Consider the following 141,574-nt stretch of genomic DNA (forward strand, 5'->3'; position numbering starts at 1 on the left):
ATGTGATCACATTTTTATGAGATCTCTGGATGAAATCATTCTAATTCAGTCTCCCTAGACAGAGCTATTTGGAGTGACATTCTGGTTAGAAACAAGCAATTTCTAGGCTCGACTTCACATATCCTGTCATTGAAGATATGCCACTACTGTTTTAGGAAGGTAGCCATGATTTCTGAGAGCATTTCTTTCATTTTCAAGGGGATGCATAGCTTTTGAGATTGGAGAGAAAATCTCCCAAGCATGAACCCTTACAATCAGAAGGCTAATACAGAACATACTAGTTCTAAAATCTGTAAAATCCCGTGCCTTTGAAGGCAACCTGATAGTCTGGGAAGCTGTGTTCCTGCTTCACAAATGCTTGGCTTTAGCACTGTAGAAAAAGTTAACCAGTGAACAAGGCTGCCAGGTTCTCACCATAGAAAAGTACCTTCTTCAGCTGCCACAGTAATCTTACCAGGACATGTTGACTCAATCTCACATTGGCACAGAAAGCAAAACCCTGGGACATATTTAATGTTTGTCTTTGTATATTGTGTTAAACTTCCACATGTGTTAAAATGTTAAAATAAGAAAGAGATTCTGATCCTATTTTCTGCTTTCTGTATCTTTAAATGAACAACTTGCTGTCTGCTGACAGAAGCTGTAGTTTGTTCTACACATAAATTACAGGTATGTGTTAGAGAAGGGGTCACATAAGAGACCTGTGTTTGTTCTCTGTTTCCTTCTTCAATCCGGAGTAAAATACTTTGTAGACTGACATACCAGTGTGAGTTTGGAGCATATGGAAAACACACCCAAACCACCAAGGGCTGAAAAAGATAATCTTATAGGGTGGGCAGTGACATATAAAGATAAGCCATAATCAAAGTCATCTAAGCCATGTTATCAACAAATGTTGAGGTTCCAGACAAAATATGAGCCAGATCTAAACCAGCCCTGGCCAACAAATTCTTTGGCATAAATCATTCTCCCATTCTGCCTCACTCTGAGCTCACTCCATGGTTGAACAGCACTACAGCGTGTGCAGTGTTCCAGCAGAGCCTAGAAATGGTTGTACTGGGCTGAGGCAAACCCACTTTACATGGCAGTGGGTCCTTATTAACTCAAGACCAGCTGTACTGTTCCTTGTAATTCTCTTTGGCTAGCTGGATTGCTAGCAAAACATAACATCTTGCAACTGGTATAGGAGACAAAGCAGATTTGTGGGAATGCTGTGAGATCCCCCAACTTCCTCGCCTTCTGAATGCATGCAACAAAATTACAGGGGATTTCACTGCTTACGAAACCAGTGTGCGCATTATTTTCTTGTCACTGTGGATCCCTTTCTGCTCAGAGCTCACAGCTCTCTGAGTGATTAACACTGTGACCTGGCTTGTGGCCTCTTCACAAGGCAATGGCAACGTACCCATGCTTTCTGAGCAAGTGAAAATCAGGTTACTTGAGGTCTTTCCCATGTGATTGACCATACTAAAAAGCATAATGCAACGAATTTGATTACCTCCAAATGTCTTCGTTGTGTTTTGGCTTTGTTTGAATTAGCTGGTGCAGAAAGGAAGTGATGCTTCTTTTTTTTTAATCGTTTACTCCTGTTTTTTATTACTTAGAGTAAAATATTACTTAACCATATACCTGTGCTAAATGGATTTCTAAATTCCCAGTGCAGCATCTAATAACAAGCATATGAAGCCATTGTAAGCATTTAACATTTTCTGTAAGGTAACACATAGAACATCATAAATACATAGAGGTCTGAAAGAGGTGGGGTCAAGATACCACCAAAAGTTAAGTGTCTGTCTGATATTGTGAGAACAAGTATCTCTTTATCTGGGAACTGTTAAAACTTTTAGAAACAGAAAGACGTATCATACTGTATACTAAGAACAGGGCAGTGTTTTATCATGCAGGAGTTTATATAATTTACTGTAAGAAAGCAGCCATATTACACTCATACGGGATCACAGTTTTTATTACACACCTCTGTACCTGGAGGCGGAGTCTGTTTTTTGTTGTATAGTGCCTGGCATGGAGCACAGTGTAATTTGGGTACAGAGTTGCAACACTTTTATTTTTTCCAAGTCGTTCCTCGCTCTCCCAGGCAAGATATCTAATAGGTGTTTGGCACTCCCATGCTATTTGGTTAGCAAACGTGCCACAAGTAGCCAGTGATGGTAAATTTTTATGATTTACATGTGCTGCCTCCATAACCATGTATGTAAGTCAGATATACGCTCTTCTGAAAATCTTCTCTTTTTTCATACATGTAAACACAAGTGTCAATGAAAACAGCCCAGTTGCTTTAAAATTACTGGGTGGATACAAGTCAGTGATCAATAGTGGAGTTAAAATGAATGTTGATTAGACGGACCCACTGTAGACAGTGTCACGTATATTACGGGTTTAAGGGAATGTAGCTGTGTTTTTGGCCTCATTTATTGTGGTGTGGTTTCCATGTCATATAATAGGGACAAGGTTGTGGTTCTGCTTATGTTCCCCACTGGGATCAGTGTCATAGACACAGCTACTGTTGACAGTGCTGTCCTAATTTCCCTGTGAGCAGTTCAGGAGGAGGTATTCACTGAGTATCTAACTTTTCCCAGGACAGCCAAGGCAGTTCAGAATCTTCAGGTGATTTAGCTCATTCCCTTTCTTGACACTTTCCCTTACAGTTTTTTTCTTCACCATCCATAATCACAAACATTCTGGAAATGCCTTGCTCAGTCACGAGCGGGGTTCCCCAGGGCTCAGTGTTGGGGCCAGTTCTGTTTAATACCTTTATCAATGATCTGGGCAAGAGGATCGAGGGCACCCTCAGTAAGTTTGCAGATGACACCAAGTTGTGTGCAGGGGGACCTGGACAGGCTGGATCGATGGGCCGAGGCCAGTTGTGTGAGGTTTAACAAGGCCCAGTGCCGGGTCCTGCCCTTGGGTCACCCCAACCCCAGGCAGCGCCCCAGGCCTGGGGCAGAGGGGCTGGGAAGTGCCCGGCGGAGAAGGCCCTGGGGGTGCTGGCTGACAGCCGGCTGGGCATGAGCCAGCAGTGCCCGGGTGGCCAAGGAGGCCACCAGCCCCCGGGCTTGTGTCAGCACTGGTGTGGCCAGCAGGGGCCGGGCAGGGATGGGGCCCCTGTGCTCGGCCCTGGGGAGGCCCCACCTCGAATGCTGGGCTCAGGGTTGGGCCCCTCGGGACAAGAAGGGCCTTGAGGGGCTGGAGCGTGTCCAGAGAAGGGCAGCGGGGCTGGGGCAGGGTCTGGAGCACAAGTGTGCTGGGGGGCGGCTGGGGGGGCTGGGGGGGTTTAGCCTGGAGAAGAGGGGGCTGAGGGGAGCCCTTCTCGCTCTCTGCAGCTGCCTGAGAGGGGCTGGAGTGAGGGGGGGGCTGGTCTCTGCTCCCAAGTCACCAGTGACAGGACGAGAGGGAACGGCCTCAGGCTGCGTCAGGGCAGGTTTAGGTTGGAGATGAGGGGAAATGCCTTCCCTGCCAGAGCGGTCAGACCCTGGCACAGGCTGCCCAGAGAGGTGGGGGAGTCACCATCCCTGGGGGGGTTCAAAAGACGTGTAGACGTGGCACTTCAGGGCATGGTTTAGGAAGCATGGTAGCGGTGAGTTAATGGTTGGATTTGATGACCCTAGAGGTCTTTTCCTACCTCAATGATTTTATGATTCTATGATTAGTAAAAAATGCAGAAAGCCCTCCCACCTGTCAAAGGGCATATAAGCACATTTAGAAGGGGCCTTCATGCTTCTCAGTTTGGACAGTTTTTGTGCTCATGTTCTCCTGCCAGCTTTCTGTGTTCACTTCAGTAAAACCTGGGAATTCAGGTGACCACACAGAGCTCATTGTTTCGTAGCTAGTGGGTGGGAAGCTAGCGTCTCTAAGACGCTGTCTTTTCCATAGACAGACAGTAGGACGGGCAGCTGGGTGAGCCCCACAGCAAGGGAGGGAGGCTTACTCTTCCACATGCTCACCTCAGTGTTTGTGCTTGACTGCATGGGCACTTGAGCCATCTAATTTTTAACAGCATAAATTAGTAGAGGGGGGGTTATCTGGGACCCCGGGAAGGGGGCCTAAAGTGCTATGATCAGAAGCAGAAAAATGTTAGTAATTAAATCAACATTGAAAGGACTCACAGTTTACAGCAGCCCTTCACTCAGGCTCTGATTTCACATGTGTAGTAATTAACACATCCTGTCTCGTTGCATTCTCATTTACGTGGTACTGCAAGCAAAATCAAGCTACAGCTGAAGGAGGACAGAGTGGTTTAAAATATCTGAACCCATGGTGGGAAGTAGTCTTCTCGCTCAGACAGACTCTAAATGTTTCAAAATAACTGCTAGACTATTCTTAAGCAGTAGTCATATAAATAGTTACAGAACATCACTAGGAACATTTAAACCACAACCCGGCACATCAGCATGACCAATATATTAGTCATATGTGATTTAGGTATGCAAGTGGCTTTGGTTATGACATCAATGGAATATCGCTTTTGTTACCTCTTGAGTTTAGCTAGTACTTTACAGCTTGAATTCAATTGTGAAGGAGTGACAGAAAGCGGATGTTCTGCTTATAGATCTTAAAAAAAAAAAGACTGCTGTGTAGATTAATGCCATAAAAAGCTCTTTGAAAAGGAGAAGCCAGGGGGAAGAGGAGGATAATCTGAATGAACTGAACTCTGAATGAAGTCTGTGAGAGGACCAGATCTGCTGCTGAATTAGCTCCTGGAAATAAAACGAGCAGAATGGTACCTGTGAATTTGGACATATATGGACTGGGGGGACTAGGATCACATCTGATGGAGGCAAATACAAACAAAATCTTCAGGTCCCTGTTTAGCTTAATGGGCTAACTCTGGCATGCATCTGTCTGCTTACCTGTGTGGAAAAGGTATTGATCACAGAGAAGCAGATATGACACTTTTCTCGTGGATGAGCTTCCAGTCATCTTCTGATCCAAGGCAGACAGCAGCATGTGGCCATCTGTTATGATCTGTATGACAATAGTTTCTTCCCACCTCTAGTACGCAAGATTTAATCATGATAATATGTGTAAATAAAAATCATTATTTACACTGTAGTGATATCACACACACACCCCTGGTTTTTTTTGTGTTGTGATACTTCTGAGCAGCACTGCTCGTGAACTCAAGCCGTGATTCCCTTTCCGGAGCTAGGCTTTTAGCGCCCTCAAGTGAAGAAAACTGGTTTAAACAAGCGCTGAGATTGGAAAAAGCGTCAACCAACCTAAGAACACAATTCCGAGGGAGAACAACCGTATAATCAGAAACAGCGCACCTTACTCAGCATGGGTGTCTAGCTCTCTCGGCTTTCTCAGATTAGTAAATCCAGTGCAGATGTGCTCCCAGCTACTAACAGTACTTCAAATGCAACAATACTTCAAATGCTGACATCTAACTATTAGGATAAATTCAAATAGCATTTATGACCACCTAAATAACAGGCTTGATATTTCAAAGAGCCAGATAGTTGTAACCTTACACTGACATCAGTAGGAGCTATGAGCAAAGGTTAGCAAGTAAGTCAGAGGGAATGCTTTGCTCATCGGTGCTGCCTGTTTTTTCTTTCCATAAAATGCTCCCTAGTAGATGTGATTTTAGGCAATTTTTCAAATTCTTTTATTTGTTTTCTGCAGGTTTGTGGGGTTGGCTTTCATTCCATGTATTGATTCTATAATGTGTTTTTTTTTTTCTCTATGGTGCCTGAAGAATTGGGATTTATAAGTGAAGCATGGTTTTCATGATGATACACTTGTGAGAGGAAATAATATATATATTCTGTCTATGGATCATTTTCTATCTATCACTTTCAATCATTGACTCCATCTGTCAAATGACATTTGAAATTCAAGCTGATCACGCTAGTTGGTTATGTAAATCACACGGAAATGTTTCTATTCCCTAGCTGGATTAATAGATTACACTCAGCAGAAGTGGTTTGAAAACCCATAAGGACAGTTCAGGCACAAGTAGCAAATAAAAAGGACAAAGTGTTTTAGAAAACGTGAAAGCTTTTCCTTTCTGCACTGTGCAATCCCTGTGGACCCTAGAGAATCAGACCATGCTGTGAATTGTTGGCTTGTCACAACATTGAATGGAATTTTTTCTCATTTCATACCCTTTTGTAGTGTTACTTGCAAAGGTGCAAGCAGATCTCTCCCTGTACCACTGAATTTCCCCTGTTGAAGCATTCTAGTCAAGAAGCTGTAGAGAAACTTTGTTAGCTGTGTGAAACAATGGTTTCTCCAATAAAATGCATACTACTCCCAGTATGAATATTGAAAGAGTTCTGAGTGATTTGTGCAAATAAAACTACACGGTTTAATCTGTGTGGCCTCTGAATAGGAGCCACAAGACTGGCAGTGGCCTTTCAATTACACACCTGCCTCACAACACCTTATCACAGGTTGTTTAAGGACATGTTAAATGACCCAGTCTGCCTGGGTAACTGTGTAATCTGCAGCATACCCCCAGCTGACTTTTGGATCAGTCCTGCTGACTTGCTGCAGCACGAACTCTTTTGAAAGAAGACATGAAGTGGCCGATAAAATACAAACTAGAGACACCCACGGATTCCAGTTGGGCAAAGTAAAAGTATCTAAATACGTGAGCAAGAACTACTTTTTTTAGCAATAGATGATGCTTCAGGCAGGGGAGAGAAGAGAGATCTGAGCCTTTTCAAAGGCCAATGTTGCATGCACACACCATTTTATATTAGTAGCAGTTTGGCTGTGTGAGCTCATAGTCTTAAATTTCTGATGCTCTGACAAGGTCTCACCCAGAACTGACCCATCTTTCTGCAGCTGTTCTCCTTTTATTAAGTGAACATGGAAAATGCTCAGTGGGAATTAATTGTCTCCAGTTATGTTTGCCTGGAATATTACCCAGGGAGAGCAGACTGCCTCAGGGAACACCTCTGAATAATACTCAGCCTAACCTTTTTTTGCATGTAACTAATGGAAAATGGTCATAATCTCTCACAAATTAGTGCTCCTGCACTAATTGCAGTTTCCTGGACATTTAAGAGATCCCCTTACTGATATTTAAACTAAGGTCCATCCTCCTTTTTGATAACTCTGAGCAAGCAGTCCTCTTGCTCACTGTAATTTCACTGATAACAGTAGAATTACCCTTGATTTACACTAATGTAAGCGAAAGAAGAATCAGATGTATAGATGGCAATAGCAAATGCAGGCAGTTCTTGGGGGATTGTTTTTGCAGTCACATTTCTGACTGTGAGCATATTTGAAAAATATGCATCTAGAAATACCAGCACGTGGAGGTGTAATGTACTAGTACAACAAAACAAACAGTGGATCCCTATACAGCATTAAGCAGAATCCTGTATAAACTACACAACTGGCTTCAGAACTTGTCTAACAGTCAGCAACGGACCTCCAGAGGAATACACTTGCTCTTTACTGCAGATACTGGAGGTGAACAAACAGATTTGTACAAGGGACACCAAACCCTCTCTTTATATGTTTACTTCAGTTGATGGTCTGTCCCAGTTCCTTTAAAATAAAACAAAGCAAAATAAAATAAATACATACAAATTAATGAATTCTAGAAAACATTTAGAGAACTGGAGGGGAATCAACTATTTGAATCTTTTAGCAGATACATCAGTTATAAGAAAGCTCAAAATGGATCTCCTTGGGCTATATTTGACTCTGACTCATATTGCTGTAAATCCAAAGTCCACTGAATTAAATGTAATTTACAATGGGTCGGTCAGTGAAGATGTCATACAGCAGTCTTATTGTTAAATAGTTCGGTTCTATGCTTAACAAAACTTGTGATGTGGTATGATCTCTGATTGATATAGCTATGCTGGCAAAATTTCTTATTGTGGTTAACATTATAAAGACAAAACTATACTTTACAGGTAGCTAGAAAGAATTGCCAGGAAAGCAGTTCTAGTGGTTCATCCTAGGAGTGCTGTGCTGGTACCACACGGGTGTGAATGTATCAGGGAGGGGGATGATAGACACCTCATGTCATGGAGCCGTACCTCTAAGCTGTTTGGGCAAATTCAGCAGATTCATTGCTTCAGACCTTCACCATTAACATCACTGCTAGATTTATCCCCACAGTATCCTGATATGTTTGTACTGCCAAAGCACTTCTTGTATAGACTTGGCCCTGCGCTTGGCCAAGTACCATGTGAATTCTAACAGCATGGGGGTAGGTTTGCTAAATTCCACTCACTTTAAAAGTCTGTTTATTAATTTGTCTTATATCTGATATTCCAGCTAAATAATTCCAGAAGAGGCTAAAAATTTGTGGGCAAAACTAAGAAAATATTTTAAGGAATTATAACAAATTATGTTACGTTATGTACTTATAATGCCTTAAACGGTCTTTCCAACCTATTAATTTTCTTTCCTTTGCAATGTTGCTTATTATGATTTACATCAACTTCGGTCCATTTCATTGTTTTGCAATGTAATGCTATGCTGTTTGAGTTTCAAGTACTGAAGGAGAAAATGTAGACTACTCCTTTCCTTATCATTAGCTCTTTAAAGTTTTATTAATTCATTAAAGTAAGTTTTGAAATGTTATAGGATCATTTCCGTTGCCCATTAGATATGATAAAACCTAGAAAACAAAATAAGAACCCCAATGTGTACTTCACCCAAGTATACCTCACTTCATCCCACCTATCATTAAGCACTTAACTGATATGCCTAAATGAGGAACCTATACCATTTTGAACCAGGCTTTGGATTTAGGGACTTCAGTCACTAAGCTCCTGCGTTTAGGTAAGAATTCTGAACTCTGATAACAAAGGCTCCAAACATGAGCACTTCAAAGGAGGTAGAATCCAAAATTAATGTCTTACCCCTGTCTATTTTGCTACTGTCTGCACACAGAAAGGCTTCCTTAGCAGAACTGGATTAGTTTTGTTGAGACAGAAGTAGCATCTGAGTAAAACTCTGTAGGGGTGGGAGGACCTAATCAGTTTACATCCCAGAGCACTAGCCCTGGGGGTAAATGAAAAGAGAAACAGCAAAGTTTCTTTGAGGAGCTGTCCTGAGAATGGTCTAGCTACTGGCACTGGTACATTTCAGAAAGGTCTCTTGTATGTAATTCTCATAAAATCTAGTCTTAGCTACACAGCATCCATTCAGCTGTTGATGGGTTAACTATTTTGCTGGAAAAATATGTTAGAAGTACTGCTATCACATATGCAACACCAGAGAACAGGCAGATCCAACATGATTGGAACTTTACATTTTGATAATAACAGCTGATCACTTCAGCCAAGAGAAACGGATCAGCGTGGTATGTTAAGCCCCACTGCAGAAATTTGAACTCCAGGATATCTGTTTAATGCTGCTGGTCTGCAAATAAACTGTCCTGGCATTCACTGCTTCTCATATTAACCTTTCCATTCTTACATGAAGTCATGCCTATCGGTTCATTTACTGCCAACTGATAGACAAGAATTGGTATCATTGCACTTGGAGTGAGCTGAACATGCTGCAGCACCTCAAGTTATTGTGATCAAAGTATATTTTGACACTTTGGTAGAAGTCCTTGACTACAGGCATTAAACACAGATGCAGAGTTGCTGGCAATTCCTCAAGCCACTGGACCAGCCTGTAAAACTGAAAACTAAAAAAAATCATTAAAAGCCCTTATTTTGGTTTCTATAGACTATACCATGGACATAATTTTCTTCGTCATTCCCAAGGCCCATCTGTATCTTAGCATGATTCACAGAAAACATCTTAATAGATTTTGGTTTTTTTCTAGTTTTCACTTCTCTGAGAAAGATGGGGGGTTTTTTCTTTTGTTTTGTTTTCTCATGGATATTACATCCCGCGTCGCCTTCCAAGACTCCGTTGGTTTGGGGATATCAGGATATTTCTGGGTGGGCTGCACCTACAAGAAAGAAGGATCATGATACGTTTCCAACTCCTGTTGCAAATAACAAGACAGATGCCGCAGGTGAGGTATTCCACCCTCTTTTTCTTCACAGATTTTGTACATTTACTGGTGTCCTTTCTGCCTGCTCACCCAAATGGAGCAGAGTATCGCTGTGTCCTGCCCCTCAACCTGTCCAAAAACTGCAGTGCATTGTTACATTTCAAGAATGGAAAAAGGCCTCTCACCAGCATTCAGAGAAGGAAAATAAAGATTCTGTCTGTACTCCGGGCCTCCTGGGCAGTGTGAGATCATCAGCGTTGGCAAGGAGGCAGTTTAGCATAGATGACAAGCTATCTGTTTACTGCATGTGGATTACACATGATCATACAAAAATCAAAGGCAGACATTAAGCCTAATCAAGGGAAAAAGTATATTTCTGCAATTAGAACCATCTGCCACTGTGCCTGGGAGCCAGTGTTGATGAGGGAAGGATGGAGGCTGTTCCTTGGGCAGCCTCTTCAGAAGCTAGTAGTAGTGGATCAAGAAGCAGTCTATAGCCAGCTAACTGACGATATATCTTGCATATATGCATTTCTCAAGCTGTGTTGGACAAACTTGTATGTGTGAAACAACAGTGTGGTCAACTGTAGCAACTGTGCACACTTTGGTCTGTGCATGATCAGTCTGTGTCTGTCCCATGGTTTAACGTGGCAGGCAACTAAACATCGCACCCAGTGGGATGGGGGAGAGAATCAGAAGAGTAAAAGTAGGAAAACTCCTGGGTTGAGATAAAGACAGGTGAAGAGGTAAAGCAAAAGCTGCATGTGCCAGCAAAGCAAAACAAGGAATTCATTCACTCCTTCCCACAGGCAGGCAGGTGCTCAGCCATCTCCAGGAAAGCAGGGCCCCATCACGCATAAAGATCCCTTGGGAAGACAAACGCCATCACTCCAAATGTCACCCCCTTCCCCCTCCTCCCCCAGCTCTATGTGCTGAGCATGACGCCATGGGGTGTGTGACAGCCCCGGGGTCAGCTGGGGTCACTGTCCTGGCCGTGTCCCCTCCCAGCCCCTTGTGCCCCCCCAGCCACTCGCTGGTGGGGTGGGGTGGGGGCAGGAAAGGCCTTGGCTCTGTGTAAGCCCTGCTTAGCAGGAACAAAAACATCCCTGGGTTATCAGCACTGTTTCCAGCACAGATCCAAAATGTAGCCCCGTACTAGCTTCTATGAAGAAAATTAGCTCTATCCCAGCCAAAACCAGCACAGTCAGGAATCCGCTTCCTTTTGCCTCAAATCCTGCAATAATAACAGGCAGGCAAGGCAAGGCAGCCATAGATGCTAACAAAAGTCTGCAAAGGCTTACCTGAATATTTTCTGTAACAATAAAGGATGAGGTTCTTTGGGAGCTTCAGAGTATAAAAAGGATCCATCCATAAGAATGTAAATAATCATAATAACCCTTAGCGTAAATGAGCATGAAAGCCCCCCTTTTTGAATAATTATCCCTTAATTCTTGGGCTTTCTGCTCCTTTTCTTATTCTAATAACCACACGTTTTATCTTATCATGGCTGAACTCAGAGCTTTTCAAGAGATAGGTCTTATTTCCTTCACATGACTACTTAGAATGAAAACTTGGTATAAGCAATAACATTCTGTCACGTTCCCAACACTACTATTTTTCACTGAGGTCTGACTACCTGTTAACCTGTTTCAGCCAAATCTTCCCTTCTAATTTGGCCATCGTGTTCTCTGAGGCATATTCTTACCTATACAGAGACTGTAGATTTCAGCACTGGAATGAAATGACTCTTGAGTCCAAGCACAATCAGTAAGTTTTTGACTGCTGAGCTCTCAATGTCAGTGCTTGATTCTGTGACAGATGATCCTGTTCTCTCTTTTTTGTGTACTATTTCTCCATCTCTCCATTCTAATAGACAGGCATTATTAGGAAGACATATTAAACCTTTTCATATTTTGGATGTGCTAAATTAAAGTAGCCAGAAGTTGCTTGACATTTTTCCTTTTTGTTATTTTTTTGGTCAGTAGTGAGGCTCTTAAAGTTTATACTGAAATTCTTGTTCTTCAGAACAGAGCAAAATAAATTAGATGTTGCCTGGCCAGTAAAATAGTCAGTGAGATACCCTGTGGAGAGGATTTGAGAGCCTGCCGTATAGCAGAGCTACAGTGGAGCTGGGAGTAGGGATTAAAGGAGGCAGCTGAATCATGAGATGCGCAGGAAGCCACCTTCCTAATTCCCTCCCAGCGACACACTGAATCAGCATTTACCTGAAAAGCCTGTTTTTCAGACTTCCCCTTTTGGGACCAAGGTTTTGAAAAGTACAATTAAACCCCATAATACTATCTGTATTTTAGTCTTTAATGCAAATGAATTCCACCACCTGGTGTGTAAACCGTCTCTCAGCCCCCTGATACCCAAAGTAGTTTACTCAGAAATGCCACACTTAAGTGACCACAGGCATACAAACATATACAAATAGGGTTTAAAATCTTAATATCTTCACTAGCCTAAGGGATATGACGAAAGATCTCATGGAACTGTGTACTAAATACTAGACCATGTAATGTCTTAATATCCAATACTTTTAGATGTGTAACATACTTCAAAAATAACTAGCGAATACATGAAATTATTACACAGCTGATACTATTTAAAAATAGTAGCATACTGAATCCTGCTAGGAAAACACCAGGAAAAAACATGGGCTACTTCAGCATTCTGAAATCAGTTGCATTTTTCTAAACATTTAATGGAGTTAGTTGCTGTTAAAGATGCATACATTACATGGCTTCACTATATAGTGCAATGACATTAATACACAAAGTATCAGCACAAAGCTTGAGGATGAAATCTGCTTAGTGTAAAAACAATTATGTTACCAAGGCTACAAGAAGAGTGAAATCAGCGCATCTATGTGATAACAGGAATGAATATCTTTTGTATAGCAGACCAGAAATTCAAACAAAATACAGGAAGAACCAGACTGTAAGACACTTTCAGTGGAAACCAAAAATGAAACTACAGTCACAATCTGGAAATGTCTTTGTTTAAAAAACCCAAACATTTAATGTCCTGGTTTCTACATTACTTGTCTCTGTTTTTCTGATACTTGCATCGCCATGATAATAAGAGTCCTTCCGTCTGCTAATGGATAGCAGTTAACATCTGGACCAGATATTAGGAAGAATTTCCTAATTACATAGTTAATGAAACACTGGAGGCAACTAACTGAAAAGCTGTTGAATCTCCTCTGTTAGAGCTCTTCCCTAAGAGGCAACATTCTGCCTTTGTGGTTCGAGATGGACTAAATGATCTATTGCAGTGCTGCTCAGCCTCACATTTCTGTGATTGTGACTTGGAACAGCGATTCATTCTGAACATACATTATTCCCTTAATGCAGAGGAAAGTTCAAGTCAGTTGCCTTCTGACAGCTTCAGCTGACAAACTCTCCGAACGGCTTTAACCTTCCAAGAGTGTCTCACTTCTATTTTGTGGTACATCTTCTGGTAGCCAAAGAGGCAGAACATAACTATTACTGTCAAGAGAACAGACATAACAGATTTTTGAGGCAGCTACACCCTGATAAATTATGATTTAATGACAAGCCATGAAACCACACTCACTCATATCACACCCCTACTTGAACTGCTGATCTCCAAGGAAAACCCGTCTTCAGGTACTAACAAATCTTAAATTTTTTTCCAGATAGAGGCCCTTCCCTGCTTCTTATCCAGCCTGGTTGTAATTTCTGATTTCCTATTCTCTAACTCATCTGTTAATCCTCTTAATTCCTATCCTCACCTCTCTTTGAACCAATCCACATAAACCTCTGGACAGCAGAGGTGATCACAAAGTGCCTATCTATTTTCCCTGTGAAATAATACTAAACTAATGCTTTGCACCATTTTGGGTTTGGAGCCTTTGTTAGTGGTTTCTAGGACAAAGATTGCAGCTTTTGACAACTTGATACTAAGGATTCATTCGCTGCATTTTAAAGAAGTAGAGTTCTGCTGCTTGGGAAATAAGGAAATAAACTGACAACCTGGACAATCTAATGTGCCCCTGTATTCTCAGTTAGATTTAGACATCTTAATTTGATGGGGTCCATTGTGGAATGACATAGAAGAGATGACTGCGTTCCAGTGAAGGTAGCCAGATTATGGTGGAGAGTGTCAATGGAGTAAATTACCTCTACAGATTATTTCCAAAGATCATACTGGCTTTCAAAGAGTTCAGAATCTGATTTTGGATATAAGGTACCCTACCACATAGGCCAAAGGGTAATGGAGAAGATGCAGTTGGGCAGAAGGTTATTAAAGTAGACTCAATTTCTGGGACTTGAAATTTAATTTTTAGTGATTCTTCTTTAACGTCGACTTTGCCTGGGTCTTTCACACACATACTTTCTCAGTGCCTGTTTACAGGACTCATTTTGTGAACGTTAACAGCAATACCGCAGATGCTGAAATGCTTACATTAGAAGCATTATAAAAATGACTATTATATTAACGAGACTTTCAGTAATTATAACTTAACCAATACAAATATTTGCAGCAGTAACTGTACTTGCAGTTCTTACTGATGTTGAAATTCGTACCCGAGACCCCGCAGACCAACTTCCCCTTAGGCATGTTGCATTACGGCACGGCGGCGGGTCGGCTGTTGTCCCCAGGAAGCGCAGGGACGAGGAAAGGGGCCCGTTTTTCCACAGACGCGGGGGGCGCGCAGCAGGCGGCGCGCGGGGCGCCGTTCCCCGGGGAAGCCGTGAGGCGGGGCAGGCCCCGCCCGGGCGGGCGGACGCGCCGGTCGCCGCAGAGCGGGGCAGAGGCCCGGGGGGGGCGGCGGGGCGGCGCTCACCTCACCGACCGCACTCGCTGCCGCCATCTCCGGCGCCGACCCGCGCTCCCGCCGCCGTCGCGCCTCGGGCCCCGCCCCCCTCCGCCCGTCACTCGCGGCACCGCGGGAGGGGTCGGAGGTCATCGCGGGAAGGCGGGGCGGTAGGCCGAGTCACGTGACGGTGCCAATATGGCGGCGCCGTGGCGGTGGCGCGGCGGCCGCTGCTGAGGGAGGCGCGTCTCTTCCGGGTGGTGGGAGTGCGGCGCGGCCGCAGGCTCTGCGCGCCGGCCCCGCGACCCGCTGTCCCCCGCCCCGCGGTGGGGCCGTGCCGCCATGCAGCCCCCGGCCCGCGAGCAGGACGCCCGCACCAAGAGCATGTTCGTGTCACGGGCCCTGGAGAAGATCCTGGCGGAGAAGGAGGCGAAGCGGCCCCCGCACGGGCAGCTGCGGAGAGCCTGCCAGGTGGCGCTGGGTGAGTGCGCCCGGCCCGGCGCGGCTCGGCCCGGCCCGCGGGGCTTCCCCGCCTCCGCCGGGAGCCGGGCCCCCTCCCCGGGCTGGGGGGACGGCAGGGGGCAGCGCTGGCGGCGGGGCCCGGTCCGGCGGAGGCGGTGTCACCACCCCCCCCCCGCTCCGCCTGGGGCCCTCTGCCACGTCGGGTCCCCGCGGGGGCGAGAGGGGCCCGCGCCCCCGGCTGCGGGGCTTCGGAGCGGGGGAAAGCTCGGTCTCTGATACGAGACATGCAAATGCGAGGGGAAACCGCGGATACCTGTTATTATGTTCTGGTCTCGGTATGAAACGAGGGATTTGGACTTGCCACTTTAGAACCAGTTTTAAGAAAGTTAATAATTAACTTTTGAACTAGGAAACAGGGTGTCTAAGGCCCTCGACTTGCGGGGTCTCAAGTCTTCCAGGACTAGTAATCTTCTGACGTTTTGCCTCCAAGTCGTGGTTGGACTGGCAGCGTAGCCAAACACATAGAACGTGGTGTCTTGCAGAGCTGAAAATACTTGTTGTAAAGTTGGTGGACTCGTCCTGAGCTCTCCTGCAAGTACAAACTGACGATCTAGATTTCTGTGTTAAGGTTCTGAAAACATAAAGGGGGAAAAATAAGCTGGGTAAAGTAGTATAGCTCTTATAGTAGGAGTTCCCTATGGCCTGTCTTAATTTGCAAAAGTGATGTATTTCTTAAAGTTTTGCTTGCTTTGCACCAATATTTTAACTTTAGTTTGAGACCATTTACTGTATCCAGAACAGAAGAAAAGAGAGGTTGAAGGTTGAGAACATAAGGAAACTGGACAGGTAAAAATTCTGTCCGATGCACTGTGAAAGCAAGTTGAGAAATACCTGTTGTTTTAGTCTTCCTTCCCACAATCCTTACTTTCATGAAATTTGTAGGAGCTAATTGTAGTGATAGCATATCCTGAGAAAAGTAACCAACCAGATAGAAGGGTATTTTTTATTATTATTCAAAGTTGACATTGTGACCAATAGCGTAACACGTGTGCCCCAGCAATTAGAGACTACTTTTCCTACTTACTTCCTTTTTTTGATTTCTTCCCCAACTCGCCCAACATGCACCCAACCTGCTTACAGGACTGAGAACCTGTTTTGCTGCTATGTAAATATATTTAGAGGGTGAGAAAGGAATTTTCTTGGAAGATTACTAGTGGAGTTCTTTATGTTTACAAACATGTCAAAGATTACGATTTTGGGGGAGGGGTACTGTGCAGTAGCATTTGCGTGTTGGATTATAACTCTTCTATGTCTGGATATTTTAAGGTACAGTGTGTTTGACGTTAGTTAATGCTTGTGATAATTCGTGAACCTTTTTTTTTTGCTAATCTTGCTTGGGGGAAAAAAGTCAATCATCTTTCCAGGGTTAAACCAGGGGTCAGCATGAAAAGATAACCTTCTGTTGCCCAACTGTCCTGCCCTAGTAGGGCCTTGATTATTGTACTAAAGGATCTCCGTTATATTTCATGAATATTGCTGCATCATTTTAAGCTGCCTATGTGAATGCAGTTTTTTATTTACATGTGATATTTTCCCCCCGAACTTTATTCTGTTTAGGTTAAGCTCTTTTTTACAGAAATGAAAAAATCAGTTTTGTTTACGTGTACTTAAGTTTAATTAAGCTTATACTTTATATTAAATAAAACCATGAGTTTAATTAAGCTAACACTTTTGAAATTATCGAGCCCTGTGCAATAGTAAATATGCTAGAAAACATGGGAAGAACATTACTTGCAGTCTGAGGAATTCAGGCCAAACTTCATAATCTGTACAAACTGTTATGGCTGAAAGAAGCTTCAGTGTTTTTAATAATTAAAAAGCCTGGTTAACTCTGAATAAAATTAATTCAGTCTGAGAGAAATGTAAAGTCATGGAACTGGTAATTGTGTCAGCTATTGTCATCTTTTTTTCTTTTGTCCATATCATACTTCGAATAATCCCTTTCTACCTCTTTCAGATTCCACTTGCTGTCCCATCTTACTTACACAATGGTTTTTCTAATGGAGCTTTGATGTATTGTACCATTTATAAACCAGTTAACACAGGCACAGGTCGTGTGTAAATGACATCTGCTCTTGATACTAGAAAAGTCTATCATGCATCCTTTTTCTGAATAGAGAGGAACAGGTGTATTCTAGAACTACCTAATATAAACTATCCTGCAATTATTTCTACAGTTATCTGCTGTAGTGTTACTGCAGTAGTGCTTCTGTTAATTACACAGGTTTTAAGCTTTTTGTTTGGTGAGCTGGAGGAATATATTTTTAACGGTGGGAATGATGCTCTTGATTCCTTTTACGTGAGTTCTTTATTATTCTGAATGGGTTCAACTCCTGAGAACCTAAGTAAATTACTACTGAAAATTGCTGTAATTCTCATGTAGGAACTATAGGTATTCTGGGAACTATACGTATTCTTTCGTTCTAATTTTAAACTTACCATTTTTCTCTTCCTTTCCCAGTAATATACTTTTCACTGGACTAACACTGTGCAGTTTTGGACTGCAAAATATCTTCACGTCTTTGTAGAAATGAGAAGTGTCCTAGGCTCAAGTAGGACATAGGCAGAAGGAGGGTGGAAGAAAAGGAACAAAAACAGTTCCCTGTGGTGTGTTTTTGGTTGAGTTTCCTGCCCCTCCGTCCACCAGTCCACCCCCCACCCTCCCCCTTGAAATATAGAGTGGCAATGTTGAGTAAACAGAGTTTGAATAGATTCCTTCATTCAGTCTCTTGCTTCATCAGTAGGTGTAACGGTTGTATCCTGTACTCTTAGTGCCAGTAAGCCCCAGGAGAGGTTGGGAGAAATGGAGTTTTTAAACAGAGAAGCTGTTCTGCTCTGCTTTAGAAAACTGGTTTTCAGCTGACAGCCAGTGTATTGTACATAAATAGTTGCTTAATAAGCATTTACGTGGACCTCTAGGTACATGTGGTTCTTAGTAAATCTACTGAAATAATCTCTATCCTGAGGAGTTTACAGTGGAACACAGACAGTGTGTATCACTGCAGTTCATGTTGGTCTAATGCTAACTGCACACCTGGGGGCCTCATACCAACTATTACTCTTGTCCTATTAGGACTGTTTTAATGACATGCTGTGCAGCCAGCCTAGTTATGTGACCTTCGTTGATTGCGTAGGCACCTCCACATACATATCTTCGAGCTTTGTAAACAACAGAATTTGTTAGCTTGTTTAAAAAAAAACAAAGCTCTTAAACCGTGCCTTCACTTAGGAACTGAGTTGTGTTTAAGAGTCTCTGGGTATAAATGCCACATGTCTGAAATGAGTCTGCATTTCTTAATTTAGTGGCCGTTTGGGTAGCATGTTTTGAGAAGACTGGGGCAAAGCGGAGATAGTCTTGCTTCATTGTGTCAGCCTTTTCTTAAGGGTTCTCTATAGATAGATGGAATCAATAGATGCGGGGTGTTGGGTTTTTTTCAATATAAGTTTAAGGCTGCCTGGAACTAGGCAATGCAGTAGACTTTACCGTGCTGGGGGAGGGAAGCTTTTGCTCCTGCTCCACGTTGTTTGTATTGTCGCTGCTGCCTGGTGTTCTGACAAGCTGTGGAAGGACATTGCTTGTGTCCTTGTGCTAACGCAAGATATGCCATTTTCTGCACAGGAAATAGTTTGCTTCCACTGAGACAAACTTGACTGTACATTAACATAGGATACATCTAATTGCAGGTAGGTGATTATTTCCTGCATTTCAATATATAGTTTTCAATATGGGCAAACTTAAACCACTCATCTAATTCAGAATGGTAGTTAGTCTCAGCATGAGCTTCAGCCTGGTTTTGTTATGGCCAGAAGCTCTGGAGGAAATTGCTGCGAGGCCTTGCTTGTTATTCCGGTTGTGTTGCCTGGTAGGAATGCTGAAAGGCTGCGTTGAGCGGGCAGCACAGGTAGTGCCCAGAGTTGAAGATGTTTCTGACCAAAGATGATGTGATGTATACATTCTGGCCCTCAGGCGGCCGGCAGGCAGCTCTCGGACCGAAAGCACCCAGTGAGGGGTGAGTGGTGTGCTGTGCTGAGCGGGCGTTGACCAAAACGCAGGCGCTGTGTGTAGCTGTGGAAGGAAATGGAGCTGTGCCCCTTAATCCTGTCACTGGAAGAGGAGAGAGGCAGCGGCGGTGGGTTTCTGGAAGCTGGCTGTGATGGTCGTGGCAACGGACTTCCATTAGGCAGCAGTTTCTGTTTCACTCGCTTTTGGTGATCAGACCACCAGACGTGTGCTTCAAATGTGGATATTTCCAAACTATTTGATGCGATCAGTAGCAGAGGCATGCCTGTAACTTGCTTTTGTCCTTTAATTTATTCTTTTCTGCCAGCGTTATTTATTAAAATACTGTGGTGGTGCAGATGTTCTTATATGGCTTTAGAAAAACCTTTATAAAATAAAACTGTGGGAAACTTGGTCAGGGCTTGGTTGGATTTTTTTAAAAATGTATGGAGTGTTTCTGAGGGTGAAATTGTCGTGGCTCTAGTATGGGATACTATTCTTAGATCTTGCATTGGAAAAATATGTAACATAACTATAAGTAAAGATGGGCATGATTGGCTCCTTAAGACTAAAATTTTCAAGTTTTTATTCATAACGCTTTTTGCTATGCAGCTTTGCTAATAAATAGTATGGGGGAAGTGATATTTTTAAAAATTTGAAAGAGAAATTATTTCAGTAGGACATAAATATTTGGAAAAAATGGCATTACTTGGTTACACCCTAAATGTGGAAGTGAGCACTTCTGTAGCTGAGAATAATATATCCTAACAATGAAACCTTTTCTCCTTGTGTGGTATTAAATTTTACAAAATATTTTTATTTTCTTGGGTAGACTCATTGCAATACGTTTACTGTAGATTGAATTTTTTTTAACAAACAACTTATTTTTGAGGAGAGGAATTCTTATTTTGGTCCCCTGCCACCCCTCCAAGGGACCCCCCGAGAAGCCCTCCCTTTCCATCTCGCACAGAAATATATTGTATGACAGAATGAATATGGTGTGTATGACCTTCAGCTCTCCTTCTGCCAGCAGCAGGGTGCAATGCGAAGAAGGATGACAAAATTGAACAGGATGAACTGAGACAAGTTTTGAGTAATAGGCTGGCCGGAATAGTGGACACTGAACAGGTTTCAGTTTCAGCTTAAAAATCACAAAAGTTAGGCTTGTCCACAACTTCTGAAGTGGCAGCTTCTGAGAAGTGGGTAAGTGTGAAAACAAGACAGCTCACTTTCACTGAACTGGATATATCAAATATGGATTTTCTTTTTTTACCGTGTATCTGATGATATTCACGTTATTGATCTGCCAATGGGAAAAAAATTGCAGCAACTCTTTTATACATAAAATAGCTTTCTATTTCACATGCTGCAGAAATACCTGTGAGTATTCAAAAGGTGTCCAATATGACTTGACCAAAACACTATCAAATCAAGGAAGCCTTTTAATTCCAAACTAGATCAATTATAATTTTTATTGCAAGAGGGACCATTTCGCTAACTTGGGCAGTCTTTCTGCTTTGGAAAAATAACCTTAGTTTAAAAAAACAACAACAAACAAACAAAAAACCCAACAAAACACAACCCAAACCCAACGAAACAAAAAACAAACCCCAAACCTGTAAATGCTAGTTCTACAAGGTTTCTGAAATACAGCACGAACGGTGGTATAGCTGACCACCCTGGCGTCCTGCTGTACTGGGATTCTGGCTGTAGCTAAAATATGCCTTTCTCTGCCAAGACCTGGAGGCAGGACTAAGTGTTCTGAACGTGTAAAGCTATCCAGAAAACTCTGCTTTAAGCAGCCGGTGTCTGTAGGTGACAGGAGTACACTGCTCTGATAGTACGACAGATCCAAGGCAGGACAGATCTAAGGTGGGTCCTTCAGTGTATGTTATTCTCAGTAGCTCTGCGGATCATAATGTGGTGTTAAAGATGGGGAAATTAATAAAATCAAGAGGACTGAATTAAAATTTTGCTGAATTGAACTTCTGACTAGCCATCTTGTTGATAAACCAACTGGATACTGGAATGAAGACAACAGTGATCCAAGAAGTGCTGCTGTGCTAAGATTGACGTTTCCCATGCCAAACAGACAAACAACCTTTACTGTTTCTTATCAACAGTCTCCATTCCGTTGACTCTCCTTACCAGTTGAAGCCTGAAGTAGTATTAGGGGATGACAGCGCTGAGTTTGCACTGTCGCAGAGCTGCAGAGTTGTTTCTAATTTTGAAATCCTAGGCACTGGGGCTCTGCACTTGGCTCAGCTCATTGCCTTGCTGCTGGCTTGTGCAATATTGGCAAGTGAAAATTCTCTCTCCTTTAAAACTACTGAGCACGGTTGTTCGCATGGTGGTCTTGATTAGAAAATGGTGGGCTTGTGAACAGAGCCATAATACTTTGTCAGCCTGTTGTCTGTTCTTTTGTTCACTATAGGGTGGATAACTTCCGTTCAGTCCTTGTTATATCATTTATTGCAAATGGATGTCATATGGCTTCTTTCTTGTCTGCTGGCTGTGTTGGCTTTCATTAATGAGAGAGTATGGCAGCCAGAATAGCAAGTCCCAATCCTGGATGTAGCCCCGTCCAGCCTGGCCTTGAATGGTCCTAGGGATGGGGCATCTACCACCTCTCTGGGCAACCTGTGCCAGGGTTTCACCACCCTCATAGTAAAAACTTTTTTCCTTATATCCGGTCTAAATCTGCCCTCCTTTAGTTTAAAACCATCACCCCTTGTCCTGTCACAACAGGCCTGGCTAAAGAGGTTGCCCCCATCTTTTCTCTTGTCCCCCTTTAAGCACTGAAAGGCTGCAAGAAGGTCTCCCCGCAGCCTTCTCTTCCCCAGGCTGAACAACCCCAACTCTCCCAGCCCGGCCTCACAGCAGAGGGGCTCCAGCCCTCGGAGCATTTCTGTGCCCCCTCTGGCCCCGCTCCAACAGCCCCGTGTCTGTCCCGTGCTGAGGAGCCCCGAGCTGGACACGGTGGGCGCTGCAGGGGGGTCTCACAGAGCAGAGCAGAGGGGCAGGATCCCCTCCCTCGCCCTGCTGCCCGCGCTGCTGGGGATGCAGCCCAGGGCATTGTTGGCTTTCTGGGCTGCCAGCGCACATTGTTGGCTCATGTGTAGCATTTTGTCCACCGGTATGCCCAAGTCCTTCTCAGCAGGGCTGTTCTCAATCCCTTTATCCCCCAGCCTGTATTGATGTTGGGGGTTGCCCCGACCCACGTGTAGGACCTTGCGCTTGGCCTTGTTGAACCTCATGAGGTTCTCACAGGCCCGCCTCTCCAGCTTGTCCAGGTCTCTTTGGATGACATCCCGTCCTTCTGGTGCATCAGCTGCACTGCTCAGCTTGGTGTCATCTGCAAACTTGCTGAGGGTGCACTTGATCCCGCTGCCTATGTCATTGATGAAGATATTAAACAGCACTGGTCCCAGTATGGGACCCCTGAGGGACACTACTCGTCACCGGTTAGTCTCCATCTGGACATCGAGCCGTTGACCACTACCCTCTGGAAGCAACCATCCAACCAATTCCTTATCCACTGAACTGTCCACCCATCAAATCCTTATCTCCCCAGTTTAGAGAGAAGGATACTGTGGGGACCGTGTCAAAGAGTTTACAGAAGTCCAGATAGAGGATATCTGTTGCTCTTCCCTTGTCCACTGATGGCAGTCACTCTATCAGAGAAGGCCACTAGGTTGCTCAGGCAGGACTTGCCCTTGGTGAAGCCGTGCTCTTGAATCACCTCCCTGTCTTCCATGTGCCTTTAGCGTAGTTTCTAGGAGGATCTGTTCCATGATCTTCCCCGGCACAGGGGCGAGGCTGACTGGACGGTAGTTCCCCAGTTCCTCCCTTCTACCCTTTTTAAAGATGGGCATAATCTTTCCCTTCTTCCAGTCCCCAGGGACTTCACCTGACTGCCACGACTTTTCCAATATCCTGGAGAGTGGATTAGCGACTACATCAGCCAATTCCCTCAGGACTCTTGGATGCATCTCATCAGGTCCCGTAGACTTGTGTATATCCAGGTTCCTCAGGTGGTCATGAACCTGATCTTCCCTTACAGTAGGAGGGGCTTTACCCCCCTGGTCCCCATCTTGTAGTCAGTTGACTCAGGAGGGGTGAGGAGAGAATCATAAAATCATTAAGGTAGGAAAAGACCTCTAGGGTCATCAAATCCAACCGTTAACTCACCGCTACCATGCTTCCTAAACCATGCCCTGAAGTGCCACATCTACACGTCTTTTGAACCCCCCCAGGGACGGTGACTCCCCCACCTCTCTGGGCAGCCTGTGCCAGGGCCTGACCGCTCTGGCAGGGAAGGCGTTTTCCCTCACATCCAACCTAAACCTCCCCTGACGCAGCCTGAGGCCGTTCCCTCTCGTCCCATCACTTGATACTTGGGAGCAGAGACCGACCCCCCCCTCACTCCAGCCCCTCTCAGGCAGCTGCAGAGAGCGAGAAGGGCTCCCCTCAGCCCCCCCTTCTCCAGGCTAAACCCCCCCAGCCCCCTCAGCCGCCCCCCAGCACACTTGTGCTCCAGACCCTGCCCCAGCCCCGCTGCCCTTCTCTGGACACGCTCCAGCATCTCAGTGTCAGTCTTGTAGTGAGGGGCCCAAACCTGAGCCCAGCATTCGAGGTTACCAGTGAAGACTGAGGCAAAAAAGCTCCTGAGTACCTCAGCCTTTTCTTCTGGTGATACTAGGTCACCATTCTTGTTCATCGGAGGGCTATGCTTTCTGTAACTTTCCTTTTCTAGTTGACTTCCCGGTAGAAGCCCTTCTTGGTTTTCTTTGTACCTCTTGCCAAATTCAGCTCCAGCCGTGCTTTGGCCCTCCTGACCCCATCTCTACACAACAGATGTAATACATGTTTGTTGCAGTCCTTGTTTGTTAGTATGTTTTGTGTATTTATGCTTCTGAGGGAGAAGAAATTATTGAGGTTCACAGACAGCACTGAAATCATCTGAACACTGGCTGTCTAATCCAAACAGAGGTGCCTCTCCAGGGTTGTAGAGAACAAGTATTGAGTGAATGATCCATTTATGATAACTTTGCAACTGAAACAAGTTCTGTAGGTATGATAATTTGCAGGCGCATGAGATAGGGTGGGATGGACAGGAGTCCACGTGGTGTTATAAATGATTGTAGCTGTGCAAGCTCACTCTGTGTGCTGTTTTCAGTATTTTTGGCAGTGTTCTCAGTATGCATTTATGCTGTGTCTGGTGTAGTGCAGCTCTGGTCTGTGTTGTGCATCAGGGTGACATGGCTTTCATAGGATTTCTAACATGCTAGGATCTTTGGGATTTGCTGCTGTATACAGTAGAAATGAGGAAGAAACTTTTTTTTTTTTCTGTATTCAATTTTATGAAAAGCTCCTTGAAAGTGTAATTAGAAAAAGGCTCTGCTGGCAGAATGACAGTATGCATTTAAGTTTGGGTTTGTTTGTTTGGTTTTTTAATCTCTTGGGCATTTGTTTGTTCAGCTGATGTCATATTGTGAGGTTTAACAGAAGCAGACCAACTAGCATTGTGGTTAACAGGAAGGTCAGACACATTGGACTAATGGTTTGTTTAGTGGCTTAAACACTTCTGCAGACGTGAGCTCTCTGTGATGTAGACTTACTTTTGAATAGAAATTACGTATTATACCTGCATTTTCTAAAGATATCTTTTCTTAAGAATGTTTGGAAAAAATAGCTTTTTCGTGCCAAAGTTGAGAGAGGTGCCTTCCAATAAACGGTGTAACTGTCTATGATCTCTGAAGCTGAAGATGTTACACGAAAGGAATAACAAAAACTGAAGTGGAAGACTTCTGGTTTGAAACAGCTTTGCTTTATTATATTTTCCTTATTTGTGTTATTGATAATGGTAACTTATAATTGGGTATTAAGTGTTTTGAATTTTTTTCTTTCTTCCAGATGAAATAAAAACAGAGCTGGAAAAGCAAAGGTAATTCATTAATTGTTGTAAGCCACGCCAGAAAACAGCAATTGGAATAATTTGATAGTGGAACTGTAAGAGTGTATATACATTATGGCAATGAGTTTACGAATACCCAGTTACACACCTTTCTGCCAGAAACATGATGTGACCCACGTATTCCAATTACACAATGTTTGTGGCTATGGGTACTCAAGCCATAACTGCCTCTGAATTTCACTATGTAAAACTTGCAAAACCTCTAAAAGGTACTAGTTTTTCACTTTCTTTTACTGGGCTTAATACAGCCTGATAGGAAATCATAGAGAGCAATAGGTGTCTTTTGTTTGATAGTATATGCTCTTAACCACCTAGATCAAGAATACCAATTTAAATATTACTTAAATACAAATTTTAAAACACTTTCAAGCATGTAGCTATGATTTAAAATGAGTCCCCAAATGTGTCTCTCTTTGCTTAATATTCCTCATATGGACCCTGTTTAATTAATTCAGTATAATTTTGGTAGATTTAGCATTATGTTGTATAGGAGTTCCCCAATATTTCAAGTAGTGGAATGTTGTTGGAGTGTAATGAGGGAAGACTTAAGTTGAAGATATGAAAAAGATCAGATGCAATATAAATGGTTTCTGTGTAATTTTGTTTTAAAGAAAATTGACCTTTAAGAAAGTATGTGTGAGAGAAACTTGCATTACGTTTGTATGCTGCTATGTACTGTTCAGCTTTAAATCTAGAAAAGGAGGAGGTGTAGTTTGCTGTGATATACATGTTTAGAAGAATTAATAACTCTTCTTAACTGACCTAGAGAAGGCACTGCTGCTCCACCAAAAGCAAATTTCATTGAAGCAGATAAATATTTCCTTCCATTTGAACTGGCCTGCCAGTCAAAGTCTCCACGCATTGTCAGTACGTCACTGGATTGTTTACAGGTAAGTCTTCTGTTTAAGCTTGGAGTGAGTGAAATGGAGAAGCATGCAGTTACAAAAATCTGCTGTGCTGTTGGCATTCTTAGAGTGAGGAAGTAAAATTGCCACGAGGAGATACAGCTTTGCAGGTACCTGCTATGGCTACCTAGATGCATAAACTGTGCAAAATAGGTTATCATCAGACTTGGCTGAAAGTGCATCTTGTCAAAGGAAGAAGTGTGTGTGTTGTTCTAAAGTGAAGCAAGCCTTTATTGAAACTCATGAATGCTTACATTATTCACTAAAGGCTCTGGAATCTCTCTACCTTGTTCCTCCATAGATTCTTACAGAAAAAACAAAGGCAACTTAAGGGCAGAACCTTTCTGCTGTGAATAGTGAATACAAAGATCGATGTTAAGCAATTCTCTCTGGTTATGGTAGGAAGAAATGGTCTGGGTAGAAAAAGCTTGTGTTATCATTTATAAATCTGTTTTGTCTAGATGTGTGAACAGTCCAAGTATTTAATGGCGTTAGATTTTTGTGTTAAAACTGATTAAGTGAGGTATGCTCTCTAAACCCCCCTTTTTATGCTGTACTTAACTGTATTTTACTTAACAGCGTATGGTCGTCTAACCTGCATTATTTCTACCTAGAAACTCATTGCATATGGACATATCACTGGCAATGCTCCAGACAGCGGAGCTCCTGGAAAACGACTGATTGACCGGATAGTTGAAACCATTTGCAATTGCTTTCAGGGTCCTCAAACAGATGAAGGAGTACAACTGCAGATAATCAAGGTATTTAATTTGGTTCACTTTGGTGCAATATTAATTTGCTTTCTCTGTCTTTGATTTTGTAATTAAAAAAAATTTACTTCAAAGCACCACTTAGGGCCGAGTTTCTCCATTTCTTACACTGTTAGATGTGTCAGTGAATTTAGGGGGGCTGTCACCAGGTCAGAATTGGTTTGTGAAATATATTTCCTAAGGGTGAAGCAGAACAGAAGGGAATACTTTATAAATGTTTGTCCTTCATTCTGGGATGAGCAGTGGCCTAGGTACTTCATCTTGCGGACAGCTCAATATTCATCTTCTAGGCTAGTAATGCCCACAGTCATTAGGCCAACGAATTGCTGTCAGCCATCAGCTGAAGGCACTGTAACTGTGGTGCAGTGTCACGGCCTGCTGCTCTAGCCTGCGTGCTCTCATGCCCATTTTTCCAGAGAGATCTGCAGGAAATGTTCTCAACAAGGCATAGTAGTACCAGTGGTGGTTCTGAAATCTATTTGGGCTAATGTAGCAGAGGCTGGAAGTTGGTGAACCTTCTAGTAATCTAAAATGATGGCAGTGTAGACCAATTGGCCCTTTCGTAAGAGTGGAGCTGTAGAATATAATGTTAATTACTTTGTTTGGAGGTGGAATATCTCCCTTAGTGGAAAACTAGTTGTGATAAAACGCTGTAACAGCTCTGGAGAGAACAGAGATATGTGTAAGTCCTGTTACTTTCTTTGATTGAAATACTGTTTCAGAGGACTAGGAGTTCCTTATAGCATCTTATAAACAGACACGTGTTTCATAACACACCCACTGATTATTATGGAAGACATGTGAAGTGCATTGCTGCCTACTTGCTTAGATTTCATTTTTTTTACTGTGTTATGGACTTTTTCAGGCTCTCCTCACTGCAGTAACCTCTCCATATATAGAAATTCATGAAGGAACAATTCTTCAGACGGTTAGAACGTGTTACAACATCTATCTGGCCAGTAGAAATCTTATTAATCAGACAACTGCCAAAGCTACCCTTACACAGATGTTAAATGTCATTTTTACACGGATGGAAAATCAAGCTGTATGTAACTATTGTTTTTGCTCATCTCAAATGTTTAGGCTTGACAAATGAACAGAAAACTTTATTACTTTTAATGGGTCTGTCATCATAACTGGGTATCTGTTGATTTGTAATTTAAAAAAAAACAAACTATCAAATCCTGCAGTGAAGTGTACCAAAGCATACTGACTGATTAAAAATATGAAGCTTATTGCTGATGATAAGGTTTCACACTGTAGTTTTTGCCAAATGGCTTTGTATTAAAAAATGATAGGGTGCTTTTAAAATAAGCTTGAAGTGCATCTTTTTAACTTGACTGGCCAAGTGATTATATTTTCACTGTTTGTTTCTTGTTAACACGTGAATTCACAAAGGAACATCAGTCATCATAGACATCTGTTTTCCCTTATGTTTTGTGCCTTACATTAACTTTTTCGTATTGGTTTTTCAAGGTACAAGAATCCAGAGAAGTAGAAAAAACAAATCAGCAAGAATCCCAGTCACCTGCGATTCAAGTGGTGACCAGGTCTCCAAAGATTGGTCAGTTAAAGCACAGCTATCAGGAAGGCAAACCCACTGCTCCTGTAAGTGTGGAATTAATGAACGGTGAGCCTGAGAGGGCAGAAAAAGGAGACGTGAAGTTGGAGCAGGATCTGACTCTTTCAGCATCAGGTGAACAAGGATAGGGCTGTGTCTGTTGCTTTCAGTTACAACATTTCTATCGGAAAATGCTCTTTCAGGCTGTTCTGGGGAGAAGTGACTGGGATTATGGGCTCAAATCATGCTTGGATTTTCTTGGTAGTTATTCAGATTATACAGGCCATTCTTAGCTCATGTTGGCGACATTGTAACGGTCGAAGAAAAGCTCATGCTTTTCTCTAGAATTCTAGTAAAACTACACGTAGTTTATGTGTATAGAATTATAATGGGATTTGACTTGATAAAGTGGAAGGAGAGGAAGAGAACAATCACAGTATGTGGGGAGTGGCAGAATCGCGTTGAGATAATTGAGGTCCTGTGGTAAAAATAATGTGTATTATGAAGACCTTATCATAAGCATGTATTGTATCTAAATTAGGGATGTAGGATATTCCAAAACTAAAAGTTTGTAACAGTTGATAAATAAAAATAACAAAATCACTACATTAAAAATAGCAGTGCTTTGATTTAAACAACAGAAATACCATCAATGAGTATTTTTGTATGACTTCTTGGAAATGTCTTTAGAGGAGAACTACTAAATAAAATTTTTTTTTTTAATCTTTCTGCCTCTGTCAAGTTTCTCCTTTTACATGTCTTCCTAAACAAAAGTACTAAATTCAAAATTATCTCTTTCTGTTTGATAAGAAGAAACAACTGATGGAGGAAAGGAAATGTTTAAAGGCATCTTAGAAGATGTGGTCACGTCAGCTGTGAAAGGTAGGAAAATCTTCTGAAGTAAAATAGATAAAAGTGTATTGCCAAACTTTTTTTATTCCTGTGATTATAAAAGCCTGGAAGTTATTTTTTATTACTAATTATCTTGTCAAGAAGGCCTACTAAGGCAGTAAGAAGAGGTTTTTATTGTCTCACAATATTCTTCTTTTGCTGGTAGCTGCAAAACTTTCTAGTTAACCAGCGCTGCTTCCGACCCACTTGGCTGTAGAGCTTCACAAAGTCAGAGGATAAAAAAGCACAATGGGTGACTTCAATCAGATTTCCTTTTTCCCCTTTAGTGGCTGAAGAAAAGCAGGTAACAGAAACAGTTAAGGCTCTACCTGCATTAGACACTGCAGATATTGCTCTTTCTGGCTCTAGTAATGAAAACGTACAAACAAATGGGATCCCAGATGACGGGCAATCTGTTTCCTCCACTGATAATCTGGTAAGTAACTTCACTGGATGCTAATGTACATCTAGGAAAGGAGAAATGTTTTCATCACGCCAACTAATACAGTGGGATTTTGGGGGGGGAAGGGACAGAAGCTTTAACGGGTGCGTCCTGCTCAGATTTGAAAAGGAAGTAGCGACTGCAATTAAGTAGATACTGAAAACAACTGTTCTAACTGATTGTTAGTTGTATTTTAATACAGGGTGGGGGCAGAGGTGAAGAGTCAGTCAACATGTCCAGATCACTTGTAGTCCTGTTTAGTTTAAACTTTGCCAAATGTATCCTTTTTTCTTAATCTGTAGCTAATCCTTAGAGGAGCTGTGGGATCTTCCTAACTACTCTGTTCCTTTGCCTCACTGAGGATCTAATGTTGTGTTTCTTGCTCTCAAGGAAGCAGATGCGTCTGGACATCAAGCTGCTGCCAAATTTTCCCATGTTCTGCAAAAGGATGCCTTCCTTGTGTTCAGGTCATTGTGCAAGCTCTCCATGAAACCACTTGGTGACGGACCACCAGATCCCAAGTAATGAGACTGTTTGTTACCCTGTCCTTTTGAGGTAGCTTTTTGGAGGCAGTTAAGTACCTGCTGTATAGTCAAGCAGGTATTCAAAATTCACCTGTCGGGCTCTTGTTTCAGTTAGCTTGATGAATCTAGGATTGAAACTTGCTTTAAATTACTAAAAAAGTAATACTTGAGGGGTTTTTTGTATGTAACGAGCTTATTAATCTTGTCAGTTGAAGTGGTCTTGACTACAGTATTTGTGAAGCTTTTGATGCAGGAGTGGGAGAATGCTTCTTAGTAGCACTGATTTGCATCTATTATGCTAGTCTAAGATGCTAATGCTCCTGGAAAATCTCCAAATTAAGGTGGTAGATGTTGTCCAAAATCACTTGTAGGCTGATTTCTACTCCTCCTGCATTGAAATTAATTAAAATAGCAGTCATTTCTTCTTGACATCAAAGAAATGCTATAGAGCTCATGTTGAATGCAAATATGTATTCAGAAATACAACAAAAATATATTTAATGTTGAATTTTTTTCTAGATCCCATGAATTGCGTTCTAAGATAGTGTCTCTCCAGCTTCTTCTCTCAGTACTGCAGAATGCTGGTCCAGTTTTCAGGACGCACGAAATGTTCATCAACGCAATCAAGCAATATCTTTGTGTAGCATTATCTAAAAATGGAGTCTCTTCTGTTCCTGATGTATTTGAGCTCTCTCTTGCCATCTTTCTCACACTGCTTTCGAATTTTAAGACTCATTTAAAAATGCAGATTGAGGTGAGAGACTTTATATATCATTTGTATGATGGTCTAATTCTCAAATAGAAACACTGCAATGATAAAAAGACAGCTGAAACTTAGAAGTTAATGCCTTAGTTTTGCTTACTGAAGTAGTGTATTACTACTGTATTCAAATTCTAATATGCATGAGATGATTCTCTTCAAGAGAAATTACTGAATAGAAGTGAATTTGTACATTTGACATGGTTCTAATAAGCTTCAGATCATCACGTCCTTTACCTTGTCTGTTTTGCAGGTGTTCTTCAAAGAGATCTTCCTGAATATTCTAGAGACTTCTTCAAGCTCCTTTGAACACAAATGGATGGTGATTCAGACTTTAACTAGAATTTGTGCAGGTATTTCCTTTGTGAAAAGCAGTAACTTCCTCTGATAGCAGATGAAAATTAGTTTGAAGACAAATACAACATATAACGTTTAAGTGTGAAAATTTGAATTTGATCCCATAGTACTTGGATTAAATGTCTGGATTCATCCCTGTTGCCGGCTCCAATGGGTTGATTCCTCTTAAAAATGCTATTACACCGAATCCTAATACTTGCTCTTTCTTTTATGTTCAAGATGCCCAGTGTGTAGTGGATATTTATGTTAACTATGACTGTGATTTAAATGCTGCTAATATATTTGAACGCCTTGTAAATGACTTGTCAAAAATCGCCCAGGGACGAAGTGGGCATGAGTTGGGAATGACGCCTTTACAGGTAAGAAAAACAGCTTTGAAGAGGAGATAGTATTTTTTTCATAAATGGTGCTGCCTCTGCATCATTATTAATACTCCCAGTGGTTCGTGTTTTGTGTAACCTACTGGTGTTACTTTTTTTACTAGTTAGCTAATTTGCAATGGGATGCTGAAGCAGTACAATTAATTTACTTGGTGATTTTGCTGCATATTTGCATTGTGACACTAAGCTTGTTCTGTTGGACCTCCATGGGAGAGAGAATCAGATACGCCTTCCTCTGCCTTACTCAAATGACTTTTCTTCTGTGGCTTATGAACCAGCAGTACCTTCATCTTCTGTTTGCTTTGCACGAAATTTTTATACCTTATCTCCACCACAATGATTTTATTTTTAAAATTATACTTTCCCAGTCCTTAGAGGGAGGGTGGAGTATAGACTGCTTTCAGCAAGAGCAGGTATTTCTGACATTGGCCTTGCCTATAGCACTGTTTTTTCTGGCCCTACCTAACGGCTTTCAGGGCTGAAGTGAGCTTGGTGCCAGTGTTGGTCTTGGATCTGAGTGCACCTCACACCTTCAATTCAGTATTGTAGCAATGCTTGCTTGATTTCCCCTCCACCCCGCCCCAGTCCTTTGACCAGAAAATGGAAGTAAAAACCAGGAGACCTTTCTTTCAGATTTTGAATAGAACTGTTCACTGCACAGCTAAGGTAATGAGACACTCATCTTGCTTGTGGAGAGATCTGACACTACAGAGGCTTACTGGATGGTCAGAATCTTTCATACAACAAAGGGGCTGCATTTAGGATTTGGTTGTACTCTTCAGTTGTCAGTAGGCCATCTGCTAAAAGCAACCAGAACGTTTTATGGTGGCAGTCTGGTTATGGTTGCTTTTGGCTTGGGTGCATCCAACCTAAATAGTCAAGGGGCAGAAACTTTGTATGATCAATAGATTTTGCCCCAGCTGACGAACTTTCTAAGATTTGAATGGTGCGATGTAATGCCTTCTAAAAACTTGTGGATATATGTATATTGGTTTGTGGTTTTGGTGTGGGTTTTTTTGGGTTTTTGTTTTGGTTTTTTTTAGGAACTAAGCCTGAGGAAAAAAGGACTTGAATGTTTGGTTTCTATTCTAAAATGTATGGTAGAATGGAGCAAAGACCTTTATGTGAACCCCAACCATCAGGCTAGCTTGGGTAAGATTGTTTCCTTATGGAGAGACTAATTTGTTTAATAAGTTTGTCCTTGTGTTTATTCAGTGTATAGAAGCTGTTCCGAAGTGTGGGTGCTAGTTTTTTACATCGTGCTTTGTTTATACAAATGAAGTGTTTTAAAAACAATTATTAATGCTGTTGCAGTAACTGACTCTCCAACTATCTGGTTCAAGTAACCAGGTTCTGTTTAAGAGCTTTAGCCAGACCGCTGTCTAAGCTATAAAAGCTGGCTTACATAGAACAAGACGTGACAAATCTTGCAGTTACTAAGTTGAAGAGCAAGAATTTCTCCATAACTGCTGCCGCTCTTCTGCCTTTCGTTGGATTATTTTAGAATTGCATCAGTATGGCATCTTCATGTAGTGTAGGCTGCCAAAAAGTATATGAGGTGAAATAAGAATATTGACTTAAAAATTTCTACTAGAAGTTTTACAACTTAAGTTATCCTGTTCAGTCAGAAGCTTTAAGTCTTGCCCTGTTTATAAATAGGTTCATATAAACCATCCGAACAGGAAATGGCTGAAGGTAAATGCCTTGAGAGTGGAGGGAGACGGAGTAGTGTCAGTTCCTTGGACTCCACTGTGTCGTCAGGAGTTGGAAGTGTTGGTACCCAGACTGTTGTCCCAGATGATCCCGAGCAATTTGAAGTCATCAAGCAACAAAAGGAAATAATTGAACATGGGATAGAACTGTAAGTACAGTATGGCAGGAGAATAGAAGTCGCTATAAAAATAAAAACAACCCACTGTGCACAATCGTATTGTTTCTTATGGTCTTACACAGTCAAGCTTGTGGGGACGCTTACAAACTGATCTTAATGCTGAAGGCTCTTGCCCCTTGTCAAAAGCTAATGCTGGAGGTTATTGTAGTTAAAAGGAGTGCAGGGAAATCTTGGGTGGAGTTGGAGGGTGGTTTCACAGCTTTTCTTTGTGCTGTTTCAGCAGCACTAGAGAGGAAAGCGCATGTATACCAAGAGAGAAGTTGGTTTGAGCAGGCAGGCTTAATGTTGTTACACCATTTGCTGTTTTTTACTGAAACAGAGTTTGGAGAATTAAATCATTGTCCAGCTATGCTTTACTTCCTTTTGATTGATTTGAACATCTTTGTCTGAAAATGCTATAAGAAGGTATCGAACAGCAATACTTTTAACGTTTCATGAAAATGGTCTAATTTTTAATATTTCAAAAGGGTCAGTTTTAAGTTGAGTTTTTTTCAGCAATATACCTTATGAGATGTAGACTATGGTACGATATAGTTAATATACTTGTTGCGCCTTCTTTGACTTCTTTCCTAATTAGAAAAAAAGACATAGAGCTACAGTACAGAATCCTTGGTTTAGAAGGGCTCTGTAAAACTAAAATTTCATAGGCTGTGATATTTTTTCAGTTGTATGCCTCAATTTTTCCATGTTCTTGTCTGCATAGGTTTAATAAAAAACCAAAGAGAGGAATACAATACCTACAGGAGCAGGGAATGCTTGGCACTACAGCAGAGGACATTGCACAATTTTTGCACCAAGAAGAACGCCTCTGTTCTGTAAGAGTACATGCAACATAAGATAGTTACTCTTTCCCCTATCATCTTCTCTTGTCTTCTGACGTCTGTATGCACTCTCTCTTTCTAGTTCATATTTCATTTGTAGATAACTGAAAGTGTAAGGGTTCTAATGAAGGTACTTAATACCAATGTTACTATTTACTTGCTGTCCCAGGCTTTTTAATAAAGTGCCGAAGGGATTCCCCGTAAATGGGAACGTGTGTTTTAGCTGTATCTGCATTAGCTGTATCTGCATTAGCGGTATCTTGCCAGCAAAGGAATATCATGTACTGCAGTGGCAAAGCGTTCTGTACTGTATGTGAAATTGGGCACAGTTCAGCTTTCCTTGGCTCTATGGTAATGCAGACCTTGTCTTGGGAAGTGAGAGAAGCAAGAACATGCAGACTAAAGGCATTTCTAATGACACTGGTTTCATGTCGTCCCTGTTAACGGTTGCTCTGCATGCTCAGTGAAGCATATCAGTCTTACAAAACTGACAACTGTGCAATTCTTTATAAACACTCTTGCAAAGCTGGCAGTTGGATTACACAGTAATAACTGTCTCTTGTGTTTTTAGACTCAAGTAGGGGAATTTCTTGGGGAAAGCAACAAGTTTAACAAGGAAGTGATGTATGCCTATGTAGACCAGCTTGATTTCTGTGGAAAAGACTTTGTCTCTGCTCTACGTATATTTCTGGAAGGTTTTCGTCTGCCAGGTGAAGCCCAGAAGATTGATAGATTAATGGAGAAGTTTGCTGCTAGATATATTGAATGCAACCAACGGTAATTCAAAACCTTTGTATTGGATAAGCGCCTGAAGAATCGCTGTATTGTTTGTGGCCCTTCAGGGCAAGGTGCAGCTCATGGTCATAGCAGGTCAGGAACTTCTACAGGCTTGTGTGAGGAGCAGATCTTGCTGCTAACATCGGTGCTGAACCTCTTCAGCAGCTAGAGAAAATGGAGACTTTGGATAGAAAGTATACTGATGCTGGCATTTCGTTAAATCCCATATACTTGCTAGAAGGAATTATTGGAAGATGGAAGCCCTAAGCGTGTTAAATTGTCTCTGGATTAGCTGTTCTGTTTTTCAAGAAATGTGGATCAGTCAAGTGTAAACAACAGTAATACGCAGTAGCAGTTGCTAAAATTAAGAACACGTGGCATAAATAGCTAATAAGATTTTACATGTTTTTGCTTGTCCGTTAGACATTGAAGAAAATGAATGCATGGTAGTTGACATTAAGCAGGCGGAGTTGCTATTGTTTCTAGTGCAATAAACTAGCATTACATTTAGCTACGTGTTCAGGCTTAATTGGTTCCCATCCTGTAGTCCAGTTGGTGCGTTACTGGGTTGGTTTTATGTTATTCTTTATGAAACCCTGGGAGTGAAAAATAAAGTTTTTTAGCTTTTGTAATATTATCCTAAGAAGGATAATGTATTATCTTTTGGAGATGTGCTTGAAAATTCCAGTCATCACTAGTTTTCAACACTGAAGAAGATGCTTTTATTTTTTTTTCCTTTTTAATTTGCATTTTAAAACTTCATATGTTTCTAAAGACTAATTTTAGGCTCCGTTAGCTATTTGGTTAAATGCATAGCACTTCTGGGTATTTTTGTTGCATGTAAAAGTAGAGCTAATGGATTGAAGAATTAGTGCTCTAAAAACCTGTTTTGTTTTGTGGTTTTTTTCCTCCCTTAGGCAAACACTATTTGCTAGTGCTGACACTGCCTATGTATTGGCATACTCTATTATAATGCTGACTACAGACTTGCACAGTCCACAGGTAGAAATTAAAAATCAAACTTGTAGAAGTTCAAATTTCCCTAGAGCTTGCATTCAAAATCTGATATCCAACTTTCATTCTTTTTTACAGGTAAAGAATAAAATGACAAAGGAGCAATACATTAAAATGAATCGAGGAATCAATGACAGTAAAGACCTGCCAGTAGAGTATTTATCCACAATCTATGAAGAAATAGAAGGAAAGAAAATTGCAATGAAAGAGACAAAAGAATACGCAATTACAACCAAGTGTAGTAAACCAAGTAAGGAGGAACTAAAACTGGAAAGACCTCGGTGCTCTTGAAGTATTGCAGTAACTTTCAGGATGGCGCAGTGGAGTTCAGATGCCTTTTTGAAAATATCATTGTGCAATACATAAATTACGTTTAGAATGGCTGACATAGATATTTGGAATGAAACTGGCTGAGTTACTACTTACTACTGCTACTTCTGTGATGGAAATTTAGCTGTGCATCTGGCACCATTGCAGAGAGGCTCTAGAAACTAGAAAATTTTTTTTAAAACAGAAGTGTGAGAGGAAAATGGTAGAATAAGAGAAGGTGGCACGCACTTTGCAAGTTAACTTCTTGTTTTTATGTGCTAGATGACAGGTGTTTTTGTTTTGGATTGGTTTTTTGTCTCCCTATCAGGAGCATGTCATAGTTCAGAGGCTGGTGAGTGCCACAGGCCTTGTGATAACGTGTGAGAAAGGGAGAGATCAGAGAGTTTGTCATGATCTACAGCCACCTATCCTCATCTAGACCAAATGAGGAATTCTGTGTGTAGTGTACAGCAGAAACCAGTATCCCCAGCTGCACTCTGCCCTTACTCAGAATAGCCGGTATTAATTTAATTCAAATTAGTGAATTCTGAATCTTCACCATAGTGGCTTTTCAGTGTTTTCTGTGGTATTTGCAGGTTTCCCAGTTCAAAACAGGAATGAAATTAATTTGCTTGAAAACTGAAGTTGCCACCTTTCTTATAGGATAAGAAACTTCAAGTTATTAATTTATCAGGTTGGTGAGGGCTAGTTTTGTTTTGAGGATGTCAGCTGAAGAAGAAGGACTTTCCATCCATTTTACAGGCAGAGTGACTTAATAGAGTATGCCTGTCTGACTTCCAATGATTAGGTCATAACACGTGGCATACCATAAAGGGCTGAATTAATTATTTTGTCTAGAGTAAAGTCTTAAGTTGGGGTGTGGGTTTTAGTGCTGGAGTTCATTGCTTGCAGCCTATGACAGCCTCCTGAATTCTAACATTCTGGAAGATTTTTATCTTTAGATTTCATTTGCAATACCTTTATTTAACATTTTGTGGAGCTCAACGCAAAGACATGGAGTATGCTCTTATAAAAAGAGAAACCGATGCAACTGTGTGGTGTTCCCCTTAGGTGTAGCTAATGAGAAGCAGCGGAGGTTGTTGTACAACTTGGAGATGGAACAAATGGCTAAAACAGCTAAAGCCCTCATGGAGGCTGTAAGCCACGCAAAGGCTCCTTTTACTAGCGCCACTCATCTGGATCATGTCAGACCTATGTTCAAAGTGAGTGTGAAGTTCTCCTTATCGCTTCGTTGCTAAGAGTTTTAAGCATGGAAAAATGTGGAAAATTACACTGAAGGATTAGGTAGTGTGACAGGTGGACTCTTTGGATATATTTGGTTTTGGTTGCCTAGTGTTTTGGGCTAAAACGAACAGACTTCTGAAGTTGATTCCTTCCTTCCTTCCTTTAGCTTGTATGGACTCCGTTGCTGGCAGCTTACAGCGTTGGCTTGCAGAACTGCGATGACACAGAAGTTGCATCCCTTTGTTTGGAAGGAATACGATGTGCAATTAGAATAGCCTGTATCTTTGGAATGCAGGTGTGTATAAGACTTAGCGTGGGGCTTGCGAAGGGCAGTGTAGGCTCTGGGAGAGAGATGACAAATTAAACTTACACATAAATAATGAAATGTCTCATCTAATTTCTTGAAATGATAAAACTAAATATTACCATCTTGTTTTAGTTTAAGATCTTGATATTGTCAAGCTTTTCTTCAACACTGCTTTCCTGTTATTGCTGAGTCTTCTACTAAGAGCATTTGCTAAATTGCCTCCTACTCTCCTTCAGCTGGAAAGTGCTCTAATAGTGCCAGCTATACATAGGAGGAAAATTGTGTAGGCATGCTGGACAAGCAGCTTTCTGTGGCCCTTCAGGGACTTGATTACAATGCTTGTTTCTCTGTCTTGTAGCTTGAACGAGATGCTTATGTACAGGCCCTTGCTCGTTTTTCCTTGTTGACTGCCAGTTCCAGTATTACAGAAATGAAACAGAAGAACATAGATACCATTAAGACACTGATTACAGTCGCTCACACAGATGGCAACTATCTTGCGAACTCTTGGCATGAGGTAAAACTTCACTAGTTTAAATAGTGCAACAGCGTTGTCATTTGAAAACTTGCAGGATTTTGTTCCTCTGCTGTCAACCTTCAGTAACTGCATTAGCTCCCAGCATGTGTCAGAACCCTGTTTAAAATGTGGGTGCGAGGACATAATTTTGTTAGTGGTTTTTATATATGTGTGTGTGCACGCGTGTGTGTGTATATATATATATATATAAAATAATGCAGTGCACTTTTTTGGCAGACCCTACAGACACCTTGACCAATATTGTAACTTTTTCTAGATGCTTTTGATATGGAATAAAAACCGTGTTAAAATCTCATTTGACTTCAGAGAATTCTGCACAGAATCCATTGCGTTCTTGTTCACGTAAACAAAAATATTCTAGCTCACAGGTCCAGGCTTGTCTGTGCAGACTTTGGCAACATTTATACCATGATCACATGAAAAATTAAGGCTAAAATAACCTGGTGGGGGATAGGTAAGTGTAGACTATTGGGATCATACGTATTTTCTTAAAGCATGTTTTCCAGGAGCTCTCTAATCAGATCTAAATCTGTGCTGCTGCTAAAAGGGACACTCCTGCTGCATTACGTTCTCTGGCAATAGTCTTTGGCTTCATGATAATATGAACCAAAAGGTTCTCTAGCTGACAAATGCCTTGGACCTGACTTGCAGCATACAGTCACAAATGCTCATGCCAGTCCAAGGAATGTTGCAGTGGGGGACTAAGAAAGAAGAGATAGTCAGTTTTGTGCTAATGGCAAGGCACGATTTTGGCATTTTCACTGTCTGCATTGGAACATCGTTACTCAAAGTTGTAGCTGCAATAATTCAGTCTTTTCATCTCTCTGGGACAGTTAACTCTCCCGAAGATCACCTCCAAGTTGTCTGTAGTTTTTGAAGGCTGATGCTGTGAGAGTTAGTAAAAAGGTTTGCTCTAGTACTTACAGATCCAAGTTACATTTTTGGGTACTGTTTTTCTCATATTGGAACGATTCATGGCAGCTGGTGATCTTGAATGAATCACTCAACTTTATTTGCAATTGTATTGGTAATGTTTCGGCTACATCAAAACTGTTATCATTGTCAAAGTTGTTTTAAAGGTTAGAGAACCTGGAAAGTTTATCAATGTAAATGTTAGGAATAAAAATATAAGGTTGTCCAGAAACACAATGTTTAAATGTCTTTTGGTTTTAGATCTTGAAATGTATTAGCCAGCTGGAACTAGCACAACTTATAGGAACTGGAGTGAAAACTCGTTATTTATCTGGCTCTGGGCGTGAAAGGGAAGGAAGCATTAAAGGCTATGCATCTGGAGGGGAAGAGTTTATGGGCTTGGGATTAGGTAAGATCACTAATCTTGGACTTCACAAAGATGCACATATGAGTGAAGTATGATGGCTAAGAAAGCTTAATGTTATAAGATACTAAGATATATTTACTTGCTTCCACAGGAAGCTATATTGGGTTAATGAAACATTAAAAAATGCAACTGTATATTTCAAGATGTGTTAGTTGTTACCAAATATGTTCTAACTTTGTAACCAGGGTAAGCTATTTAACAAAACTCCTCCAGATTTATTTGCTGGAACATGTTGTTGTCAAAACTGTTTGCCATACTTACTAAGTCATGGTTTTGTTACTGGTATTATCAGTTCTTTCTTTTTATGCTCTGTTTTTAATTGTAAAAACAAGGCATTTATCTTTAGGAACTAATAGATGTTTCAGTGATCAAGGATTGGTTTTCTAAAGGAGTTTCTTATCTATGTATGTTGGGCTTGCTGTTCCAGTTCCTATTGTTCCTGCATTATGTGCAAGAAACAAATATTAAATTTTAAGCTGTAAATTAGAGGGACAAGGCAAGTTGTCTTAATCTTTGGAAAACCATCATGGAAACATTCTAATTAGAAAAAATCCTGGCGCTGATGCTACACACAGCGATGATGCTGAATATAACAGAGGTGTGCCCAGCAGTAACTACTTGTATCTGACTTAAAGTTGATGTTTTAAAATAATATGTTATAATATCCAATTTTTATTAAAAGCATTAAATCATCTTAACTTAATAAACATGATGGTCAAAACACAGTGCCCTTGGGGAGAGAGCCCCATACTTATTACTGGATATTTAATTTTGTAATAATCTGGCACAGATCTGGCAAAGGCACCATCTGGTCCAAGTAAATTACAAGCTAATTGGAAGCAGTAGTCAGCTTGTCTTTGTATACCCGTATAAAGTTGGGGCTAACATAAAGTCACGGTTTCATGATGCTAAATACAGGGTTTTAATGGCTTTTATTGCAGGTAACCTCGTTGGAAGTGGAGCTGACAAACGGCACATGGCAAGCATTCAGGAGTCCGTGGGAGAGACCAGTTCACAGAGTGTAGTGGTAGCAGTAGACAGGTACTGAGAATCTCTTTCTGGGGCAAATATGAGATGAAGTTACTGACCATCCTCACTTTATTTGCAGACTCTGACAGGGACTCTTGTTCTTCAGGCCAATTTTTCTTGTGGGAAAGATGCTGATACTTAGATGCTTTCTCTGGACCTAATAAGTGTATATCTTTAGGCATGTAATAGTCACAAAAGACTGTCAATAAATAACAGTATAAATAGTGTATTGTGAGAAGGGGCCCCATCTGAATTCATGTGGCTTTTATGCCTTTTCTTTGGAGTAGGACAGAGTTAGGTTGGTATTACAGTATTAAGTTAAAACTCAATTATCAGACAGATCTGTAAAACAAAAATAGCTAATCTGTCTGTACTTAGTGTATTTGGGTTTCTTTTTTTCTTCTATTTTCTTTGATTTAACCTGAATAGGACAGGTATCCAAAATGAATAATTGCCCTTGTTCTATTAAATCATGCAATTTTCTTTGGTCTTGTGAACTTCACTATTTCAGCATTTCTTTAGTTGCTGTTCTTCAGCTCTGTATTCATTGGTCACTGCATTCTTGTCCAAATCATTATCTTTCTCTTCTGTCCTTCTAAAATGTTGTCTAAAAGATATGCTTCTGACTCAAACCATGTGTTGGAAGGGGACTTTTTTATAATTATTGAAACTAACGGGCAAGTCTGTAGAATCGTATTCAGACTTGTGGTATTTATTTTACCATAAATGTGTTTATTATCATATCAAAGTCTAAAAGATTTGGGAGCATTCTCCATTTATCAGTGTTCTGTCTGCACCATGATCAGTGATCTTGAAGTTCTCTCAAGTTTCTGACAGTTGAAGGGGAAGAAAGGACAATGGTGCATCCATAGTCTTTCTGCTCCTTGTTTTGATGGCCACAACTTGAACAATATTCTTGAACAGTGTAAAGGTCAAGCAGGTGCCTGGCATCCAGTGAAGTCCTGCAGCAAAGCTTTCTTAATGTCTTTTTATTCTCCCTATGAAACTTAACACACTGTCACCCAAATGAGTGTCCCAGCACTGCTTGTCATGGGTGAAAACGTGAGCCTGTGCCTGTTTCCTGCAGCAGGGAAGAAGCATGGTGACCATGACTTGCAGTAGGGAAGGGAGTGCTTAGACTAGGAGAAGGACATGAACTGCTGCCAAGGAGCGAGAATAAAACAGTTGCAGAGTTCATGGCATGCAGGACTGCAAAGTACCTCTCGGAGATGTCCTGACGTTTGCCTACAGCACTAAGATGTGACTGACTCTCGTGGGTGCGCAGCTAAACCTGCACTCATTTATTTTGTTCCATAGGATATTTACAGGATCAACTAGGCTGGATGGAAATGCAATAGGTATGTATGCTGACCACTTGGTGGGTTACAGGAACTCTTACCATGTAACGTCCTAAACTTAAGTAGTGTGTTTTAATGTCCAGTTGACTTTGTCCGATGGCTGTGTGCTGTTTCCATGGATGAGCTGGCTTCCCCACACCATCCACGCATGTTCAGCCTGCAGAAGATAGTGGAGATATCGTATTATAACATGAATCGCATTAGGCTGCAGTGGTCAAGGATTTGGCACGTGATTGGAGATCACTTCAATAAGGTATTTTTTTAAAATCGAGTTACAGAACATACATGAATAGTAGGGCTTCTTTAATCAGCTTTCTCCTTTTATTTTCTTGGTGGTGGAGGTTGCGATATTTAAAAACAAAAATCTATTAAAGGCACCTAAAGGAAACTCCTATTTAAAAATCTAAAGTACATAAATATAAATGGAAATTATCTTTAATCCCATCATTATATGATGTTGTATCTGTAATTTTTCTTTATGCCATTGTCTTATCTTTCTGATCAAATGCCAATTTAGTTTTCCTTTAAAACATATACAGAAGATTTGGGAACAGTGAAGTTATTTTCTTTAGGAAACTGGAGTGTGTTTGGGTGGGGGTGTTTTAACCTAAGTCGGTTTTTGACTGGCCATTATAGTTCTGCACTTTTTGCATGGAAAATTCATGGGTCTGTTTAGATGGATCAAATGACTAAGTCCTCTCTGAGAGTAGCCCCCTATCTTCTAAATATCTGAAAACTAGAATGTGTTAGTGGTTTTTAGTGGATTGACATGAAACTTGATGAATTTGTGACTCATAGAAGTAATATGTTAGCTGGTAAGCATTTGAAAATATGCTTTTTCTTCTAGGTTGGGTGTAACCCTAATGAAGATGTTGCCATTTTTGCAGTAGACTCATTAAGACAGCTGTCGATGAAATTCCTTGAGAAGGGAGAGTTAGCCAACTTCCGCTTCCAGAAAGACTTCCTAAGGCCTTTTGAACATATTATGAAGAAAAACAGGTATGATGCACTGCAATTTCTGTTAGCTTGCTTTAGTCTTAAAGATGTTACTTGGTGTGGGTTAGATTGTCGTGTAAACTTTGTGCCAGTGTAAAATTTTGACACCTGTGAGTGTCTTTCTTCCCTCTTTTCTTTTTTCTCTTTTTTTTAAGGTCTGCAACTATTCGTGACATGGTAATACGCTGTATTGCTCAGATGGTGAACTCTCAAGCTGGTAATATTCGTTCAGGCTGGAAGAATATCTTTGCAGTCTTTCATCAAGCAGCGTCAGACCATGATGGGAATATCGTGGAGCTGGCCTTTCAAACTACAGCACACATAGTTAGTAAGTAATGCCTGACAGATGCGAGTACCCAAATTAGCTTAGCTGCTGTGATTCTGGTTTAAAAGGCCCATCTGAATAAGACTTATTTATTTCCAAGTAAATAAACACAAGATATTGCAGCCAGAGTGTTTGAAGTCTGCAGCTAGATCTTACCCATTAAGTTTCCTGATTGCTAAGGGCAGGAAAAACTAGATATAGATATCCTCCTATAGAGTTGTGAGGTTTGGAGTAGATTCAGTAAGTGTGTGTGTTGCCCCTTCTGTCAAAACAAGTTGTTTTGGATTAAAGAACAAATTTCAGAAACTCCCGTGCTGATTCAGTATTGTATGGTGGGGATCCTAAAGCTTGTGATGCTGATCTGTGTCTGCTTGTAGAGTTTAGTTCGTGCAGCCTACCTGCTCTGAAAGTGTATTTGAACAACATACTGCTGCCACTTTCGGAGGAAGACAACCAACTCAAATGTTCTTGAAATGGACCTTAAATATTGATTGTAGTTTTCTTTTTAAATGTCCTGAAACTACCCTCTTCCCATTAAATAGCATGGAAGAAAAGAGCTATTGACAGTATTGATAAATGGAAAGAGTAATAAAACTTTTCTACAAACTTGAATTGCACAGATCTTGAATTGTAGTTTGTTGAAAAGCTTGTATGTTTTGGATTTGTGTTGTATTTAGTCTGCCCCTGAAGTCTGAAATCTCAACTGCTTTTTCCTCTCTTGCTACGGAATATGGACAGGCTTAGATAATTTAGGTAAATTTTTTTAGGGTAACTTCATTCACAGCAGGGAAGCTATCATCAAGCTTCACTCCGGTTATTTCTCAAAATATTTTAAGAGCTTTGGGTTGCATGTGCTGTGGGAGGAAACTGAACCATATAAGAAGCCATGAAATAATCCTAGATTATAAAACTGGTAATTTTACAACCTGAGAAAATGTGGTGCTGGCAAATTTGGGTGGCGGGGTGGGATGGGAAGAATGCAAGGGAAGATAGAGAACCATATTTATCCTAGAAGACCTGGTACTTCCATGTTTGTCCATTTGGTTGTGGTATACGATGGCTGACATCTGTAGATCAATGCCAATTTATCTATAAATTTCAATGTTAGTAAATTTTAAAAAGCGTATTTATTTGTTCTTCACAGCAAATATTTTTCAACAGCACTTTCCAGCAGCAATTGACTCATTTCAGGATGCAGTAAAATGTCTTTCTGAGTTTGCCTGTAATGTTGCATTTCCGGACACCAGCATGGAGGCTATTAGACTTATTCGGTACTGTGCAAAATATGTTTCAGAAAGACCGCAGGTATTTGCTTTTAATTTCTACCCTTGTCTATTCTTATGCTATCTGCTACTGTAAACTGAGACTAATCCTGTAACTAAGAGCTTTCAGACTCAAACATCAGTCTCCTAGCAGCAAGTGTCTGTATTAAAAGCTTACTCAGAATTAGGAGGCATTTCGGTATTATGTAAGCAGAAAACTAGGAATAGTTAAAAAATTAAGTCTCATCAGTCCAAATTGGAAATAACTGAATGAAATAGTCTTTTTTTTTTTTTTTTTTAATAGTGGTAGGTTGATGTGGAAAACGATACTTCTTGTTCAGTCACCCTAACTATATCTGGGTAAATTTGTTACAAGCATGCATATCTATCTACATCAGTCTATTATGTGACTAATTAGTATAATAATGACTTTGCTGAAAAGAGCCTGAAGGTAGATTGCAGTTGCGTGCTAACATGGCAAGATGTGCGTGCTGTTTCCAATATGCCAGAAAAGTGTAGAACTGGTTGATGCCTAACTTAGATGTCCTTATTGACCTATATTAATATAATTGCTGCCTGTCACTGTTAAAATTGCTTCCTAAAGTCCAAAGCTCTTTAACTTGTAAAGCCTTTATCAGGACTTAAGTAAAACAGATTTAAGTATTTATTTTCCATAATTTTTTCCAGTATTTTCAAATAGATGTCTCAGATTTGTACTTACATTTTACAGGATTTGTTATGATAGAAGGCTAACTTTTCAAGTCTGACTGTGCCACTAGTACTATCTAAATCTGTCAGAATTAAAAATTATTGAGATTTTCTTTTTATATTTATTTCCTGCCCATCTCCAAGGTATTAAGAGAATACACAAGTGATGACATGAATGTTGCTCCTGGGGACAGAGTATGGGTCAGAGGATGGTTTCCCATTTTATTTGAACTTTCTTGTATCATCAATCGTTGCAAATTAGATGTTCGAACAAGGTAATACAGCTTGTTTTTTTTTTTAATTCAGCTAGTGAGGAGATTACAGGTGTGCATTTTAACATCGTTTCCTTTGTTTGGGCTTGTTTGTAGAGGCTTAACAGTGATGTTTGAAATCATGAAGAGTTATGGCCATACCTTTGAAAAGCACTGGTGGCAAGATCTGTTCAGAATTGTGTTTCGGATTTTTGATAATATGAAACTCCCTGAACAACAAACAGAGGTAAAACCAAAAATGAAACAAACAAACAAAAAAAACCACAACAAACCCCCCAAAAAAACCAAAACCAAAAAGCAAGCAAACACTGGAGTTGTTTTTTTAAGAACTCAGTCAAGGCAACAGTTTGTATTGTTTGTCTTGTCAGTGTATTTCCACCCCATTCTGCCCCGAACATAGTGATATGTTGTTGTATTCTGCGGCATGTATGGAACTTGTCCTATTGTCCAGTGATCTGTCTGTTCTGTCTGTCTCAAATATTTCCAAGGACAATATTCTGACTTTGTCTTGAAAATGTATCGTTTTCTGAACAGTATTCATGTGGCCAACTAAATGCTTCTGACAAGACATCTGCAGTAGTGAGGATTTTTCGTATTTTCTAAATTCTACTCCTCTCCTCAGGAGTCCTTTGTGGAACAGCCATGCATAAGCCAAGCGCTACCATCATAGGAAAACCCACATAAAAACAGACTTTTCATTTTTTCCTCATAGAAATCTGAATGGATGACCACTACATGCAACCATGCACTTTATGCAATCTGTGATGTATTTACGCAATTTTATGAAGCTTTAAATGAGATCCTTCTTCCTGACATACTTGCACAGTTACACTGGTGTGTAAAACAAGGTAGCCTACTTACTTGTATCTTTTGATAATGTGGTTTTTTAAATGCTTGTTACTTAAGAAGGGGGAAGTTAACTGAATAAAAACTACTATTAGAACAATATGTTATGTAATAGACGGAGGAGGTATCTTAAAAATTTGAGCATCATTCTGTTTAATCAGTTAATGTGTTTATAATGTGTTTGTGGTGCTATTGTGACAGAGCAAAAGCTTTTAAAGAGTTGTGTTAGTCTTCTGCGAACAACCTTTCTCCATTTGGCTGCGTGGATACAATACCTCATTTACTTACATGCGTGTGTGTGTATATATATGTACACATGTATCCGTTCTGATTTTTTCTTTTTCTTTTGGGCTCCAACTCTAACTAATTTCTAACTAATTTCTAACATGGAATGTGGGGGGACTACCTTGCAGGAAATCATAAGTTTCTAACTGGTGCTTTTCCTTCCTTTGTCTCACTGTATGCTTCCCTTCTGCTACTCTCCTGTCCTTTGTCTTCCCTGTTTGGCTTTTGATCTCGTGAAGTCTATTTTTAAACACTATTTTTTATTCAGTAGGTTCCTAAGCTTGATATTATTGTAATATATTTTCTGTGTAGGCTTTAAGGTCAGGTACCGTGCATTTAACAATACTGGTAAAAATGTTTAATGGAGCGTTAATAGAGACTGCTTGATTTTTCATTGATATTGCAGAAGTTGATAAATATGGAACACTTATTTCACAGATAATGAGCAGTTGGCGCGATCAGGCACAAACTGCCTAGAAAACCTGGTAATCCTAAACGGACAGAAATTCAGCCCTGAAGTCTGGGGCCAGACATGCAATTGTATGCTAGAAATCTTCAAAACTACTATTCCTCATGTGTAAGTTCATAAATTTAATTCCCCTCCTAATACCTGATTGCAGAGCAACAATATTTACTTCTTTCTCTTAACTTTGTGAAGCTTGCTGACGTGGAGGCCTGCAGGAATGGAGGAAGATTCAGCTGAAAAACACTTGGTAAGAGTTAATTCTTTTCGGCAAAGTAACTTGAAGGGTTGCATGTTAGGTTAACTTATGAAATCTTTTGTTGTAGTAAATACACTTCACAACAAATACTGGAATTGACATTAGCTTGTGTTTGGTGTCATTGTAAAATGAGATACAAAGAATGGATGCAGGAAGCCTTTGAATCTAAGATTGGCGAAGTCATCTGAAAACTGGTAGGTAGTATTTTGGATTGCTAGAACTGTTCTGCGTTCTCTTCTAGGATATAGACCTAGATCACCAGTCTTTAAGCAGCATGGATAAAAATGCTTCAGAAAGAGGACAAAGTCAGTTTTCAAATCCAACAGATGACAGCTGGAAATGTGGTCCTTATACAAGTAAGGAAAACATGCAAGTTGACTAAATGAACTTTTATAGCTACCCTTAGTCCACTTCTGTAGTTCTGTAGAGAAAGTTGTTAAGCACTTAAACATGGGTGCACCTTTACAACTTGTGTTTATGCCTTGCAGAGAGATTTTTCTATAAGATAATTCACAGCATCACTAAATATCAAAACGCTAATGGTAATGTAGTGTTTTGCTAGCCTGTTGTAAGTGAATTGTCATAAGTTTGCTTCTGAAACTTGTGTTACTCCATTTCATTAGACCAGAAACTATTTGCTGGCCTCCTTATAAAGTGTGTGGTACAGCTGGAATTGATACAGACCATTGATAATATAGTGTTCTATCCAGCAACAAGCAAGAAAGAAGACGCTGAGCACATGGCTGCAGCTCAGGTACCATTAGACTTATTTATAACCTTGTTGTGGCAGTGAAATACAGACTATCGAATGCTCTGAAGCATGTTTTCAAAATAGAGTATATAGTCTCTTCCTTTTTCTAGCTGTCAGCTCTCCCCTGAATGTGTGGCTCCTAACTGTTAGGCTGTGATCTTTTTTTTTTTGACTGCCTCCAGTGTTTCCTGGCAGTCTGCCTGTTGGATTATTATTACTATATTACCATTATTTTTAACAATATTATCCCTGTCTTTATAATAAATGCACCCTCATCAAGAACTTTTGTTTTGTTTTTTTGAGAGCATTCTTTTCTATTGTTTATCCTGAGTGTCTTTCTTTAGCCACAGTGTGAGGCTTTGCACAGACTCTAGGTGTTTATAGGCCCTTGTCCCTGAAAATTCTGATTCTAGGGAATATTGCAAGGTAGCTCTTGCTTGGCTATGTTAATAAAGCCCTAGGCTAGCAGTTTGGGCTAGTGCACTCAGGTAGTGTTTTGGGAATGGTATAGTTAAATTCCTAATGAAATTAGCTAAAAATGTTGACCAATTTTAAAGAAACTTGACATTAGCTAAAGAAGGGGAAATTCTACACGATGCAACATTTAAGCTTGTACTAGACTTGTGGTTCATTTTCATGCTTTTCAGAATTCAACAGACCTACTTAGTCAGCTCCTAGAGGAGAAGAAATGTTCTATATTGTATTGCTGTGGCTTTTTTTATGCCTTGATAAGGGAGGTTCTTCCCTTGTTCTTATGAATAACTAGGATCTACCAGAACTTCTCTTTTAAAATGTCCTACTGAAAAGAATCATAGAATCATTTAGGTTGGAAAAGACCTTTAAGATCCTCCAGTCCAACCGTTAACCTAACACTGCCAAGTCATCACTAAGCCATGTCCCTAAGTGCTACAGTAACATGTCTTCTAAATATCTCCAGGGATGGTGACTCCCCCACCTCTCTGGGAAGCCTGTTAAATGTGTGACAACCCTTTTGGTGAAGAAATTTTTCCTAGTATCCAACCTAAACCTTCCATGGCTCAACTCCAAGGGTTATCTTCTGTTGTCCTGTTGCTTGTCAGCTGGGAGCAGAGACCAGCCCCCCCCTCACTCCCGCCCCTCTCAGGCAGCTGCAGAGAGCGAGAAGGGCTCCCCTCAGCCCCCTCTTCTCCAGGCTAAACCCCCCCAGCCCCCTCAGCCGCCCCCCAGCACACTTGTGCTCCAGACCCTGCCCCAGCCCCGCTGCCCTTCTCTGGACACGCTCCAGCCCCTCCAGGCCCTTCTTGTCCCGAGGGGCCCAAACCTGAGCCCAGCATTCGAGGTGGGGCCTCCCCAGGGCCGAGCACAGGGAGATGATCAGAGTACAACTCTGATATTTGACAGGACCATTCTGATGTGTTGTAATGTGCACTTGTACCTAAAAATGGAATCTGGAGTTAGTGGTGTTTGGTCTGTGAAGTATCAAAGTCTCTTTAAGCTTACATAAAAAGAATGTTGCTGACACTTCTCCATTCCCCCTGCTTTTCCCCCCCTTTAGCGAGATGCGTTGGATGCAGATATCCACATAGACACACAAGACCAAGGAATGTATAAATATATGTCTTCACATCACCTCTTTAAATTACTAGATTGTCTGCAAGAGTCTCATTCATTTTCAAAAGCCTTTAATTCAAATTATGAGCAGCGAACTGTGTTATGGAGAGCAGGTAAGGCTTTTAGTTTGATAAAAATACTGAACTCTATTTATCAATCCAGCTATTGAGATAGAAAAGTGTACCATTGCAATACTCTTTACGGTTAATCTGACAGTGTTGCATGCTTTTATTACTCTCTCCTCCCTGATGACCTGAGAATAATTCTGTTTGCTAAATTATCTGCTTTTTTGATTAAAGTAGAGCTACGCAGTCAGTATTACAGTAGTTAAATATATTTATAAATAGATTAGGTCTCAGTCAAAGTCAAGGAGGAGGAAATACTATCCAGACAAATCATAACTCTTCACTAGTGGAGGTATTGTTGATAAACTTTACTTCTTGGCTAGTAACTATGAATGCGGATGTTCCCTCTCTCCTGATGTGTAACTGATTTTTAGGGTTCAAGGGTAAATCAAAACCCAATCTCTTAAAACAAGAGACCAGCAGCTTGGCTTGCTGCTTGAGAATACTCTTTCGAATGTATGTGGATGAAAACCGCCGAGACTCGTGGGATGCTATACAACAGCGGCTGCTTAGGTAAGAATATCAGCTTGGTTCTGGTGCGTTCTGTTTTCAGCCAGTGTGGGGCATCCCTGGATACAGGTGTTGTGTTTTAACGGGCTGAGCAGCCTGTGCAGGGTATACGCAGAGTGAGTGTGTGTGTGTGTGTATAAGTGACCACTCATTATTGAAAGTTAATTTAGCAATAAGGAAGTGATCTACTTGGGATAAATGAAGCACCCTCTTGCCTGACGTAAACTTGCCTTTACAAAAGTGGTGGTGTATGAATACTTTTCACATCTGAATACATAATGATATTCAGAGGTATAATAGGATACAGTAACCTAAAGACAGTGCAGTATAAGCTGCTGTAAACCTGGAACTTATGTGAACATAGAAAATTTTGCAGAATAAATACTAAAAAAAATAATGGTTCCCTTTATTTGAAAACTGAGTTGTTGGTACATAAAGGTTCAGAGACCTAATCTCTAAACAAATGTAAAGAACTCTTAAACTTGTTATTGGTATTAATGCAGTGGATTTCAGTAGCATTCTGATTTATCAGTATCTATGGGCATATTAACCTTTTTGATGTGTGAAAGAGGAGGTTCCGTTCCCTCTAATTAAAGTAGTGACCCAGAAAAGGCACAGTAAGTGGTACAGTTTGTACCTTGTGTTGACAGTCTACAGCAAGGACCAAAAACTTATTAATATGATAGTAATCCCTCTTTAATCTGTGATGCTGAGCTCTGCAGATCGTTATTAAAGCAGTCTAGATCCAGAGGGAGAACTCTTTTGCGTGGCTCTTGCCTAAGCTGTCCCAATGTAAGGATCAGGAAATAATGTTTGCAAGCTGAAGGTCACAATGCTTTAATTACAGAATGTTTATGAGGCAAACTAGACTCTTCCACCTCTGACTCCATGGTCCTTTGTTGACAATATGAAAACTATTTCCATTCAGTTATTTGTAACAACTACAGTAACGGAAAAATTGAGACCAATTTGTGTACAGTTATTGCGTGTGATTGAAAAATTCCCCATGGAAATGCATCTTACTTGAAAACAAAATACAGTACAAGAGGACAAACAGTGCATGTTATGGAAACTTCTTGTGGGTTTTCTTTATGGTTTGTCTGAACTGTGGTGTCTCTTTAGTGTATGCAGTGAAGCCCTGGCGTATTTTATTACCGTGAACTCAGAAAGCCACAGAGAAGCCTGGACCAATCTCCTGCTATTGCTTTTAACAAAAACACTAAAAATCAGTGATGAAAAGGTAAGAATAGGATAGAAGTCATGTCTGTTTGCATTCGGTATCTTTTAATTTCTGATTCTGTTAAATTCATTCTTTATTACCATCCATATTTCAAGGTGGCTTGCTTATTCACATAGCGTGTGTGACTCAAGTGACACAAGCTCTTCTTGAAATACAGAAATCATTAGATCTCCATTTTTTGCAAGGATTCCACATTGTTAAAAATCAGACTGCATCCATGAAATTCACAGTTCTATAGAAATACTGACAGAGTTACTGCAGAGCTCTCAAAAGCACAATGAGTGTGCAGTAAAGGATGGGCTTGTGCTGTATTACACCTGCACAAGAATGCTAGAGGTAAATTTCACTACTGTAAAACTGGAATTCTGGTGGTTTGGGATTTTTTTTCCTTAACCTTTCCAGTGCTGTTGAGCTTCGTCTGGTTTTAAAGTGGGGTTTTTTTTTCCTGTATTGCAAAGTGTGTGATTTCACTTAACTCTTGTGTAGTTTGGGATGTTTTATTGCAATTTACCAATATTTTAAGAAATTGGTAGTAGTGGTGGCTTGGCTTCTCCTTGTAGCAGCAACTTGCTGATGTCCCTGTGGCTGTGGTGTGCTGCGAGAATAGCCTTAACTCTTTGTAGGTAAAATAGTGACTTGGCCATTCCTTAGTACACAGTCCCAATATCTTTTTATTATAAAAATTCTGTGGTGAAAGTGTTCCATAAACTTTCCCTGTAACTAATACTGAGCATTATTAGGAAAGGAATAGATGACAAAACATTTCTTGTGTAAGTTCATGACAGACTTGCATCTTGAATACTGTTTGCAGTTCTGATCCCCATATTGAAAGGGGTGTAATGGAGCTGTAGAAGGCTTGAGAGAGTGTAATGGGAATAAGGGATGTAGAATGGCTCCCAATCATGGGACTGCATGTAAGTTAGACTTGTACTCAGTTATCTTTTATCTAGAAAATAGGAATGAGAGGTGCATAAAGTCATTATTAGCTTGAAGAGTGGGAAAGGACTGATAATTCTTGTACTGGAAGAAAGAGTTCTGGAGATAGCAAGTCACTGGAGGGAGGAAAAAAAAAAACCCAAACAGATGCATAATGAAGATACTCATTCACACACTCGTTCGGCTGTGGAAGGCTCTTTTATGCCTTGTGGATGATATTTTAAGGAGGCTGGAGAAGCAACTGGACAAATTCACATCAGAGGGGGATGTTTCTACAAGTAGTCCCTGATACCATCTCTAGCCTGAGAAGTTCGTGAGCTGCAGACTAGCCTGACTCTGTGTTAGGGAAGTAATGCCAAATGCATGCTCTGTGTGTGGTTTCCTGTAGGCATCTGCTAATGCTGCTGTAGAAAAGAGACGCTGGGCTTGGTGGCACTTTGGCCACCCGGGGTGGCCTTTGATCGGGTGAGACCTTGTGTTTTAACAAGTTGGTGTACTGAACGTGGAGAAACTCTGCACTTTCGTATAGTAATAGAGAATAATGTTCCTTTTTCATATCTTCTTTGATAGTTCAGGGCACATGCTTCAACATATTATCCGTACTTGTGTGAAATCATGCAATTTGACCTGATTCCTGAGCTTCGAGCTGTGCTACGGAAGTTCTTCCTGCGTATAGGTGTTGTGTTCAAAATCTGCATAACAGAGGAGCAGATACGGACAACTGGGATGAACTTACCTTCGTGGTAGCCCTGAACAGGGTTTGTTACTTCAGCTTGTACATAAAGCTACGTTCCAGAGACGGATTAAAGTGGACGGGGAAAAAAATGGGACCCTGGTATATCAACACAGCAGCAAGTTACTCTTGCCACAATGGCATTTGGGGAGGAGGGAAAAAAGTATCCTGTTCTGTCCATCCTACAAAACTATCAGCAGTTTTATTTAAATCATTGCTTGCAGAGTTAATACAGTGGATGTAAAGTCTCTTTGTTTCAATGCTAGTCATCCTTACGATCAAGTCTGTCTCTTCTGACCTTTTATCAGTTGTTCAGTCCTGCATCCCAGCTAACTCTGATACATCAGCTGGATTCCTCAATAGAAATTATGCCCCTTGGAAACATTGAATATAGTTGTATAGCCTTGTGATGTTAGCACATGTTCATAATAAACTATACTGCAGTGGCTGATGACTACCTAAGATCATTCTGGGTTTTTCTGTGTGTGTACATGACTAGACAAGGCAGCGTGTTAGTTTTTGAAGTGGACAGCCTGTAGGGTATGTAGGGAAAGAGTTTTCCTCCTGTTTAGCAAGTAGTATTTAAAATTTTTTTTAATGAGTGCTTCATCTTCTGAGACTTTTTGTTTTTATGGAAGGTTTTACATCAGGAGCACACAATAGCATCTGCTCTACTTAGCTTGTTAGTCTCGAGTTAGAGGCATTAAAAAAAAAGACTTTTAAACTTTTCCATTTACTTCCGTACTCTGCCAGATCATGGACAGAGCATATGTAGTAATATTAAAAACAAGGCCCAGAACAAATAAAACCACCTCTTTTGTTTTGTTTTAAACCCTTGGCTATAATGTATTTAGTAATCGTGTCTGTTTAGCAAAAAGCCCTGTCCTTAATACGTATCAGGTTCTCTCTTTACTGCAGATCTGCAACTTCTGATTTGTCTCTTTGTGCAAATTACTGTTGTTCTCAACTATTAGTTCTTGTTGTGATCTGAAAGAAAACTGAATTCCCATGAAACCGTTTTAGCAAAATTAAACTTAGGTTCATTCATGTCCTACAAGAGTTACCAATACACTTCTGTGCTTTGATGTGACTTACGCTACAGCTGTGCTTGCCCGAGAGATTTTTCTTTCTCTTCGAAATGCTTCCGTTTTCTGTGACAACCAGTTTGCAGCTGAAGTACTCCAGGGCTGAGGTCCTTTTGAACTAATTTGAATTTGAAGTTTTAAGACAGCTCTAAACTGGAGGAGTATGGCAGGATGGGAGAAGAAGGTTCCACTTCCTAAAATAATGCAGACAAAGGTGTTATATTAACTGCTGTGCTATCCATAGTAGCCAAATCTAGAATATAAGAGGATTTTAAAAAAACCAAACAAACCCACAACCACCTACTTGAGTGGGATTAAGTGTTTAACCTGTTGTTTTGCTTTTTAAGTTGAGTTTCCTGGTAGGCTGGCTCTGTAGTTGAGGTTGTCTTGAGATAGTCCATTCTTAGAGCTGTTGGAATTTTTCCTTTTTTCTTTTTTTGTGAGCTATTTCCAAAGGGTTCATATGGTGCTCTTCAGTGAATCGGCTTCTTTGCAAGCATCGCTTAGGAATGGTTTTGCAGTCAGTAGTAGTGATAAGTCTTTCACACTTTAATTTTTACTTCTTATTTTTAACCAAAGAAAAATAAACGGTGGTTGTGGCTCTTTAACTTTTAAATGGCCATTAGATTAAATCTATACACTAATATTTAGTAGAAGGGAATATATGGCTATGTTTTATAATAGGAGAAGACTGAAAAGTAAGCAATGCTGATATTTAACTTGCTGCATTTGAAATATTTTTTTGTGTTGCATTTAGTGTAGTTGCTCATTCCCTGGTAATGTCACTTCATCAATTACAGTAAAAATTAAGTATTTATTTTAACTCTATTTAAATCTAAGAATAGGCTCTTCCTTTTCTTCTGGTCCTAGATAGTCCTTATTAAAATATTGAAACTTTTTCAGATTTTAAATGTCTGCCTAATTGAATGCATACCCTTATCTCCTATCAAAACACCAACTTTTTAGAATTGCATGCTTTTTCTGTATTTTACAGTTTAGAAAGCCTTACAACTCATGTTTTGAAGCAAGTCTCTTAATTTTCCGTTCTTATTTACAGTTGCATTGTGGCTTTCTTTACTGTAATGTACACTTGTACTATCTCTGCATATAGAAAATGGGCCTTTAATCAATTCTTTCCTTCCGCCTTAGTCCCGAGTCTGTTCTTTTACTTAAGTAAAGCTTTTATTGTATTTATACCATTTATAAACTGCTGAAGTTAAGTATGTGACATTGAAACATCCTAGACTCTGTAGCGTGTGAAGGAGAAGGGAGACTGGAATGCAGTTGGATTGTAACAGCCTTAATCATGTCAATTTTCTGGAATTTATTGTACACGTTAAAGCAATAAGAACGGTATGTTAAGTGTAATACCTGAAATGGTTGTTCACGTCAGCGGGTTTGGTTTCCCTTATACAGTGAGAAAGATCAATAACCCACAGACATCTTAATGAAGCTAAAAATGCTGAGCCGAAACGCCTGCAGTGGTCACTGCTGGTTCCGATCTCGCCCTGACTCTGCTGACACAGACTTTACCTGCCTGTGGCTGTTTTATTGGCTTTAGTGAAACTACAAATGAGAAAAAGGGTCTGTGCCAGCACGTCCTGGTAGAGATCGAGACATCTGTGCAATACATGGAGTGATAAAAAATAACCTCTTAGACTTTAAGTAGTGTTATAAAGCAGATTAAAGTATAAACTGGTTTACCTATAATGGTATAAATATGGAGACTGCATGATACTCGTTATTTTTGAACCCTCTAGGAAATACACAGGCAGGGGGAGGATGATAATGAGGAAAACCGTAAAAACTCCCTTTTATGTTGATTTTCTTGTACTGTAAGACAATAGAAATTCTGGTTTTACAGTGGTCTGTTATCCATGTCTTGTATCTTTCCAAATTGTAAACAGAACAATCTAAAACAGCCTCCACTAATACAAGCGAACAGCTTGAACTGAGCTTTTAGCTCAGTCTTACTGTTAATGAGAAAATTAAAATAACCTTTAGTCTGAAGTAGAACTAAGCTTTTTTTGTCAAAAGTGCTGCTCCCTTTAGTATGTAAATTCAGTTTGTTCAGCACCTTTAATGTTCTTTGTGTAAAATCTATGTTTTCATGTATTTAAAATACCTAAGCTTTTTGAAAATCTCCCTATTAAGTGCATTTAATACCAATAATTTAAAGATCATTCCTTGCCCAATGGATGTATACATTTTTGAAAAAAAAACCCAAAATTATATAATGAAAAAACTATGTAAAGTTTTCTACATGAAAATACTATGTATTATACTGTTCCATGCTTTAATCAAGTGGTAAATCAATAAAGTTTTAAGCATTGCTTTGGTTTTTTTCTGTAGCTCATTATGTTCGTATTGCCCTCAACACAAAAATTTATTACTGACACCTATGGGGGTGTCACTTCTGCCGTTTTACTTGGTTGTTTTTAACGACCCCCCCATACCGATTCCGCCTCTTTTTTTCACGAACAAAAAGGGATCCTGCCCTGCAGCCGCCGCGGGGCCCGCGCCCCTTGCCCCGTCCCGCCGGCCGCCTCCTCCGACCCTCGGCCCGGCCCCCGCTCGCCGTGTCGCCCAGGAGCCGCCGCTCCCTCCCCGCGGCCACCGGGGCGGCACAGCCCGAGCCGAGCCCCCCCCGGGCCTGGCCGGCCGCCGCTCCCTCCCCGCGGGCACCGGGGCGGCACAGCCCGAGCCGAGCCCCCCCCGGGCCTGGCCGGCCGCCGCTCCCTCCCCGCGGCCACCGGGGCGGCACAGCCCGAGCCGAGCCCCCCCCCGGGCCTGGCCGGCCGCCGCTCCCTCCCCGCGGGCACCGGGACGGCACAGCCCGAGCCGAGCCCCCCCCGGGCCTGGCCGGCCGCCGCTCCCTCCCCGCGGCCACCGGGGAGGCACAGCCCGAGCCGAGCCCCCCAGGCCTGGCCGGCCGCCGCTCCCTCCCCGCGGGCACCGGGACGGCACAGCCCGAGCCGAGCCCCCCCCGGGCCTGGCCGGCCGCCGCTCCCTCCCCGCGGGCACCGGGACGGCACAGCCCGAGCCGAGCCCCCCCCGGGCCTGGCCGGCCGCCGCTCCCTCCCCGCGGGCACCGGGACGGCACAGCCCGAGCCGAGCCCCCCCCGGGCCTGGCCGGCCGCCGCTCCCTCCCCGCGGCCACCGGGGAGGCACAGCCCGAGCCGAGCCCCCCCCCAGGCCTGGCCGGCCGCCGCTCCCTCCCCGCGGGCACCGGGACGGCACAGCCCGAGCCGAGCCCCCCCCGGGCCTGGCCGGCCGCCGCTCCCTCCCCGCGGGCACCGGGGAGGCACAGCCCGAGCCGAGCCCCCCCCGGGCCTGGCCGGCCGCCGCTCCCTCCCCGCGGGCACCGGGGCGGCACAGCCCGAGCCGAGCCCCCCCCGGGCCTGGCCGGCCGCCGCTCCCTCCCCGCGGGCACCGGGGCGGCACAGCCCGAGCCGAGCCCCCCCCGGGCCTGGCCGGCCGCCGCTCCCTCCCCGCGGCCACCGGGGAGGCACAGCCCGAGCCGAGCCCCCCCCGGGCCTGGCCGGCCGCCGCTCCCTCCCCGCGGGCACCGGGACGGCACAGCCCGAGCCGAGCCCCCCCAGGGCCTGGTCGGCCGCCGCTCCCTCCCCGCGGGCACCGGGACGGCACAGCCCGAGCCGAGCCCCCCCAGGGCCTGGTCGGCCGCCGCTCCCTCCCCGCGGGCACCGGGGCGGCACAGCCCGAGCCGAGCCCCCCCAGGGCCTGGTCGGCCGCCGCTCCCTCCCCGCGGCCACCGGGGCGGCACAGCCCGAGCCGAGCCCCCCTCGGCCTGGTCGGCCCTGGGGCGGAACCCGCACTCCCGCGGCGCTCTAGCGTCGCGCTAGCGTCGCCCAGGGCCTTGTGGGAAGAGCCTGGCCATTGGTCGGCTGCTCCCGCGGGGAGCGCAGCAACGATTGGCTCACAGAGGAGTGCGTCGGAGAAGGAGAGGTTGCTGATTGGCCCGGCGGAAGAACGGCGTCATCGCCCTGCGTGATGCGGTCACGGTGCCGCTGCTGCCGCGCCCTCTTACCGCGGTTTGAATGTGAAGTGCAGCCGGAGCTCTCGGAGCCGCCACTGCTGCCGCCACTGCCGGGGGGAATCGCCAGGTGAGGCTAGGCTAGGCCGCGGGGATGCTGGCGGTGGGGCAGCCCCGCAGCCCGGCGGCCCGCGTGGCCCACAGCCGGCCGCTGTTCCGTTCCGCGCTGAGCTCCGGCGCTGGGCCCGCGGCGCAGCGAGAGGCGCAGCTCACCATGCTGGGGTACTTCGGCCCGCCTCCCGCAGCTTGCGATTGGCTCGCGGCTTCTGGGTCTGAGTGGTGTGCTCTCCTCATTGGCTTCTGCTGCCGCCAGTCTGGAGGCGGCGGGGAGGGGGAGGGGAGCAAGTTAGTCTGAGGGCGGTCGGTACCGTGCGGGGCTCCCCCGCCGCGGCCGCCGGCCCTCGCTTCCCCGGGAAGGGCGGGCCTGCCCCTGCGCCCGCTTTGCGGGGGCGCAGCCTGGCCGGGCCGCCGCCGCCTGAGGCAGTGGAAGCAGCGCCGGGGGAGGCGCAGTCTGGGGCGGCGGGCGGGACGGAGCGGCCCCGTCCCTCCGACGAACTGCCCGGCGGCCGCAGGCCGGGCCGGCGGCGGGGATGGGGCCGGGCCGGGCTGGGCTGTGCTGGGCTGAGGCGGCGGGTGGGGCCGCGCCGCCCCCGTGGCAGCAGGAGCGGGGACAGCCCCGTTTGTGGCCGGGCCTGGAGGGCTGCTCTGCCCTGCCCGTCCGCGCCGGGGGCTCCCGGCGGCCGCCTCGCCTCTCGGTCTGCGGGGAGGCGTCTGTCGCGCCGCACGGTGGGTCCTCGCCGCTGCTCCCGTGGGCAGCTGTTGGTGTCTCCCGCCCCTGCGGCTTGCGAGGTGGAGAGCGAGTGTAACGTTTCTCCGTAGCAGTTTGGTGTCAAGATAACCTTTCCCATAAAACCCGACCCATAAACATCCGTAGACATGTAGATGGTGTTTGGAAGGTGCTGTGGCGAGTGAATGCGGGAACAGAGTTCTCTGAAGCTCTTCGCGGCGTAAGACTTGGAGGATAGCTGCTTTTTGGGTGGCCTTATTTTCCACAAGCAGTCCGTCATTAATTTGATGGAAGTAGTTAATGCATTAAGCATGTTTTATGGGTTTTCTTCTGGAGAGGTGGTCTGAAAACATCCTCATTTTCTGTGGCCTTTTCAGGAGGCGTATGTCACAGCATAGCAAAAAGAATTGTATCGCTCGAGCAAGTACCACCAGTTTTTTGTAGTGGAAAACAAAGAAAAAAATAGCTAGAGGAAGAGAAGGAAATAAGAGTAAGCAGGTAACAGGTGAAAATATTTATCCTTTTGTATGAGGGACTGAGTAATGGATTCCAGTATTTGTATTTGGCCTTCAAAGTAAACTCACACTCAGTTTGAGGTGTATATTTTTGATATGGCCCCCCTACATGACATAAGTATGTGAGGTATTTGTAAAAGGGCATTCAGGGTTGTCAGTCTTCTCTTTCAGTCTGGTTTCCCATTTGATTCAAGTTCAGTCTTCATAAGTGATTTCTGCATGGGTTTGCACCTCAGCCTTACAGACTTCCCTGGACCAGATAATTTATGTTGTTTTGATAATGAAACATTTAAGTATTAGTTTCAACATGACAGTAATGATGCATGAGGCCATTCTGTGGAATGGATGAGCCGGGTATTATTGCTGCTCTTTGCTTATGCTGTACTTTATTGGGATTTTGTTGTTTGACGTGAATTGGTGAACGACACTGCAGGCAAGTAAATCCCCAAAAGGGAAAGGGGGTGAAACATGGGAGGCAGGACTCTTTAGGTGGGTTTTTACTTTTTGTAAAATATGTTGGGATCTCAATTACTCATTAACCACTTAATTCAAGAGGGTACTGTTTCTGTCTCTTTTAATGTTGTAGATGCCATAGTTAGATTGAAAATTGTGTCTTTAAAACTCCATGCCTTTGCAAGCATGCTTAAACAGAAACTGTATTTATTGCGCTTACAGTCAACATAAAACAAATCCAAAGTGGGACAGACAAATTTCAGTCTATTTTACTAATTAGAAACTCCAGAGAGAAAATGGAAATCTTTGCTTCCTCATTACTTCTGTAGTGAGTGAACTCTGCTGGTGGTGGTAAGAAAGATGGGCAGAACTGATGATGCTATCCTGAGCAACAACATGTCCATTAAAGCATGTCTTGCTGCTGTTTTAGTGTTACTGTAATTTAATCATTCCAGTTAAAGCCGTGAAGTTAATGTATCACTGTGGTAAGCATGAGAATGTGTGTGGGAGGGTTACTAGAGAGGAGTAATTTAGACTTATTGCACAGAGTTATTCTGTAATAAGTATTACAGTTCAACTCCCACCCTAATCTAAGTTTATTCTACAGGGTGGACAAACCCTCTGGCTTTGCACAGTCTTTTGTCTCATTATAAAAAACTAATTTTCTGTTGAGAGTTTTCGTCGATAATGAGTGTTTATTTTTAAACGAGCCTTGAGTCTTTAATACACTTTGAACTGTACTATTTACAATTATGTAGGGCAGGGCTATTCAGCTTTTTAAACCAGGAAGAGGTTTCTGAGGCCAACAGAAGTTCTCAAAAGCAAAAACAAACTCCTGTTGTCCTGAAAGGGCAAGAAATCATCTTTTGACTCTACCTGGTTCCTGGTTTGCTGGTTGTGTGATTCTGTTCTAGGAGTTTGATTTCAATAAACTAGACAATAGCAGTGACATGTAGTTGAAGAAATTGAATGTTTTCTGTTTCATGCTTGGTGCACACCAGCTGTTGTTTTATTGGATGAGGCATACAAGATAGGGCCATGCATTATGAGGCATAGTCAAAGAGTTGATGTGTATCTTCTGTGGAATCTAGTTTTACACATGTGTAGCTTATAGGATAGATTTTGCGATCTGTATTTATAATAAAACTACTTGTGGGTTCTAGGTTCTGCCAAAATGGAGCTGAGTGATGCCAATTTACAGACTTTAACTGAGTATCTAAAGAAAACACTAGATCCAGATCCTGCTATAAGGCGTCCTGGTAAGTGATTCTCATGAGTGACCAAAAAAGTTTAGTTTCTTTTTGGCTCTTCTGCCTGTGTATAGTAAACTTCAGTGGATGTTTATGTAGTAACGTCTTTGCAGAAGTTCTCAGTATCCTTTTAAAACAAAAAGCCAAAAAAAAATGAAGGATGGATATAAATATACATTAGTTTTGTTTGCTTTCTGTAGCTCTATTTTCCTATATTTCTGCTTTTTTTTTTCTTTGGTACCATTGTTATTTAAAACAGTGCTGCTGTTCACAGTAAACCAGGATTTACTTCTAGCATGTTATGGCTTTTCAAAGTGGTGAGGAGGCAATATTTCCACATCCTGCTTTGAATTGAGAGCTTTTGTTAATAGCAGAAGCATTAAAGAGCTTAGCAGTAAAGAATCACCGAATCACAGGTTGGAAGGGACCTCAGGGGGGATCATCTAGCCCATCCTTTCTAGGAATAGCCCAGCTTAGACAAGATGGCCCAGCACCCTGTCCAGACGCCTCTTGAAGGTGTCCAACGTCACCAAGTCAACCCCTTCCCTGGGGAGATTATTCCAACGGTGACTGTCCTCACTGTGAAAAATTTCCCTCTGGTGTCCAACCGGAATCTCCCCAAGAGCAACTTGTGTCCATCCCCCTTGTCCTCTCCATGGGACTCCGTGTAAAAAGTGAGTCTCCATCTTCTCTGTAGCTACCCCTTAAGTACTGGTACACGGTGATGAGATCCCCTCTGAGCCTCCTTTTCTCAAGGCTGAACAGACCCAGCTCTCCCAGCCTGTGCTTGTATGGCAGCTTCCCAGTCCTCTGATCATTTTGGTGGCCCTTCTCTGGACCCCTTCCAGCCTGTCCACTTCCTTTTTGTATAGCGGGGACCAGAACTGCACACAGCGCCCCAGGGGTGGCCTGACAAGCGCTGAGCAGAGCAGGACAATGACTTCTTTATCTCTACTGGTGATGAAAGAAGCTGCAGTACCTCTTGTCAGACTGTTTCTGTTCTTGTGAAACTCTGGGGAAGTGTTTGTGTGTTGATTATTTTAAATTGACACTTGAGGAATCATAGGACTCCCAATTAGAAAAGGCAGTTCAGCTTTTGCTAACCTTTGTGTATTCTCTTACAGCGGAGAAGTTTCTTGAGTCAGTTGAAGGAAGCCAGAACTACCCGCTGTTACTCTTAACGCTGCTGGAGAAATCACAGGAAAATGTTATCAAAGTTTGTGCGTCTGTAACATTCAAGAATTATATTAAAAGGAACTGGAGAATTGTAGGTATCCTAGTGAGTAGTTGTGCTAAGATTTAATAATCCTTTTAAGGTACAATAAGATATTCTACAGTAACCTTGGAGAATTTGTGTACTCTGTGAAAGTAAGCAGATCATTCGGAGGACAAACACAAGGTGTAATTTACCAATGAGGGACTAAAACCTGGACCGTTGGAACCCATTCTATTAAAAAGAACTAGAGCTGGGTGATAAAATTGTGAACAAATAATCTTCTCTATTATTATATGCATATTTTGCAGAAGCACAATATTTAAAGCTCACTTAACTAACAGTACTATTATTTAAACTGAAATGGTTGTGAAGTGTCTATAGACATGAGCTGGCTGGTTTGGCCTGTATCTATTGTCATAGTGTTACAAACATTTCAAGCCAGCACTGCAGCTGAAAGTGATGATACTAGCTTCTCTCTCATGTAAATGCTTCTGGGGCATAGAGTAGTGTGGGACAGTTTATATTGGTGGCCTTGCCAGTTTAACTCTTAGAAGTATTTGTAAATGTCAAATAGAAATATTGCCGTTTAATCCCATTTTACCCTTTGTTCTGAAGAAGTCAGAAACTTTTTTGATTCAAAGCCTTCAGCATTCATGAAATTTAATTTATGGTAGAAAGTATTACATTTGAGAGCTCAACTCCCTCAGCAACAAGAGTTTTTAATTGATACTGTTTATACATTGTCTCACTGAAAGTACTCTTTGTATCTGACAAATATCAACTGTATGTATAATGTTGCTTTGCTACAGGGGAACTGGTAAGTATTTCATCATTACATCTCAGCTGGTACCTATTTACAAATCTGCATGTGAATTCTCCCTTCCCCCTATACTAATATTAAGAAGCTATAGCAGTCCTAGATCTGGTAATGTTTGATGAGATCAGCACATTGTCTGGCATGAAATTTCTAGAACTCTGTTTCTGTAATACTGTATTCCCAGTCATTTATCCCAAATTGCATCTTTATCTGTAGTATATTGTAAGTAGAAATAATGTTCTGTTATGGAAAAATGTGTAAGTGGCTTCCTTTTTATGGATTGCTGATGTAATTCAGGATGAAATTTTGGTTTGGAGTAGGTGGAGATGCTATGCAGTAAGTGCATCCAGGGGGCCATTATGATTGCTGTGTGGCTTCATGCACATTGTTTTGTCTAAAATTGAAGCTTTCATTTCAAGAGCAGCTCTATGGACATAAAATACAGCCCTAAGGCAAGCTTACCTAGATCACATGGTTTAATTTTGCAGCCTCGGACTCAGCTGATATAAAGCTTAGTGGAAGTAAAAGGGTTTTGCCTGCTCAGGGACTTTGATTTGATAGAGCCTGGAGAGCAAGGTGTTCAGGGCACTTGTAAAAGTATCTACAGAATACTCAGCTATGTGCTGCCTCTCATGTCTTATAAAAAGGTGTAATTTCTTTGGAAAAAAAAAATCTCATAATAGGATTTGTGTTGCTGATCTCTCCATCTTTGTCCTCATCTATCTAAATGCATAGCAGTGAGTCCTGCCTCCCTACTTGGAGCTTGCCTAGTACAGTTATTGCTGTATGTCACATCATACAAGCTTGTAAAGTCAGGTTTTAAAGAACATCATCTTTTTGTCGTTTTTAATATATATATGGTGATTCTGTACATTATTCTGATGTCTTCTTTGTGTCTTATTTTTGTAACTGCTTGTCTATAGTTAAACATGGATCTTGAAATTTTGAAATTACTAAACTTTTTTAAGTTTGTGGGAAGATGGTGAAAGGAAGGTAAGGAGGGCAGTAGTGCCATCTGGTTTAAGCATCTTAAGATCATTGAATTATTCTCTGGAGGTGCTTACCTCTCTTAATAGCTGCGTAATTTCTAGGTTTCTAAACTTTGGTGCTGTCATCACAGATAATGTGACTATCACTGCTGTCACTAGTTGTTGACAAGCCTCCTTATTTATTTCTTTAGTAGAAATTTTGTTATTTGCTATCGCTTGGCACTGCTGACTGACTGGACTTTGAAATAGTTGTTATTTTGAAGTGATTAGATAACTCTTAAAGTCAATGTTCTGGTTTTGATGGTGTAACCTGCACCCATCTTCGTGTACAGTTTCTAGAAAGTATGGCTTGAGGCAGCTTGCACAAAATAAATCTTTGAGGTTGGCAGAAGTGAGGACAGAGGTGTGGTTTGGTGTGATGGAAGAGGATACTACCAGTTAGACTTACGTACATTACTGGCATATGCACCCACCCTTATTATGGCAGAATTGCTGATTTGAAAAGTCACCGTTAGAGAAGGAGAAAACTAGTTAAAGATTTTACAGGAAGATGTTAATTTCTTTCAGCTTTTTTCAGGTAGTACTGTTATAGATCATTGTAGGCAATATCCTTAACAGATCTTCTTAGTTTCTTTAACTATGCAATAGTTAGATAAATCAGTGTAAGCAGTTGTTTTGTGAAATGCTGATAGCTGTTTGTTGCCTAGAGTGTACTGATATGCCTGTGACTTAATAGTTGTTTTAATTTTAGGTTGAGGATGAACCGAACAAAATATGTGAATCAGACAGGATAGCCATTAAAGCCAACATAGTGCCCTTGATGCTTAGCAGCCCAGAACAAATTCAAAAGCAGGTAATATGTCAATTCCTGGTTATGTTAATGAGACTTCTGGAATTTAAAGTGTGTCTATAGGCTCTGGTTATTGGCAGAGCTCAGTTCCCTTACCAATGAGCTCGCCCCGATCCAAGTAACTTGGAGTATATTATCACAGCTACTTCTGCCTAATTTAATTTTTTTTTAAAGAAGGTAATTACTGTGTAATGTTATAGCTGAGTTCTAGCAACAGGCAGTTAAATATAGTAATTCCAGAAAGTGAGATTATGTGTACACATTGGATTTAAAGTGAGATTTATTTATTTGTGGTGAAAACTAGTAGATATTTAACCCAATTATTTTTAAATCTGACAAGAATAATAAGGATTTTTCTTAGATATTTGCAACATCTGGCATGACTGCTGTGGTTTTTTTGTAATGACAAGCCTGCTATTTAATCATGTAATGGCTATGTTTCCTTTCCAGTTAAGTGATGCGATTAGTATTATTGGTCGGGAAGACTTTCCTCAGAAATGGCCAGACTTACTGACAGAAATGGTGAATCGCTTTCAAAGTGGAGATTTTCATGTCATTAATGGGGTCCTTCGCACTGCTCACTCTTTATTTAAAAGGTATTGGAAATAAGGGAGTTAGTGTATGGCTTGTCAATTTCTGTTCAACTCTAGATTTTTACTGTTAGATTTGATTTTGTAGATTTACAAAATCTACAGTTGTGGCTTATGGTTATTGACCTTTCAATAAGCATTTAAGTGGCTGTCAAATGGTACACTTTGCATGGTATTGAACGATGTTGTTTAGTTCTTCTTTACTTGACAGTATTTGTTTCAAGGCTCAGCACAAAAAAATTAATTGCAAGTTCATTTGGTAATAAGTGTGAAGACTGTATTCTATTTTTCATGTATTCCTCTTTCACTTGTCAGGTACCGCCATGAATTTAAGTCAAATGAATTATGGACAGAGATCAAACTTGTCCTTGATGCCTTTGCTTTGCCCTTGACAAATCTATTCAAGGTATTTCTTTTTGAATCATTCCTGAAACAAGTTTGCATTCTGAATTGCTTGTTGTGAATGCCTTCAAAATGAAAACTTAAAGGCTAGTTGCTTTGAAACTGTTAATGAGGTTCAAACTGAAGTCATGAAGTGAGACCTGATGGGATTGGTAGGGGGAGGAAAAGGAACCTTAGTTTTTGGTGGGGTGTGGTGGGTTTTTTGTTTTGTTTAGGGTTTGTTTGGTTTTTTAAAGTTATATGACACCTTTCGATACCTCTTGTCAATGTGGTGTGTGTTACTTGACTGAATCTTATGTCTTCTTCTAGGCAACTATTGAACTTTGCAGCACACATGCAAATGATGCTAGTGCTTTGAAGGTTCTCTTTTCTTCTCTCATTCTAATTGCGAAGCTGTTCTACAGTTTAAATTTTCAGGTGAATCTCTTTGTTCTTCTAATAGTTTTGCTTTCATCTCATGAAGCTATTATGCTCTTATTTGTAGGATCCATTTGAGGCAGCCTTTAAGGCCATGCTTCATCGCAAAAATAAAAGTTGACAGTCTGCATCAACGCTGGAGTAAAGGCACAGTAAGGATGGGGTTAATTAACATGTTCGCTTGGCCCTATCTAAACAAAAGTTAATTAGAGTCTAAGCTCTTGTCATAGCAAGGTGTTGTATGGGTAGCTCTCCAAGTATGAGCTGTGAAAGACAGAAATCAAATGCCTGACTTCATACTCACTGTGCTCCTTTATAAATATGTCTGCTGGCATGAACTCAGATGAAAGTCGTTAAAACTAGCAGCTCTATAGCACTATAGTAGCAAGTAATTCTGGTAGCAGTGTGGGGTTTTTTGTTTTGAAATTATATCTGAATTTCTAACATTATTAAATAATGCACCATAAGAAAAACAGTAAAAACGTACTTTGCTGAGCTGACATATATTTAGTGTCTCAACACGAACATGAGACTGAAGTGTGATGATTGTGCCTTGATTGTTCAGGCTCTTCTTCCATATTGGGCAAGAGAGCAAGCTGGAGTTAAAAGGCAGTCTTGTGCTCTCTTGTTCTGAGGTGAAAATAAGAGGCAATACGGGTCGTTCTTTATAAAACCGTAGGCTGTATAGGGTCTAAGCGACTAGTTTATTTGGAAATAGTGTATTCCAAAGCCTCTGTCTGGAGGGGTTTTGTTTGGGAGGAGGAGGGGCTAGTGTTTCATTTTGAGGATTGTTTTCCACGCTTTGTCCCTCAGTAGATTATAAGGTGGGTACATACTACTTACAATGTGGATATGTTATCTAAGCAGTGCAATCAGTAATTAAATGTAGATTTATGCTTTTCCTTCACAGGATCTTCCCGAGTTTTTTGAAGATAACATGGAAACATGGATGACAAATTTTCATAGTCTTTTAACTTTAGATAATAAACTTTTGCAGACTGATGTAAGTACTGCATAAACCTCCTGGTTGGCCTCTGTATAGCGGAGAGGGTGGGCTGAGAACTTGGATCTAACTCTGAACAGTGCAATGTTTTCTTTGTTGGATAAACAAAGGAATAGAATTGACCATAAGGAAATGGGGTTTAAGACAAGTTGCCCCATTGTCTAAGAAATTTGCAGTCCAGTTCTTGAAGTTCTGTCACAGTTACAGGTATACCCTAGCTGTGCACAGAAATCAAATTACAGATAATTATCAATGAGTAGATTCTTTTGAGGACATTTGCTGAAGTAACCTGATTATTAGAAAGTCACAGTGCTCAGGTTTTTTTGTACCTTTCAGCTGGTTCATGTGCTGTGTTTTAGAAAACAGGGTATCTTAAAGAACTTGAAACAGCTGAACATAGAAGGCATGACATCTCCAAGTACTTTAGTTTAGCACTTCAGTATGTTATCAACATTACTCTCATACTAAATCCAAAATGTGGGACTATACCAGCTACTAGGAAGACAGTTAACTCTACCCAGCTGAAACCAGGAGAGCTGTCTTTGTCTAATGACAAGAATTAGTAGTTTCACAGGTGAAAGATTATACCAAGTCATCAAATGTCACATCAGTTTTGTGCATGCTTTCTGCATTTTAAATGCTGAAGTCTTCCAGGCACAATACAATACAATAGCTTGCCACGTGATGGAGCCAAAGCAACTCTATAAATTTCTTTACAATACATAGGGAGGCATATGAAGTGAATCCTGTGCCATAGTTTCACAGTTGTTTTAGGCTAATGCTGCTGTTAAAAGAAGCTTTGCTGCTCTTTTCTCTTCTCTTGTGTCTGTGGGCTATTGCCCAGCACACTCATGCAGCTGTGTGCTGAACTGAGTGAGGAAGTGATATGCAGTAAAATTGAAAGGTGGGCACTAGGGGCAGGGAGACAGAACTGGGATGGTGTTTGGTTGCTTGGGGTTTGTTGGGGTTTGGGGGTTTTTTTGGGGGTGGGTGTGTTTTGTGTTGTTTGTGTGGGGGTTTTTGTTGTTTAGGGTTTTTTTAATTTTAATTTTAATTCCAGCTCAGTTTCCCAATTCACTTTACTTTGTGGCTCCACAAGCATCTGTGCTGGTACGGGGAAGGGGAGGGAACTACTTTACAACTATTCCGATTTAAAGTAGCAAGATATGATGTCTTCTAAGTATATTATTTCAGTTCCTCGTGTTGTCTTTTTCTTATTACATTTTCAAATTAATTTCATGTCAAACTTTGTCAGGTCTAAATTATTTAAATTGCAAAGTAATTTCATTTGAAATGCAGTTCCAGTACAAATCAGTAAAGTACAGTAATTCTAGGGACGTGAGAGTGATTTCTTTAACCTGTTTAGAACATGATAAAATAATAGTGTAACTATTAGAAGTGTCAACATATTTGAAGGAAATACTTAAGTAACATTAAAGTTTGGACGTTTAAGTTCTTAGTTTTGTTTTATGTGAGGATGAAGAGGAAGCTGGGTTACTGGAGCTCTTGAAATCGCAAATTTGTGATAATGCTGCTTTATATGCTCAAAAATATGATGAAGAATTCCAACCCTACCTGCCACGTTTTGTAACAGCAATCTGGAATCTGTTAGTAACAACAGGCCAGGAAGTGAAATATGACTTGGTAAGTTGTTATAAACTCATCTGGTCAAGTGTAATAATGAATTATAAATTGGTCAGTCATGCTAAAACTGTATGTGTTCTGTTCTGTGTTGTTATAGCTGGTTAGTAATGCAATCCAGTTTCTGGCCTCAGTTTGTGAGAGACCACACTACAAGCATCTATTTGAAGACCAGAATACATTAACAAGCATCTGTGAAAAAGTTATTGTTCCCAATATGGAATTTAGAGGTAACTTTTTGAGACTTAAGTTTTCAAAGACACAATAAAATCTAAATGTAATTATGATATGTGGCTTTGCAGGACAAAAATTGAGGATTACCTCTTGCATACTTCAGTACTAGATTCAAAACCAAGTTTCTAGAACAGATTGCTGTCCTGTGGGCTATGTAGAATTGTATTAATATATCTAATAATTTTTCTGTCTTACTGGGATCTCAAATTGAAAAGTATAGGAAGTCTAGTTCATATGCTACCAAAAACTTTTCATGCTTAAAGTGAGTATCAGAATAATTCAAGGAGTCTTAGTAGGCCTGATATCCATGCCTGTTTAATTGTAATGCCTGTTTCTTCAAGTTTTGATGAGCTCATATTGATCCTAGTATCTAAAGACAGTGAAGATGTTTTGCAGCGGAAAGAAGCTTCTCTCTAAGTCTATGGAAGCCTCTTTAAATACCCTTAGTGTTGAACGTGTCCTATCTCTTTTTTTTTTTTTTTCTTTTTTTTTTCCAGTCAGGAATATGTCAGCTCTTGAGTATGAAAGACTAATTTGTGGGGCAGCAGCAAGCTGAACCAGCTAGCCTGGCTGGATATTTCTGATTAATTTGTATTAATGTTTTAGAAAAGTACTTGGAAAAAATAGCAAGTTGATAATATACCTCTTTACCATAAAAACCAGATACCTTGGTATTTAAACTTCTATCATTTTATATATTTTCAGCGGCTGATGAAGAAGCATTTGAAGATAATTCTGAAGAATATATAAGAAGGGATTTGGAAGGATCTGGTAATCCACAGATTTATACTAAGAATACTTGGCCTTTAAATATAGCTCTAAAGAGCTGAAGCAATTTACTGAAGCTTTTATAACTTACTTTTTAAAGTGTGAAGGTGTTGTATCATCCTGTTCCCCACCTCCCCAGAGATTCTATCCAGTTTTTGATTAAGTTTACTGTCACAATATGCCCATCACAGTGTCTTTTTGTTTGGAACAACGTTTTTGTATGTTTTTTTCCTTAATTGGATTGGTATGTCTCCTGCACTGCACACATTCTCATTTCAGCAAATATAGCCTGTAAGTCACTGCTGAATAGGGGCCACAGTTGTGCATTTAGTTCCTATGTGTAGAGTTTTAAATAACATGGAGAGACTGTGCCTGTATTTAGTATCATGTTTAAACTGAAATTCTGACCAGTGTTGCGTACAAGTCTGTGATGAAGCCAGCTGGACACCAGCCAGCCCTTGCACGCCAGTGCTGTGTTCAAACCAGTGCAGTAACCGTCCTGAAAACACAGTGCTGTGCTAACAGAGCTGCCTGATTTTCTGATTGTAGTTGTCTGGTCTTCAGCCAGGTCAGAGCACAAATGAACCAAATCTAGATCCGTGTGGCAGTTCTGTATATGATGTTCTGTGCCTCTAACAGTTTACTGACTGACACTTTTAGATTAATGACACTTCATAACAGATCTATGGTATTACTCTACGCTAGCGGTGGAGGACAAAAGTTGGAGGAAAATCTTTCTGAACTTTTTTGCAAGCAACCTTTTCATCATTTTTATCCAGGATTGGCTGCATTTTAGGTATTTGTGAAGCTTTCATTTGTCAGCTACTTCCGCTTTTAAGCGGATTGAGGCAAGAAGTATTTGTGTTCTTCAGAGATTACTTTAGAAATGTGCTTTGTTGCATTTAAATTGACTTGCTTTATTTTCCTTCTGTTGCTTCTGTTAGTGTATTGTGTTAAAGGCAAACTGGCTTTTTTTCCTTTCTTGAAACAAAGAATTTTTACAGAGGGCTTGGGTTTTTTTGGGTGGGTTTTTTTTTTTTTTTTACATGCTGAGCATGACATTATACGGCATGGAATATCCCTCTGGTCAGTTTGGATCGGCTATCGAGGTTGTGTCCCCTCCCGGCTTCTTGCCCACCCCAGCCTACTTGCTGGGAAGGGAAAAGAGAGCCTTGGCACTGTGCAAGCACTCTTAAGCGATAACCAAAACACTGCAGTGTTGTCAGCAGTTTTAGTCACCAGCAGCACCATTTCGCCTGCTTTGAAGAAAATTAACTCCATCCCAACCAGGCTGGGTGCATAATTATCAACATAGTAAACAATCTCCCCTGCATACTTACTGAAACTTTCTTTAGAGAGCAGTAAAACCTGTGGATATGTATCCAGTATTGGTAGGTGTCCGTTCCTCCCTTCACTGTACAAATAGTCCCTATTATGACAGTAAGTAAGACTTAAATGTGTTCTTACACGTCAGTGTAGAGCATTGCAATAATTAATGTAAGGTGTAGCTGTGACTTGAGAAGCTGTATGTCATTAATATATTTATGACTATGTTTATTAATATGAAAAGCTGTGTACCTTATGCCCAAAGAATCTTTGGTTCTCATGCAGATATTGACACCAGGCGCAGAGCAGCTTGTGATCTTGTCAGAGGCTTGTGCAAATTTTTTGAAGGGCCTGTGACAGGGATTTTTTCTGGATACGTTAATTCTATGCTGCAAGAATATGCCAAGAATCCATCTGTTAACTGGAAGCACAAAGATGCAGCTATTTACCTTGTTACGTCTTTGGCATCCAAAGCTCAAACACAGAAGGTACTTTTACATTCTATTCGTTTTAATCCATATGAATTAAAATACTATAGTGCATATAAGGATTGATACAATTCATTTTTTGCTGCTTCAGAATGGGAGTAACTGTATTTGTAGTAGTTTAATGTTGATGAAGGTAAAAATTGTCCATTATGTAATCCTATCACAGTTGGTAATTTGGTGGTATCTGGTTTTCAGAGAGATTGGGCAAAATCAACAACTGTGTGTAACCATTTGGCAGATCTTATTAGCATGTGTGAAGCAGCCACACAAAGAAACAAAATTAGCTTGGGTCTAGAACCTCTGAGCTTTTAAATGGTTCCCAGCCAGAGTTTGTAGCCGTGGAAGGCCAAATTTAGCTTTACAGGAAATGAATAGAAGTGTTAAGCAGACTAGAAGGAATCTAAGAGACTCTTACGGTTATTGTCATCATGTTTCCTGTTATTTGAGTGTTTATGATTTGGAAATGGCATGTGAATGCTAATGGTGGCTGGAAGTGGATCTCATTGTTTGGGAGAAAGCAACTGATAGGCTGGATTCATTGAAAAGCCACACCTGAGGTAAACTGTATTTGGAAACAGTAGCATTGTATCAAATGTCCTACAGAACAGGTTTTAATAAACTAACAAATACTTCTAATGTTATTACAGTTCAGATCTCAGTGGCTTTACCAGACGGATTTGAGGCAAACACGATTACATGAGTAAAACATGTTGTACGGCACCTTTATGTAGTTTTGCTGAGGGTTCTCAGTCTTTTCCTGAAACTCTAGTTGTATGCTACTGCACAGCAGTTGCTGATAATAGCGATGCGTAATGTGAACCAGAGTTTCCCAGCAATTAGAAAACTGCCAAGTTGTACATCTTTCTTTTTCTGTGCTATTCAGTGGCAAATATGGGATAACATCACTTGGAACACTTGGCGGATAACTATCCATCTGAAAACCCTGTTTTAAAACTCAGTTGCATTTTTCGTAAGAGAAAGCTAAGTAGTCATTATTCTGCTGCTCTAACTCAGAGTTGGAGTTTGAGTCCTAAACTTTTCCTTTTTAAAAGGTCTATCACAAAAAAGTATTAAGTTAATAAGATGCTGATATTTTCTATATAAAATTTTGGTTGATTATTACTGTGTTACGTGTTGTTATTTCTCAACTTGGAGCTGGTAACTGAACCCCAGTAGTGCTACAGCTGAAACCTAGACACTGAAAACATCAAGAAAAAGAAATTGGATGACTCTGCTAAAGATGCAGTTTCAACAGTCTCATCATGTTCATGCATGCTTTAGGTTCCTTTTATTAAAAGCACATAAAATCAAGAAAACTAGCTGAATGTCAACATCTAAAACCAGAGTTGGTCTGTTTTTTGTTTTTTCTAGCATGGAATAACACAAGCCAATGAGCTTGTTAATCTGACTGAGTTCTTTGTGAATCACATTCAACCTGACTTAAAGTCTGCTAGTGGTAAGTTAATGTTAATTTTGATATGGCATTTTTTGTGATATAACTACAACTTTGACAATGACCACTTTTTCTTAAGCACTCATATATCTCAGAGATTATGAGCACCGTAATCTCTGAGACAGCAGACTGTTAACGCCTGGCACACGGGAAATAATTCAAATTTGGTTGGCTGGCAATAATGAGCTTTTAAACAAAGGTCGATTACCACATGCTATCTGCAAGATCAGAGCATGTACACACATGGTTGCTATCAGCGACGTGACTAAACTTGTTGAATCACAGTAATTTGATTTCTGTATTTGAGACCTTGTGGCAAACCTCTATGCTATACAGAACCCTGCAAATTTAAAATACTGATGTTTAGGTCGTAGCCTGTATCAGCCCATATTGATGAGACTACGGATGTCTAGATTTAAGCCACACAATTTATTTTATGCTTCAGCAATTATCTTACGATAATTGGGATGTACTGGGTTATCTCGGAGTATGTAACTGGAGACTGTTAAAATCAGAACCAGAAGGGGAAATTCCATGTGAAAGAATTGGACTGTACACTTAATGGTACTGGGGTGTGATTCATACCTAAAACTGATATTCTGTCTAACAGCGCTCATACAGAAATGCAGAACCTCAGCAACATAGAAAAAAATTGTGTGGTTTATTTTTAAGGGGAAAAATCATGATTAATGTCACTTCTATATATAGTATATGTTCAGTAATCACATTTATATAAAAAATATCAACAAAATTCACATATTTTTCTATTGCAGTGAATGAATTCCCTGTGCTAAAAGCAGATGGTATCAAATACATCATGATTTTTAGAAACCAAGTAAGTTTTTCTTTTAGCTTTATGATAAAAACATTGTAGTTTGTTATTTTATCCTTGCCAAGCTTAATTTATCTTGCTTGGCCATATGCTAACTCAACAGGTGTTTGATAGTCATGTATAACACTTCATGCTGAATTTTTAGTTTTGAAAGTAAATTATATTGTTTTAAATATCCAATTAACATGTAGTCTGTATGCTGTCCATATGCTGTGGGAACACTGAACATCTTAGCATGCTTAGTCTGTGACACACTCAGACTTTTTCAAGTGAATGTTAGTCTAAATATACGTGATTGCTCGTATCATTGCAGTAGTTGTTAAGGAGAGTACAGCAACTTTGTCCTTTACCTCTTCTGATTTGTGAGGTACAGTAAGAAAATACATGGAGTATTATTTCTAAATTTTAGATTGCCGTTATTCATCACCTCTTATATCTGTGATTTCTTAAGCTTGATATTTTTAATTGCCTGTTAAGACAAAGTAAAATGGAAAAAGAAATATACATTAGGAATGTATGCACTTACTGACAATGAAATGTAACATTGATGTTTGGGGGAAGCACGCAGGTGATGATAGAAATGAGTACCTCTTGGTTGTCAAGGTGTGATTCAGCAACTGGGGGAGCCTTCTTAGATTCCTTCCGCTGCCAAGCTTTCAGTTTGTAGCTGATGAGCTCAGGGTGGTTATGCTGTAGTGTTGAACCATCTGCATTTCTATGTGACATATGTACAATTTGTTGCTACATTTTTTAGGTTCCTAAAGAACAACTGTTGGTATCTATTCCTCTCTTAATCAATCATCTTCAAGCAGAAAGTATTGTGGTCCATACTTATGCAGCTCACGCTCTTGAAAGACTGTTTACCATGAGGGGCACAAATAATACTACGCTGTAAGTCTTCAAGCAGAAATAAATTCATTGCTACATAGGTTTTGTCCATTTAAGGATAAGAAATACCTGTAAGGCATCTTTTATTTCTTAGTATTACAGTATTGTAAAATGCTTGAAATTTGTGAATATCTTTCATCGTTAAAGAGCTGTGTTTTACTTGACAGCATTACAGCTGCAGAAATGGCACCATTTGTGGAAGTGCTATTAACAAACCTTTTTAAAGCACTGACTCTTCCTGGCTCATCTGAAAATGAATACATTATGAAAGGTAAATGCTTTGAGTTCCACAATGTAAGAGTAACTTTATTAACTTGAGGCAAAGGCTTATAGTTACAGGCTACTAAATTTTTATTTGAAAACTTAATTTATGCGAACATGCTAAAGTGGTATGCACACCCTGCAGTTATTTACCGGGCTGTATTAAGTCATATTTGACCAAATTTGTGATAACAAAGAGAAGTACAAAGCATATGGTATTGTGAAAAATTATTTCTCAAATAGTAGTCTTTGTAGTCAGGCCAGCTACCTGAGCAGTGTCAGTAGGAGATCTGAGCGAGTTATGGCTAGTAGTATGCCAAGATTTGAGACTTGCCCAAGGTGAATGATGGTCTTTGCAGAGTTGCTTCATCTTCTGTAGAGTGGGGGTAATGAGGCTTTGCTTTATCCTTGGTCATGATTATAGATTAATTGCTCTTGCAGCAGGTGGTCTTTCTTACTGTACCTAATTCCTTGGGATCCGATTTAATAGTAAAAGGTAAAGGATTTAGACATATGATAGATAACAGAAGCATATGTTTGTCTCCAGAAGATAATACTTCCAATTTATTTGCAGCCATCATGAGGAGCTTTTCTCTGCTACAGGAATCCATAATTCCATACATCCCTTCTGTCATCACACAGCTTACACAGAAACTGCTGGCTGTCAGTAAGGTAAAGAAACAGGCTGTCTGAGCAAAATGTTCACTTTTTACCTTTTAGAGCAGTCTTTCTAAAGATTGTTGTATACATTGTTGGTTTTGTTCTGTTAGAATACTGTAAATTGTTCAATATTTTCTGACTAAAATAAGTTAGAACAGCCTTTCAATGAAGTACTGTATTCCTTTTAGGACATACTTTCAAACCATTCTCCCCTGTTCTTATCTGAAGTTTGGGAACAGCATATGAAATCTTCTTGTAATACTAGTTTGTCCTAGTAGAAATATTTGCTTGTGCGGAGGCCACCATTAAAATCTGTTTTTTTCTACAACTCCTTTGTTCTTTGTCCATGAAGCCTTTGAGGCTAATACTAAATCTAGGCACTGAAATGTAGGATTAATTTAAATAAATTACCCTCCTTTGGAGGGTAAAATTCTCTTAGTTTTTGGTTCAGGCTGGGCTAATATTCTTGAATGTTGACGTTAAGGAATGCTTTGAAATACCTTCATCAACTATCCAAAAATAATACACTTTGCATCTAAGTTTAAACTATACATGGTAGAAGCGTTCAGTAAAGAATAGACTAGGCACTTACTGGATTAAAAATATTATTTTTTTTTCAGTTTTTGTTTTGTGATATATTAAAGGCTTGCTAGCTTATGTAGAGCTTCTGAAAAACACTTAGTCTTTAAAATATTTATAAAAACTACCCCTCCTTTAAAGCATAAAGGTTTTTATGTACTTTTATGTATAGAATTAATTTCATTAGCATATTAGTAAATAAGTCATAAGTATCCGTATTCCCAATTGCTACTTTAGACTTCAGTTGAAATTAAAAAAAATATTTTGCTAAATGAGTGACTTGGCTGCAAGTTGAGGCTGATATATCTGTTCATAACTTGTTTTTAGAATCCAAGCAAACCTCACTTTAACCATTACATGTTTGAATCAATATGCTTGTCAATAAGGATAACATGCAAAGCAAACCCTGATGCTGTTGGAAGCTTTGAAGAGGCTTTGTTTATGGTGTTCACTGAGATACTACAGAATGATGTGCAAGGTAAATTAAAATCAGTAAGTGCTTGTGCTCCCTCTCTACTATAATTGCTTGCTACGATTTACCTCAAGGTGGTTTTTTCTGTCGCACAGGAAGTTCAGGTGAGAACCCAGCATGTTCACAGTCCTAATAAACACTTGTAGGAAGCATCGGGGTTGTTCCATAGGGTACATCAGTTGTGTTAACCTATTTTTAAAATGAGCTGTGGTTTGTTGTTTGTTTTTTTTTTTTTAAATATCTAATAATCACTACTCCAAAGACTTATTATTCTTCTAAATTAAATTGCCTTGTTTCTAGTAGTTTGTTTTCCACGTTCTGAAACGTTAACAAATAGAAATTGAATATATAAAATGCTTGCAAATTTTTGGAATAATTAAATGTGGAAAGTGATACATTTCTCCGAGGTTTTATTTGTTGGACTCTTTGTCTTAATATCATAAAACTGTAGGTTCAATCAATAGTTACGTAGTACCCAGAAACTGACAGTGACCATATCTGCTGATTTGTAAATGTCATCGTTTCTTCTCCAGAGTTCATTCCATATGTGTTTCAAGTGATGTCCCTACTTCTAGAAATGCATAAAAATGAAATCCCATCATCCTATATGGCATTGTTTCCTCACCTACTTCAGCCAGTATTGTGGGAAAGGACAGGAAACATTCCTCCTTTGGTCCGACTCCTGCAGGCTTATTTAGAGCGGGGTGCCAATACAATAGCAAGTGCTGCTGCTGACAAAATTGTAAGTTGGATGGATTTAGTCACAACGTATGCTTCTAGACGTGTTGATTTACGATTAAAAATAATGAGAAACTTTGCTTTAGTGAATAGTGTATTTGTGCTTGTACTTTAAGTTGCTTACATAGAAGGACAAAATGCTATGAATGTAGGCTTTTTGGATGCTTTTCCATTATGTGGATAAGATAAATCCTAGACTGTCATGCTTTTGTCGATTAAGATGTAAAAATCCTGCACTTAGTTTTTGCAAGTAGGTAAGTTTCCACAATTTTCCTGTCTCATTTGCCTCATGTTGAGCACTGTGGATCAGGAGAACTCTCAAGAGGTTCTGTTCAGAACAGTCTTGAGAAGAGTGAATGAGGAGGAGCCAAAACAGTGGGAGATCTGAGGATTAGTGGATTCAGTGGGAGATTTATTCTGCATACTTCTGTTATTTCTGCTGCATTATCTGCTGCAGTCAGACTTGATTAGACAATGCCATTGATGAAGCAGATATGCATGTTCAAATTGGCTTTGGTGTTCTTTTGATCAAGGTTAATCTTAATGCTCAAAGGAACATCACTTCATCCCGATAAAAATCTGTCTTCCTTGTCCTTAACTCCAGAAACAATCCTGTTTCGGGTTATGAAAGCGTTTGCCTTGGTGTATGTCTCGGATGGTAAGGGCCAGCTTTCTGGTAGCTCACATATGAAGAACTGTTGTATAGAGTTTTATGTTTGCTTTGCTTGCAGCCTGGATTGTTAGGTGTGTTCCAGAAGTTGATTGCCTCTAAAGCTAACGACCATCAAGGCTTCTATCTTCTGAACAGTATTATAGAGCATATGCCCCCGTGAGTATGAGTTGACATTACATTCAAAACTGATTTCTGTACACTTCAATATTTGGTATGTTTGTACACTTAACGTCTAAAAACTGAAAAATGTCACATCAGTAAAAGAGATTTGAACAATTCTGTGCATGTTTTCTGTGAAGTGACGTTAGTAAAATTCTAGTATAAATTGAATAACTATTCTTTTAAATTTCCAGTGAATCAGTTGACCAGTACAGGAAACAGATCTTCATTCTACTATTCCAAAGACTTCAAAATTCCAAAACCACAAAATTTATTAAAAGTAAGTTCCTTGCTGTATGAAGAGCTTCAGTGTCAGTGATGCCAACAGTTTAGAACATGCAGCTGTACTGAATAAGTATCCTACCATGTCCTGTGATTATGTGGATGAAGGGATACTATGACTGTTAACATCAGTGACTTGCTTCAGATTACTTGTGGAAGCAAGGGTGGCATATAGGGCAGTTGCCACAGCAGGTGACACTTGTTTCATGAAAACTGAAGGAATGGAACTAAAATAAGGGAAGAGACTTGTCTATTCCTCTTACTTTCTTACTCTGTGATGTGATACACTAATGTGATACCATTAATTATCTGAAAGTGTCTGCATTTAATTCTCAACTAATGCCAGCAAGCTTTCACAGAACACAATAACACTGACCATACTTTCTTTTGTTACGTATAGTTGTGTGTTATTACTGTTAAATATTCTATGTATCTGTGTCATTCTGCCTCAATGTGACTTAAGTTATTGATAAGGTTTTATGCTAAACCAGCAAAGCTGTGACAAATTATTGAAATACATATTCTAGTTCTTCCTGCTGTAACAGGGCGATTATTGTCATACTGATCAAATTATTTTAATGATACAATGACTACACAAATTATGCAATGTCTATTACTTAATCTTATAAAATCTGATTAATCTGATAGGAGCACGAATGATAGGATTGCCTATAATGGTCTTCCACGAGCAAAATTTAAGTGGTGCTTTTATTGCTTTTGATCTGTGCTCTGGTACAGAGGCCATGCAAAGGGGTTCACAATTGATCTGAAAGATGGCACCGCATGAAGTTTTTGGCTAAAAGCATTGAAGAGTTCCTTTGCTCCTTGATGTGAAAAACTTGCAAATACCTTTTTAATGCTTTATAACTGCTGTAAGGGGGAAAAGGACTGAATCTTCTCTTAGTAGTCTTACCACCATGTTTTAGTGTGTACATGAAAAAAACAGCAGTTTTAGACTAACTTCAAGGCAGCAAGTTAATGAACTTCACTAAAACTGAACGTGTGTACAGATTGCTGTTTCCCCTTGAAAAACTTGTTAGAATATATTTTGCTGCTGACTCTAAAGCTATTTCTTTTTTTATGTTGAGTTTTAATTTGACCTTTTTCTTGTTTCTTTTTACAGGTTTCCTAGTCTTCATTAACTTGTACTGTGTAAAATATGGGGCATTAGCTCTGCAGGAAATATTTGACAGCATACAACCAAAGTTAGTATGATTTTTTTTTTTTCCTAAGACTGCTGTGTATTTTTTATCTTTCAAAGTAGGAAATATTTGTCTCCTCTAGCTAAAATTGCAAACTGCATTTGTCACTAATTTGGCTAGCCAAATGTTTCTTCTAATGTAGTTGATTTGTTTAGCAATTTTTTTTTTTCTGATTTGCTGCCCACAGTGCTGTGTTGATAGTTCAAGATATTAATCTCCTGAGCAGGTCAGAAAAAGGGAAGAGTGATGTTTTTATTCTCCCTTTGTGGAAAGCTTGTATGCTTAAATTTCTACCAGGCGTCTACTGTGACAGAGCAGCATCATAACAAATTATATGGTTTTCTCTTTTTCCTAGTGTTTCATATTGTTTCTGGTTTTCTTCTGTCACCGTATGGCTGATAAGGCTTCTAATACTTCTTCTTTTAATGCCACAATAGGATGTTTGGAATGGTTTTGGAGAAAATTATAATTCCTGAAATCCAGAAAGTGTCTGGACAAGTTGAAAAGAAAATCTGTGCTGTTGGCATTACGAAAATACTAACAGAATGTCCTCCTATGATGGACACTGAGTACACCAAGCTGTGGTATGTAGAACACTGCTTCCAGTTCTGTTAGTGAGGCTATCTGACTGTTTTGAACATGTGAGCTATCATCAAAATGTATTCTTCAAATAAATTCCATTGTGATTTCTTCAGGCCTGCTGTTGTTATGAGGCTGAGTTTCAGGCTTTTCATACTCCCTTGTCTCAACAGATAAAACTGTATTTTCAAAGCAGATGCCAGAACTGAAGAACTGTCTGAGATTTTTGTGATGGAGATACGACTGGCTGGGCTAGCTAGGACTGCATTTAAGAAAATACGCTACTTTTCTTTTAGCTTGTATTCTTTCTGAAAAGCTAGGCCCAGTTTTGACTTATAACTTTTATTAGTCAGGAGACCTGAGCATAGATACTTAAAACCTGACAGAGAGACTATAAAATCTTAGCCTGACAGTAGAATTTGGGGGAAAACTACTTGGGCAGACTGTAAGCCAGCCTAGCAGTCTAGGATGTCGGGTAGCCTGAATTTAATGACAATAACTGGATACCTGAAAAAGAACTTTTTTTTTAATGTACTTGGAGAAAAGGTGTAATCTGGAAGAGAATTGCCTTTCTTAGGAATTTGACCTGATAAAAGCGTGAACAATGTTTATTTTTTAATATGAGCACTTATGTTATGCCTGTAAAATACACAGACGCATGGTTCTTCAAGTCCAGCTTAGATTTGGCACTCGCAATTTCAGTAGCTGAGCAAGTACCTGCAAGGGCTAAATTGTAAAGGCTTCTGAGTAGTTTGAACATTCTTGTACAATACACGTTGTCCTAACGTATTTTAAGCACTCCAATTTTATCCTCCCCTCCTTACATACTAGGACTCCTTTGCTGCAGGCCCTCATTGGCCTCTTTGAACTGCCTGAGGACGACACTATCCCTGATGAAGAACACTTCATTGACATAGAAGATACTCCAGGATATCAGACTGCATTCTCTCAGCTAGCCTTCGCTGGAAAAAAAGAACATGATCCTGTAGGTCAAATGGTGAACAATCCTAGAATCCATCTGGCACAGTCTCTTCACAAACTGTCTACAGCTTGCCCAGGCAGGGTAGGTGACTTTTACACATGTCATGCTAATGCTAAATTCTACAGAGAATAAATGCTTTTTTGATAATGGGTCTCTTTCGCTAGTGTTTGATAATCAGCAAAATGAAGTATGTCATGCAAGATATTCTTTTATTCTTCAATGGAATATAGCTTTTGTAAGGTTTTTTCCCTAGTAACCTTAGAAAGGCCATATCTTCATATTACTTAATTCAGCAGTAACCTTAAATATGCCATTTCGTAAGTGAAAGTTTATCCACTTGTCAGTATATAACTAACAGTTGTCTCCGGTTCAATATGTGTCGTATTCAGGAAATTTCAGGCAACTCATGTTAAATTAAACAAGTTAAGTTTACAGTTAAGTATTTTAACCCATAGCATCTTTGTTTGAGATTTTGGTAAGTAAAGATTGCCTGGGAGACCTGATGTTTGCTGCATCCAAATATCTGTTTCAATAACTGTAGGTTTTCTCTACTCTTCTCTCACAATTGATTCAGATAAGTAGTACATAGAACTGTCAGCATCGGAAAGTTTAATTCCAGCAACTGCTTTCACAATGGAAAACTGCTGCTCTCAGGATGTCATTTGACTTTGTACCATATGTTGACACGGTGATTAACAGGATATAGCAGCAGTTTAATGTATACACACACATTGACACTTCTGCTCTATCCTGTGTTTTAAGGTTCCATCAATGCTGAGCACTAGTCTGAATGCAGAAGCGTTGCAGTATCTCCAAGGATACCTCCAGGCTGCAAGTGTGACGCTGCTCTGAATTGCATATATTCCACAAGCAAGATCAAAAGCTGTTTTGTTATACAGAAGGTTGACGCTGACTTTTTATAGCAGAGCTCAGTCAAAATGAAAAATGCTACTTGAAAATGTATTGCAGAATCCACCTTGTAAAAGATAAATGTGGCTTTAAGCAGAAACTGAAAGAATTTGGTGGTTTGTGTACTCATAGATAAAAGGTGGCTAACTTCCATTCCCAGCTTAATTTCAAAGGGAGTAGTCACAGTGGTTTGTTGTAGGGTTTATTTGAAATCTGCATCTGCAGTGTTTGGATAACATTTTGAAATGTATGGAGAGCACTGGCTGTAGAAACTCACTTTGGTCACTAAAAGTCCTTTTCATTTTGATGTTGTCCTTTGTATTTCTTTTGTCTTTCCTTAAACTTTATCTAAATTGTGAATAAATAAGAAGTACTTGTTTAAAATGCCTGTCACTGTGCGCTTACTGTTTTAGAAGAATGTAGCTGGTTTAAAAAAAAGATAATGTTTTAAACTTAGGATAGAATATAAAATAGTGAGACTGTGAGGATTTTTCTTTATCTTAAATAATAGTTTAAATACATTGTAGGATCATACGGAGCAAATCTAAAACTTTGGCAGAAGATCCAAAGCTATTATCACTCTTGATATTCGTCAACAGGTGCACCCCTTCTCTTTGAACAAGCATGTCAGTATAGTGCAGTAAAAGCAAGTAACATGCCCTCTTAGGGCGGGTATCAGTCTCCAAGTGGATTTTCAGTGATGTAGTTAAACTGAAGCAGCGACCTTAGAGTTACTTAACTTGGATGTTCTCCCCATCTCCTCATAAACACACTGATTAGGTTTGGTAGCCTTGAATTCTAAGTGCATCAGTTTACCTTGTAGTTATGGCTGTTTAAGTGACTAGTTAAATGCCTAAGCCTTACTGTGTTCTCAGATGGCCTGGGCACCAAACACCTAGACCATAGGCTTTTAGAGCACTGGTACTGCAGGGATATAAATAAATCTGATTATAGAGACTGGAGAACTCCTGAATAAGAGTCAAGTCTCAGACTTAACGTGATACTAAGCAATGTCATACACGACAGATTTCTTTTAGTTACTTGTCCATGGGAGTTCTGCAGATGACTTGAATCAGGACTGTCTTTTTTGTAGTTAGAACGCCTGTTGAAGTTGGGCCTTGTATCAAGAAAGTTACTGAATTTACTGAGGGTGAAACGTAGGGCAGGATCAGCTGTCTTTCAGTTCTTCCTTAGTGTCTGTGGCTGCCATGTGAGACTACATGCTGGCCATAGCTCTTAATAAAACATTAGTTGCTTGTTAGCCAATGGATTTAAACTACTAAGTGCCTAAAAATGTATTAAGTGAGTCAGCATCAACAGGTTTTCTTGACTCTGGTCTGTCATGCAGTGACAGACCCTCTTTGTTTATAGGTACAAAGTGAAAGTTCTCAAGAGTGAAATAATACGGTGGTGATCATGAAAAGCGTCTGCCTTAATGCTGATGAGTGAGACTGATGTGTGTTACAAGTTTGCCGAAGCGCCTTGCCGAATGAATTTCAGTAGACGGGCTGAAACCACATGGGAGATTGGTGACATTTGCAAGGCACTGAATGCCTACCTCGAATGTCAATGTTAATTGCACTGCGGTCATTCAAAACCTGCAAGCCAAAAGGATACGCGGAACTCTGCTCTGCTGCTTTGTCTTTTTCGATGGATTAATAGGGAGAACAATTCTGAGAACTTGCAGACCATTTTTTCCTGTCAGCCTCAAAGAACCAAAATTAAATTGGTACTGGTGGTCATGTAACAGTAATTTGACATGCTATCTTTGCATCTACTCGGACAAGACAACCTATTTTTGTGTGTATGCTAGCTAACCTTATGCTGAAATGGGGTTCTTGAGCACTGTGCAATATTAAGGGGCTTATATTAGGCCATTGTAGTTCTGCGGTTCTGAGCAAGATTTCTTTAGAGGACAGGTTGCTCAGATATGTGGGTGAGAGAAGAGATGTTTATCTTACCACTGAACTGGACAGGGTCTAGAGCAATGAGCCAGAACCTTTTTCATAGGTAGCCAAAGAAAAATTGGCTCTCCTGAGTGGAAAATTATCAGTGAATCTATCCACTATCTTGCACTTCCTGCAACATGTGACTTTTTGTTGTTGGACAGACATTCCATGTGAAAAGTGCCTAAGTGACTTCGGATCAAGAAATACTAGTGGCATATTTGTCCTTTAGTTCACTCAGAGTTGAGTAACTTAGACTTTGTAGACATGGCTGTGGCACTGTTAGTGACATGTTACTTAGTCCTGAACTATTCTGCAGATTTCATGAGGCATGCAAGTATATAAAGCACTTACCCTTTTCAGGGAAGTGAACTTTTCACGTGTAGTACAGGCAAATGTTATTGGCAGTGCCCTCACCTTCATTTAGGTGGAGACCTTATTCCTATGTCTGACACCTCCTATTATAAAGATTCAGAAGGCAACACAATGTTCCAGCTGTATTTCTCTCTTCGTTTCAGTGGGTACTGATACAAGCAATGTTGTAATAATTTTTTGTGAGTTTGTTGAACTTCTCTAGGCCACTCTTCGGTGTATTCCTTGTTAAACAGTTAGGCAAGTATCAGTTACTTTAAAAATCTGAGGCTGGAAACACCTGGTGTCAATGGATCTTCTGAGGATGTGGGAGCATCTAATTCAGTGTTAGACAATTGACTCCTGCCCATCACCTGAGATCTTCTGAAACACTTCTGAAAATCAGTAGCCAATTCTGCCTTGCAAATGATAATGGTAGAAGACAATTCAAGAGGAAAAGGATTGCTTGCTCCTTTTTGAGTAGGAAATGGGCAAAGGGGGACCTGTTTTGAAATCTTGACACCATGGAACTCTAGTCTACTGTCCTTTTTTGGCGCTTACTGACTGACTTGTGGTTGGCAGGCTTTAAATAATATTCTGAGGCTTTTGTAGCAGAAGAAATACCTTATTGTTGGTTTATGGAACAAAAAAAAAAACCACCACCACCCTCGAGCAGTGCATATTCTTGTTCGCTTGGGTTGTGAATGGGCCACAATACTACCAGCACTCCTGCAATGCTGGCAGCACATATTAAAGTTCTGTTTCTCTTTCTTCATATAAATATGTGCCAAGATAAGAGTCATCCTCTCAGTGAGCCAGATATTTAATTCTAAAAATTCTCTGATGAGGCCGGAGCACATTCTTTCCCTCAGCTGACTTCTGCTTTCAGAAAATGCGATTTTCTTTAGGCTCTCAGTAGCTTGCTTGAATGTGCCTTCCATCAGGCTGCACTTTTTGATTGTTGCATGTACTTTTGCACTCATTCTGTGACCTTTCCACAAGAACAGCCTTCCTGAGAGCTGTAATATTGTCAAGAAGGGGTAGGCCAGATTAGAGCTGTCAGAGCATGCCATTGTATTGTCACCAGCACGAGTTAACCATAAGGCGGCGTGAGATTCTGGCTCAAAGCTAGCCACAGCAATCTGTTGGTTTACAGTTCTTCACCCTTCCCTGAAGTTCGCTCATTCTTGTACAGAAAAGGTTTATCATTCAGTGAGCTTCCCTTTATCAGTCCCAAGACTGCATGCTTCGAGCTGTCAAAAATGCTGCTAGAATGCTGGCGAATCGCTTTGAAAACATTTTGACAGAACTTGGGAAGAGTTTTGCAGTGCAGCAGCTGTACCCCTGCACTAACTCGGATAACAGAACCAGCCTGGCTGTAGCAGTGCAGAGATCGAGCTATATTTGGTGGAGTAAATTGTCTCACCTGTCGAACGGCGCTGTCTCTGCCAGGCTGCACGCAGTGGCTCGTGGAAAGCCAGCTTGGATACAGCTACCCCGTGCTCCAGAATGGCGTGGCAGATTCCTTGTCCCAGAGCTCCCCGTGTCAAACCTTGATTTTTGTCTTAAACCAGCTCTATTCCTTTCTTCACAGAAACAATAGTATTTCTCAATACCTGTTACCTGTTTTGCAGATTCCATCAACAAAAAAAAAGCTGAGAGGAGAGTGATGCGTGTTCTTTTAGCCCTCAGCAGAAGTATTACAAAGACACTTTCTCCTGTTTCAGGCATTTGCTTTTAAAATTTTGCAGTTGTTAACTGACAAAAGATATGCTCCAAGCACTTCTCCTCTGTGAAAACTTAAATCTGTCTATAAATCTACCTAGTTATCAGAAAGCAGGATGAATGCTTGATTTTCCCTTAGCTTTCTACCTTACTTATTTAAATCAAGTAATTACTGCCTTTAATATAATTTAGAGGAAATTTGAGGTGTTCCTAGGGAATATGGGCTATAATAGTAGGCACGGGCTAGTTCATGAAAAGCTCCGTGGCTTCTGTTGACAGCTAGTTGCAAAGAGATTATAGACTTTACAATTTCCTCTCAAAATAATAGTCTTCTAATTAACGTGGGGGTCAAAGCTTATGCTGGACTTACTGTATTGTATTCAAGATAAGAACAGAAGAAAATACCTTAATAATAAAGTAATAAATCTTAATAGAAAATAAAAGATATTTTGTTACAAATGAGTAACGTGTCAGAAAAGCAGAATAAAGGGGTTTTAGCACAGCTAGTTCATATATTTAGTGTCCTAGTAAAAAGCTTTCATTTTTCAAAAGCTGTAAAGAGAAATTCACATTCTGGTTTTGAGTCTGATGTAAGGGGTATTTTGAAGTAAGTATTTAACAAAGAAAATATATGAATAACAAATATCAGATTTCTACATGAACATCTGAAAATACTGTTGTAGTACTGCTTCCTTCATAAAACAAAACAGAAGTTTCAAATATTTTACAAATTAGTAGCTAGAAATAGGTCTCTGTCCTCATTTAAGCTGCTGCATAAAGAAGATTGGAAAAGTCTTTTGTAACATTTTTGAGTAATTAATAATCATACCCATACTAGAGGAGTAAATATCTTTCACATGAAAAGGACAAACATGGATATTTGAGGTGGTGGGCCAAGTGTTCCTCAGACTTTTGAATTACATTTATTTGATTAAATTATATTCAACTTCATAATCTGGCTGCAGATACTTTTCATCCCAAATGTGCAGATTTTTACACTTATCCAGATGTTCACAATTTTCTGGAAAAAAAGAGAACATAAAACTGAATTTTTAATGTAACTCAATCTGGGGGAAAAAAAAAAAGATAGCTTTGTAATTCCTTGTCTCACCTAACTTTCTACAAAAAAGCCTGCACAAATGTTGTTTCTGTTACAAACAACATTAAACCTTGCAGTAATGATTACACAACAGTTCAAGTTTCATTTTGTTCTGAAATATAACTGTGGCTGGCTTGGAATAATTAAAGCGTCTAACAGCACATATTATTATGCAACAGACCACACGAACATATGAATAGATGTTTGAATGTGATACAGGGCATACATCTATATACCTATATACTGGAGAATGTCTTTTAAATGGTATATTGTCAATTGATTTTAAGTGTATGATGTATTTTCTTTATGGTATCTTTGGAATCCATATCAGTATTAAATACAGAAGTGGATATGGAGCTTTATTATTGTTTTTTATTTCTAATTTGGTTTTGCTGAAATGCTGTAGTTGTGATTCTCCCCCCCCTAAATATGAAGGCTTTCGCATTTACGTGTATTCAGTTAGTAAATGTTGTAGGCGGGATGCCACATTTGTTTGCCAAACCATGGCTGAAATTACTGACTTGCAATTTAATGATGCCATAGAGTTTAAATGCAACCTTGTAACCTGAAATGTATTTTTATCTATTAAGAGTGATAAAATATTTCTAAAACAAAAAGTTCTCATAGTATCTTTCTCTGACAGAATGGATTGACCTATTCTTGCGCAACTGGGGACTGTTTAATATTGCACTGTAACCTTTGCTAGCTTCTTCGCTCGTGCAGATTTGTTACAAAAAGCAGTTGCATTGCTTTTAAAAATCACACAAGTTAGGAGAAGTGTTGTCTTTAAAATGCTTAACTTTAAAAAAAATTAAGGTTGGCATTTAAGCTCTTGTAGGGCATTTCAACTGCTACATTGACCCAGGAAGGGAAACTCCCGCTATTGCAGAAGTTCACTGGACAGCTGCGTGCTACCGTTAATGTAGTGTTCACTCTTCTTTCAAGAGCTGTGGTATCTGAAGCAACATAATAGTATTTAAAGGCTCAATTTGTATGACAAACCTAAAATTACTAGGAAGTACAGACTCCAGTAGTGGCATGCTGGAATTTTTGCTTTCTTAATACATTCGTATGTTGGTTTTCACTTAGCTAATGTATGCCGGTTCACTCCAGGTAGTGATTTCAAGAGTCCAGCAGAAACAATCACAAAATCACCGAGAGCCATGGTTAAGGTAGTGGCAGATAATTATTGGCTTTGGCGCGGGTGGGTGAGCTTTGTGAGATGAGGGGATGGATGCGAAGACAGCAAACTAAGGCCGTGCATAGGAACTAAACAGATTTAGTTTACATGCCTTTTACGTTCAAATGTAGATCTTGAATTTAAATGCATTTAGCTGCAGAGTTAAATAATGTCAGTCGTGTGCAGCAAGTTGTGGAATTTTGTCCCGCGCAGGAGCTGTTCAAAGGTTTTTTGCATGTACGTAGTCACCGGTTTTACTTGTGCATCTTCCTAGGGTCAGCATGATTCCTCCTTGCCGCTCACATGTGTTTTGAAACTTGAGAATCTTTTTCACAATACTCTTTCCTGGATGTGTTGGCCGACATTCGCTATTAACTCCGTCTTTGACAATAACTACACAGATGTTTAAGGTGAACGGAGCCGTGTTGGACACAGATGCGCCTCCGGCCCCATTTCCTTTCTCCTTAAAGGCAGGCCGGGCTCCCCGGGGGCCCGAGCAAGTTCCGCACTTCTTTGGTTTCAGGTGATGGAAGTAGAAAACGGGTGTTTCGTGTACGTGTCTTTGCTTTATCTGACCGAGCACGGCGCGGGCCGGGCGCTGCGTCCCCGCGGGACCCGCGTCCGCAGCCGCCTTCCCAGCGGCGAGGGGCGGCCTCCGCTCCCCCGGAGCGGCCCCGCACGGCCCCCGCAGGCGCCGTCAGCCGCGGCCCGGCCGTGCGTGCGAGCCCGCACGGCGCCCCCCCGCCGCCCCGCGAGCCGCGGCCCTCGGGCCGCATCGCCCTCGCCCGCCGGTCCCCGGAGCGGGAGGAGACGGGCGGGGAGGGGGCCGGGCCCGAGCCCCAGAGGAAGGCGGCGGCACGAGCGACCTGCGGCCGGTGGCGGCAGCGGCCCGGCCCCCTCCCCCGGGACCCGGCCAGGCCCGCTACGCTCCCTCCCACCGGCGCCGCCATCTTGGCCGGGCACGGCGGTTCTGGCGCGCGGGGCACGCTGGGAGCTGTAGTTCCCCTGCTCGAGGGGGGCTGCGGCGCCTCCGGCGGGCACGCCGGGACTTGTAGGCGTCGCGAAGGAGGCGGTCCTCCCGGCCGGCCCCGGGGCCCATTGGCTGAGAGCGCGGAGGGGGGCGGTGCCCGCGGGGGCTTGGCCGCCCTCGATTGGCAACGCGCCTGCCCCGCCTCCCGGCGCGGTGCCGTCACTTCCTCCCCGGCCGGAGCTGGCCCCGCTCATTCTCTTTAGTGTTTGCCCTGTGCCCGCCGCCTCCCTCCGCTGCCGCGGTCGCCCCCCGGCCCCCCCCCGGGACCCGGCCCATGGACTGAGCCGCCCGCTGGCCCGCACCACCAGCCGGCCCGGGAGCCGCAGCCCAGGCAGCCAGGTGAGGGGGGAGGCGGCCCGGGCTCCCCCCGGCGCCGAGGCAGCGGGGCGGGGGGTGGCGGCGGCGGGGCCTAGCGGGGGCCGCGCCGAGCGGCGACGGCGGGGCCGTGGGGAGGGGAAAGTCCCCGCGGCGGGCGGGCCTACCTCCCCCCCGCGTCCCCCTCCCCCGGCGCCCCTCCCCTCGCCCTCCCCCCCGCCCCGCACGGGGCTCTGCCCGGCTCCCGGAGGCGGCGGCGGGCCGGGCGAGCAGCCCCCGGCCCTGTCCCCACCACCGGGCGGGGGCCCGGCGCGGGGCAGCGCCCGGCGCGGGGGGAGCGGGGCGGACGCGCCGCGGGGTCGCTCCGCGGACCCTGGATGGAGCCGCTGGCGGGGGTGGCGCGGGCCCTCCCTGCCCGAGCGGCCGCGGCGGCGCCCCCAGGCCCCTGGGGCGAGCGGTGGGGCAGGAGGTGGCCCGGCAGGCCCTGGCGAGGGAAGGGACAGCGGCGGGGCTGGGCTCCCCGGGCGCCGTGAGACCGGGCTGGCGGCAGCACCGGGCACCCCAGGCAGGCGATGCTGGCAATCCTCCTGCGCCCGCAGTCCCCGTTTGCGCTTGGAGGGTGACCGCGCTGGCCCCGGAGCAGGGGTCCGTAGCAGCACAGCTGGTGTCGGCTCTCTGAACCCCTGGGAGAAAGCGGCTGCAGCCACCCTGCTCTCCAGATTGCCCGGAGTGGGTGATAACAGTCACAGACTTCTGCAAAGTCCCAGGGGCACATGATCTTGGTAGCAAAACTCCCGAGACCTAGCTAGACTTCTCTGACTGTTATGATAAAAGGTGTAGTTATGGTGGCAGCAGCAGGAGATGCCCCCCGCCTTCTCCGTGTACAGATTACAGTGCAAACACCGAGACAGCTGGTATTAGCAGCATTAGCTTTCCTCCTGAACACTGGCATCATCACAGTTTCTCCTCACTGCCCGTGGGGTTTGGCAGCCATCGCTGCACCAGGCTCACTTTTCTTTTCACTGGTTTTGGGGTTCTTTTGTTCACAACACTAGTTTTTCGGGAGACGTAACAGCAACAAGTTCCTTTTAAAGCTTTACACTGCTTCTGTCTGTCCTGGAGGTTAGACAGGGTTTGATTTGTTTGGCTTATCCATCTAGGCGATACTATAGCTAGTAATGTTGACAACCGCTTTATTCATCTGTTGGGTATTTTTGTCATTGCTTTTCTGGCAGGTTTAAGGCAAACCTGGGAGGAACATAATATGGAATGTAAACGAAGGCTACGTGTATATATAGCAGTGAAATAAAATATGAGTGAAGTCCTTTCTCTGCTTTTGGAATAGTATATTTATAAAGTCTTTCTTCTAACTAGAACATGCAAGTGTACTACATAGTTCCCTTGCTCAAACTGGCAGAAATGTATTTTTTAAAATAGTAGTGAACATCCAGACTTGAGTTTTAATGATGCAGCTGTAGCTATGATGTAATAAAGTGATCTCTGATTTGTCTATTGATCATCTCATATATACAACAAATTTGTACGTTCAAACTGTTACAGAGACGTTCGCTGGATGTCTCACGTCTTGATGAAAATTTAAAGAACCAATGGATTGAATTTTTAACTATATTTTCTATTTTCTGCTGTTGGATCAGGATGTCATTTCAAAGCTCTCCTTAGAGAATGTACGCAAGATACAATTCTTTTTTTATTATTTTAAGCAGCCATTGTTTCTTTGTTTGAAATTTTTCATAACATTTATCACTAATAATTTTTTCACTGTCAGTACCGGTCAAAGTATTAGGTGTTTTATGGCAAAATTAAAGTGTTCATAGGTTGAAATAAATTGGGGGTGATGTAACTGTACAAAGTCATGGCAAAATTGAAAACTGCTCTGTGCCTTTTGGATCTTACTGAAGAACAGCAACTTTATTCTGAAGACATATGAACTTTCCAAAAAATTTATTTCAATTGCTTTGTCTAGGATCCTTGCTGAGGGGTTGATTATTTTGTTAGAGTTCTTGAAGATGCAACTGGAACAACAGAGGAGATCTGTGCACTGATTACCATGTTAACTCTAATCAGTGTCAATGGGCTTTTTTGACCTGTTCTACTGCAGGAAAAAAAACCCCAAACATTAAATATTTTGTCACAGTTCTAATCAATTCAGCTAGAAGTAAACATTTAATTGTTTACCTTTATTCATGATTGACTTATCACTTTCTAGTTTATCATTTTGCATTATGTTGGGAACTGTCTGGTTTATGTGTACATCTGCTAGTTCCCTCTTTCCTTCAGATTTTACTTTCAAATTTTAGCTTTTCATCACCTGTTCTCTGACTAATAATCCATGTCTTAGCTCCTGAACTAGTTTGCTTAATATTTAGTGTTTATGCCCTTGAAAATTCATCTTGCTCAAAAAGAGCATTGTCTTTTTCTACAGTGAATGTTGCCTTTGAGATGTACTTTGTCTTTCCCATATACTACAGAAAAAGATTTATCTAGAGATAGAGAAGAAAACATTGCTCAGCTAGTGTTTCACATTTTGTGTAAATAGCCTTAAGTCTGTAAAATTTGTAGTCTTTTAAAAATATTGATTGGTAGTGAATATTTATTTAGACTTTCCAACTGTAAATAGTTAGATGTTGTTAAACACTGTTACAGCACCCAAATGCTTTAGAACTTTAGGCTATATGTTACAAAGCTACCACTGATGTGTGTTTTTCAAAGGTATATTAGGAAACAGATCATCTCAACAGAAGTCCTAGATTTTGTGGAAATTTGTTCTTCGGGCTCCAAAATGGTTGAGTGTGGTGGCTGAGGCTCTTTTGTCCCACATTTGAGTTATTTAAAACTCCATTTTAAAAAAGGGAGGAGAGAGGGAATCTTTCTAACCAATATTTTATCTCGGTAATGAATGTACTGACTGTAGTATTTCCCGGTCTGCAAACAACAGGTGAAAGTGTTGTTGAGCAGTGGGCCTGTCTTTGGTGTGACCGTAAATTGTGATTTGAGCTGTGGGGGATTGGCCGCCTCTGTGACACCAGCTCAGCAGATTGTTCCTGCGTGGCGGAGAAGCGCTACCGCGATGCCGCGCTTTTACCCAAATGGGGGTTGGGTGACCCTGACTGGCAACAGAGCTACAGGCACGTACAGGTGACAAAGGGCTTGGTGAGTAAATGCTGTGCATCGCAGAGTTTGTTTGGTTGTTTTGGTTCTGCCTAGCCCCCACCTCGGATACCTGCATTCTTTTGCAGGGACAGGGCTTGGGTTTTGTGCTCTAGTTGCCGATCGGAGAAAGAGGCATAAAGGAACTTTCCTGCTTTGAGAACAGCTTGTTGTTGATAAGGAGCAACTAATCTTCCTTGCTATGTGGCTGAAGGGTCAGATAACTGTTCTGATGCACTATGTTAAGTGCATCTACTTTTCAGAAAGAAATTAATGCATAATTTAAAACCTCATTTCCTATAGCTGAAACTTTTTCTTGGATATTGTTTGTGACGTGATTTTTTTCCTCGGTGATGTCAAGAAGTCCTTGTAATCTGAACCTTGATGGTTTTATCTGGTATCTGTTCTGTTTCTCATTCTACGCTGTTCTCGTTCCATAAAAAGCCCTCCCTCCCTGGTGCTGGTGGGTCACAAGTGAGTGCAAATAAAGTTTTAATGGGGCGCACGTGCAAGTTTGTAACAAGTAGCATAACGAGAACATCGTAACTTCCAGCCTTCCGAATGCGTGCATCCTAAGGAATAGGACACCTTTCCATATTCTGGTCCCGACGATGAATAAAACTTATTTCTTTGAGGATTTAGTCTCTCTTGCCTTTTCAAGTGGTTTATCAGAGTTCAGAGGAGTCTGCGGTGTGAAATCCCCTGTTTGCAAACCTGTTGTTTAACAACAAGGCCGTTGTCTTCCTCTGATGAGAGACAGAAACATGCTGTTGGAGTCAGGGACACTGAAGTGTGCCGTGGGAGCCCAGGCTGGGAGGGGCTCGAGGGAGTGAACTCGTCCATCCCTCTGCCGTGCCAGGTATGCCAGCCTCAGTCTTGGTGGATGTTTGTCAATTACTTAAAGTTTGCCAACAGTGAAGTCACCTCTGTCACCCCAAGCAGTATTGTTCACTGCAACCATTACTATCAGAAAGCATTTCCTCGATGTGCTTTTAAGCCTCTTGCCTCTAGCTCTGTCACTTTAAGCATGAAGAACAGATTATTCTTTTTCACACCTAAAACCTTTCATGCACTTGGGGACTACTGGTCGTCAGGCCCCAGCCAGCCCTCTCTTCTTGAGCGTATACAAGCCCAAATCCATTAGAGTTTTTCTTACAGGTTATATTTTCCGAAAGCTGAGTGTTTTGTGCTTTTCCTGCTTTGTTTTTGCCAACTGGGTCCACATCTGTCTTGCAGCATGGTACTGTGTGTGGATGCAGTGCTCCGGCTCAGTATCACTGAGTAGAGAGTAGGAGGATCACTGCAGGTATCTCTTAGGCTATATGTCCATTTCTGCATCTCAGTATGGTGATTGCTTTCTTAAAAGAGCCTGTCAGCATTGGCTTGTGTTCGGTAATGATGTTCTGTTGGTTTTAGCTCTTCTCCCGCTCTGCTGGTGTCAACTGGTTTTTCTGCCCAGTGTTTGATCAGCAGACAGTGCCTGCTCAGAACCTTGCACCTGCTGAGGTTAAGTGATGCATTTTTGAGCCTCGTTAGACCACCAGAGAGGGCTGGAGAAAGTTCAGTTGTCTTTATACAACTTGGTTTTGATCCCACTTGGGAGTATTATCCATTTCCTTGTTTCCCAGGTGCTTAATTAAGCCTCTAGAAAAACTTCTAGAAGAAAAGTTGAACTGGTAGGACTGTAACCCTCTTGTCTCCCTTCTTCACTCTCCAGTTAAAAAAATAGTCACGATGTCTGCCTGTCTGCCTCTTTCAGGCTCTGTATCCTCATCTGTTCGGCAGGACTCCTCCGAGATAACTGGTTACAGTTCTAAGATTAGTTGCAGGATTTTGAAATGGCTGTCCGAAGTAAATAGAAGAGCTTGTTTATCCAAGTCCTCTTCTAACATTAATCAAGATTGAGATCTTACCCATTTTGTTGCTGGTAGTAATGTTGCTGACATGCAGTGGCTTTAGTTGTGGAAAAGAAGGATTAAACACTTTGTGCTATATTTGTAAGCAGAATAAAATATGTTTTGATTTCTGTTTAGAGCAGTCCGTGCAGTGACAGGTTTCATATTAAGTACTGAAACTATTTTATTCTAAAATGGTTTCAGATATGTTGATTTTTTTTCTTTATGCCTATTTATGAGTTAAATCGTTAAACTGGAAATGTAGGCAAAAGGTAAAATTTATATCAGATTTTTGGAGTTAATAGCTGTCAGAGTTTCTCAGGTTAGTGGCATGCTTTTGGTTTGGCTTTGTGAATTAAGGTCTGGGTCTCATTTCAGTAGCTGATCTCTAGGGCAGTTAGGAAGAACGTTAACTTCTACAGAATTGGAAGCCTTTCTACAGAAAGAAAATTTGCAAGTGACTCTCATAATCCTGCAAAGAGCACTCTTGTGTGATTCTACTGTTTGTGTAAGAAAAATCACTTGGGTTTAGGCAAAGAGCAAGGAAAGAAGGTTCTTGAAACAGATTGGAATTTCTGGTGGGAAAAACCTAATTCTGTTGAGCAGTCTGTCAGTGAGAATTTAATGGTCATATACAAATTCTTGTCCTCCAAACGGATGAGGCAAACTCAGTGTAGCGGTGAGACATGTACTACAGAAGATCTTTTTGTAGCTTTAGGAAGCAAAATGCTAACTCTCTGTTTTTCCTTTTAGGCATTCTCCATCATAAATACCCTATACAAAACTAAACCCAAATCTTCACTCTCTGGATCTCCTAAAGGTAGATGAAACTTACTTAAAACATTAAAGTTTCTTACCTTTTATTTGCATCATACTCAAGAAACTGCAAGTTGTGGTAGAACATGATTATCCACAGGAAGTATCTGTTTTTTGTTTGATCCTCTGGCTTCTATCTGCAACACCTTTGAGAATTATGACACAAAAAACCCCCAAGAGAACTTTTCTCTGAAAATGCTACATTCTTTCTTCTGTATAGGAAGACTTTAATTTATTTTTGGCTGAGTGGACTGAGACTGTGTTCACATCTTTGTGCATTTCTTTGCTTGTCTTTTGGTTACCTTAGTGACTTCTGAACTTTGCATTTTAATGTATTCAAAATTTCTCTGAATATTCCAGGCATTGATGCACCAGAACAAAAATCTAAAAACTGGGGTGGGGAACAGTGTTCTGTCATCTGAAAATCCATCTCTCCCAGTTTATTATTGTCCACAGATCATTGAATTGTTTGATGGCAGATGTTACCATCACGAGGATAATATTCTAGTGCAACACTGTCTCAATAAAATTTAAAATATTTATGTCTTAGCAAAAAGTAAGTGTGGAAAGGTGAGAAAGGAGCAAGATATGTGATTAGCTGCTGGCTAAGATGGTATGAGTAAAACATTTGTTCATTCACCTATTTTTCTGTGTTTGTGATTGGTTTTAAATTCTAGCAGCACCTCAAGTATTGTATAGGGGGTCAGTTTTTTGTACTAGTATTAGCTTTGAAAAGTCTGAAGTAGCTAACCCCTCATTACGTGGAAAAATCACCTGAAATACTGGTATCTCTTTGTTTCTCCGTGCACTGAAACAGCCTTTATAAGTTGTTAGCCTCAGCGTACTAGATTGTGGTGCATTTCCTTGGATAGTTAGGCTTTTGTAAGCCTGTTACAGGGTAGAGGGCATATTGCTTTGTAAAAGCACTGTAAACCCTTTTATACTCCCCAGATACCCTATAATCAAATGTGCAGTGATGGACAGTGAGTTCTTATACCCTAGTGAAATATTCACACAAATCAACTACCGTATCATAAACTTCACAGGTAGCTGAAAAAATACAAACAAAATTCCAGGGTTTTTGTCAGACTGTTCTTTGAAGTTGCTTGTCAAAGTGTGAGCTAAATGTTTTTAAAAAGAAAACGTAATATATATTTGTATGGGTAAACATGTAAGGTATAATCATCTAAGTTACTACCTAGTGTCTAAAATTGTCAGAAATTTGTGAAGTGGAATTTCAGCGATTCACGATATGTTTTTAATGCCTGCTTTGCTTTGGTTCTGCCTGAATTCGATCTAATGAACTATGAAATAGTTCCAAATTGGTGATAACGTACAGCACATAGATTCGACTTTTGATCTGAATATAAAAACATGTGAGATTGGTGAAGGAGAGAGAAACATGATGATGATGTAGCAATTTATATAGAAATGATGGAGCAATTTATGTAGAAACAAGCATTATATTCGCTTAGGTTAAAAATTATACATTGATTGGAGAAGTTTTATTTTCATTGCAATTCGGTTCTCTCCCTGATAATAAATTTCAGTTCAGCTGTGGCAAAAGACTTGGCATGCCCAGGTACTCACCTAATTGAATTTCTTGGGGATAAACCTTGAACAGCTGTGTGTTCCACAGGTTTTAGATTTCTATTTCAAGTAAAGATATAGCTTAGTGATTCCCTAAAATTTCCTTTTGGTTGGGCATTGCAGCTTGTCCTTCCTCCACCTTTAGAAACAGTCATGGAAAGGAGCACACACACAGTCCTGTTGAGTGCATCTTTTCTTTCTTGCTAAATTAGTGGCTCCGGAGGCCAGGTATCTGTATGGTAACTTTGGTCATCAAATCATGGCTAGGTTGTCACTGCAAAGCATTTTGCAAAGAAGGGTGCGTGGGATTGTTACCATCTTAGAGATGCATAAAGTGAGCTGTGCTCAAACTGTCGGTGCGTGGTTTCTGGTGAGGTCGGAAGTCTCTGGATTCCCAGAAGGCGCATAAAGGCTGCGCTCTTCCAGTTCATTGAGAGGTTGGTGGGAGGCCACGTGGTGAATTCCAGTGAGGTGTGCTTCAGACGCTTTCCTAGGTCCTTACTTAATCTGTTCAGATGTGACTGAGCAGCCAGAGGGCCGAAGTCGGGCAATTGGTCTCTACTCTGAGATCCTGGAGGTTACGAGCTATGGATGTGTCTGCAGCAGTTTTTTTCCTCTGGTCATGGAATGTGCACAGCTGAAGTCTATTCGAAATTGGATTGGCTTCCAACATCTTATTGCTTCAAGCACTAGGATGTGACCTCAAGGCTCCACAGATTTTTGTGAATAATGGCTGAATTGTCTGTCCTGAATATTGTTCTGTCTAGAGGTGTTTGAAGAAAAGCTTTTTCCAGCTGAACACTGATGGTTATAACTCAATGGAGAGAGGTCTGGGTAGAGAGCAGTCTGAGCTGTACCGCTGCGAGGGTCTGTAGTATTCTGCTGTAAACATAGGAATTGAGCTAATAATATCCTTGTCAGGGGCTTCCCTTCTTGGGGAAGAAAAAGATTACTAGGGATAGGTATAATGCTCTTCTCTGCATTTGTGCGATAGTTGACTAGAAAACCACTTTAGTGTGTGTGTTTTGGGGCTGAAATTCCATGTTCCTTAAAACCAGGTGATGGCAAATAAATGATGGATACTGCCTTGTTCTAAAAGCAAAGTGCTTGTAGACAGAGGTTTCTGAGAATTTCAGACATCCTTTCCAGTGTGATCTGAAAGATCCTGATGTTATTGACTTCAAAATAAAAAAAAATCGGTGTCATCTGCTCAAAATGTGTGGATTAGAAACTGTTTAACTTCAAATACTTTGAAGGGCATTGCACTTCAAAAGGAGAATTAGCGGGTTTTTTATTGCACTGCAAGACTTTATAGTCTTTTCCAGGCAATTATTGTTGTATTATGTTTGAAAACTTACAGTGTTTCTAGTGATGCTCCTGGGAATTAAACTTAGTGATTATAAAATTATTACCCTGGAGTCTTACTCTCCATACTCTTCATCCGTGTCTTACAACGCCTTGGAGCTCCTTTAGATAGACATCCTAACCCCCTTTCACACTTACAATGCATCCAGTGTGTAACTTCTGCAAATGTAGTAGTCAAATATAGGATTTGTTTTGAGTATAATTTGCATATGGGTCTTCTGGACTAATTTCACTCTCTAGTAATAAACAAAGTTATCCAACTGGTAGTATGATAAACCTGACATGTTTATGATGTTTTTTCAAAGTAAAAATATTCCAGTTGGTGTATCTGTTGTTTCCCAGTAGCTTCTTTGCTCTTATTTAATAAATAAATCTTTGTACCCATGAATGTATTAACCTAGGTTCTCCTCTTAGGTTTGTTTTGTCAGTAACTAGCTAAAAACTTCGCTCTGACTCATTGCTGCTCCTCTTACATTTGGAAGTCCATTCACGGGTTCAGAATTTGGAGCTTACAGAGCACTAGTGGAGTTGTGTTGCTACTAATAGCTCTCTGCTGGTAGCTGGAGCAGTGATTTCTCTTCCCCTCTTCATCTATAAATTACGAAAGAATAAACCTTCTTTTGCTGCCCTAATAAAATCTATAGGTGGCCAGTGTGTGTGTGTGTGTGTGTGTGTGTGCCTGTGTGTGTGAAATGTATTTACTTGGCTGTAAAATTTATTTTTAATAAATAAATTGATATGTGGATCGTAAGCAGATATGGGCAGCTGAGCTCTGGCAGCAATGACAGCCTTCGAACTGGCAACCTCTTAGTGTATATTTAGGTTTAACTGTCTGAGCACAAAGATAATGTTGCATCCATGTGCAAGAGAAATCGAATACTAATTTGTCAGTGGAGGAAAGACCCATCACAATACTTCACATTGACTGGTGCAATTTCATCGCTGGGAGGTGTTTTTTTTCTTAAATGAACCTAAATGCCTGTGAGCACTTTCAGCATTTGCTTAGTGTTGCAAGGCCAAATAACTCTAAACTGATGCTTGAACTGTGACCGAGATGTGTTCTGACTTAAACAGAAGTAATCTTCAAAATGCGTGTAGCTTATAAAGTTTATGAACTCTTATACCTTCCCTTTTCCAAGTCATAACTACTTTGGCATTTTCTGCTGGACACCGGTTGTGTTCCCCTCATTCTTGGTGATCCTGGGGGGAAAAGTATATGATTATAATAAAGGGTGTATGCTCTAAATAGTTGTTTTGTAAAGACTGCATTTATTGCTTGCCCTGCCAACTTAAAAACTTTATCTTCGAATGGTAGAATGCATGAAATGTAATCTGTTCATGAAGGTTGCTCTTTGTTTAGCAGTGGTTATCAGTTTAACTGGATTTGCTTTGTAAGTGGATTCAGTGAGGGGGAAAATGGATAGTTAAATGAGCGAGCACAAATAAAGCCTCTATGCTACTTCTCTTTTATAAATGAAAGAAATGCGAAACTTAAATGATAGGGCATGTAGATTGAAATAGGCTGTTAAAACTGGATGCATAAGTGACTTGCTGCATGCAAAATGGAAGCAATGGACACTTGATTGAATACTTTTTCCCCTGTCCCCTTTTTTGCTGGCGGAGAAATAATTTCCATAGGTTGTTGTTTAGAAAATGCTAAATATTTAGTATAATAATTTTTCATCTTTACATTTTAGGTCAGCGATTTGGCTTCATCACACTGAATTTGCCTGCATTCAAAGCTGTTTACCTACAGTAATTTGCTCTGGTTGGAAGCGAACATGTCTCAAGTTCAAATTCAGAATCCTTCTGCTGCCCTTGCAGGGAGCCAAATATTGAATAAAAACCCATCTCTTTCACAGCCTTTGAGTATTCCTTCTACTACTAGTTCTTTGCCCTCTGAAAATGCAGGTAGACCTATCCAAAACTCTGCTTTACCCTCTGCATCAGTTACATCAACCAGTGCAGCTGCAGGTAAGACTGTGTGTCTGTTAATAAGTGTATATAGTCTTAGTGTTTATAGCTTGGCATGATATATTCCTGGAGTCTTGCACCTACAAATACTTTAAAAGTAATATTTATCCAACTACAGTAGTTTGTAGTGCTTTCTCGCTATTGAATGAAATCTGAGACAGATAGAAGCACACTTTTCCACAGAGTTCTAATAGTTAATTTAAATGTTTCTAATGGGAAAGAATATTTAAATTTGTACAACATTGAATTTTTAAAAGATTGCTATCCATCTTTTCTACAAGCAGCTTGTTTTAAATATAAAAAATATGTTGTTTGAAATAGTTTAGTTCTGTTAGCTTTTGTTCTTTTATAACCAGTTTAATGGTAAATATCTTGTGCTAATAAAATACAACAGAGTGAACAAAAGTTAATAAATAAAAAATAGATAATAGGGAAAAATAGGAGAAGGGAAAAGAAACTAACTGGCTCTTTGAAATTGTTCAAAGCAAGTGACCATGATGAACTCGTAGAAGATTTGCTCCTTGAAACATACTACATAAGATGCTAGCTAAATGCAGGAGTCTTCTAGCTCCATACTTCTGTCTTGCATTAAAACATCAAATTTAATGATGCTGTCTTTTAGGCATGTGCATTGCTTGGAAATTCCAAAGTTCGGTAGGTTGCTGCCAGTTTGGCTAATGAGCAGACCTCTCTGTTCCAGCAGATCTTTTCTGAGAAGTGGTGTATTGCAGACAACTAAATGCTAGGCCAATGAGATTTTCTTTTTTTTTTTTTTTACATTAAAAATTGTACTAGAGTTCACAGCTACCTGTTTTTATGTAATCTTTCAGCTCCTTCAAACATGGCAAACCCCAAAGAGAAAACCCCAATGTGTCTTGTGAATGAGTTAGCCCGTTTCAACAAGATTCAGCCTGAGTATAAGCTTCTGAGTGAGCAAGGTCCAGCTCATTCTAAGGTAAATATTCATATAAGTTTCTTGTTGCTGTTGTTCGTGCTTTTTCACTTTAATAAGTGGAAAGGCGAAGCATATGCTTTTGGTGCGAGATAATGCAGAATAATAGAGGGGAACGGGAAGTACCGATGGTAGGGAAATGTGAGGCTGTTACACGTGTACTAAAAAGTTGGTTTCCCAAAGTACAGAAAGGTTGAACTTACCTGTTACCTAAAACTGCTTAGCTTTTTTGAAGAGTTATTTATGTTAGCTCTGTTATGAGATGGCTGGCTTTGACTTTCATTTAATAAAGCAAGTTTTGTTCCTTGCACTCTTTGCTAAAAAAATTTTCTGTTAAATATGGATGATCCTTTTACAATAACTTTCTAGTACGATGTTAAGCTGCTGTTCTATGTCTTGCCTGTTCTGGAAATTTTCTGTGTTCTTCCTGTGGTGCATTTTACTATTTTGAGATTCATGCCACCAACTTTAAAATATTAAAATAGTTTCTTAGTCCAAATTACCCCATGAGATGCAGGAAGATTTATGGCAATTATGTTTCTTTAGGAAAAATGCTACGTAAGGAGTTGCAGCGCTTTCGTGTCTATGTAGCTGGCAAGGTACAACTCTGTATTTGTTGATATACCCAGAATAAGTTTTACTACTTAAAATTAAGAGTTGCTCTCTCTTGTGCATATCATAACTGACATTGCTTTGGTGTTGCTCTGTTTTAGTTGTAAATAAAATGAACCCTTCTGTTCTAATTGCCCGATGTTTGGAAAACAAGGATATGGTATATGGTATAACTTGGTATATGTTCTTTAATGGCTGAAGTACAGTATGATTGAAGAGCACTGAACGTTCATCTGTTCTGGAACAGTTACTTTAGCAAAAGAATCTTTAGTTCTTCACAGTGGGAACGTAGGAATGCCTAGGCTAGACCAGCATGTGGTGTGTACCCCGTCTCATGGCATATCTTTTATAATGTGTCAAAATCTCAGTAATATACAATTCCTTTGGTGTTCTGTTCGTACCCAGAGAAATAGTTTTTCAGGAATACAGCAAATACACAAGCAGTTTGTGTTACTTCAGAGAACACTGAAGAAGGGAGTTTTAACATTATTAAACTTCTTAACACTCATTGAAGATATTTATTGTACAAGAGCTGAGATCAAGGCATACGAGGAAAGTCAGCCTGCCATATGTCTATTTAATCTGACATCATCTCCTTAAGGTGTTTCCTGGACAATGTTTGTTGTACATTAGAGAAATTGCCTTGGAATTTAATAATATTATGAACTTTATAAAATCTTTAGTCCAAAATATGTGTAATATCAGCTTCAATGTGCAAAGGAGGCAGGGTTTGCATTTACAAAAAGTATCGGTACAACATTCAGAGCATCTGTTCACTTGTGTTTTCTTTCTGATTGAAATTAAACTTCATTTAATTACCAGGGAGACCTTGGCTTGCTGTTGTCTGATTAATTTGTGGAAATTTAGGGCAATATATATATTTCCTTATTCCACATAATTAAAAAGAAGCACCACAGAGCTTTGCTCTATAATCAAATAATCTTGTGCTCACCTGTGGGCATGTAGAAGCTTTAATGGTACAATCTGAACTTATCTTTCTTCAAGCTGCTGAAAAATGTCATTAAAAAACCCCCACAGTATTAAAGCAAGATTTGAGTTATGTGGAATAAAAAAGTCTGAATTTCAAGGCTGCTGTTCAGAGTAATGTTGGCATACCAGCTATCCATGCAGCTGTCACCTCTATACACATTGTGCCTCTTGTTTTTTAGCCTATATGATCTCATGCAGTAGGCAGGATAATTGCTACCTACAATTATTGTGAAATTCTTAGTTCTGTAATCAGAGAAAATCCTATCAATGTCCAAAGTGTTTAAAATCTGGAGATGACATGTTAGTTGAGGAAAGCTTTGATTACCGTATTCCGAAGTTTTGCATCACTAAAAGACTCATTGTTTTGTGTAAGAGGGTCTAATAAATTATGTGAATTCTGAAGCAGCTTGTAGTAAAAGCAATGTTTTCTATTCTTGAGGTCTTTACAGTGCAACTGACTCTCGGGGACCAGCACTGGGAAGCTGAAGGAACTAGTATTAAAAAAGCGCAACATGCGGCAGCTGCCAAAGCTTTGGAAGGGACAAAATACCCTAAGCCTACGGCTCGTCCATCTCGTAGTGAAGGCAAGAATCCAGGTATATGCCACAACAAACTGATTTAAAAAAAAAAAGAAAAAAAACCCAACAACTTTTCTGGTTTCACTATTTATTTTAAAGTTGCATAAGGATGAATAAAAGCAGTTATTCTGCATATTTAACAATGGCAATTGTCAAGTTTTGTGAGAACATCATCCTGATTTAATCTTTGATTGTTGTAGGTTATCATGTTAACCAGTTAAAAGTATAGGGTTTTTCCATCAAGTCATTCAGGCTTGAAGAACCCATGGCTTAACTTACTGTTGTGTATTGTAACACATGGTGAAAACCTGGAAAAGGTGTTTACCCTAATCTTAAAAAAAAAAAAAAAAACCTAAGTAAAAAAATCCAAGCAAGCAAACAAAAAACCCATGAGGAATTCAGTTGCAGCCAAGAATTTGGCTTGCGACCGAATTGCGTGGACCGAATGCATGGACCAAATTTCCATGGGCAGATGAATGTGTTTGGTGATTCTGATAGGATAATTCAAAAGCTTGAAAATACAGATTTCTTTGGAAACAATTAAACAGACAAACAAAAAAGCCTGTTAAATTTGTGTTGAAGGATTGGATCAGAACTTTGGAATTTACATCATTTGTTGTTCTTTAAAGAGAAATAGATGTTGATTTTTATAAAAGCATTTGAGTTGTAGTTTGCTATGCTTGGGGAATTTCCTACTTTACTAAGATTGCTTTTAAGATACATTTCAAATGTAAAATTAATTATGAACTAGCCTCACATCTCAGCCGCACATGTGATTGTATTGTATTTATTGTTAGTCACTTGAATTCAAAGCTATTGGGATAAGCATTAGTATGTTCAGCAAAGGTTAAAACTTCTGTGCCAGCTGTATTCTGATTTAATCTAAATTCTTTCTTTGGAAACACTTCGTATGGTCAATAGTGAAAATATTAGAAGCTAGCAATTACATATTTTGTCTGTGAATCTGTTCCATAATTTCATTTTCTTTTGGCAATTGCCTTATAACACAATACTGTTGTACTAGAGTACACGCTGTTTTTTGAGCCAGTGAGGCCTGTGGCAGGAAAAAATGAGCATTTACGTGACTCTTCTTTCTCAAATGAGAATGGTCAGTGAGTCAATTCTTCATCCACACGATATCTGCACTGAGGAAATGTTTGTAGCCCTCAGAAGCAATATACCTTCCTTTTGAAAAGGTCAGTTGCAATTTGAAAGTGAAGAGTCATAAAAACCCTTCTCAGGTCATTGAGTACAAAGAGAAACATTAGATCATTCTTGGTAAACAGCAGACACAGGAGGTGTGTAGCATGTCTGTCAATTGAATTTTAAAATATTGTTTGGGAAGAGAAATTTCTGTTCTACAGACCACATTGTTAGAGACACTGTAAACATAAGTAAATTGGTAGCTTCACAAGTTTAAAGAAAAAAAAAAAAACCACACCCCAGAAAAGCCTCCAGCAAATTTACTTTTTTGCAACAGGATTTGTCAGAACTGTACTAGGCTGCTAATTTAATATGCATCATATAGACTTATTTTCTTCGTGTTTATTAGCATTTCTATTGATAATTCATTCGTTTAAGGTACTGCATATGGCAAAACTTGAGCTCATTTTTCCCTGCTCTGAGACAGCATAAGAGTTCAGATTGTTGTTGCGAAAGTGGGACAACTCTCTTCATATTCCTTTTTATTTAGACAGTGTAACCCCCACAGTGGAGTTAAATGCACTTTGCATGAAGCTGGGAAAGAAACCTATGTACAAACCTATTGATCCTTACACGGGGATGAGATCCACTTACAACTATACTATGCGAGGTGGTACTTATCCTCCACGGTATGTATCATTTAATTTTCTGGTTTTGCAGTCGCCTATCTTTGAACTTCTGCTCTCGTCATCAGAGTGCTTTGATGTTATCTTCTGAAAACGAAAAATACAATGCCCCTTAAAGGGATATTCCGTTTGAAACATAGCCAGCTTATGAGGCAAAGGTTTTAATGAGTATACCCCCTTAGAAGCTGTGATTTGTATTATTTAAGGTGGTGTTTTGTTTTTTCCTTGGGAGGGGAGGGGAGGAAAAAGGGAACTGAACCAAGTGATGAAGTGGTTTTGAAGGTGTTCAGATATAGCCAGCTTCACAAAGTGAACAGCTAGATATTTCTTGCGTTGCATTTCTGTGTAAAAGCAAAAGTGAATACAACAGTTTGATGCTTTTCCTAAAACTATTTAAATTAAAGCTTCAGTTTCAGGAATTTCACAGGGGCATAGGAATTGAGAATTCAAAACTTACCGGCCTGCCAAGTCTGTAAAAGCATAGTTGCATTGTCTTTTTCTCTTCTAGTTGGTTAGAAGTGTGTTCGTATTGTAAAACAAGAAATGTCGATACGCTGTTGCAAAGGGGTGTCCCTAAAGGCTTTTAGACTTTAAATCAAAATTTGGTTTTTTAGTACTAGTGCTTCAGTGCTGAGCTGTGGTTACTGATATCCAAGAGATTCAGCCATGTATAACTTAAGTTTCTGTTTACTTTGCAGGCCAAATTACTGGCTTATTTAAATCTCTCTTTTTGCAGGTACTTCTACCCATTTCCTGTTGGGCCCTTACTTTATCAAGTTGAGCTTTCAATTGGAGGGCAGCAGTTTCATGGGAAAGGAAGAACAAGACAAGCTGCTAAGCATGATGCAGCTGCTAAAGCACTGAAAGTTCTGCAGAATGAGCCCTTGCCTGAGAAACCAGAGGTGGGAATTAATCTTAGTGTTGTAAGCATAAATCGCTAAGATAAACTGAGATATTGTTGTAGATTTTTTTCCTTATTGAGAGGAAGATTACACTGAAATTTAATTCTGTGTAGTAGTGTTGACCTACTTGTGTCGATAGAAACACTTTGATTTAAAGACATAAATTTCTATGGAACTAGAGTTTTCCCAAATGAAGTTATTTCTATTTATAGTTATATTATATTAATTCTTTTGCTGTCATATTTTTCCACAGCAATGCTATAGACCTCTGTCAGATATGAGCACTGGAAGCATAGATAGGAACTAATATCTTATCAGGTACAGATCATATACAAACTTCTGAAGAAGTGTGTAAATGGGGTACTTGCATTCTAGTATGGGCAACACAGAAATCAGATATGGGTTTGCTTCCTGGGCAAAATTCCTACATAATTTTTGGAAAGAACCATAGAAGTTCTAGAAGAGCAGGAAGTTAATGGAAGTAGTAAACTCATACACACATTTTGATATTAATATAAGAAGTAAATTTTTATCCCTCCATATATTTATGGCTGCCCAGCACTTTCCCTTCCAAGACCCTGCTATTGGTTTTCTTCATGCTTTTTTGTTAAGTTGCTTTTGGCAGAAGGTCTCATTGGGCGAGTTACGCATAGCTCTGGGGCTGGCTGACTGTGCGCACCCTCTCCATGTGTTGGCCGACTGCTTTGGCCAAAGACTACACAAAGAGTGTATTTAGTCTTACCTTTACGGGCTCAGTATACCTGTCTGAATTGTGAGGGCTTGATGTTAGAACTAAGAGCAAGAGACCTATTGATGTACTTCATGCTGGCATCTAGATCATGTTGAGGAGGAGGCGGCCATGCAATACAAACCTAGAAGCAAGAGAGACTAGGATATTGCCAGAAAGGTGAGGAACAGGAATCGGAGTTTAGACTGATAACTTAAACAGTCTGGGGAGCATGAGAACTTGCTGGATACAGAGTCTGGCTGTGTGCTGAGAAAGAAAGAAAATAAAGAATTGGGCAAGAGGGTGACAAGGGGTCTCAGACCGGGGAAAAAAAATTAGCTGAAACTATCAGGAATGGCAGAGCAAGAGGGTTGAGGAGATGTGTTGTGAAGCCAAGGGACATTGAGTTAAAACTTCCAGGTGTTTGTGGGAGAGAGCATTGCCCAGGTAATTAAGCAAAAACACTGGATCTGGTGGTTCAGTGAAGAGGCCTAGGGGGCAGATGGTAGTGGTTCAGGTAACAGAAAGCTCTCCTGGAGGAATGTAGATTATTGAATGATGGAGGCTACTAGAAGTCAAGGGATTACAAATGCTATTCTGTAGAAGAGAGTGATGCTGGGAATAGTAGCTGAAAGAGTGGAGGTGAGTTCTGCACTGAGATCTAGAACTGGCAATAGGCACAGTGTGGTCAGGGACAAGCTGGAGGTCTTCACGCAAGAGAGGTCAAGCCTGAGGGGATGTTCCCCCTCAGTGCAGGGAAACCCCAGATTCCTGAGTATTGTCGTTCTGTGTCAGTGATGCATAACATCTTTTTGCACTCACCCTCCTGAAAGGTAACTTGCTGTCGTCAGCTGGTTTTTCCACCTCAGGTAGCAAAGTTCTGTGTACTGGACCCAAGGAGCCCAACTCTGCAGAAAATAGGATCACATGTAACTGAATTATTTTCTGTTCACTTTTTTAGAAATGCTTCTGTACAAGTGACTTTCTGAATATTTGTAGAGTTGTGTTTAAAGTTGAGCAATGTGAGGTCTTCAGAACAACCACTGCAATTGTCGTTACCTGACCACGTATCCTTTTCTATAGGATGTCTCCATCAGTCTAAGGGGTGTAAATCAAGAGCTAAAGGAAGTAAACCTATGGCCTTTTTTTTAAGGACATGATAAGGGAAATACTATTGTGAATGTTGCAAGAGATTGCAAGAAGGGAGAACTATTTTAGGAATAAAACAGCTGCAAGCTCACTGGGAGCTGATGCTGTCTTGACCCTTCTATACATATGCTGGGCAAGTCACTTAAACTTTCATGAGAAACATGTTTGTCATTTTATTTTTCTATTTATGTTTGACTTGTCTACAAAACAGTAAGAAATGCAGCTATGCTTAAGGAGAGCAATCCTTTGAACAGAGGGTACTGTTTTATAATAAGTCAGATCTTAATTTGAAGTTTGGTACTTAAATTATAAGTTCATTAATATTCGTGGCTTTCAAATATTGTGGTTTTAGGAATGTCTGAGGGAAATGCTGGTTTTGTAACAGCATTTTGCACTAGGCAAGATGAAGATAAAATAAGTAAGATTTCACCACTAAGTGAGCACTGTTAGTTCTTGCATTCAGTAAGGCATGGTCCTTGAAGGATTTGGTTGTGCAAGATCATAAGGGATGCTATTATAATGCAGGTATACAATGGAGGTGAACTAAGTTGTCACAAGCAGACATAATCCTGATACTTCCTACCTGTCATTTCGTGTTGCCAGTAATTTTCCTTTTAAATTTAGTTATTTCTGTGTATCCCATTTGTGCGTGTGTGTAAACAGGATATGCTTAAGCTTGAACTCTTGTATTTTGTGGGGGGAGGGTGGAAGGAGAACAATTTTTCTAAATTTTTATTATTATTATTTTGCAATTTTTTATTTACGGGATTTTATTTTTCTATTTTTAAATTGGAAAATATTCAGTGCTTAAGAAATCATTGAACAAAATTATTAGAGTTTAAGGGTAAGAGTGACCATTTCCCACACCTTCTCAGACTGCAAATCTAGAAGCAAGTGGCAGGAAAAAAACTCAACAATATTAGCTCTCAGCTAGACAAAGCCCTGCCAGAGCAACCCAATTTAATTTTGAAGTCTGCTCTGCTTTGAGTGCGAGGCTGTAGCAGCAGACCTCCAAAGGACCCTTCCCACCCACATTAGTCTGACTGGAGTTAAGATACACTGACAAAGTTGCAGTACAGTGTTACTTTGCACATTCAAATATAGAGATGATAAAGCATTGATTTAAAGCTTAGAAAATACAGAAAGCTATGGTTTCTAGCACAACTCTTAGAAATTCTAACTTCTGCCTGAAAACACTAAAACCCGAATGGCTTCTATGTTTTTTGCCAACTCTTTTGGTAAATATCAGCTGCTCTTTATACCCTCAACAAAAGGGAAAACAGTCAGACTGATAGCTATGTTGAAATCAGAGTAGTTCTAATCAGCTACTCCACCAGTTTTCATAATTTGCTAGAGTTCCTAGAAAAAGGCTAATCCCTCTTAAAGGAGTATATAACTTTTGCAGTTTGCTTGGGAGTTTTTTAATGAATCACTTTTGTTTTCTTTTGTGACTGCATTTATCACTTGTTAGAGATAGATTTGAACAATTTGAGTGCTAAATGCTTATATTCATGGTCTCATCCTTGGAGAGTTTAGTCTATGCACACATTGAAACTACTTTAAAAGCAGACTTATCTTCCTTGAGATGTACAGGGAAAGAGAAAGGAGAGCGTGTGTGTATGATTATTTTTAATCTATAAAATAAACTGATTCAGAACTTGAGTGGCGGCAAAATAATTGGTAAAATAGCTATAGCCTGTTAATTGTTATTTTGCTATTAATTTACTCTTTTTAGATAAAGGTATTGAAGAAAAGTACCTGTGTTTTACACTGTGAGAACAGACTTGGAGTATGTCAGGAATACACACCATAACGTAGCAAATAATTCCATACTATTTATTTGTATTCTCTTGAAAGGATATTAAAGGGGGAAAATCTAATCCAGTAAAGAGAAGTCCTGGTAACCTTTGCAAGGAGAAAAGTCAGAATTTGAAAAACCAGAATATATCTGCAATTAAAAGGACAGGAAAATATTTGTAATTAAAGTGATTGTGCTAATGTTTTGACAGTAAGGGCAGCGACAGATCGTTCCTAGAGGTGCTGGCAGTAAACTTGCTGTAACACCTAGACCATAATAAAATAAGGCCTCAATAGTTCAGATAATTTTTTCTGGGCATATGATGCTCTTCCGTTTGAACTTACCAATTGCATTTGAAATAGGTTTTAGAATATGATCATCAAGACTTTTGACTCCTGTATTCAATCTTGGTTTTGCCAATTTTTCCCTGCGTTGTGCCTTCTGCTGATGTATAGTATGGTTCCTCTAGCGGAGGTGTTGCCTCCGTGTTTCTCATGCAGGCTAATGCGCAGCGCCTCCACCTTGCTCCCGCGGGAGCGGTGCCATCGCGTGGTCTCGGTTTTCGCAGAGCTGAAGGTTGCTCTATGTATGCCTCCACGCAGAGGTTGGAGACTGGCTGTAGTAGTGGGCTCAGAAGTATCAGATGTAAACATAGTAAAAGGGTGTTGGACCGTAGGTGCTCTTCTGAAATGTTTGCAACTTGAACCTGAAACACAAGGTCAACCCGTAAGAACAGTGTGAAATCTGATGGGACAGTGGGAGGAGTGAAAACCACAGATCAGTTTTACTCATGTTTTGTTCTGAGATGGGAAGAGGCTGCTTTAAGTGGTGGGGAAAAAAATTTCCTTTGTGGTTTTAATCTAACTTTTTGTAACAGGCATTGGGGATGCTTGCTACAACCAGAAATATTTTTAACAATGAGAGCTCTTTAGCATATTTCTGCTGCTCCAATAAAATATTTCAATAATTTTTGGTACCTGGTTGCATAACTAGTATTGTGGCATGATATAATTGGTGAAATTGTTGCTATTCGTCTTTATCATAATCTTTCCAATATCACTGCTGGACATTTAGTCTTAAAATTTCTCTGTTGCTGTTACCATGCCTCTTAGTTCATGTTGATCCCAACATCAGTGAAGACATTTTTGGAATCACAATCAAAATTTTACCTGGAGATACGTAGAAGTGCCTGTAGGTAAGCTTCACCTGGCACTGCTGTCCTCCTAGCAGGTGTGAGTTCTCAGAGATGTACACCGTTTGATTTAAGGCAAGTTCCTGATAGTACGCTCTTCAGATGAGAGAAAAATCTGTAGATGAAGCACTTGCCAAGGGAGCATGTTAAAAGACAGGGCTACGCCAGGGTCTAATTAGCCATCCTTTATTCACATTGGTCCCATTCTCAGAATCTTTATTTTTCCTGCCCTTTCTCTTATCTGATACTGTCTTAGTGCTTTTGGTACAAACGTCCAATCAGCATATGAAAATTTTATTTCATAAAGGTACTTCCATTTGGAAATCAGCTCATTTAACACTTCAGTTTGGTTTTGTATAAATAGACTTTTTTTAAACCTATTGGCCCTTATTCCATTTGTTCTTTCCTGTAACAAGCACATGAAAATATGAGGGTTTGCTAGCTTTTACACACACACCTTAAATGAGCTTCTTAAGTTTCAGTTCTGTAGTATGTATGCTGCATTTCTACACATTCACATAAAATGGTAGTAAAGGTTAGACTAATTAAAATTTTGAGAGTTCAGTAAACTGGTTGGATGGATAAAATTCAATTTAATAGGATCTTTATTTTAAATAGAGTATGCTTCTTTTAGGTTAACGGAAAAGAACCAGATGATGAAAATCTCAATAAATCTGAAATAAGCCAAGTTTTTGAGATTGCACTTAAAAGGAACTTGCCTGTGAATTTTGAGGTATGTTTATTTTACAAGCTCTAGATCTGTTTTTATTAGAATATTAAGGGTACACATTAAGTTGAGTCTCTTCTAGATAACCCAAACAACTGACTTGTAACATGTCTTGTTAGTTGTGAATACACTTTTACCTTTGACAGTCACCCTGATTGTCTCAGTTTATATGGTAAAGTGAACAAAAAAGAAAAATCCACCTGTTCACAAATATACGCACTAAAATCATAACATGAGTGAACAGCTATGCTGTGGTTGTCTGTGCAATCTTTTTTGCAAGCTTTTTCAATGAAAAATCCGTATTACAGTGAAGAAACAAACACATCCCCCCCATTACTGGTTAGAACATTGAAGTGCAGAGTCGAGGCAAAAGAGTATAGCTCACTCTGAAAGACGTTTATGGAAGTATTTGCTGAAGTAAGCACTGATGTGGACTACCCGCAAGTTGCAGAATCTCACAAATAGGTTTCTTTTCTTGCCATGAGGTGACCTCATGTGCATCTTGCTTTCCTTTCCCTTTGGCCTGGCTGCTTGCTGCCTCTTTGCCCCTCCTTGATCATTTTAGTTATCTTAAACCAACAGCTTCCATAGGAGCATCTCTGTTTCACTAAAATATTAATTTATCATGCTGCTTTCCTGAGCTGGCGGAGTAACATTTAAGTCAACTATCTGAATTATTATAGTAAGAAAATGCAATTGTGTGTAACTAAATTGTTTCTAAAACTCTTCTTCTATGAAGTTTTACATGAAGCTTTCAATTACTGCAGATTAGCCTGAGCATCACTGGTAAAACTATACTGTCACACAAAGCCAGTTGTGGGTGGAAGTTCTTAATTCTTTCCTATTTTTTGACTTTATGGATATTTTGAAGTATGATGTGTTATGACCGGAGTTAAAAGACTAAATCTGTAGTAGGTAGCTATCTTTTAGATGTCTCCAGAATTCTTGATTTCTGAACTAAAATGCCGGAATTGTTTTCTTGATAATGTTCTATTACCGTACCATGACGTATTTAATGAGGTGATGTCAACTGTGTGGAAGTACACACGGATGAAATAGAGTTGTCTTTTTAATATTGAAGGAGTAAATCGGTAAATTAAATAAGATGGGTTAATGACGTATATGTAAATACTGTTTACTGCTCGCTGCATCTGATCTTTTTAAAGTATATGTTTATTTGGGTGGGATTATGTTATTAGAGTGAGTATGATTTACATCTCTACTTTCTGGATTGTATGAGAACCTAAAATCTCTTTATCCCTAGTTCTTGAGGGAAGTTTGCTATAAACAATGTGCCGTACCATTTTTAATAAGTGTTTATCACGCTTTCACTCAGTTTTTTCCTCTGAAACAGGTGACCAAGGAAAGTGGTCCTCCCCATATGAAGAGCTTTGTAACCAAGGTGTCAGTTGGAGAATTCATGGGTGAAGGTGAAGGAAAGAGCAAGAAGATCTCAAAGAAAAATGCTGCAATAGCAGTCCTAGAAGAACTGAAAAAATTGCCACCCCTTCCTACGGTTGAGAAAATGAAGCCACGAATCAAAAAGAAAACAAAATCAATAGTGAAGGTAAGAGAAAAACAGATTGGGAATCTGACTGCTATAAATAATCATCAGATAAGAGACACTTTGGGGTTAATTACAAACACTCTTCAACTGCTCAACTTTCATCAGCAGTCTGGTACTGCCAATGAAATGATATTTTGCTCCCACAGCAGGGTTCTCGTACCACTTTTACAACAGTTGTCCGTAAATTCAGGATGAAAGAGGAACCTTACAAAAGAACGAGTGGCACATAAAAACAAGCTCGACTTTCAAGCCTTAGACTTTATAGCTTCGGGGTTTGCATGATTTTGCCTGTGCAAGTTCTCCTGCAAGTCTGCCCCTCCTGGTATAGCAGGATTAGAAGTTGTAAAACTATTACCAGTGGTAGGTTATATGTGGTCAGATGTGACAGCAGAGCCAAATAAACCCAGTGTTTCTCTTTGGCTGTGACAGTGTTTCGTTCAGCAACTTTTATTTCAGTGTTCTTAAATTCTAGAGATGAATTAATTCAGTGGCATGCTGCATTTGGCTATTAAGCCAAATACAAATTTTGGCTTATTTCCTAAACATTGTTCTACATAGCTGCAGACAAGTCCGGAATATGGTCAAGGAATGAATCCCATTAGCAGACTTGCCCAGATACAGCAGGCCAAGAAAGAGAAGGAACCAGAGTACATGCTCATCACAGAACGTGGTCTTCCAAGACGCAGGGAGTTTGTTATGCAGGTTTGTATGTTGATTTGAGAAATCTAGTTGCATGGCTGTGAGTTTTGGGGTTTTCTTGTGGTTTTTGTTTTGTATTGTTTGTGGGGGAGGGTGTTGCTTGTTGGTTTTTTTATGGTAATGAGGTTCTCATGATGATATACAAAGTTAACGGGCCTACAGCCAAATTTCCATGAAATTTATTAAGAAGATACCTGGTGGGCTACGTTCAAGGAAGATAAAGGTGCAAGAAAAGTGATCTGAGTCATGTTTTAAAAAGAAAAAAATTGCATAGGGCACCAGAAGTCTATGTTGCAACTACCTAATATTTTAATTAACAGGAATATTAATATTCTGTTAAGAGATACTGAGCTTCTTGTATTTTGTAATGTAGGACTTACATGAACGTGGGTATCCTTCGTTTCCTCCTTCCCCTGAGTTTCTGTGTGTCGCTTTAGAGCGCAGCACTTTCCGCACTCTGCGTTCCAAATACCAAGAGCACAGTAGTGTTTCTAATACAGAGTTATCTACTAGCCTCTAATGCTTAAGTGCCTTCTCCAGACCTCTCTCCTATCCTGGCCAAGACAGGAAAGGTAGTTGGTTTCCTTCCATCACATTAGTAAATATGCTAAACCTGTAACTTCAGCTTGGAAAACTTGTCTGCTGTGATACCAGTTGTGAGCATTTCGGCTGTTGCCATGGTGAGATGAAGAAATACAGTTTGTGTGGCTTCTGTTTGGGTTTTTTGTGCTTGGAGGCCAATGATCATTGACAATAAATGACAACCTGCTTAGAATGATGATCACTTGAACTATTTTGTGACTCGTAGCATGCTTGAGAGACAGATCACTAAGAAATGAATCCTCATACTGCTGTTTAAGAATTGATTTGGTTTTTTCTTCTTCTTTGTCCAGGTGAAAGTTGGTGTACACACAGCTGAAGGAATGGGCACGAACAAAAAGGTTGCTAAACGCAATGCAGCTGAAAATATGTTGGAACTTCTAGGTTTCAAAGTCCCCCAACCTCAACCTCCAAAGCCAGCATTAAAGACAGAAGAGAAGGTAAGAATCTTTAAAAGTCACAGCAAAAGCTGAGTTGGAACTTTGCAAGGCAATAATGGTGTAATAAACTTTTGCTTTCTGCCCCAGCCAGAAATCAGTTGTATTAAGGTGACTGTTCTTTAAATAATAGTGCATTTTGGATTCATTAAGGTTTCAGTTTTGCAAGTAAATCAAAGTCTCATCAGAAGGCTAAACAAATATTTTTCTTCTTTATAAAATGGCTCAGAACCTGTGATAAATTATATATTCGGTCTTAGAAGCTTATGGACATGTAGGTTATAGGACTTTGTGGTAGGAATAGTTTTGCATAGCCTTATTGCCAACTGCAGTCAGGTTTGTTATAGGTCTCTTTCTTTGGTGGGTCCTTTAGCAGGGAAAGAGCTTTGCATTCATTTATTGATTCAGCAGATGTTACCAGGGAGTTAAAATAGCAAGTCTGTTTTTAATTTTCTCCTTTTCCATGTATATACTCATTTGTGTCCAGTACATTGTCTTCAACAATACTAATGTTAGTTTAACTGACTTTATTATGGCATCCTGTTCTCAATATCTGTGTTCTTAATACCACTTCACTACTCCGTAGGTAGTTTGTCATTCAGTGAGTAAGAATCACTGAACTTGTCTTTTCTTGGTACCTATAGAATAATTGAAGTTTTTGAATAAGGAATTCTCCAGTAAAATTTCAAGTGGTCAGATCACCCAGGCCTTGAAAACTTTGAAACTTGGCGGGGGGGAGTTTTGAAAGGATATTGTGTTTTTTGCTTTTTTTTGCTTTTATTTTTAAGACACCAGTGAAGAAACCAGGTGATGGAAGAAAAGTAACCTTCTTTGAGCCAGGCTCTGAAGAGACTCCAACTAGTAAGTAACTTTACTGAAAGAAATGTGGTCCTGTTGGCACGTGTGTGTATGTGAGATATGTTTCTCAGTCCCCTCAATAGTGCCGTTTAGCGCACTGTGAAGAGCACAGATGTGCAACTGCTGGCTTGCAAACTAAATCTACCCCTTGAGAGGATTTTGTTCACTGAGTCACTTATTCGGTAAGCAAACTGTCTTGATGATGCTGAAACTCTGACCCACCAAAGGTAAATCACGCTCACTAAGTTTTAGTGTTTCAAAAGTCATTTGAAACTTTTTTTTTTCCCCAAAGTGGCTTTTGATGCCTATATATGCCCTCGCGTGCCTGCAGAAATAGCCAGCGTCTGTTTCATATGTACCTCTCTCTTCTCAGGTAATAAAGAAGATGAGTTTAGGATGCCTTATCTCAGCCATCAGCAGCTTCCTGCTGGAATTCTTCCCATGGTCCCTGAGGTTGCACAGGCTGTAGGAGCCAGCCAAGGACACCACACCAAAGAGTTCAACAGGGCAGCCCCGAATCCTGCCAAGGCTACAGTCACAGCAATGATTGCGAGAGAGCTGTTGTATGGTGGTACTTCTCCTACTGCTGAGACCATATTAAAGAATAACAACTCATCAGGCCACGTACCCCACGGACCACTTACGAGGCCCTCTGAGCAGCTGGACTATCTTTCCAATGTTCAAGGAATCCAGGTAAACGTTCAGCTTTGCAAGATTTCTTCCAAAGCATTCCAAACTGGTCCGACCTGCTGTTGGTTCTAAAGCTTTTTAGTTCTGCTGGTGACTGATGTTATTCTGAGGCTAAAATTAATGTAAATGTTTTAATTTACATATGAAATGTATTGAATTTTACAGCTTTTTAATTTAGTTTTCCAATGTGCATTTCTGTACTGCAGCCTCAGCCTTAATTCAGTGTACTCTGAAGTCTTGGAAAAATAAAATTGAAAGTAACGTTTTCTGACAGTTGCCATGATGTATGAACATGATAGGAACTTGAAATTGGCTGATCTGAAATAATTTTTTTGTAATAATCATTCATCCATCAACATTTGCTGCAAGCTGTACGTTTTCTTGTGTTTGGTCCCCTTAATCAGAATTGCGTATAAGCTCCTGCATTAGTACGTTAAAGGAGCTCAGTGGATTGAAGAGTACAATAGGGAAAATTCTAAATGCAGATAGCTATGATCAGAATGAAGGTCACAGCAATAATCATTTTTACATAGAAATACATATCATTATTACATACTTTTGTTCAGAAGGCTGGCAGAGCTCTTACGATTAATGCAGAACATTGCAAGTGAAGTCAGACTTCAAAGTAACTGGTTCTACTGGCTGACGGAATGATTAAAGTAAGGTTCAGCTTCCTATATGAGCAAATAATCTATAGCAATTGTGACATATTTTCTGTACTTGGTTAACTGAACAGAACCAAATCCTTCTCTTTTCTTCAGGTTGAATATAAAGACTTTCCAAAAAATAACAAGAATGAGTTTGTATCTCTCATAAACTGTTCCTCTCAGCCACCGCTGATCAGCCATGGAATTGGAAAGGATGTAGAATCTTGCCATGATATGGTATGATGAATTTTGCTGAAATGGTTTCTCTTTTGCCTTCAGTGAGCTAAGGGATGCAGCGGGTAGACCGAAGTTTTATATTACTGCTGGATAGCAATAAATTAAATGCTGTACGATTCCCTGGCTAATTTTTGTCTAATATTTCACATAAAATTTGAAATGATTGATTAATAATATCAGAATCTAACCTAAATAACCTTCAAAATGCTTAATATATGCTCACAATTTTGGTCTACAAAAAAATGCATTTGCTTTATCTTGATGATACTTGAGTGAGCGTTTATTAAAGAAAACATATGAAAAAGAACTTTTAAGTCATAAGAGCATACCAGTTTTTCTTTAACAGAATGCATTGATATTTCACTGGAACTGTAACACTTGGGTTCATGTTACCAGACTTTCTGCTGGAACGGAATCCAAAATGGAAGAAATGCAGTTCCACGTTAGATAGTGGGATACGCCCAAAATCGGTTCATCACAGAATCCCAGACTGGTGGGGGCTGGAAGGGCCCTCTGGAGCTCACCCCGTCCCACCCCTGCTGGAGCAGGCACCCCCAGAGCAGGGGCACAGGGCCGCGTCCAGGCGGGGGGTGAATGTCTCCAGGGAAGGGACCCCACAGCCTCTCTGGGCAGCCTGTGCCCCTGCTCTGGCACCCGCACAGGGAAGGGGTTTGTCCTCATGTTCAGGGGGAGCTTCCCGTGTTCCAGCTTGTGCCCGTGGCCCCTTGGCCTGGCGCTGGGCACCGCTGGAAAGAGCCCGGCCCATCACTCTGACACCTGCCCTTTAGGTATTCATAGGTATTTATGAAATCCCCCCTCAGCCTTCTCCTCTCCAGGCTGAACAGACCCAGGTCTCTCAGCCTTTCCTCACCAGGGAGATGCTCCAGCCCCTGATCCCCTTGGCAGCTCTGCGCTGGCCTTGCTCCAGCAGCTCCCTGCCCTTCTTGGACTGGGGGGCCCAGAACTGGCCGCAGCCCCCCAGATGTGGCCTCACCGGGGCAGAGCAGAGGGGGAGGAGAACCTCCCTCGCCCTGCTGGCCACACTCCTTTTAACACGGCCCAGAACCTCCCTTAATAAATAAAATCTTTTATTCATATTAGCTGAAATATTTCCTTGTGAAAGAATGAGTCTTCTGGACTGTAAAACGTAAGGGACTTTTTCTATAAAAGACATCAGATATTGCTCACAACACGTACACGCTCTACTATAACTTGAAAAGAGTTTAGGTTTTTTGGTATGCAGTGGCGACCCGAGTACTGACTGCAGGCTAAAGTAATAGTTTGCAATATGTAGATACACTTAGGAAAACCTGGTTTTACTGATTTTTATATTAAAAATTTTGCCAGTAATTTTGTAATGGCTATAGTTTGATAGAGATTTCATTGATCTTTGTCACTTAATTTTGACATTTTCGTACCCAGCTCTACATCCTGCTGTAAAGAGCTCCTGTAAGACTAAGCACGCAGGTCAGTGCAGTAGGTAGAAGGGAAAAGGAAGGACAGCCAGTTCGGAGCTTAGACATTGTGACTGGACCAACGTGAGAACCTTCCTCTGTTCAGATGTTCAGCTTTCACTGACACATGTGCCATAACTAATCAGGGATGTTCTGAAAAAGTGCGTCTGAAATTGATCTGAATAAAATTGAAAAAAGTTTCAGTCCTCAAAGGAGGTGACGGACTTTTGCACTGGCCACGTCACACTGACTCTCAAGTCACACGTGCCCTCCCTGTGATGTATTTTTGATTCCTGGGTAACTTGTTTTCTTTTTCTGCAAAGGACTTTTTGGTTCTGTGTGTTTTAATGCCCTTTATGTTGAGCTCTGTACCGTTTGATCCGTTATTAATTTAGTGTCTTTTTTCCTGATGTTAATAGTACTGAGGAATTCGTTTTCCTCCATTGCTAAAACAAACGCGACGGGAATCCCCTAGCCACAGCACCATTCTATTGCTTAACGTAGCAAGATGAAATTCTCCACCGTTGCTTTTTTCCCACCGTAATTATGCACCTTCAAAAATGTATTACCAAAACCAGAACAATTACTTTTGTTTTAAGTGAGCCCTGGTCCTGCTTTCACTAATTAATGAAATGAACTCAGGTTGAATTGCCCTCTCTTTTCTTTAGGCTGCATTGAATATTTTAAAGTTGCTGTCTGAGTTGGACCAACAAACCACAGAGATGCCAAGAACAGGAAATGGACCAATGTCTGTGTGAGTGTGACCCGTTGACTTTCCCTTGCATTAATGGAAAACGCAAAACCCTATGATGTTCTATAAACAAAATGTGAGGGTGTTTTTCTTTGCCAGAAAAGTTAAAATGCCAAGGCCTGTTATCTTCTTCAGGAGGATGAGAGGGTAGGTTTTATGATCAAGCTCGCAGCGTTCAGGTGTCAAATGCAAATTACTAAGCAGAAGCGGTACACAGAATGTAACGGCTGGGATACAGAGCAATTCTCACTGTGATCCCTCTCCGTAACAACTAGTTGTTTACAGATATTTGTAAATAGTGTGACTTTTCAGCGTGTTTAAGCGTTGGAGCTGCTCCTCTCTCTCTAGAAGTCTTCTGTACGCAAACTCTGAACAATGTACAGGTTTCACAGCCTGCCTTCAGCGGAAACACGGAGGGGTTGCGAAGTACTCCCCCCGACCGGAGAAGGGGAGGCAGCGGAATTTATCCTCTCATTTAGATAATAAGCTGTCAAAATGGTGGAATTAACAAAGGGCTAATTGCTTAAGAATGGAGGCCAGTTAACGGAAACAAATTGTTACACACACCGCAAATTCTTTATATCTGATTTAGAAGCATCTTATTTGTGGAAAGAGTGTTTTATCCCAAGTAACAGGTGTTTTCTCATTTGTAGATGTGTGAAACAAGAAATGGAAAGTGACCCTCTTCTCAAACCGGCTAACTCAAACACTTTGGGACAAACACTGGACAGCACTGCCTAAAAAAGGCTTTTGACTGGACCCAAACCTAAAAGCACCAGAGAAAATCAAATGCTTCCTATTAATGTAACCTAACTGTTTTAGAGTGCTACAGTCTTTACAACCTACTGTAGTGTCTAAATCATAACCGTTGCTTTTTCTTCAAGCAGTGATAAATTTTTAGTTTCATTATGTTGTTTTGATTGAAATGACACTATAAATTTTTCATTTTAAAGTTTCTTAATTGTATCTAGAACAATAGCACAGTTTAGAAACTTTGTCTTTTGAGACTGACATGTTATCTGTGAACTAACTTGGGAAGATCATATCCATGTATGTGGTTATTTTGTTTTTACTGAAATAGCAAAGTTTCACTGGAAACAAATTGTGTGCCCGCCATTTTAAAAAGTCCGGTATTCTCGCAAACCTAGCTTAATTATCCAACGGTTGAATGAACTAAAACACTTTAGGAATTTTAAACTTTGATCATTTTTGGTTAATTTCTAGTTTTCTTGACTGGGGGGTAGGGGAACTCGAATGCAACATGACTTTAAATTATCTCCGATCTATGTTTTAAGGATTGTGTGTGTAGATGGCACACAGCTCACTACATTACAGGATATGGTCTCAATGTAGTGCATATAAAACCGCAGATTGATTTTCCTTGAGTGCTTTATACTGTTTAATTACATCTCCATGTAGGGCTGAAAAAAATTACCTATGTTTATATATAAACTGTGTTGCTTTTGATGTTGTGTTATTGCGCACCGAACTGTGCGCAATAAAGTTTTTGCATATGGTCCAGGTAAAGCACGATAGCCTTGCAAGTTAAGTACTGCTTCAGTTCATTGTTTACGCTGGAATTTTTTCTCCCCATGGAATGTAAGTAAAACGTAGTGTTTGTCACCAATAAATGGTAATACTAAATTTTTTTTTTTTGGTTAATTTATTCTTGTATGCCACTACAGGGGCTGCTTTTTTATAGGATTTGTAATGCTTGTGATATAGTACGGGCAGTATTGTAAAGCTATGGAGTAACTGTAAAATGGTTATCAATTACATATAAATAACTACTATTTAGTAATGTGGAGGATGTGAAAACCTGGCAAGGTCAAGGAAATTCAAAAGTAACGTGGGTACATTTTGTTATTTGTGCCACAGTGTGTTAGTGCAACTGTATTAATGGGAGCTTAAACTAAAGTTACAATTATGACAAGAAACCTGGCACAACAGGTTGGTATGATTTCAAAGTTTAAGTCTCTACTTTTAAGTTTCCTTGTTTGCTTGTAATTTCAGTCATAACCTTGCCTTGCACTTAGTAATTTCTGGGGGGTAGTGCTTTCAAAACAAAACAAAACTTTCCCTCGAGCAACAAAAGCTGGCACCGTAGGCTGACACACGGCGGTGTATCGTTCGGATGTGACTACGTTCGGTGTGTACCTACCTGGCAATCTGTGGCAGCACTTCCTAGACACCTGTCTGCAGCGCCTGTAGTAACTCTTGTCACGGAAAGCAGTTACTGCATATGCTGTCTCTCAGAGCTAAATGTCTCGGCCATTTTATCTGCGTTATCAAAAGCAATTGGGCCACATTAATTGCGTACCAAATTTTATTGAATCAAGTTGGTTTTGATCATTATACGCGCAAAGAAAACATTGTAAAGTTTCTTGGGTTTTTTTTTTTACATTTGTAGAACTAAAATGCTGTACATTTAAAAATTAAAAGAAACTTGCTGGGCTGAGGCTTTGTATTGCAAATTCTTACGACTTAGAAGCTACTTACCAAGCAGTTTGTTTTGGAAGACCGAGAGCACCTCGACAGCCGTGTAGGTGGTCTCCCTGTGTTCATCCCCTGCTACTTAGGAGTCTTCTCTCCGGATGGAACTAGACCCTGTTCGTCTGCCTTGCAGCATTCAGTTGTTGATAACCTTACGTTACATATGAACCTTACTTAAGGTACTTTGCCACAGCTACCTGTTTCAGTACTCTCAAATGCATGTATCGTCGTAGAGGCACTAGGTAAGACAAGATCCTTTTGTCAAAGGCCTTGTGGTCACAGCCTCACGATGGAAGACTTCAGGTCACAGTGTGGGCTCTAGGTAGGCCAAGTGAGTTCTAGATAAACGTGTGGTTTTTCTGGTGTTTTCTGTTTGTTGTCTCTTCTGTGCTTGATGCAGCAAAGGCTAGGAAGAACCTGAAGGCTTTATACGACACTTTTGTTCAATAGATACTGAAATGTTCTACAAAGAATACAAATATGAGAAGACTGAGGTGAAGGTGAAATTCTCTGGCTGCAGTAGACTGGCAAGCTCGTACCGGTGTTGAGCGTACATTTCTGAGTACTAGCAGAGAGCTGTCTGCAAGACACCTCACCTTTTCGGGTTCGTTCTTTGAACTTTTTACTTTTCTTTTTGATCTTAAACCTTTTGACTGCAAGTGAATGAGCTGGAGCTTCTGAATATGAATATCAGTGTATATTAGCTTGGGTTTCGTGGCACATATTTCAGTAGTGATCCCATTATAGAAAATTTGAGTATGGAGTCTGTTCCAAAATGACTTTTTCATATTCAGATCTCAGTTGGTTAGGGTTGTTCTCCCACACGTGGATTTTACCAAGCATTTTTCTCCCTGTTATCTTATTTGACTTTGCTTAGATTACCACCGACGTTTTAGTAAATTAATGCATTTTTCCCTATGTTTCTCCAAAAGTATTTGGCAATATGGCAGCACTACTCTGAGTGTTCCACAATCTGCTGTACATTTAGGAACTTGTTAAATTTTGCACTCAAAGTATGCAGTTCAGTTCAGCTACAGAGAACTTCCCTTTAATCACTTTCTAACAGGTGTAAGGAAAACAAAGTATTTAGTCTGATCTATTGATCTCATAACTATTGTGCTAACAACTGAGACAGCGATCTTGTTTCTTCTTGGAATTTACCATGTAGTTATCCCCGCCTCTTAAATCATATAGCCAGTGTTCTGCAAGTAGGGCTGCCTTCCGGCCAGGGCTTCGAAGTGCAGGAGGAAGGTCTGATCCCAAGGGCTTCCACTCCTGGTACAGTAACGTGTAACTGAGGGCAGGTCGGAGGAGGCAGGTCCCTGTGGGGCAGGAGATGAGACCTGGCAGAACGAGTCACTGAATTTCAGAGCATTTCAGTCTTGTTCATTTGGACCTTTTTTAATGCCTGCCCATCCTGCTCCCCATTGTGGAGCATACGGGCTCAAGGGAAGTAGCTGAGGAGTTTGGAAACCAGATTCTGGAAGTTTTTATATTCATTGTCCAGTAGTCCAGACAGCGTAGGCAACGCATTTTCCATCACGAAAGAAAACGTCCTGTCTGCCCGTAGTCCCTCACATGTCTAGGCTTTGACAGACTGCAGTCTTCATGTTGCTGTTTTCTGGTATTTGAAAGAAAGCACTCATTACTGCTTTCTCAAATTTCAAAGCCTTAAGCCAATGTCTAATTTCTAGCAGCTTTTGCATTGCTTTCCTTCAAGCCTTTTCTTATTCTTAGAAGTATACAGCAGCACTTCATAGCGGCTCTTGTCGAAAGAATGACGCTGCGCCACTGTTCTTTGAAGAGATGGTGCACTCAAATGTCTCTTCTTTCAGTGCCCTGTGTAAGAAAGCAGCTTTGCAGATGTCCTGCACATGAAACCTGACAAGTGGAGCCTGTTCCAGTGCGGTGTTACCAAGTCAGAGAGTGCTGCTCAGGGCTCTCATTTCAAGTAACAAGTTGGTACACTGAAGTTGGTGTACAGGAAGGAGGGTAGTCCATGTTCACCCAGGGATTTTAGAGTATTATCTGCTTTCTTGAATGGGCCGGTTTGCTACCCCTGAGACAAAAAACTGCATCACATGGAAGTTAAAGGGCAATAATGAAAATTGGCCGGGGAATTTTTTTAAATCAGAGCATTTTATTTGTCATTAGGAAGTCCCGACTCCCCAGAGGAAGAAACATGACTTTGTGATCCATCATTCTTGGTTTCAGGGTAGAGGTCTTAAAGAAAAGAAGGATTTGTGCAAACTTTATTTTTGGGAATGCTAACCTGTAGGGTAGCTAAAGTGTGCCTAGAGAATGAGAAGCGGCCTGGATTCACTGCGATACCTGTTCATTCCATAATATTAAAATACATTCCCATAACTTGTTGTTGTTCTGTTTCAGGATATGGTCAGCTGATATTTGCTTACGATAAGTCCTATCTGAAAGGACTCAGGGAATCTAGGGTCAGCAGCGGGTTGTTCTTGTCCTCAATTCTCTGGCCAAATCTTAGTACCGTCCATCAGAGTTCAGTGTAGCTGTACCTGGAGTGCCACTGCCATTATAATGTTACCTAAGGATCAAACCAAAATTCGGTTCTAACGCGCTGATCAATGTTAAAAACAGTTTTATTCTGTCCTAATGTATAACGACTAATGGTGGAGGCTCCAGAAGTGCCTAACTGCAGGAAGGGATAGGGTGTGTGCGTACCACTTCACTGATCTTGTTCTGTGAAGCAACCACATAATTGCTTGCTGCTTTTATTCTGAAAGTCTGCAGAGGGAACCGACAGAATAAGTGTGAATCAGTGCAGTATCTTCCTTAAGGGCTTATATGTTCAAGTGATTTTATTTAGATGACTCCTCTGTTTAAGATGAGACAAAGAAATGCTGCACCAGAGGTGGTTACAAATCTGAAAATACCCAACTTCATCTCTGTGGCTGTGACATGCTCTATTGCTTCCCTTTACCTGCCGATTGGACACCTACTTATTTAATACCCAGCAACCTCTGAGCACGGACCTGAACATCCCGTGGGAGGAGGCTGGGGAAAAAAAATTGTTAGAGCAAATCAAGATCTCTAGGGTATTAAATTAATCTCTGGATTAGAACTGAATAAAAGCATACAGATGGCAAATAACGCTTATCCAAGAGTGTATTTTATTCTCCAACAAAACAAACTATTTTGTATACCACTAGCAGTATCCTACTGCAACAAAATTGTATTTGATTAGAAATGAAGAAATTATAGTGCTTTTCAGCTTTAGTCATTCTCCCACTTCCAGTTCCACAGTATTTTTAGCAACCTGCTAATAAAGGATGGTTTAGATTTTAAATGTCCCGTAAGTGATGCAGAAAACATCCTTCACACAGTATGCTTTCAATACTTCCATCCTCTGCTACCGCTCTTTCATTTATCTTCACTGTTTCCAACCAAAAGATTGTCTTTTATGTGTAAATGCTGCCTCCCCCCCACCCCGCCCCCCGGAAGGGAGATTAGTTCTCTGAAAGAAAGCAATCCCAGCCCTGTGTTAAGGGACAAAACCTCTGTGTTTCCTGTTGAAGTCCAAATGCAAAACCTGTTTGGGGACGACTGGGCATCTCTACGGGCGCTAATCCCTGTCCCCCATTTATCATGGGTGCAAGCTCCCAAATTGCTGTCCTACCATTTTAAAGCCACACCAAGTACATCAGAGCAGGGACGTATGTTGCGGTCTGAATGCTAAGTATTGCTTTCGTTGTTGTTTTCACACAGTAGTTTGGTTTTAATGAAGATGACTGTTTTGCTCTTGCCTAGAAAAAACAGTTGGGAAAGGAAGGCACCACTGGGAAAATAAATCCATCAGTAGTTTGTTGTAAATATGATTCGGTGTAACTGTCCCACAAGCTGCTACTGTATTTGCATAAAAAGTTTGTAAATTACCTTTAAAGCTTGTTATGTAGATACAGAGGAGCTTACGTATTAAAAGGTTGAGCCAACAAGCTATTTTAAATAATAAAACTGATAAAAACTTGAAGAAAATGTGCTGCTTCAAACTCATAAAGGCTAAATATATTTAAATAATCGCCTCTTCTAAGAATTCTTAGCAATAACTCTTGTGCGTTGTCTCGTACTCTACTAACTTCAAAGGTAAGTGGTGTTTTCAGGGAGTGTTTTAACTTCTTGTATTTCCACATGCTGAAGGGCTGATGTAGAAATCCAATGCTATTTTTATTTAAAAGAAAAAAGGTTATTGAAGAGCTTTTACTATCTAATCCCGCCTCATTCTGTTGGTCCGTAATCGTATGCAGACAGGGAAGATGTACCTAGATTAAAGCGATACGGAAACCGGGCCAAATGTAGACCTGTCAGTCATCAGTCAGCTGGATGTGCCCCACTGACTGCAGCGGGCTTCCGCCGCACGCTTCAGGCAAGCACGTGGCAAGTGTGCACACTAACTGTGCACAAGCCTGCACATTCTGCACCTCCGAGCCCACGGTCCTCTGGGCTGCCCAGGAAGGGAACGCACCTTGTGGTTCACAGAGGGGTGTCTCCACATTCCTTGTGAATGCTGCCAGGGGTTTTTGCTGGCACTTTCTTTTGGGAAGCTGTTTTAGCGTTTAGCTATGTGGCACGCTCATCCCTCCCTCCCTACCAGCAGTTTTACTTCATTAAGATGCTTGATCTCTTCTCTCCATGAACCCCTACTCCTGGAAGAGAAGCATCTCTTAAAGCACGCTTTAAGATTAACCGAATTGTGGTGGACAGACCTGTTACACAGCTTTGGTTAGCGATCTATTAATATTCTTGAGATAGATCACAGTATTAGGTTCTATAATTCTTGACAGCATCAGCCATTTTAAAACAGCAGTTTGATGGGATTTTTTTACAATCAACATAGCAACTTAAAGATTCGAGAATGGCAAGGTGCACTCTATTACTTACACGGAAGTGCACAAAGGAAAATTCAGTTTTGCTCAAGTTAGAACGATTCACAGAGGGACTGCGGATGCAGGGGATAAGGAGGACCCTCCCGTTGAGTCACGAGGTTTGGAATAGACCCCCTTGCTTTCTAAACTTCTTTCAGAGGGAAGTCTAGGTGTGGCTAGGTCCAATCTTAGTCTCAGCCTTGGTCAACGGTTTATGTGAATAGGGATAAAATATATATAGTCAAACTGTGCACACATACACCCCGAGGTTAACCTGTGAATAAAACTTCCCTTTTTGTGAGTTTCATAAATTAATTACTTTTGTGTGCTGGCATTCATCAGCGCACGGCTGGTGAACCTCGCAAAGTCAGGCCTCTGAGCCCTCATGAAATTGTCAAGAACGGATGATCCTTCAGTCCTTGCGAAATCCCCCGAGAGGTGTCCCAGCCCAGGGGGAGAAACAGTCACGCAGCCGCTGCGGTCCCAGAGAGCTCAAGGGCCTCCCTCTTGGTTCGCTAGGTATAGGATCGAGATGATTGGCTTTGGTCAACGTTTTACATTGCGGCCACAATTCTGGTACACAAGTCAGGGAGCAGATGGCCCAGGGTGGGCAGAGACCGCCTGGCGCATGAGGTGTTATGACCAACAGCAAGGTGGGATCTCAGAGTGGCCGGGGGGCTGCATCACCGCACATGTAGAAAAGCTTGTCCCGTGTAAATGGCCTGATGACACTTGGTTATTTTTGCACGATAAAGAAGGATGTAAACATTTCTGAAGTCACTTTTAAGTTAACACCATATTGGCCTACAATTTCCTTTATCTTTTTGTACCATCTCTTTCTGACAGAGTAGTGTCTTTCATCAATGCCCAAGTAAAATTAATGCGCTAATAATCAAAGAGAGTAGTCTGTAAGCCATCAAAGCTCCCTTCTCCCTGCAAAAACGTTTTCTGTAGAGTCTAGCCAATAATTCTGTAAAGCTTTACTGGTATCACACAGCATTAGAAATTGCTGTATCCTCAGTGTAAAGCTGTTAACAAGGCAGTTGCTCATTTAACAGGCATTTATTGTTTCCATGGTTTAAATGGTTTCTCTGAGCTTGTATAAACTGTTAAAACATTTTGATCAATTTTAAGGCTAAACTGAACAGATATATAAAATCAGCAAGACCCAGTCCTGCAAGGTGGACCACTCTGGCTCACCCTAGGACTCGCTGCAATGGTCATACCCTAGAAAACTGCAGCATCTCTCAGGAAGAGCTGTGTTCATCAGAAAATTAATGTTGGGATCTCTCCGTAAGAGTGCTCTGTGTCCCCAGTGATCCACAGCGACTGACCTCTAAACCTGCTGCTGCAAACAGGCCCGAAGTTCCTGCTACAGTCACAGCATAGTCAGGATGCATTTCTGTCCCTTTCGGAAGGAAATCCTCGACAGTCTGTAAGAAGAAAAAAAGTTGGGACTTCATTTATGTGCAAACAAGCCTATTAAACTGGTAAATCTGAATACATCTCCCTGTTGGGTGTCTTGCTGAAACTCAGCTGGGTCATTCACTGTCTTCTTTTGTTTCTAGTTTTAGCTGCTGGCTGGAAAAATTCTGACTCCCCAGCTAAACTATGGCAGTTTCTCTTATTGCCCTTTAACCCATTCTGTGACTTTTTTGTTTAGAATTTTTCATATTCCAAAAGACCAGTGTGTATGATTGGCAGATGCTCACAAAGATTTTTTTCAATAGCCTATCAGTGTGATGACTGTTTTGTTTGGATTATCATAGTGCTCTACAGTGAACTTGCTGACCAAACAGTTCAAAGAGATCTTTTCATGGCTTTCTTGATGCATACCTCTTTTTTTTTTTTTTTTAATTATATTACAAAATTTTATGCTGGAAAATTACAATCCATATTAGAAATTTCCTGAATTTTGGAGGCATCTGGTGCTGGGTTTTCAGCTTAGGCGACTACGTCAAGAAGTCAGAGGCTGCATCCCAGTTAAAATTCTGATTTCTTCATGTTCAGTTCTGGTGTGAAAAAAAAAAATGACCCTGAACATAACAATGTAGCAGTTGAATGCTGGCATGTGAAATATTTAATCATCCCATGAGATTAACGAGGTCTTGTTTAGCAATTCACAAGCATTTCTACTTTCATCAAGTTTCCCTTTCCTTGGGCACTAGAGAAAAGCATGATTCTGTGCTAGCGCTCAGTGTCGGCATTTGGAAGAAGCAGAAAACATGCCCCCGTGAAGGCTGACATATACGAGCATTCCCCAGAAGTTGTGGTACTGTTAAAAAATGCATGTGACTGCCTTTTAACCTTTTACCTTTGGTATGTAAGGTTAGATGGAGCACTGGCTCCTGCATGCCTCGCAGAAGAGCAGACACAGGGACCCAAGACCGGAGAGGCCCAGCCCAGCAACTGCTGCCTGCAGCTGCAGTGAATAACCACCCGTGGCAAGAAAAGTGCGAAGCTGTCCCGTGGCAGATGTGTCCTGCAGGCAAAATCCCTGCTGACTGGCTGTAAGGCAAAGCTTTCGCAGGCTGGCTGCTTTGCCCAGCAATGCTCCACAGAAGAGGTCCCTCTGCAAGTGAAAAACGAGGAGAATTGGGACTTCAGTATATTCTGACTTTTGCTGCCTCTGGAGGAACTTCCTCAGTTCAGTGAGTCTTGCTACAATGAGCCCTGTTCAACATTATTCTGCCAAGGAGAATAAAACCCACTGAAATCAAATACACTTGATGCTAAGCTGTGCTGCAGCTGTTTAACACCCCAGACCTCCCCATTTTCCCTTCCTTGCCAAGCTAGGCAACACGAATCACGGTTACAGTTCCTTTTGCATTGTACGTGTGACTTGGGTTTGCAGTGTAACAAGATTAGTTTTCCCTGTAATCCTCTTAAAATGTCCTTCCTCTGATTGTTCTTCTCATCTTTTGGCGTTCTGCAATTTGGATTAATGGGATTGAGAGTTATTCCACAAGTCCTGCTAGATAAACTGCTTTCAAGAATTGGTTGCCTACAAACACATTTAATTTGGAAAAAGCATTTCTATGGTAGCTGAATTATGCAGTGTTATGCCAAACATACTGTAAGGCCTACATATGTACATGCAGTATGTGTCTGTAGATATGACTAGACGAGGTGAATAAAACAAGATAAACTTACTCATTTCAGAGTGTCCAAAATATCTCACGTGGCGTCTCTATGCAAACTTGCAGAGGCCTGGCTGTATGTTTGCAAACTAGATGACAAATTCACCACGTGCCTTTTCTTGTTCTCATCACATTTCAAGCACCATCCTTGAACTACCCTTTCCATTGGTCCCACAGGACATATTCACCTCGCAATCAGCCTGACCTGCTCCCCGTCGCTGAATCCTTGTTTAGTGATAGAAGGTTGCTACCAAAGTAACAGCTGGTTTGCTGAAGCACTGAAGTGACAAGTCACACAATGCTAACACTTGGTACAACTCGGAGTGAGCGACTGAACAGCTCTGCCTGGTGCCTTGGCGTAACCAGTGTGTATTTTACAAACATAAAAACCCAAAGCATGCAGCAATTACATGATTTTGTGCTAGTCTAGACCAGAGCTGCTTATTGCAGAATAACGGTGCTCACCTCCTGTGTTTAGCCCCAAAGACCATCCTGCTGATGTAAAACTAGCATACAGCTCTGTGCCTTCCCCTGCCTCTTCCCCTGCCTCTTCCGTTTCAGCCCCATCGCTTCAGTTGACCAACTGAATTATTCTAGTGACAAAAGTTCCTGCCTTCCCCAGGAGGTGCTGGGAGGGGGGTCATCAGTGCAGAACATTTCTGAGTCATACAGTGGCACCCCCTGCTATGCAGCGACCACTAGTGAGGGATGAAACGCTGTGCTTGGCTGACCTTTCTCAACATGAATCGATGCACACACTCTGTGCGAGTGTAGGTCACAAAAAAAATACCTTCGATGCGCATTCAAGGCTGTCACGTGGCAGGTCTCCACTAGATACGGGCGAATGAATTCAGAGTCCATTTTCAAGGTGAATTTATAGCTATGAAATCACCGCACACGGCAGTGCTCAGGTTACATGCCTGGCTGTTCTCATTCAAGACACATCCTTCTCTCTTTATCCGTTCCTCATGTTACTCAGTGGCAAACTACTTAACGCAATGTAATTTGCCTGTCTGTGGCCACCTAAAAGCAAAGTAACTGTTACTGTGACGTGTCCCCCAAACCGCGGTAGGCACCTCCCCAGTGACACAAAGCTGAGCCGAAAACCCAGTCGCACCTCAGCAGGGAGCCTGAGCTGGGAAAAATACAGGGGTGTGGGTGGGCAGTCCTTGATTAACCGTCTGGGGGCTCCTGCTCTGGATTCGGGGTGGAGGTTGCCACTGTACTTGCACATGCCTTTGGACACGTCACTAAACATCTCTGAATCAATTTTTTTTTTTCATTTGTAAGAAGAAAGTAAAGAGAAAATTAAATTTCCCAAGCCCTACTCGCCCACCCCGGCAATGCACGTTAGCCGTACTGATGCCCCAAGCCCGGGGCGTATGCAGCATGGCCGGTTTCAATCGCCGGACCTCCCCTGCAGCGTGACATACTCTGTGTACCGATGATATCCCCAAGAAAATGGAATTTTTGGAACTGTTCGCTAAAGCCATAACAATGAACTGTGTGAGCCTGGTGAAACAGAAGTTGAGGGCCAGAGTCAGAAACTGAGACATAGGGAAGCACTTGGTTTAGGACTATGTCCTTGAGGAGAGCTGAGAGACTAATCAAACATCCCGCCTCAGAAGCCGCTGAGAACAGGGCGATACAGCGTATAGTCAAGGACAACAACAAATTGGGCTGTAAATAAGAACTAAAATACTAAAAATCAGGCCCTTAGACCGGGAACCGCCCCACCTCTAGTTAAAGTCCCTTTACCTATAATCATTCATGGTAAATTGAAAGTGAGCTGTGGTGTTACAACCAAGCGAGAAAGAAATTAACCAATTATTGGCTGAGGTGTGTGAATATTGGCTGTGATTGACGTATTTAACAGTACAAATGCCTTGTAGTTTCTCGGTGCGGGGTGCAGCTTTGGGGGCCACCACCTCACACCAACCTTGGCACAAAAAATGGCTTGAATAAATCCCTCCGCTCTGTGTGTAGTTTGGCGTTTTGCACAGCGGGAGAACGAACCCGCTTTTTGGGATAACAGCGACACACACGCCGGGAGCCAAGGGCGCCCCGCGGTGCCGGGGCCGGGCGGGAGGCCTGCAGCCGCCACCTCCGAGCGCGGGGACGGGCGAACCACCGGCACCCGCCCGCCTTCACGCGCCTCCTCACATGAAGCCCGGGCACAACGGCAGCCCCGGGGCGGGCTGCAGGCGCTCCACGGGCGCACCACCGTGAGGTGAACAGGCCCGCGGAGCAGCGGCGCGCCCGAGCACGCGCAGCGCCCCGTCCTGCCCTCCACCGCGAAATGGCGGCCCCGGTAACGCCTCCGCTGCCGGGCGCACCTCACGCCACCTCCGGCGGCCCCGATCCCGCCGGAGCGGTGAGTGGCCCCCTCGGCTCACCGCCGCCCCTGCGAGCGGGGCGCGTCTGGGAGGGGGGCGAGGCGTGAGAGGCTGAGCGCGGCCCGCCCGGGCAGCCCGAGCGGAACCGCCCGACATGGCGGCGGCGCCCGCCCTCAGCGTGGGCGGGGCGGGGGCGGGCCCCGCCGCCCCTATAAAGCGCCTCGCGCGGGAGCAGCCGCCCTTTTGCTCCGGCGTGGCTGAGGTGGGTGCGGGCGGGGGGCGGGTGGGTCCGTGCTCTCCCCCTCTGCCCCTTCCTGGTGGCCATCCCTGCCTGAGCGGGCCCCTGGCGGCCGCCGGTGCCGTCTCCCTGCCTGCCGGCCTGCTGAGGGGGCGGCCGGGCCGCGTGGCTGCCGCGTGGCCGCCTCTTCGCTCGGCCTCGCGGGCGCCGTCCCCAGGTCCTCCTCTCCGGGTCCTGCGGGCTTTCCCCGCGAGCGACCGCCCTCCCCGGGACGGTCTTCGCGGAGCCGCCGGGGGAGGCAGGAGCGCGGCGCGGGTGCGCAGCGGCGGGACGCCGGGTGCTCGCTGGTGGAGGTGATGACAGTTTTTTCCCCGTCAGAGCGACAGTGTTGATCTCTCGCTGTTCAAGCCAGGTCGTGTCTGATGCACCAGCGGGAAGCGCCGCTGCGTCCCTCGCGCTTGCGGAGCCGGCGCTGACTGCTCCCTTCGGCTTTGTTCGCAGGGTCCGGCGCGATCCGGCGTGCGATGAGGGCGGTCGCCTGGTTTGCTCCACCATGCCTGAACCTCTGGCAGGTGGGAATGGTAAGTCCTTCAAGTAACTGTTCCTTACTGTTTTGAGAACACATTTTAATTCTTCAGAAGAGCTGTTCAGTTCCTTCTGCAGTGCTTTGTCAGGTTGGTGTCCCTGGAGACTTGACAGATACGTAGGTTTGGCCCTAGCCGCGGTACTGTGGAGCTGACAGCAGAGAGGGTTTCCTCCTGCAGAAGCCTTGCGGCCTGGCCCGTTGTGCCTCGTCTCACTCCCGCTGTGTGCGGGGTGGCAGCCCCAGCAGGGTGAGGAGTGCGCAGCCCGGGGAGGGCGGTGGGTTTACACCTCCGAGCCCCTGGCAAGCGCGCTGGGGCTGGAGAGAGGGGCGCCGCGCTGCCGCTGTGGCGGGGCGCTGGCTCTGGGGCGCCCGGCCCTGCCGCGCGCTGGTAGGCGTGCCGTGGTGCTCGCCGCGCGGGGCTCGCGGGGCTCGCGGCCGGGCTCTGCCGGCCGCGCGGCACTTGCTGCTGCGCGTGCGACCTCCGGCCTTCGCGTCGGGAAGGCGGAAGCCTTGCGTGGCCGTAAAGGCTGGCCCTGCGGAGCCTGTTGTCTCTGCCTGCCTCTTTCTGTTGTGTCTCTCTTGACTGTTGTGCTCTGCTGTGGAAGCCCCATACATCAGTGTTTTTTATCTCGACGCCTGAGGTATTTCCCCCTCCCACTTGCATGAATTCACTCATTGCCCTTGGGTCAGCCGGTGGAGGTGGGAGTGCGGTACGGCCGCTGTGGGCGTGCAGCCACCCAACTGGGGACTTGCTGGTGTAAGTGATGACTGACTTTTTTCCCCATCAGAGCGACAGTGTTGATTTCTCACTGTTCAGGCCAGATCGTGTCTGATGCACCAGCAGGGAAGTGCTGCTGTGTCGCACACCCCAGCAGGGCCTGGTGCTAACTGATGTATTTGGCTTTTACTCGCAGGGCTCTGCAGAGGCAGAGGGGGTGTTGAGCCTCTGGGGAACTGGATGTGATGGCTGTAGCTGGCAGTTGTGAATTGTGTGAAGAGGGCAGTCACCTGGTTTGCTGCACCATGGCTGAACCTTTAGCAAATAAGAATGGTAAGTCCTTAAAGTAACTGTTGATCACTGGTTTAAATGAAGCAAAAAACGGGTAGGGGGGAAATACCTTTCTGCAGGGGAGTTGCTTCCAAAAGTCTTTGTCCCTGGAGACATGACTGATATGTGAAATCGAACATAGCCTAGATATTGTAGAGGTGAAAGCACAGAGGCTTTCCTCATTTTCCTCATGCAGAAGCATTGCAACGAGGTCCACTGTGCCTCCTGTTGCTCCTCTTCTGGCATGTCCAAAATAGCAGGTGTAGCTAGTGAACAGGAGCCAGCAGGGCAAGGCATCTGTAAGCTGCACCATTGCAGGCTGAGTTGGAGCAGTATGGTGGTTTACAGTTCTGTCCTGTTTGTTTCCCTGATGCATTGTGTTTCAAGAGCTCACTTTAAGGACACCCTGCATTGGAGATACGTGGGTGATCTGCTGTTCAGAGCAGCTGCCCCAGTAGGGACAGGAACCATCCTGGCTGAAGTGTGTCCCTTTAGAAGAGAGGTGCTGCGTAGAGTCTCTTCTGCCCTGCCCCTTGCTGGCCAACTTGAGGGAGTGTGAGGGGATTGCAGATGTTCAGCATTCAGTGGTGGCCATATGTGTGCAAGGCTTTGCCACTTGCTCTGCGTTACTTTGCTCTGTCTCTGTGGATCTGCTGGTGGAGGTGGGAGTGCGGTACGGCCGCTGTGGGCGTGCAGCCACCCAACTGGGGACTTGCTGGTGTAAGTGATGACTGACTTTTTTCCCCATCAGAGCGACAGTGTTGATTTCTCACTGTTCAGGCCAGATCGTGTCTGATGCACCAGCAGGGAAGTGCTGCTGTGTCGCACACCCCAGCAGGGCCTGGTGCTAACTGATGTATTTGGCTTTTACTCGCAGGGCTCTGCAGAGGCAGAGGGGGTGTTGAGCCTCTGGGGAACTGGATGTGATGGCTGTAGCTGGCAGTTGTGAATTGTGTGAAGAGGGCAGTCACCTGGTTTGCTGCACCATGGCTGAACCTTTAGCAAATAAGAATGGTAAGTCCTTAAAGTAACTGTTGATCACTGGTTTAAATGAAGCAAAAAACGGGTAGGGGGGAAATACCTTTCTGCAGGGGAGTTGCTTCCAAAAGTCTTTGTCCCTGGAGACATGACTGATATGTGAAATTGAACATAGCCTAGATATTGTAGAGGTGAAAGCACAGAGGCTTTCCTCATTTTCCTCATGCAGAAGCATTGCAACGAGGTCCACTGTGCCTCCTGTTGCTCCTCTTCTGGCATGTCCAAAATAGCAGGTGTAGCTAGTGAACAGGAGCCAGCAGGGCAAGGCATCTGTAAGCTGCACCATTGCAGGCTGAGTTGGAGCAGTATGGTGGTTTACAGTTCTGTCCTGTTTGTTTCCCTGATGCATTGTGTTTCAAGAGCTCACTTTAAGGACACCCTGCATTGGAGATACGTGGGTGATCTGCTGTTCAGAGCAGCTGCCCCAGTAGGGACAGGAACCATCCTGGCTGAAGTGTGTCCCTTTAGAAGAGAGGTGCTGCGTAGAGTCTCTTCTGCCCTGCCCCTTGCTGGCCAACTTGAGGGAGTGTGAGGGGATTGCAGATGTTCAGCATTCAGTGGTGGCCATATGTGTGCAAGGCTTTGCCACTTGCTCTGCGTTACTTTGCTCTGTCTCTGTGGATCTGCTGGTGGAGGTGGGAGTGCGGTACGGCCGCTGTGGGCGTGCAGCCACCCAACTGGGGACTTGCTGGTGTAAGTGATGACTGACTTTTTTCCCCATCAGAGCGACAGTGTTGATTTCTCACTGTTCAGGCCAGATCGTGTCTGATGCACCAGCAGGGAAGTGCTGCTGTGTCGCACACCCCAGCAGGGCCTGGTGCTAACTGATGTATTTGGCTTTTACTCGCAGGGCTCTGCAGAGGCAGAGGGGGTGTTGAGCCTCTGGGGAACTGGATGTGATGGCTGTAGCTGGCAGTTGTGAATTGTGTGAAGAGGGCAGTCACCTGGTTTGCTGCACTGTGCATGCCCCTCTGGCAGGGGAGAATGGTAAGTCTTTGATCCACCTGTGTTCGCTAGCTTAAATAAAAAGGAAAAACCTCCTTTCTTGCAAGGGAGTTGCTTCTGCCATGCTTTGACAGATTAGTATCCCTGAAGATTTGACAGGTGTGTAGATCTGAGCATTGCAGCAGGGACCCTTTTAAGCATTGGACCGGAGTATCCAAGTGCAAGGTCCTGCCCCTGGGGAGGAACAACCCCACACACCAGTACAGGCTGGGGGTGACCTGCTGGAGAGCAGCTCTGCTGAGAAGGGCCTGGCAGTGAGGTGACCCTGAGCTGGCACTGTGCCCTTGGGCCCAAGAAGGCCAGTGGGACCTGGGCCATATTAAAAGGAGTGTGGCCAGCAGGGCGAGGGAGGTTATCCTCCTCTGCTCTGCCCCAGTGAGGCCACATCTGGAGTGTTGTGTCTAGTTCTGGGCCCCCCAGTTTAAGAAGGATGGGGAACTACTTGAGAGTCCAGTGGAGAGCTCTGAAGGTGATCGTGGGACTGGAGCATCTCCTTTGTGAGGAAAGGGTGAGAGACCTGGGTTACTTGAGCCTGGAGAAGACTGGGGGGCGATCCTGTCAATGCTTTTAAATATCTGAAGGGCAGGTGTCAAGAGGATTGGCTGGACTTTTTTCAGCGGCGCCCAACAACAGGCCAAGGGGCAACGGGCACAAGCTGGAACACAGGAAGTTCCACTTAAACATTACAAGAAAAAAAAACCTTCCCTGTGCAGGTGCCAGAGCAGGGGCACAGGCTGCCCAGAGAGGCTGTGGGGTCCCTTCCCTGGAGACATTCACACCCCGCCTGGGCACAGTCCTGTGCCCCCTGCTCTGGGTGTGCCTGCTCACGCAGGGGTGGGACGGGGTGAGCTCCAGAGGGCCCTTCCAGCCCTTACCATTCTGGGATTCTATCAACACCTGTTGGAATACTCAAAGTTGCCTTTTACTGTATTTCCTACAGTGATTAATACCTTGTCAGTTGTTAAGGGCATGAAGATTTTTCAAATGTAATTGATTGCCTCCTTCAGCTGAAGAGCACCTGTCATGGTGACTTCAGACATTTTTCCCCCATCAGATTGTCAATGCTGATGTGAGCTTATGTTTTAGGCAGATTGACTGATACCACAGATGCAAGGTGCTTCAGTTCCTCGTGTGGCTGTAATATTGAGGTGATGTGCCCTTGCGTATCTGGCAGGGAAACTGCGTGTATGCGGCTTTGAGGGTGGGCAGCACTGGAGGGTGCTGTCTGCACTTACAGTAACACTGACTGTAACACCATCCGACATGCGTAAAAGATGTGAGGATTAAAAGTGAAAGGACTGTTGCTTTCAAAAGATCTCAAGTAAATGGCAGAGAGTTCTGACAGGTTTCAGTTTAACCTTAAGGGCATAAACATAGCTTTCTTTTGTTTTTGTTTTGCTCCATTTAAGCAGTGTTAAAAATTAGGTGGTGCTTAGAGTCAGGGAGGTTTTGTCCTTCATATTTTTCTTCCACCCCCCGAATGGGAGGTTCTCAATGCCTTGGAGAAGGATGGATGAAAGTTAGCTTCCAGCAATGTATCTATTTGCAAAAAGATGGATTGCTTTTGGTGTCCCTTTTTCTTCCTTTCTTTTTTGTAGAAGATCGATGATGTGACAACTTCTGAAAACGTGGCTGTTTGATTAGGATTTCACTAATGCTCTAAAAAATGTGCTTAAAAGAACTTTACTTCATTGGATAAACAGCTGTTGTCACTGGATTAATTCAGTTAAAGCCTTGTGTTGCTGTTCAGGTGCCTGTTGTGCAGCTATCTTATTTCCAAGGGGGCTGAAGTCTGGTAGCCTGTATCTATAAAGAGCATAAATGTGACCTTTCTGTATGGCACTCTTTAAATTCAAAAGGAATGCGAGTGCTCTGTGTCAGATGGTGAAGCTGGTAGAGCTGACCAAATATGTTACTTTGGCACTCTCTGCTCAGGCAGTTCCCCCAGGCTTTTGTCAAGTACTACTCTAAAAGTTCCCACAATGCAGTTTTAAGAGTGCATCCTATTTGGAGTGCCTGTCAGTGAAGTTCTTGCTGTTTCCAGAGCAACCTTCACTGTCTAATAGTTTGGGGGAGGGAGGGGATTTGAAAGATAAATATTTGCTGTTTGTTGTAGAGTGGACTGACAAAATGTTGGCTGTTTTCTTGGCAGGTTGAGACTTGTCAGAAGTTGCCCTAGGACCTGCTGTGATGTCAGTGTACTAGCAGAAAGGTGTCTTCTGCTAATGATGTCCCTCTCCATGCTGCCACCTGTGATCCCTTGTCCAAGCTACAGCACTCACATCACCCTGCAACAGCTCTGGTCTTTCCTCGGAGCTAGCAGGAGTGATTAATTGGTGTCCTGCCAACTTACAGACAAGAGGGTGTTATATTTTCCTTTCCCTTGGTATGAGGTGTTTAATTTTAATGGATTCTGGAACTTGCTGCACATTTAATATAATTGGATGCTTTTGTCTGCAAGGGCTGTGTTCACCACCTGACAACTAATGTTATCCTACCACAATCATTAAAAGTAAGGAAGCCTCTCCTTAGAGCAATTGTTGAGTATGGGAGGATGGCCTTCTGTGTAAGGAGGGGGGGATTCTAGTCTTGGCTGTCCTGTCATCCAGAAAGATTTAGTGATGTATTGTTGGCAGCCTGTAAAGTGGGGAAGGGACATCTTTGCTGCAGCTGAAGCACAGTGTGCATGTCTGTACTGTTCAGAGCCTATTTTTAATAAAATCTGAGTGCTGGGTGAATTCAGCTGGTGACTGATATTGTCTTTACAGCTTTTAACAGCCAATTTCTGGATGCTCTGATTTTTTGGGGGAGTTGGATGGTAGCAGGGCTTCTGTGTAGTGATTGCTTACACTGAGCTACCTCAAGCTAGAAAGGGGCATGTCCTTATGGCAGTATAGTTTCATGTACCCTGAAGTAAAAGTGTTTAGCTGAGACTTGTCCGCTGCTGTGCTGCGGGAAACAGTACTTGGGCACGGTTCTGTACGTAACAGCTGGGTGCTAAAGGTTGACAACAGGTCTGTTCTCTGGACTAAAGGGAGAGGTGTAGTCTGCACTTTGCCTCCCTTGGAACCAAGGTCTCTCCCTCAGCTTCTCCCTTAGATACTGTGTGGGGAGCAGCTGGTGTAGAACATAATTCAGTGGGGATTTTAGCTGGCCTGGTAAAAGGTGTAGATAAGTATGGTCCCAGGTAAGTCACTGTGGCTTTGCAAATTCTCCCATACATGACTCTTACAGAAAAGTGATAGCAGCCTGGGAAGGAAGGGAAGCTGATGTCAGCCTCTGAGGATTTGCACGTTTCACTCCTGCAAGTGTGTTCAGCTAGCAGGAATGACTGCTGGCTAGAGAGACTTAGTGACAGATGTTCATTGAGATCCTGCAGCCTTCCCCTGGATGCTGTTTGGCAAACCTCCAGGTTTGTGGAGCAGCATAATTAAATATGGACTGTACATATGTGATGGAGCAGGGAACGACTAAACTAGAGGAAGCTAAAGGCTTTCCTAATACCAGAGCAATGCAGTCAAGAGCCCTAGGATGTATTGCTTCCTGTGTCTGCCTTTCATATTGCAGATCAATTAACTGTACACATCTGGCCTCAGCAGGGGTGAAAAATCTCAGTGCACCTGTGCTGTGCAATGTCTGCTTGC

General features: G+C 41.6%; 4 protein-coding genes, 1 long non-coding RNA gene and 4 other non-coding genes across 19 annotated transcripts in view; 8 read left to right on the top strand and 1 right to left on the bottom strand.

Moving 5' to 3' along the window:
• The first annotated feature begins 4,226 nt into the window (after window positions 1-4,226).
• On the top strand, window positions 4,227-57,168 carry ARFGEF2 (ADP ribosylation factor guanine nucleotide exchange factor 2). 2 transcript variants are annotated; one of them, XM_064465160.1, is made up of 39 exons: window positions 15,062-15,213; window positions 25,171-25,201; window positions 25,998-26,121; window positions 26,751-26,897; window positions 27,772-27,951; window positions 28,383-28,602; window positions 29,278-29,349; window positions 29,646-29,794; window positions 30,191-30,321; window positions 30,844-31,078; window positions 31,338-31,437; window positions 31,661-31,800; window positions 32,865-32,973; window positions 33,481-33,682; window positions 34,416-34,527; window positions 35,105-35,310; window positions 36,228-36,312; window positions 36,403-36,574; window positions 37,705-37,856; window positions 38,045-38,173; window positions 38,544-38,702; window positions 39,897-40,044; window positions 41,004-41,103; window positions 42,409-42,449; window positions 42,533-42,702; window positions 43,297-43,448; window positions 43,601-43,773; window positions 44,915-45,075; window positions 45,885-46,015; window positions 46,109-46,238; window positions 46,725-46,860; window positions 47,582-47,720; window positions 47,802-47,856; window positions 48,107-48,221; window positions 48,489-48,619; window positions 50,151-50,319; window positions 50,706-50,844; window positions 51,964-52,081; window positions 53,588-57,168. In XM_064465160.1, the coding sequence occupies exons 1-39, from the start codon at window positions 15,075-15,077 to the stop codon at window positions 53,762-53,764; spliced, it is 5,379 nt and encodes a 1,792-aa protein (XP_064321230.1). In that variant the 5' UTR covers window positions 15,062-15,074; the 3' UTR covers window positions 53,765-57,168. The 2 variants fall into 2 exon arrangements, with proteins under 2 accessions (XP_064321231.1, XP_064321230.1); XM_064465161.1 differs by lacking the exons at window positions 15,062-15,213; window positions 25,171-25,201; window positions 25,998-26,121; window positions 26,751-26,897; window positions 27,772-27,951 and adding an exon at window positions 4,227-4,235 and having other exon boundaries at window positions 28,387-28,602.
• On the bottom strand, window positions 7,413-14,903 carry LOC135315680 (uncharacterized). Its single transcript, XR_010375153.1, has 3 exons — window positions 14,503-14,903; window positions 11,652-11,812; window positions 7,413-9,901 (listed from the first exon to the last, which is right to left on the bottom strand). It is a non-coding gene; the product is annotated as an uncharacterized LOC135315680 (long non-coding RNA).
• A 1,662-nt stretch (window positions 57,169-58,830) lies between the features above and the next one.
• CSE1L (chromosome segregation 1 like) lies at window positions 58,831-83,688 on the top strand. 2 transcript variants are annotated; one of them, XM_064465162.1, is made up of 25 exons: window positions 58,831-58,959; window positions 61,808-61,903; window positions 63,019-63,161; window positions 65,668-65,769; window positions 66,217-66,362; window positions 66,672-66,762; window positions 67,068-67,175; window positions 68,086-68,178; window positions 69,655-69,822; window positions 69,920-70,049; window positions 70,759-70,824; window positions 72,433-72,635; window positions 74,007-74,091; window positions 74,862-74,923; window positions 75,675-75,811; window positions 75,976-76,079; window positions 76,644-76,741; window positions 77,636-77,786; window positions 78,314-78,522; window positions 79,250-79,347; window positions 79,545-79,630; window positions 80,756-80,837; window positions 81,272-81,418; window positions 82,245-82,476; window positions 83,158-83,688. In XM_064465162.1, the coding sequence occupies exons 2-25, from the start codon at window positions 61,819-61,821 to the stop codon at window positions 83,245-83,247; spliced, it is 2,916 nt and encodes a 971-aa protein (XP_064321232.1). In that variant the 5' UTR covers window positions 58,831-58,959; window positions 61,808-61,818; the 3' UTR covers window positions 83,248-83,688. The 2 variants fall into 2 exon arrangements, with proteins under 2 accessions (XP_064321232.1, XP_064321233.1); XM_064465163.1 differs by lacking the exon at window positions 58,831-58,959 and adding an exon at window positions 60,151-60,174.
• Window positions 83,689-90,798: 7,110 nt separating this feature from the next.
• STAU1 (staufen double-stranded RNA binding protein 1) lies at window positions 90,799-123,609 on the top strand. Of its 6 annotated transcripts, XM_064465165.1 has the most exons (16): window positions 90,799-90,974; window positions 96,767-96,833; window positions 101,482-101,758; window positions 102,589-102,713; window positions 104,752-104,908; window positions 106,584-106,722; window positions 107,456-107,621; window positions 113,122-113,220; window positions 114,551-114,781; window positions 115,340-115,483; window positions 116,374-116,520; window positions 117,306-117,378; window positions 117,749-118,068; window positions 118,827-118,949; window positions 121,072-121,157; window positions 121,808-123,609. In XM_064465165.1, exons 3-16 carry the CDS (start codon window positions 101,566-101,568, stop codon window positions 121,893-121,895), a joined length of 2,091 nt encoding a protein of 696 aa, XP_064321235.1. In that variant the 5' UTR covers window positions 90,799-90,974; window positions 96,767-96,833; window positions 101,482-101,565; the 3' UTR covers window positions 121,896-123,609. The 6 variants fall into 6 exon arrangements, with proteins under 6 accessions (XP_064321235.1, XP_064321234.1, XP_064321237.1 ...); XM_064465164.1 differs by lacking the exon at window positions 96,767-96,833; XM_064465167.1 differs by lacking the exon at window positions 96,767-96,833 and having other exon boundaries at window positions 121,822-123,609.
• A 10,644-nt stretch (window positions 123,610-134,253) lies between these two features.
• LOC104042298 (somatomedin-B and thrombospondin type-1 domain-containing protein-like) overlaps window positions 134,254-141,574 on the top strand; it is a 39,008-nt gene continuing 31,687 nt past the window's right edge. Inside the window, exons 1-5 of one of the 4 annotated variants that reach the window (XM_064465172.1) lie at window positions 134,254-134,277; window positions 134,755-134,834; window positions 135,754-135,890; window positions 136,765-136,901; window positions 137,776-137,912. In XM_064465172.1, the coding sequence (XP_064321242.1) occupies window positions 137,825-137,912 (88 nt within the window). In that variant the 5' untranslated portion in view covers window positions 134,254-134,277; window positions 134,755-134,834; window positions 135,754-135,890; window positions 136,765-136,901; window positions 137,776-137,824. Of the gene's footprint in view, window positions 134,278-134,583; window positions 134,607-134,754; window positions 134,835-135,753; window positions 135,891-136,764; window positions 136,902-137,774; window positions 137,913-139,016; window positions 139,079-140,082; window positions 140,673-141,574 lie in introns of those variants that run through there. The other 3 variants (XM_064465173.1, XR_010375155.1, XR_010375154.1) reach the window with 3 other exon arrangements.
• On the top strand, window positions 134,597-134,685 carry LOC135315753 (small nucleolar SNORD12/SNORD106). Its single transcript, XR_010375255.1, has one exon. It is a non-coding gene; the product is annotated as a small nucleolar SNORD12/SNORD106 (small nucleolar RNA).
• Window positions 135,591-135,681, top strand: LOC135315750 (small nucleolar SNORD12/SNORD106). The gene has a single exon (XR_010375252.1). It is a non-coding gene; the product is annotated as a small nucleolar SNORD12/SNORD106 (small nucleolar RNA).
• Window positions 136,602-136,692, top strand: LOC135315751 (small nucleolar SNORD12/SNORD106). The gene has a single exon (XR_010375253.1). It is a non-coding gene; the product is annotated as a small nucleolar SNORD12/SNORD106 (small nucleolar RNA).
• Window positions 137,613-137,703, top strand: LOC135315752 (small nucleolar SNORD12/SNORD106). The gene has a single exon (XR_010375254.1). It is a non-coding gene; the product is annotated as a small nucleolar SNORD12/SNORD106 (small nucleolar RNA).

Source organism: Phalacrocorax carbo, chromosome 14 (assembly GCF_963921805.1).
Source record: "Phalacrocorax carbo chromosome 14, bPhaCar2.1, whole genome shotgun sequence".
In the NCBI taxonomy this organism is placed as follows: domain Eukaryota; kingdom Metazoa; phylum Chordata; class Aves; order Suliformes; family Phalacrocoracidae; genus Phalacrocorax; species Phalacrocorax carbo.

Bases quoted from the DNA above. Each gene is read 5' to 3' on its own strand.
- ARFGEF2 (XM_064465160.1), top strand. From the start codon at position 15,075: ATGCAGCCCCCGGCCCGCGAGCAGGACGCCCGCACCAAGAGCATGTTC. The intron at 47,857-48,106 runs GTAAGAGTTAAT...GTTCTCTTCTAG, and splicing joins ATTCAGCTGAAAAACACTTG to GATATAGACCTAGATCACCA. The intron at 50,845-51,963 runs GTAAGAATATCA...GTGTCTCTTTAG, and splicing joins ATACAACAGCGGCTGCTTAG to TGTATGCAGTGAAGCCCTGG.
- CSE1L (XM_064465162.1), top strand. From the start codon at position 61,819: ATGGAGCTGAGTGATGCCAATTTACAGACTTTAACTGAGTATCTAAAG. The intron at 75,812-75,975 runs GTAAGTCTTCAA...TTTACTTGACAG, and splicing joins GGCACAAATAATACTACGCT to CATTACAGCTGCAGAAATGG. The intron at 76,742-77,635 runs GTAAAGAAACAG...ACTTGTTTTTAG, and splicing joins AACTGCTGGCTGTCAGTAAG to AATCCAAGCAAACCTCACTT.
- STAU1 (XM_064465165.1), top strand. From the start codon at position 101,566: ATGTCTCAAGTTCAAATTCAGAATCCTTCTGCTGCCCTTGCAGGGAGC. The intron at 102,714-104,751 runs GTAAATATTCAT...TCTATTCTTGAG, and splicing joins AAGGTCCAGCTCATTCTAAG to GTCTTTACAGTGCAACTGAC. The intron at 117,379-117,748 runs GTAAGTAACTTT...CTCTCTTCTCAG, and splicing joins CTCTGAAGAGACTCCAACTA to GTAATAAAGAAGATGAGTTT.